The sequence below is a fragment of the Eumetopias jubatus genome, unplaced genomic scaffold (assembly GCF_037043125.1).
Source record: "Eumetopias jubatus isolate StellerSeaLion01/CBP00866 unplaced genomic scaffold, mEumJub1_p1.0 scaffold_15, whole genome shotgun sequence".
Taxonomy (NCBI): Eukaryota; Metazoa; Chordata; class Mammalia; order Carnivora; family Otariidae; genus Eumetopias; species Eumetopias jubatus.
The window spans coordinates 6237391-6372682 of NW_028274821.1; the positions used below are offsets into that span (position 1 = coordinate 6237391).

At 39.6% G+C, this 135292-nt stretch overlaps 3 protein-coding genes across 5 annotated transcripts in view; 2 read left to right on the forward strand and 1 right to left on the reverse strand.

Moving 5' to 3' along the window:
• Positions 1-20674: 20674 nt before the first annotated feature.
• On the reverse strand, positions 20675-41440 carry CD274 (CD274 molecule). 2 transcript variants are annotated; one of them, XM_028117331.2, is made up of 7 exons: positions 41351-41440; positions 35722-35787; positions 35065-35406; positions 28139-28429; positions 26134-26238; positions 24417-24476; positions 20675-23348 (listed from the first exon to the last, which is right to left on the reverse strand). In XM_028117331.2, the coding sequence occupies exons 2-7, from the start codon at positions 35771-35773 to the stop codon at positions 23326-23328; spliced, it is 873 nt and encodes a 290-aa protein (XP_027973132.1). In that variant the 5' UTR covers positions 35774-35787; positions 41351-41440; the 3' UTR covers positions 20675-23325. The 2 variants fall into 2 exon arrangements, with proteins under 2 accessions (XP_027973132.1, XP_027973133.1); XM_028117332.2 differs by lacking the exon at positions 41351-41440 and adding an exon at positions 40942-41086.
• A 14350-nt stretch (positions 41441-55790) lies between these two features.
• Positions 55791-117450, forward strand: PLGRKT (plasminogen receptor with a C-terminal lysine). 2 transcript variants are annotated; one of them, XM_028117400.2, is made up of 6 exons: positions 55791-56016; positions 57014-57137; positions 58908-58994; positions 112313-112443; positions 113220-113329; positions 117147-117450. In XM_028117400.2, the coding sequence occupies exons 3-6, from the start codon at positions 58914-58916 to the stop codon at positions 117266-117268; spliced, it is 444 nt and encodes a 147-aa protein (XP_027973201.1). In that variant the 5' UTR covers positions 55791-56016; positions 57014-57137; positions 58908-58913; the 3' UTR covers positions 117269-117450. The 2 variants fall into 2 exon arrangements, with proteins under 2 accessions (XP_027973201.1, XP_087875093.1); XM_088018967.1 differs by lacking the exons at positions 55791-56016; positions 57014-57137; positions 58908-58994 and adding an exon at positions 78035-78116.
• A 17437-nt stretch (positions 117451-134887) lies between these two features.
• LOC114219817 (prorelaxin-like) overlaps positions 134888-135292 on the forward strand; it is an 8447-nt gene continuing 8042 nt past the window's right edge. Inside the window, exon 1 of the mRNA XM_028117408.2 lies at positions 134888-135101. Within this exon, the coding sequence (XP_027973209.2) occupies positions 134888-135101 (214 nt within the window). The remainder of the gene's footprint in view (positions 135102-135292) is intronic.

The window sequence follows — 135292 nt, forward strand, 5'->3', positions numbered from 1 at the left end:
ATAGCTACTAGGTCCATATGTGGTATAGAGGGGACTCAGTCATTTTAAGTTGGGAGGTCCAAGAAGTCTTGTTTTACAAAAGAGGAGACTGAAGCCGACAGGAGTGAAGCGAACAGGTGGCGGCGGGGAGGCGGAAGAGCGTTCAGCACGACAGGGGGAGAGAGGACAGAGTCCTACGCCTCGCACTGCTCGCTCCTTCTCAGATCTCCGCGCCTTCTGCTCCTCACTGCAGATAGAGGGCAGGTGAACTGGGCACAGAACAGCACAGGGGTCATGATCAGAGACCTCTGTCCAACTCTGTTTCATCTTGTGCCAGCCGTGGGGGCTTGAACAAATGACTTTCTCTCTTGGTGCCTGTTTCATTATCTGTAAAATAGGGATAAACCTAAAATGTCGAATGTTATATAGATTAAATGGTTTGAGACATGGAGAGTGCTTAGAACAGGGCCTGTTAGCACACAGGAAGTGCTCAATAAATGTTATTTATTCTTATGCTATTACCTGATTGGCGTGGTCAACCCGAGATCATATTTGCAAAAATATGATTAAAACCTAGCTCATTTCCCCCTCAGAATTAAAATGTAGAAAGCTTTGTTTTTTAATTGCAAAATGACACATTGTATCATTATAAGATATACTTTAAATAAAAAAAGAGTAAAGATTACCCAAATACCTATACCTGATATAATTGCTAACATTTTGGTGAACATAATTTTCTATAGCTCTCTGGACAGGAATATAGGAATGTAATTTTAGTACATGTCATTATTTTAGGATGCTGTTCATTGAACTGCTTTTATCAAAGATAAAAGATATTGTGAGCATCTTTCCATGTCAGTGATTATAGATCCCATGATTTTTTGTAAAGACTGATGAGTATTTCATTGTATGGTACATCACTATTTAAGCCATCATTATTGATGGCCACTTAGGTTAATTCCAATATTGTTGATACTACAAAACAAAGGTGCCATAAATGACCCTACCCAGTGAGCTCTGGGCCCTTGTCTGATTATTTCCTTGGGAAAACTTGCTATAATGGGTGTCTGGATCAAAGGGTATATACCTGGAGACACATGTCCCACTAGAGTAACACATATTGTGGAAAAACAGACTGGCTAATCACCTGGCTTAATGGCACTTACGAAGCCACCAACTTGTGGTTTTTGCAGCAACTCGGGACCTAGGTGCGGGAGGGCAAGCAGGCCAGTGGTCAGTCTGCAGGAGGGCAAACATTTGGAGGCAGTCCCTTCCCACAAGTTTCAAACATGTTCCTATGCCAGCAGGTAATTTTTCAGACCTGAGAAAGAATTCAGTGGGAGAATTTACTGATCTTGTTGGGCCACCAGGGGTATGCAATTTCTCTGAATATCTGGCTTTTCCAGGAAATCAGATAGGGAAGTTCATTTGGTTGAAAATGTCACTTAACTTTTGAGGAACCTTCTGAGGGCATAATGTCCAAGGGTATTTTGCTCCAATCATGTTTGGGGAAGATTTTTCCTAGCCTCAAGCTTTCCTCATCACCTGGCCAATAAGCTCCAGCATTTTCCTTAGCAAATAAAGCTGAGATGTGCTGCAAGAAAAATGCGTGGTGGCATGAGACTCAGCACCTTCTACTGCCCCGAGAGTAATAAAAGATGAGTCGAGTGTGGAAAGGACATGGACACGGGCTGGACCACCTCTAGACTTGGCCAGTTCAGACTAGCTCTTCCTACAGGTGGAGGAAGGTGAAGAAACACCTGGCCCTTCACCCTACACCAGAGGCCAGCCACACATTTCACTCCAGCCTCCTTTCCTGACCACCTCGGATCCTGTTCTCGGGTAGGACGTTCCATCATACCAGCTTGGTGTAGGAGAGGCGTGATCAGGAGGAATGAATGGAACGAGCAGTCCATTCCTACTTGTAGTAATTCCTAGCTGGAGAGGAAAGCAGTAATATAGGCTAACATTCACAGAGGTCTAAATATTGCCAGGGCAGTTCCAAGTGCTTTATGTATATGAACCCAATTAACTCTCACAACAACCCTAGAAGGTAGGCACGCTCATTGGTCTCATTTTATAAATAGGGAAGCCGAGGCACTTAGAGGGTAGACCATTTGCTGGAGGTCATATATTGAGTAAATGGGAGAACTGAGTTTGAACTCCCGTAGTCTAGCTCCAAGTTCTCTTATTTACTATTGCTCCTCTTCACGTTTGTAATAATGGGCATCTATCTTCAACGAGACAGTCCCAAAATAATCAGAATATATATGTACACATATATATGAGGGATAACCTTAGAGAAGCCAATGGGAGTTCTTCAGCCTGTTAGTCAAAGTGAGATCTCTCTCTTTTTTTTAAGATTTTATTTATTTATTGGAGAGAGGGAAAGAGAGAGCGCGCGAAAGCATGAGCAAGGGGAGGGGCAGAGGCAGAGGGAGAAGCAGACTCCCTGCTGAGCAGGGAGCCCACCGTGGGGCTCAATCCCAAGACTCCGGGATCAGGACCTGAGCTGCAGACGTTTAACCGACTGAGCGACCCAGGTGTCCCAAAGTGAGACCTCTTAAGAGTATCAAACCTGACAAATGAAAGAGGATTGAATGGAGCCCCTCCTGGCCTGGGGTGATAGAGGAGAAGAACAACATCTTTAGGGGCAGAACAATGGGGATTCTAGTGGCCGGATCTGACAGTGACGTGCTTTGCATTAAAAGTAGGAGGTATGTGGGCATCTTTGCTTCTACTCTTTGTCAGCTCGAGTTCCTTTACTCTTCCCCTCCTGTTTCCTTGGTCGCTTCTTCATAGGCTGCAGCTACTTTATATCCAATAGACATATAGGCATTATTGATCTCTTTCCCATGCAAACACTCTGATATGTGTGTTTCCATGTCTATATACATCTATCTCTGTATATATGCATCCATATTTCATGCATACAAATATATATAACTACAAATTGTTAATTTTCTAAAAATGTTAGTAAGTAATCAAATTTAACAAACATTTTATTCCATATATGGTATGTCTAAGGTCATTAAATTATGACCTCACTGCTCAATAAAACAGGAAGATAGTTGAGTCAAATGAGGTATCCAAGGCTGTCAAAGGCCCAGCCAGAGGCCTGAGCTATGACATGATACTAAGAATGAAGAGACAGAGATTCTGGGGTAAGTGACCAAACAGAGTGGACAGAGTTAGCAAGCGTGTGTGGTGCATTGGCTGGGAAGGAAGGAAACTGGACTGGCTGGGAGGGCTGGCCTGAAAAGGGGGAGCAGTACATTTCCATTATGGATACAGCAGCCAAGATATTCGCTCCCTGTCCGTACCCCCACTGGGCAGTCAATGCCTCTTTTCTCCAGCAGATTTAAGGATAATCATGGAACTTCAGCTTGCCACAAGCTCACTTGCAAAAGACATTTGCTATGTCTTTTCAATAAATGTCCGTGTGCTCATGTGTGTATGACATTATTAATTTCCAGTAAGTTCTTGAAGTTCAAACCAGAGCACTCTCATAACCATCCTGATTTTGAGGAAGAAGTCTCCTGCCATACTTCCCTCTCTCCATGTTTACCCCTTGGTTCCACAATTGTAACTCCTCTCTTTGCAGGCACCAAACTGCAGGCTTCCCTGTCACAGAATTCCCCAGTATCTCTCTTTCATTTAATCTAGGAGAAATGTCAAAGAGAAACTCCTTTCTGATCTCCACGACCTACATTTACAAATTGTTCTTAGTAGCAGTTCGGGTTTTCTGGATCCACTTTCTCTAAAAGTTCCAGCTGTCTTCCCAACTTAATTATCTTATTTACCCAGAAACACCAAACCTCTTGAGAAACAATATTTATTCTTTCTAAGCAATATAATGAATCACCTTTGGAACAAAGAGGCATCTCTATCCTAGGATTCTAAGACTATATAAAATATCCAAAAAGGATTTAAGTGTCTCTAACATATAACACAAGAGCACAAGTGAAAAGTGAGCCAAGAAAGGGGAGGGAAATAAGAATAAAGCCAAACCATAGAGTCTCCTCTTCTCCCTGGGCACAAGCCAGAAATGCATGATCTCTGTCAGAATATGTGGGCTTGCTGTGGTTGAGCTACCATCTGCTTTTTTCCAGACTTACGACATCCATCGCCTGACTGTTCTCCCTGCTTCCATACCCCTTCAGTGCTTCTTCTACACTGCAGCAAAAGTGATCTCACAACACAAGCAGGATCATTTATCTCCTGAAAATCTTTGACAACCTCCCATTAAATTTAGAATGGAAACCAGATCCTTTACCATGCACTCAAAGTCCTGTATGGCTCGCATTTCAACGTCATGCCTTTCTCCCCACCTCACTTGCTACTCTCCTGTCTCTCTGGACTGCTTTCTATCCCCTGATCACGTCAAGCGCAGTCCCAGTTCGAAGCTTTTGTACAAATTGTACCTCCTGCTGGAAGCATACCAGCTTTGGTGCAGCACAGTTTAAATGTCACCTTCTCAGAGAAGTTCCTGCCCTACTCACTGTGTTCAAAATCAGTTCCTGACTCTTTAATTTTACCTTGGTCTCTTAGTTATTGGTGGTGTTGCACTTATGTGGTCATGTATTTGTTTATTATATATTTCCACCTCCAGACCCTCATCTAGAGTGAGTTCCTTGAGGTAGAACATGTCTGTTCTGTTCTCTCTTACATCTTCAGTAGCTAGCTCAAAGCTTGACATGTAGTAAATACTCAGTAAATATCCGTTGAGTGGAAAAATAAAATTGGCTCTAAGCTTTCCAAGCTAACACTGGATAGTTAAACAATAACATTTCCAAGGTTGGGTAGTAAAACAAAACAACTTCTCACTTGAGGAAACACAACTATTTTGGTACTGAAATCAAAGGGACGTTTTTCCTTGTATTCCTTAGAAAGCACACTGTGTAATGAAGTGAAGAACGTCCTCATCCATATTTTTAAGACTACACTCAATGACCAGTTTCAAAAAGTTGCTTTGTTAAAATACCGTCAATAGAGGCCAATGACATTATAGCTATTTAAATTCGACGCACTCTTCTGGCTGGGGCACCAATACCAATACGGTTTTGTCCAGGTGGTCACTGTAGCCAACACTGATAGCTCTCCCTCCAAGTTCATATACTGCTCTTTTTCCAGCTAGACTATCTGTCCCCGCCTCCCTTGCAACTGGGCTTGATCATGTGACAGAATTCTAACCAATGGAATGAGAGAGGAAATTATGTGCACTGGTTCCATACTTGGCTCATAAAAACCTTCCATCGAGCTCCTCTACACTTTTCTAGCCTCATAAGCTGTAAGGAGACCCCCCCCCCCCCGCAAGGTAACTTTGGAAACCACATACTGAATATAACAGAACCATTATCCATCTGAGTCCTTGAATGACCACACAGAGCAGACTGCCTACCTAGGTGGATACTGACTCTGTCCATTTGTTTTTAGAAATTTTACATACCTAGGGACAGAACGTATATATTCTTCCACCAACTCATATCAGTACTTACAATGTGCTTGAGGGTTGTTTTTTTTTTTTAACGTAATAACTCATGTAATTTTCCTAACAGCTCTCTTAAGTGAGATAGTATCACTGCCTCCATTATACACATGAAGAAACAAAGAAGTAACTCACCCAAGATCAAATAAATAGGAAGACCCAAAGCCAGAATTCAAGCCCAAACAGCCTAACTTTAGAGTCCCTGTTCTCAATCACTCTACTATCCTATTTTCTCTCTCTTTCTTTTCTTTTCTTTTTTCTTTCTTTCCTTTCCTTTCTTTCTGGAGTGAGGGAGAGAGAGGAGTAGGGGGAGGGGCAGAGGGAGAGAGAAAATCTCAAGCAGGCTCCATGCCCAGCGTGAAGCCTGACACAGGACTCAACCCTGAGGTCATGACCTGAGCCAAAATCAAGAGTCAGACACTTAACCAACTGAGCCACACAGGCACTCCATCCTATTTTCTAATAGAGTTTTATTACATTCTTCACTGATATAGGTACAAACTAACTAAATAAACAAGCCAAACTTTAGTCTTCTCTGACATGTTTGTGATTCCCATGACTATTGGAAATACTTTAGCCCTTGGCATGGATTATTGTGGGTCACTAAAGCAGTCTCTCAACCAGTGTTTGATACATGTAGGTCTAACAGTGTAATCCTGGGATTACATCCTTTTGTTTCTTCAGTTTTTTCCAGGGATATGGAGGCAGTGTACTCCTGGGATAAGATTGTATGAGTTGGTCGAGGGGGGCGGGGCGGGGGTGATGATGGAGTAGAAAAGCACCAGGAGTCTGTCTCACCACCTGGACAATAATTACATTGGAAGAATCTGTCTGATACAGCTATTTTGGAACTCTGGAGTCTATCTGAAGGCTTGCAACTTCCAGGGGAAGGCATGGTAAGTTGCAGTTAATTTTGATACATTTTAGCTCATAGCACAATAGCAGCTGCCCATCTCCCTCCCCGAGTCCTGTGGCAGGAAGCTAGCTATGTACACGCTCCTGGAGTAGCTCACACACAGCTTGTGGGAGCCAGCACAGGCAAAAAAGACCCTGTCCTCCCAATATTGAGGCTCTGTGCTCTGATCACTGATTGCTGCATCTGATCACAGGGGTGCAGACCAAGAGGCAGTAGCCACTGTTGTACCTCTCCTTGCTGCAACCCCCTCCACCTCCAGCTGAAGTGACTTCCAGGGGACTTAAAGGGTCAGCGCCCTTTTTCTTACCCCTCTCCCACATTTTTTCTCTTTTTTTCCCTCTGGGGAGCCAGACATTAAAGACAAGGACATTTATAACAAAGGCACATATGAAAAAAATGTAAAAGTGACTGTATATGGCCAGGGAAAGGAACAGGTTCAGGAAAGACCTGAAAAGACCTTAAGTTTACACCTTAGTATGATCCTTGGTAAGAGACAGCCTACAACAATAACAACAACAACAACAAAAAACAATAAACAAAAACCATAGCAAAATAGCAAACCCTGGGGAATGTGGAGAATCTGATTTCCAGTTACATTATTAGATTCAGATGTCTTGTTTTCTACAACAGTAACAAAAAATAAGGCATAGAAAGAAACGGGAAAGAATGGTGCAAAGGAAAAAATAAAAGGACAGAAACCATCCATGAAAAAGACCTGATGGCAGATGTACTAGACAAGGACTCTAAAACAACTCTTAAAGGTGCTCAAATAACCAAAGGATGATATGGAGGAAGTAAAAAAAATGATGTATGAACAAAATGGAAAGATTGTAAGAAGACAGAAAACCCAAGAAGAAACCAAAAAGAAATTCTGGAGCTGAAAAGTACAATACCCGAAATGAAAAATTCACAAGAGGGATTCAAAGGCAGATCTGAATGGACAGAAGAAAGAATCCATGAACTTGAAGATAAGACAATGAAAATAATCAAATCTGAGGAACAGAAAGAAAAGACACAGAAGAAAGGTAAACAGAGCCAAAGGGACGTGTGAGACACCAACAAATGAGCCAGCACCTGCATCATGTGAGTTCCAGAATGAGAAGAGACAGAGAAAGGGGCAGAGAATATTTGAAGCAATAATGGCTGAAAACTTACCAAATTTGATTAAAGACATGAATATAAATGTCGAAGAAGCTCAATGAACTTTAAGTTCTGAACTTCACTAAGACACATTATAATCAAACTTTTGAAAGACAAACAGAAACTTGAAAGCAACAAGAGAGAAGCAACTCGTCACATACAAGTGATCCTCAATAAAGTAATCAGCAGATTTCTCATCAGAAACTTTGGAGGCCAAAAGGCAGTGAGCTGATAGTTATTACCACTAGACTTGCTCTGCAAGAAATGCTCAAGGGAGTCCTGCAGGGTGAAATGAAACAACAATAGACAGTAACTCAAAGCCATATAAAGAAATAAAAATCCCAATAAAGATAAATGCACAGGCAATTATAAAAGCTAGTTTTATGGTAACAACATTTTGTAATTCCACTTTTTGTTTTCTAAATGATTTAAGAAATTAATGTGCTAAAAAGAATTATTACTTTATGTTATGTAAAAGGTGTAATTTTGTGATTTCAATAATCAAAATGGATAGGGAGAAAGCTGTAAAGAGTCAGAATTTTTGTATGTTATTGAAGTTAAGGTGGCATAAATCCAAATTAGAATGTTGTAACTTTAGAATGTTAAATGTAATCCCATGGTAATCACAAAGAAAATAGCTTTAGAATATACACCCCCCCAAAAAAAAAGTGAGAGAGAGAAAGAGATTAAACATCTCCCTACCAAAAAAAAAAAAAAAATCAACTAAACACGAAAGAAGACAGTAATGCAGTAAATGAGGGACAAGACAGCTATAAGGCATATAGGAAATAGAAACATAACAAAACTGAGTCCCATCTTTTCCATAATTACTTTAAATTTAAATGGATTAAACTCTCCAATCAAAAGACAAAGATCAACAGGATGGGTAAAAACACATGATCCAACTATATGCTGTCTATAAGACACTTTAGCTCCAAAGGTACAAATAGATGGAAAGTAAAAGTTTGGAAAATTTATTCCACACAAATAGTAACCCAAAGAGAGCAGGGATATCTATACTGATATCAGACAAAACTAACTTTAAAACCAAAAAGTTTATAAGAGACAAAGAAGGATATTATCTATTAATAAAAAATTTAATATAGCAAGAAGTAATTTACAAACCTAATTACAGACCATCAAAATATATGAAGCAACAACTGACAGAATTGAAGGGAGAAATTGTTCTATAATAATAGCTGGACACTTCAATATCCCAATCTCAACAATGGATAGAATAAACAAACAGAAGATAAGTAGGTAAAAGAGGATTTAGACAACATAACAAATCAACTAGATCTATCAGACATATACAGAACACTGTACCCCACAACAGCAGATTACACATTCTTCTCAAATGCACATGGGACATTTTCCAGGTTAAGTATATGATATGACAGGTATAATTGTATGATAAGTTGTCATACAAATTATCTTCTCTGACTACCATGGATGAAGTTATAAGAGAAATAAAACTGGAAAATTCACAAATTTCTAAAAACTAAACAACACCCTCTTAAACAACCGAAGGTTCAAAGAAGAAATCATAAGGAGAATTAGAAAATACTTAGGAAGAGATGAAACAAACAAACGACAACAAACCAAAATTTGTGAGTGCAGTGAGAACAGTCCTAAGGGGAAACTTATAGCTATAAACACATTAAAAAACCAGAAAGAGCTCCAATCAACGACCCAACTGTATATAACTTAAGGAACTAGAAAAAGAGGAGCAAATTAAACCCAAAGCTAGCAGAAGGAAGGAAATAATAAAGATTAGAGCAGAGATTAAAAAAAAAATAGAGAATACAATACCAGTAGAAAAAAAATAAATGAGGGGCACCTGGGTGGCTCAGTGGGTTAAGCGTCTGTCTTCGGCTCAGGTCATGGTCCCAGGGTCCTGGGATTGAGCCCTGCATCGGGGGGCTCTTCTGATTCAGAGCCCCGAAGCAGGGAGCCTGCTTCTCCCTCTCCCTCTACCTACTACTCCACCTTCTTGTGCTTTCTCTCTCTGTCAAATCAATAAACAAAAAATCTTAAGAAAAAAAATAAGTGAAACCAAAATTTGTTTCTTTGAAAGGATCAACAAAATTGACAAACCTCTAGGTAGATGAACTAAGAAAAAAAAAGAGAAGATTTGAATTACTAAAATCAGAACTCAGAGTGGAGACATTACTACTAATTCTACAGAAACAAAAGGGATTATAAAGGGGTACTGTGAACGACTGTATGCCAACAAGTTGGATAACATCCATGAAATGGATAAATTCCTAGAAACAAAACCTACCAAAACTAAACCATGAAAAGATAGAAAATCTGAATAGAACTATAACTAGTAAGGAGATTCAAACTGTAATCAAAAATCTCCCAACAGGGGCACCTGGATAGCTCAGGTGGTTAAGCGTCTGCCTTTGGCTCAGGTCATGATGCCGGGGTCCTGTGATTGAGTCCCGTGTCAGGCTCCCTGCTCAGTGGGGAGTCTGCTCTTCCCTCTCCTTCTGCCACACCTCTTGCTTGCTCACCCGTGCACACTCTCTCTCTCTCAAATAAATAACAAAATAAAATCTTAAAAAAAAAAAATCTCCCAACAAAGAAAAGTCCTGGACCTGATGGCTTCACTGGTGATTTCTCCTAAACATTTAAAATAAAACTAATACCAATCTTTCCCAGATACACAAATAGCCAATGAGCACATGAAAAAATGCTCAACATCACTAATCATAAGGGAAATGCAAATCAAAACCATAACAAGATACTACCTCACACCCTAGAATGGCTACTGCCAAAAAACCAGGAAAATAACGTGTTGGTGAGCATGTGTAGGAATTGAAACCCTTGCACATTGTTAGTGGGAATGTAAAATATATAGCCACTGTGGGAAAAAAATGTGGCAATTCCTCAAGAAATTAAAAATGGGACTACCATATGATCCAGCAATTCTACTTTTGAATATATATGCAGAAAATAATTGAAAACAGTGTCTCAGATATTTGTATATCCATGTTCATGACAGCATTATTAACAATAGCTAAAACTTGCAAGCAACCGTAGGTGCCAATGGACAGATAAGCAAAATACAATGTACGCATTGAATGTAATAGTATTCAACCTTAAAAAGAAAAGAGATTCTGCCATATGTTGCAACCTGGATGAACCTTAAAGACATTATGCTAAGTGAAATAAGCCAGTCACCAAAAGACAAATACCTTGTGATTCCATGTAAATGAAATATTTTAGAGTAATCAAAATCATAGATACAGAAAGTAGATTAGTGGTTGCCAGGGGCAAGGTGAGGTGGGGAATAGGGAGTTATTATTTCAGGAGTGTAAACTGTCAATTTTTAAGATGAAAAGAGCTCTATGGAGATGCTGGTGATGATTGCACAACATGAATATACCTGTACACTTAAAAATGGTTAAGATGGTAAATTTTATGTTCTGTATATTTTACCACAATTTTTTAAAAAAGCAATAGCATCAAGGAAAAAAAAAAAGGTTGCATGAGTTAGGGTGTGTATATGCCAGTGAGGGTAGAAGGAAGAGCTTGAGCTGATGACTTGCCCAGATATTATCTGCATGGTAGAGAAATAAACCCATTTATTTGTCTTAGTATACCAAATCCATGTACCACAGCTTGGAAAAGATTTGAAATACAACCCTACTGGATCTTTTGATCTTTAGATCAGTATCATGATCTAATTGAATTAATACATTTATAAAAAGTCTTGCTGCGAGAGTAAATTTGGATGATGTATCAGATAAGAAGCCCAGACCCTGCTAGATACCCTGTGTGTGCGGCACTGCCTCAAACCGAATCCTTCTCCTCTTTATGGCTCTGATGGGGTGTTGCTTATATCTGTTTAAGGCCCAGAGGAGTAAGGGGTTTCTTAAAAGGAAGATATTATCAAAGTGTGACCTGGGGGCTGAATCTGGTGTGCTCTTTGTTTTTGTAAGTAAAGTTTTATTAGAACACAGCCACATTCATTTGTTTACATATTATGTACGGCTGCTTTTGCACTAAAGTAAGCCGAGTTGAGTACTTGGCAACAGAGATCACTACTTGCAACAGAGATCGTGTGCCCCACAAAACCCAAAATATTTACTACTTGTCCCTTTACAGAAAATTTAAAAATGCCCACCCCTGTTATAAGGGAGTAGGAAGGATATAGGGTTAGGCTGGAGGCTCTTTATGGGGATCTTAAATGGGGAGGCCAAGGTGTTCAGACTTTATCCTTCACTCAGTGAGGAGCCACCAAAAGAGTACTAGGAAAAGTGCTAGGATGACAGAAATATCTTGAAGGAGAATTATAGTGGCTTTCTTCTAAATGTTGAGAAAATGGGGGCTAAAAACAAAAGACAGGGAGCATGATTAGGAGGAAGCTGCAGTTACTCAAACTGAAGTGGTTAGGGTCTGGAGCAGACACTGTTGGTTGTCTGCCATCGTTCAAACCCCCAACTTCCATGGTGGCAAGGCCCTGACTTTGCTAAGGTATCTATCCTCATGTAACCCAGAGAAAGATGATCTCATCCCTGATTCCTGGGTAAATGTTTGCCAACAATTGGTTTCGGGGTGGGCATGTGACCGGGGTGTGGAACTATGCCACAGCTAGTCTTGATATACGCTCGGGTATAGAGTCAACCACCCAGTAGAGTGGGGCCAAGAGAATTGCAGAGAACAGAGGCAGAGCCATTCTGTCTATTTCTTGTTATTTAAGATAATGATCTTCCTATTGCTTCAGCCAATATGAACATCCTGATGTAAAGGCCAAGAGAGTAGAGTAACAGTGAGTTCACAAAACAAGTAGTTGGAACAAGAGATCTGTGAAAGGGAATTAGATCAATACTGAAGCTCAGTTATGGGGAAAAGGGAGGAGTAAATGTGGTCCTGATATTTTAGTTCTGGTGACTGGGAATTTAAAATGTTTTAACAGAAATGGGGAAATGATGGGCATGGCTCGCTGTCTTTGTTTTAGTCATGTTATTGCCCCATGAGGCCAAATGACATCCCAACAGGGAATTTGCTTTGCATATTGCTACATGACTCTACTCCAAACATGAGTATATGAGATAAAGTTTATTTGATCCTACAATATTGTAGCTGTGAGCAAACACTCTATGAATGTAGTTATGTGCAATATTTATTTTTTATTATAGATGTTTAAGTTATATAGAAAGGATGTATCATTTTATAGTGATAGATTGGAATAAAATCACTTCCTTGTAGAATTCAAAAACCCATTTTTTTCAGGGTGAGAGAGCAAAATATTTTTCTAAAATTAGAGTGCATTGAATTTATAGTAGAAAAAAATTCATTTAAGTATACATAGATAAGTGTAACTTAATTTCCTTATTTTTTAAAAATATATTAAATCCTATATTTATCTGCTTTTAAAATAATGCACAAGGAAGAGAAGATACCCAATAAAAAAGTAAGTGGTGAGTATGCCTTTATGCTTATAAAGAGACAAACACATTCAGAGAGAAAGAGACAATAAAGATTTGGGGTGAAAGTGGGAAGGGAAAACAGTAGGAGAAAGAGACGCAGTGTCTTTTCATTACGTAAATTCACCCCCGGAAGGGAGCCTCGGAGCCTGCCCCCGCATGGCTCGGGCTGCAGATGAGAAGATGAGGAATCACCGCCCCGTGTTGTCCTAGTCCCAAGAGGCAAATTTCAAACTCATTAATACTGCTTTAACAAGGGCGCCTGGGTGGCTCAGATGGTTAAGCGTCTGCCTTCGGCTCAGGTCATGATCCCAGGGTCCTGGGATCGAGTCCCGCATCAGGTTCCCTGCTCCTTGGGAGCCTGCTTCTCCCTCTGCTTCTCTCTCTTTCTCTCTCCCTCTTTCTCTCCCTCTGTCTCTCATGAATAAATAAATAAAATATTAAAAAAAAAACTGTTTAAAAAAAATATGCTTTAACAAAATTTTCTAGACCAAAAAAACAAAAACAAAAACAAAAACAAAACAAACGAGTTGATTGACGTAACAGAAGAGTCCAGGAATAGATAAATACATACATACGTAGAGATACAGTCAACTGGTTTATGATAAAAAATGATACTACAATATAGTGAGGGAAATCTTTTCAATAACTGGTTTAGGGACAACTGATTATCCCTATGACTTTAAAAAAAAATGTACTTTGACCCCCTACCTCACATGGTAAGGAAACAAATTAATTCCAGAAGGACTGCAGATCTAAATGTGGAAAAATAAGTCAGTATTTTAGAAGAAAATATGGAAAGAGGTCTGCGTGACCTTGGAGCAAGCAAAGTTTGCTTAAATGGGACCCACAAAAAAATAAAGGGAAAAACTGGTAAATAGGACTATGTAAAATTAAGAGCTTTTTGTTCGTCAAAACGAGAAAACACAAACAACACACAGTGTGAGAATATATCTGGACTTATATGTAGAATCTGATAAGAATTCCTACAAATCAATGATGGACAACCTAATAAAAAGCGAACAAAACACTTAAAAAGACACTTCATGAGTTTATTGCCACATGGCTGATAAACATATGGAAAGGAGCGCAACTCCATTAGCCACCAGGACAATGTTAATTGAAACCATAATTTGATACGTCTACAGATCCACCAGAATGTGGAGCAACTGCAGTTCCCATACACTGATCTGGGAACGCAAATTGGTACATTTTCCAACATTTCCACACCATGCCCCAGAAATTCTCTTGTATGTATGTATATATGACTGATTCAGCAATGGAACTTAAGAAGTATGTACTGAACAGAAATAAGTTCAAGGATTCATCAAAGACATAGCCTAGAATATCTGTAGCAACACTAGTCAGATTAGCCCCCGTTGCCTGGAAAAACAAAAACATGCAAACAAACGTCAGACTGCTTCTGGAATTGTCCCACCCTGGTAGGTATCAGTATACTATGTTGCTCCAATAGTATTAAGCTTTGCAACCTCTTCATTAACATGACTCAATAAATTATTCAGGTGTAGCATAGTACAGAGTTCAAACGAGCATGGGCTCCAAAGCCAAAGTGTGTTTGAATCCTGCGGCCAGAGCTTACTAGACACAAGATTTTGGTCAAGTTATCTAAACTTTTTTCGTTCCTCCATTTCTTCAACCATCAAGAAGAGGTGATAACAGTACTTTCCCCATAGAGTTTTTTAGGAGGACTAATTGAATCAATACACACAAAGCATGGGGAATATTGCCCAAGATGCAGTAAATATTTTTAAAAATCTTAGTACTATTTATTAAATCTCTTTCATATGTCCTAGTGCCCTGATATGGCACTAGAACCGATGAAACCACAAAAATACCACCTTTGGGTTAGGATCAACGAGGCACCGCAATACATGAAATAACTCTGCAAAGCTTTGATAAAATATGACTTCATAGAGTATAAGGGTTGAGTTCAGGCTGCTTTAATTATTTTCTGGTGCTTCAGTGACTTTTCTGACACTGTTATTTGTATCTTTTGTTTTGTTTTGGGAGGAGGAAGAGCTATGCTCATAACTTAGGTTAGTATTTTCAGCCCTTGTGTTTTTAAGGACAGCGTGGGTCTTGGGGTCTTCTCTGCATTCTCCATAAAGTCTAGCAGATACAGTAGGCACTGAATGAATGTTCGTTGAAATAAAGAGGACAAGTTCTCACAGTATGCTCAGTTCTGTTTAGTGAGAAACCAACCACAGGGTCATTGTTTTGCTATATTTTGTTTTAAAATTGACTGAAGAATAGACAGAAATATTTGACTTGATGTGTAAAAAGAGGAATTGCTCTCCACTAGAGAACAGTCTGTTCTGAAATTACCGAGGTGTGAAGCATCTTTCTTTAAAAACAAATCAAAACACAGCTATCCCAATAAACATCTTCTAAATTGTCCCTAAATAAGTTACATTATCCTATGTAAATAATTTCTGTTTTATGGTGGCTCAGCATTTACTGACATGAGAAGCCCAGATGAATCAAAAAGGGATCAATGCTAAGCTGGTGCAACCCCTCTGGAAAACAGTATGGAGGTTCCTCAAACAGTTGAAATTAGAGCTACCATTCGATCCAGCAATTGCACTACTGGGTATTTACCACAAAGATACAAATGTAGGGACCCGAAGGGGTACGTGCACCCCAATGTTTATAGCAGCAATGTCCACAATAGCCAAACTGTGGAAAGAGCCAAGATGTCCATCGACAGATGAATGGATAAAGAAGAGGTGGTATATATACACAATGGAATATCATGCAGCCATCAAAAGGAATGAGATCTTGCCATTTGCAACGACATGGATGGAACTGGAGGGTGTTATGCTGAGTGAAATAAGTCAATCAGAGAAAGACATGTATCATATGACCTCACTGATATGAGGAATTCTTAATCTCAGGAACAAACTGAGGGTTGCTGGAGTGATCGGGGGTGGGAGGGATGGGGTGGCTGGGTGATGGACATTGGGGAAGATATGTGCTACGGTGAGCGCTGTGAATTGTGTAAGACTGTTGAATCACAGATCTCTACCTCTGAAACAAATCACGCAACATATGTTAAGAAAAAAGAAAAAGAAGAAGATAGCAGGAGAGGAAGAATGAAGGGGAGTAAGTCAGAGGGGGAGACGAACCAGGAGAGATGATGGACTCTGAAAAACAAACTGAGGTTTCTGGAGGGGAGGAGGGTCGGGGGATGGGTTAGCCTGGTGATGGGTATTGAGGAGGGCACGTTCTGCATGGAGCACTGGGTGTTATGAACAAACAATGAATCATGGAACAGTACACCAAAACAAATTATGTAATATATGGTGATTAACATAACAATAAAAAATTTAAAAAAGGGATCAATGCTAGAATTTTAAATGTGCAAATTGAAATTCTAGTTAATTTTAACATAATGAAAAATTCCAAAATTATTAAGATGACCAACTTAGACCTTCAACCCAACACAACTTTAATTCAGTTATTTTACTTTGTAGAAGGAAAAATTAAACATTTCAACTTTAAATTTCTTAATTAAAAAATAAAATTTTTAATAGTAAATACAAAATTAATCTTGATTTTTTTATTTTTAAAAGATTTTATTTATTTGAGAGAGAGCATGGGAGGAGGGGCAGAGGGAGAGGGAGAAGCAGACTCCCCGCCGAACAGGGAGCCCTAGGGGTTCAATCCCAGGACAGATGCTTAACCGACTGAGCCACCCAGGTGTCCTGGAAAATTAATTTCGTTTTAAAAAATGGTTTTAAAGTCATCCATAACAATACCAGTCTGGTTAGATTCACAGCTCTTGGACCTTAATTTAATAAAGCATTTCTTGGCATTGATACTATCAATACACAAACTGATTTCACCTTGCCTTCTACTAAGCACGTTAGAGATAAGAGTCTCATTTAGACCTCTCTCCATTTTACCCAAGGAAACAAGCTCACTGAAGTTAAACTACATACCCAAAGTCATAGAGTTAATAAGACTGGAACTTGGGTCTGACTCCAGGTCTCTAAAGCAACCTCTCACTCTTCCCAAATATGTGTACATTTCTCAGTACAGCTAGATTTTTTTTTTTTTTTTTTTTTTTTACCTTCCATAGTCACCCAGAATGAAGCAACTTTTAGAACAGTGGTGGGTACCAACAGGGTTTGTTGTTTTTATCCTTATTTTTCAGTTTTCTCCTGGATGCCTGAATCATTTTAATCCAGTTTTAAAGTCCCTGAGCCTCTTCAATGTCCTAGAAGGAGACCATTTTGTTTGATCTCATATATGTTAGCATTTGTAACTTATTCCAACCTTGCTAAGAGAACTGGTTGACAGATAGAGGCTACTGTCAGTCATTTGTTGTTGCTGACAGCAGTTTTTTTCATTATTCAGGCTTGACGTGGCTTTTTAACTCTCACAGCCAAAAAGTTCTTCTAATCAGTTTCACTTATGTAAATTTTGTTGTCTATTGAGTAACTTCTCCGTGATCTTGCCTTTTTTTTTCTTTTTTTTTCATTTTTCACAACTGCAGAGCGTTGAGGTGAAAACAGCTTTTGTGTCTTGTCAAAGACGGGCTGCTGATCTTCAGGCAGATAGCCAAAGCTTCCCATGGAGAAGCCAAGATGCTGAAAGGGGAAGCCTAAGTTTGGGGGATTTTGATAGTCACCAATAACCCCAAAAATGCTGGCCAAACTTCTACCTTGCAGTTATGCAAAAACTTCACTTGGGTTAAAACTCGTTCTCAGCCTGGATACATGTTAGGATCATTCTAGCAAGTTTCCCCAAGGTCCAAATGTTTTCATTATTTCATATCTACGGAAGCATATTTTGTATCTATGGCACCATAAACAAGAGTTGATTTGGTCTCTTCATTTTTTATAATAGTATCATTTATTATCATGTGAATCCAAATCCACAGTGCATAAATCAGAGTCTATAAATAAACTGATCACGCTTCCCCATAGTTAAGGCTATACTGGGAGTGAAACCAGTAAAAAATAGGGAAAAGGTAAATGAAAGAAAATAATTCAGTCCAGTTGAGTTCAAGTCCACATTAAAAATCCAGGGGTGGTTGAATTTAGTTGTTTAAACTCCCTCACCTCTGATGTTTATATTTGGTCTTATACATTAATGAGTTATCATTTCTTTACAAGTAGTTGACAGTTCCTGGAAGGCAAATAATTGTGCTCAGACTTTAAAAACTGTAATTTATTTGGAATAGGTAACATGTTCACAGGATTCAAAAGTCAAAAGGTCCTACCAATAAAAGTCTCCTACTAGGAACCCAATATGCCACTCCAAAAGCAACCAGTCTGAATAGCTTCTTGTGTGGGCACCTGGGTGGCTCAGTCAGTTAAGTGTCAGCCTTCGGCCCAGGTCATGATCTCAGGGTCCTGGGATTGAGTCCCACATTGAGCTCCCTGCTCAGTAGAGAGTCAGAGTCTGCTTCTCCCTCTGCCCCTCCCCACGGCTCATGCTCTCTCTCAAATAAATAAATAAAATCTCAAAAAAAACCCCATCTTCTTATGCATCCTTTCAGATATACATTTTTTGCATGTACAAGCAAATGTGTATCTACATTTTTTCCCTTTCAAGAATGCAAAATTTATATCTAGAAGGATATAATATACTATATACATATAAAATATACAAATTAAGTATACATTTTATACATACGAAGTACCTAGCGAGCGAAGTGTCCATAGTATAAACGTTGTATACATTATTAATATAATGTGCAAAGTGAACATACTGCACTCTCCTATACCTTCTTTTTTAACAATAAATGTATCTCAGAGACCTGTTTCATATCAGTACTGAAAGAAGTTCCTTATCTGTTTATGTAGCTGTCTAACATAGTATTCTCTTGTTTGGATTCTGCCGCCCCATTCATTTAACCAGTTCCCTATTGATGGACATTTGGGTTATTTCCAGTGTTTTGCTATTATAAACAAAGCTGCAATGAAAATCCTTACACATATGTCCTCTTTCACATGTGAGACTCTAACTGTAGGGTAAATTTCTGTAAGTGGAATTCCTGGATCATGTATAGTTTTGATAGATATCGTCAAATTATTCTTTTCAGAGGTTGCACCAATTTACATTTTCACTAAAATGTAAGGGATCACAGATTTTCTTCTATCATTACATTTACCCTGTAATAAATATAAATAAATGATTTTTTTTTAAGATTTTATTCATTTATTTGACAGAGAGAGACACAGCGAGAGAGGGAACACAAGCAGGGGGAGTGGGAGAGGGAGAAGCAGGCTCCCCGCTGAGCAGGGAGCCCGATGCGGGGCTCGCTCCCAGGACCCCGGGATCATGACCCGAGCCGAAGGCAGACGCTTAACAACTGAGCCACCCAGGCGCCCCAATAAATATGATTTCAAAAGCTGCTCTCCACATGCTATGGTCTCAGTGTTTGTGTCCCCCTGCCCCAAATTCACATCCTGAAATCCTAACCCCCAAAGATGATGGTATTAAGATGATAGGGCCTTTGGAAGGTTCTTATATTACGAGGGTGAAGCTCTCATGAATGGGATTCGTGTTCCTATGAAAGAGACCCCACAGAGATCCCTTGCCCTTTCGCCATGGGAGGGCACAGCTCGGAGGTGCCAGTTACAAACCAGGAGGAGGATCCTGACCGGAATACAACCATGGTGGCACCTTGATCTTGGACTTCCCAGTCCCCGGAAAGGTCAGAAATAAATTTGTTGTTTATAAGCCACCTGCTCTGTGGTAGTTTGTTATAGCAGCCTGCATGGACTAAAAACACACACCATCAGAGGTAGGTGTCCTCTCCATTCCCCCAGGTCCACGCTGAATCTGGCCTCATTGGCGAGTCTCCTAGCACCTGGGATTTCCTCCTTCCCCTACTTTATAACATTTGCTGTCCTCTCTTCTCACTGTCCTGAGACATTTTCCTTAAACTCTCATATTCCCTAGCACTTGAATTATTACTTAATTCTTCTTGAATATATGTAGCATGTCTTCAGTTAGGCAGTATCTTTTCTACAAAGATACTGATACTCTGTCTTTAAAAACATCTAGAATCCAACATATATTCTTAGGAAGAGTCATCATCACCTTTTGAGTGTCTGATTCAGAGACATGATCACAAGTCTCTTTAAAGTGAGCTTGATGACTCAGCAATTAAGAGTCCTACACTTCCTTGAATGGTAAATGTTGTCATGTTTGTCTTAAAACCACACGTCTTTTTATGGTCCCACCCGAGACCAGGCTTTAATGCTCTCCTTGACTTCATGCTAGACATCTTACTTCCTTTTCAGAATGTGAAGACTGGAATACGTCCAGCCTGATGGGCATCGGCTTGCACATCGACGCTTACCGACCCGAGAACAGTCCTCCCTGAGAGGAAAGCCCCTTTGTCGCCGCAGAGCTGTCTTGGGGACCACTCCTCTCTCACCCCCCTCCTTCAGGTCTCCAATTTGTACAACACAATTTTGACTCTTTTCTTGGTATTGTCTTAAAAGAAGCTACAGAGTAAGAGGGGAAGGAAAGTTTTCAATACATTCTTTTGGAAGAAAATACTTTTTTCGGTATTTTTCAACGCACAGAACTAAGAGTAAGTTGCATAAACAGCAACCATGAAGTAAAGAACTAGGAAGGTAGCTGCAGATATTCCCAGTAACTTTTTCCACTGGGACATTAAACTGGGTGTGGTTTTATAAAGCCTAGAAAACAAGACAGTGGACATGCTGGTGCGCCAAGGAACAAAATAAATAAGAATATTTTATTAAATTAATGCAGGTGTAAACAATGACAATTAAAATTAAAATGCAGAACAAAATATCCTCTCTGCATGTCCTTTAGAGTGAAACACAAGACAAGGAGATAAAGTGCCTTACAAATCCAACACCGCAAGAGGGCATTGACATTTAGGAATGGAGTGAATAGACTGTATTCCCGCTCAGCCACAATGCTCCTTATACGTCACACAAACAAGGGATGCCGTACAGACGAACGTGTGTGAAAAGACAACAGAAAGACTTCTGTTGGAGATTCTGTTTCTTCAGCCTTGACATGCGGCAAAACAAAGGTTTTCTTTGTCGATAATCCAGGTCAACGGCCAAGAGAGCAGGAATACGCTGGGAGGCATGGGAACCTCAAAGCCTTTGAAATGCAACACCTTAGATCTATGTAGTGATGAGAACTGGTCTGACTAAGGGGTTCAGGCACAGCTCACGGCCTTTTCTAGCAGAGGCGAGAGTCAAGGTACATTACTGGAATTTCCAAAAAAACAAAAACAAAAAACCCATCCCTGTCTTTTCGCAACTGCAATATCAAAGCCCAGTTCTTTTACTCAAGAGAAAACAGGTAGGAAAAAACACAAGTTCCAGACATGATTCTGTCATGCAGAATTAGTAATAAAGTCAGCCTTTAGGACTAGGCTGAGCCAGTGTACCCTGGAGAACCCAACGGTCTCACTTTGGGAAATGCAAAATAAACCAAATCCAAACTCAGTCATAGAGCAGTAAGTCAACAAATGCTCGTTGTCCAAGCATCGATGAAGTACATATTTAGCATGTACTAAGTCTTATAAAAGATACTAACAGGCTATGGAAATGCTGATCTAGAAATAAACAAGGCACAGTGCCTGGCCTCTGGCAACTTTACATTTGTTCCAATGGTCCGGTAAGAAATAATACATTAAATAAAAATAGCAAAGTGCACAGCAGGCGAATAGTGTATTACCACTTATGTGAATAAAAAATATACTTTATATATCTACATATATTCATAGACTATCTTCAGAAGACTACAAGAACAAAAGACAAGAGTGGCTGCTTCTGGGAAGGAAATCCGATGGCTAGGAGGATGGAATGGGGACTTTTTAATGTCTCCTCTTGGACCTTCTGAATTTTGAATCATGGAAAGCTTTGAATTCAAACTTTAGCAGCACTTAAATAAAAAAAGAGAGAACTGCTGAACAATACCAACACCATACACATAAGCATCAGATTGCATGGCAAAGGCAAATAAATCAGACACAAATATAATGATAGAAAAGGAACTCAAGAGTTATCTTCCACAATTTTTAAAAGATACTGACTTACCCTCATAAACTAAAATCACTTTGATTAAAATCTATTTTCACCTTCCAGGGAACACACTGCCGGGCTGTCCAGGGCATGCCCTCCCTTTGGCAGCCTTTCTAGACTCTCCTGTTCACGTCGTCATTCTCCTCCGACACCTTATGCTATGACACCGCACCGAACTGTAATAATGAATTTCCTTATCAATCTCCCCATGATACTATGAGCTCCTGGAAGAGAGGTTCTTTGTCTTGCTCAATCACTGCCTGGCACACTGACATGGGTGCTTCCTACATGTTTTCTGAATGAATTTCTTAAAGCAAAACACAGCTCTAGACTTTATTCTAAAAGGACTGCGGGTGACAGCTGTGGAAATCTGAGGTCTGCTACTTACTGACTCAGGCAAGTTGCTTTAGCTCTCTGCTCCCTCAGCTGTGAAATGGGTTTGAAAAGGGTGCTTACCACAACACAGCTACCCTAGGCATTAAATGAGATTCCGTGTGTAGGACACCCCATCGTTGTTGACACGGGTACTTAAAATGGAACAGATACTGCAGTAACATACCTTACCGTAGGGTCTGAGAGTAAGATTACTCAAGGCAGAGAGAGTACTGGTGGGTTAAACAAGGTAATATCCTATACAAACCCCGGGCCTGTTCTCTATGCTTCCTATGTCCTGGTGGCTGTGGAGGGTACCAAGGACCTTATAAGCACCTTATAAGTGCTACACATTTTATTGAACATGCACAATTCACTAAGCAGTAAGTTTAGCTTTGTGACAAAATTTTAACTTCCTCTACAATATATCTTCCAAAGAAATCATGCGCAACCACACTCACGTGACAAGACTCCAAAGACTCAAAATAAATAGAAATAACATACTTAAATACGGTTGCAACACTGGGACTCTCAGTCATACAGACGACAAACAGCGACGTTGAGTGAAGGCAAAGGGCACTTCTGCAGGAACTGACCATTACATCAGGGAATCTCAACTTGTTTTCCTAGGATGAGCGATGGACAGTTTGTGTGGGGGCTCATCTTTCAGAAGCAGCCCTCCTCTGTCCCGTAGGCGCCCATGGGTCTCCCAGTCATTCTGAAGTACCAAGGTCTCCTTGCAGGCTACCCGCTCTGCTCCTTCTTGCTTTGTTCTCCTCTTCTCTCCCAGCTTCCACTGCCGAGTGATTGGATCTGGTCAGTCCTACAGCATCTGCAGCTTGCCTGGCCCACTGCACTGCTCTGGTCATGTGTAGCTCTGCCAAACTCAGAGCACAGGCTGAGAATCCCTGCTTTAAGATCAGCAGTTTCAGTGCTGGTTTATGTCTCTTCAAATTGTATATCTGGAGAATGATAATGACAAACACAACTCATATTTGCTAGATGACAGAGTATATTTGCAATGAGAGAGACGCAGATTATATTTAGGTCAAATTATCTTTATGTAATAAAGTGTAACCAACCATCTGGTTTGCCCGGGTTTGTTCTGGTTTTAAAACCGAAAGTCCCATGTCCTGAAAAACCCCTTAATTATGGGCAAATCAAGAGAGATGGTTGGCCACCCTAGGATACTCCAAACAACATTCACTATTTAGTTTTATAAAACAGTTGAATGGAATTGACCACATAACGAAACCTGCCTGAGCTCATCCAAACTACTTAGATTACTTTAAATTAGGGCTTGTTGTGAAGTTTGGTTTCTAACTGCATTAAAAAGAATTAGAAATCTTAATATAACTTTCTTCTTAGTTCAGTCAGGTGGGTAAAGTCTTTCTCACCTCTTATAAAGGAACACATTTTTGGTGAAATGAATTTAAGTGGTAAGTTAAGAGTAAAGTTCTATAGTCAGGCTAGTGGGCTCCAAAGCCTGATTTCTCTCAGGTATGAGTCCTTGGGCAATTTGATATATATTTTCTTGACTCTCTGGTTTTTTCTACTGTAAGATGGGAAATATCCTAGTATTTATCTCTTTGATTTTGTTGGGGGGAGATTAAACGAGGCACTGCATATGAAGCAGTTAACATAGTGCCTGCTACTCAAGTTTTATCTCTCTCTCTCTCTCTCTCTCTCTCTCTATCTATCTACGTTACTCACCCACACGTCAACTTAGTCCCCTTTTGCAGGGAGCTGTTAGGATGCAGAGCTATAAATCTAGCAGAGAGAAGATGCTTCCTCCCCCATCCCCAAAGATGCTCACGACTCTACACTCCAGGGCCATCTCTAAATCTCCTTGGACTATGGGGAGAGTTCTTATATTAGAATTGTGAGGCAAAGAGGGGTCAGTAGCTCCAAGAGCCAGCATTCTTTCAAAGTGAGGAGAGATTATGGTTGATAGCTTTCTCCTTTTTATTACTTTAACTTTTTTTTCTTTTTAAAACTTTCAACTTCCTAACCCCTGCTAATATTCTTACCATTTTGTTTCTTTGAGATCCTATCTCGGATGCCACATTTTTCCACATCCATCATTTTCCCTTGAGAAAAAAAAAAGTCATTTTTATTCCCATGTAACACAACTCTACATCCCACGTAGTGACTCAAGTTTGAATTCCAAGTTCCTATGAAACATTTTTAATCCCCTAGGAAATCTGGTAGACTTCTGAATTTATTCCATGGGTTCCAACCCCTGAGGTCAATTCAACAATTTAGGGCATATGCTTTTGCTCCTAGATTTTATTTTTTATTTATTTTTTTTAGTAATCTCTACACCCAACGTAGGGCTCAAAGTCACGACCCCAAGATCAAGAGTCGCATGGTCTTCTGACTGAGCCAACCAGGTGCCCCACTCCTAGATTTTCTTTAGGAATATACACTTTTAATTCTCCATCCTTCCCTCAAAGATAGACCATACACTGAGGCACTTTATTATACATCCCTAATGATGACTAATTACTTTTCATAGGGAAATATTCAAAATGCAAGTTGGCAAGAGTTACTTCCTTGGACAAATCAACTCCATCTCAGGATCATCATTATCATTGGACCTTGAGCTTTGTATTCTGGCTAATTGTCTCAGTTCTGTTAAATACCTATTCTTTAGAAATAGCTGACCTCTACTCAATTACACCACTTTCCCAGATCCACCCATCCTTTTAAGGGGCTGTGGGGAATTTTTCAACCACCATTGGAATTCCCTTCCATCTTCCACTTCCCTATTTGACCTCAGATAACTCTACACACAGATCATCACTGGATCCCCTGCTATACTTCTCAAAGTACTGGGGGAAATGTCTACTTTGAATCATCTTAAAAGGGGAGGAAATTATTTGAATAGATGCATTTTCCTGTGCTTTAATTGTTCCCATGGGCAAATAGAGAAATAAACACATGGAAATTACTTTGAAAACTATATAGCACCCTCAGCCAGAAATCTTGTAAAATACTCTATGGTAAAACCATCACCGCTCTACAGAAAAAAACTATTTTTATTCCTTAGGGTGCCCAGAAACCAGCTCAATATAACAGTGCAACTAATGCAAGACTCAAATTCAACTGAAGCTGACAGGCATTTTCGCTTTTTGTCCCTTACTCTAAGTCTGTGGTTATTTGCATGATGGAAAGAAACTGTACGGAGCTTGGTCTTCTTCACCCTCTGTACATACCCATTCTCCCACCTCTCACCCCCCACACATGATCTTCACCCAGCAATCCTGCTGGGCTTTGCTGTCATTGCTATTGAATAGTGGAATGTCTTTGTGCCACCTTGCAAAGGCAAATCAGGTTTCCCTGCAGCTACGATCCAACTGTCACCCCCTTGGAAATGCTCCTACAAGTGTTCACTGCCACCTTCCAATATAAGCTATGCTGCGGGACAATGAAACGAACATGACTGGAGTAAGAGATGAGACACAGTTTCACATGGTAGCATAGCTGAAACCCACTTTGCATAATTGAAAGTTGGCCCTAGAAGAGAATGCTAATAGGAAGGCAGCATTTTATAAATCTGTGTTTCCTGATTGGGCCACCACTAGCATTCTGGGGAGGAGAGTTCCCTGTTACGTGGGACTGAGCCGCACATTACAGAAGGCTGAGCATCCCTGGCTCTGCCTGTAAGTGCTGCCGTGAGAACAGTAGCAGCCCCGTTACATTGCCCCATATGCCCAGTGGAGACCATTGCAATAAAGGAGATACCATTTCTCTTTAGACAGATGACTGCTAGGGTTACAGCAAGAAACACCAGGACAGCTCCCAGAACCACGAAGTGAGTCCTCTCATTTGGTGGAACTGGAAGGGGTTCTGAAAAACAAAAGAAAACAAAAAGAAACCAAAGATGAAATTTTGATGGGAAGGGGTCAAGAGAATAATCATCCTTGAAGTTGAATTTCGGTTAGCTTTGGGTTACAGTGAGTGGCTGGAATGGTGGGATGCTGGCAGGAAAACGGGAGCAGCCCAGAAAAGGGGAAGCAGCCCAGGCTTTGGACAGATGGGCTGGGGTTACATTCTGCTGCCACTCACTAGCTTTGAGATCTCAGGCAAATCCTTTCACCTGCTTACAAAATGGAAATGATAATAAATTTATTGGGAGGCCAGTATTTGTGAAGTGCTTATCACACACAGGTAGTTGCTGCTCAGTCCTAAAAGGGAGGCTCGGTGACCTCTCTTGCATTCTTTAATCTAGAAGCTAGCGGCCTGTTGTACGTGGTAAAGATGGGACAGGAAGGCCAACTGGTCCTGCCCAAGAGCTTCCACCTCCTAGTCCTAGTGTACGTGGCCATGATTCAGGGCCATCGCTTGCTATCTTTTCTTTCTCAGTTTGAACATCTCAGGACATCGAATCCTGGGTACTTCTTACCAATCTGTCTGTGGTTCCATGAAGGAAGAAAAGGGGTCCCCTGGCACACGATGCTCAGAGACTGCTAACTCCCTCCTCCCTCCATCGGTCACGATCCCTGACGACATCGTTCAAGCTTTAAAGCCACAACAGTGGTCAGCCTTCCTCTGGTAGCTTACAGTTTACAAAGCCTGTTTATATCTATTTTATTTCAATCTCAAAATAAGTTCAGTTTAGGCAGGCAAGATGTTAAAAAAAAATCCGAGGTGATAGATGAGGAAACAGACCCCAAGCAGTTAGGTGAATTACCCTAAGTCTTCCCACAGATAGGCTGTCATAAAGCAACTTTTAAATGGCAGGAACCCATGAATGCCGCCCTAGCTACCAAAGTGACTCATAACCCAGTAAGAGCATCTTTTTAAGTTTCTCGACTTTTTTTTTTTTTTTTTTTTTTACTCTTTTCATTCATGGGACCATCCTGTATTGCCTTTTCCTATTGGTTGACTTTTCCACCCAAGTTCTTAGTTGTTTTTTCTGAAGTAGCTGAAGCTATACTGGCAACATCTACTAGAAGAGGGGGCATTGAGAAGTGCCTCTCAGAACACCTCTGGGTTTATGTTAACATCATGCTCTCCTGCCTCACTTTCTCTAAAGGTCTCAGCCTCTCATCAGACTATGCAGCCCACCGTACCCACTCCTGTAGGGTAGTAAGAAAAAAAATAATTGAGTCTGTGCAGGCAAGAGCCTCAAATCATTTTCATATGCTGTAGCTCATTCGCCCCTATGGTAACCTTGCCCGATAGTTTATAACTGTTATAACTAGGGAAAGTGAAGCACACAGAAGTTGAGGAGCTTAGGCAGGGACCAAAACCTTATGTCTTACACACTAAGCAGATAGACCGCTTTGTGTTGAAATGTCATAGACTATCTTGGGGGTCGGGTGGACAGATGGGGTACGTTCCATTTGCTTGTTACCACAGAAACCCTGGAAAGAGAGGAGCAGCTCTGATGTGCTGGGATCTGGATTCCTGAAACACTGCCTGAGCTGAGTCTTCCTCAGACCATCTCCTACATGGGATGGGATTGCCTTATCTGTTTCTTATCTGTTTCCTGGAGAGTGTGAACAGTGTCTTACTCTTCTATGAGCCCCTGCTGCCTGGCACATAGGGCATACTCAATAAATATTTGCTGAATGTTTATTAAACAGCAATATGGACTTGGATGGAGAGGAAGAAGCATTTTGTATAGTGTTATACATGCATTCACTTATTCAATGAATGATGGATGCCTACAATGAACAGGCACCATGCTAGAGGCCATAGGACAGCAGTAGGCACATTTGAATAGAGACATTCAGAATATTACCTGGAATGACCAACTTAGCGGTATTGTTTCTGTTTCCCTCAGGACCTGATCTTCGAAAAGTGCAGTAGAAAATCTCGTAAGCTGTTGTGTTGACTCTGAGTGTGCTGGTCACATTGAAAAGCTTCTCCTCCCTGTTGGAATTAGTGATGGTGGTTTTGCCACTCAGTACTCGATGGTCACTGCTTGTCCAGATGACTTCAGCCTCAGGGTAACCCTCAGCCTGACACATTAGTTCGTGTTCAGAGGTGACAGGATCCACAGAAATTCTTTGGTTGATTTTGCGGTATGGGGCTAGGTCATGAGCAAAAAGAAGTCAGGGCTTTCACTTAGGACAAAACTAGATACGTGGCTTGGTGTTGTCTACCTTAGGAAAAGTATCAATTCAGGCGGGTTCTCAGAGAAATAAGCTTGATGTTCAGATGTCTCAGCAGTGAGGAACCCGTTAGCTCTGCTCCAACTCGCCCGTTCATAGTTGGGCTACGTTTGAGCTCAAAGGAACAACTACCTAAAATCATATTGCTATTTTTATTGGGCTCCAAGTAAATGCACAGATTAAAGAGAACTGTCATCTTTAAACCAATAGTCTTTCTATCCAAATATAAAATATGTCTGTCCATTTAATCAAGTCCTTGTATCTTTCTCATAATGCTTTATAGTTTTTGCATAGGGCCAACCCATTTCTTCTTAAATTTATTCCTGGATATTTTCTTTTTGTTGTTGTAATGCTGTCTTCGTAACATGAACCTCTCCAGCTGCCCAGCACGGTTTTCTTAGACTTTATTTAATAAACAGAAAATCTGATTTTCATGTGCCATTCACTTTTCCAACTGTGAGTCAATGATCAGAAATTAAGTATGAAAAGAATACGGTATCATTATAAAAACTGGTATGTGCTCCTGGATAACACTTTTTAAAGTTTGAATTTATTTTTTACTTCAAAATAGTTTTCGGGGTGCCTGGATGGCTCAGTTGGTTAAGCGACTGCCTTCGGCTCGGGTCATGATTCTGGAGTCCCGGGATCGAGTCCCACATCGGGCTCCCTGCTCAGCGGGGAGTCTGCTTCTCCCTCTGACCCTCCTCCCTCTCGTGCTCTCTATCTCTCATTCTCTCTCTCCCATATAAATAAAATCTTTTAAAAAAATTTTTAGATTTACAGAAAAATGGCAAAGATAGTCGAAAGTCCCCCCATACCTATCACCCAGTTCCCCCCTACTGTTAACATCTTATATTACCATGGTGCATTTGTCATAACTATGGAACCAATGTTAGCACATTACTATTAGCTAAACTTCACATTTCGTTCCATTTCACTTTTTTCCCTAATGTCCTTTTTCTATTCTAGGATCTCATCCAGAATACCACATTATGATACTTATTTTTTGAACTTTTTTATGCTGGCTATTTGAATAAGTCATTTAAATAATTATTATACTCAAAGAAAGTTCAAATTTTAGATCATCGATTAAAATTTAGCTCATTGGTTTGGGACCTTTTAGGATTAAGATACCACGTGTACTATTTTAGTAGATTATTTTAATGCATTTACATCCCTAAGATCTTTATTTATGTTTATTCATGACAAGCATGGTAACATGTCATTATTCTATTGGTATAATCTTTGTTTTACTCCTACTACTTTAGTGTAACCACCAGTGTTCCACCCAGAGCCTTGACTCTCCATTCCTTTACAAAAGGTTTAACAATGGCTTTGTGGTAAGATATATTCACAGAGATTTAATACAAAACACTAAGAATCAAACAAGTCTGAAATAACGATGTGAGTACTTGAGTCCTCAACCTTGTATGTGTTATATTTAAGAATCTTTTAAAAAAATAAATACACTGATTATACTTCCTGAAAGAGTATTACCGTAACAGTGTCTGGTTCACATAGCACAGAGCTTGATTTCTGGGCAATTTAGTTTTCAAGACTAAAATCACAGATAATGGTAAAGTATTAAAGGTAAAATGTTTGCTTTTTTACTCTTAAAATTTTTAACGGAATAATAAAGGGGAATGTTGCTTCATGCCTAAGCATGTGTATAAATGTGGTATACTTCTCAGGGCCCAATAAATGAGTGGAATAGTTCTACTCATTGATTAGATATCCACTATTCTAGTCTCTAAAGTAGGGCACATGTGTTGGGATACTGGAAGAAAATATTAGAACTTCCACTTATATATTTTTATCATAATAATTAAGAAATAATCTAAGCTTAATAAACTTTACGAATTGACAATGGGCCTCACTTTGTATGCCATATGAGGGTCTTAGGGGAAAAGGGAAATTTTATAACACCAAAGGAGAACAGTGACTCCTTTGGGCTTATTACAGATTTCCAGATTCTCTTATTTAATTTTAACTAGACTAACCTGCTTACAAAATGAACCACCAATTAAAAATTTTCCCACAACAAAACTGAGGATGGAATACTAACACTTCAAGCACAAACCACAAGGAAGTGGCAGGAGGGACAATTTTTTTACCACCACTTTATGAAGTTAAAACAATAAGTACCTAATTGGACCTGATAAGGTGTTGGTTTAAAAACCCTCAAGATTGTAGATAATGCTGCTATAGACACTGTGGTGCATGTAACCCTTTGACTCAGTATTTCTGTATCGTTTGGGTAAATGCCTAGTAGGGCAATTGCTGGATCACAGGGTAGTTCTATTTTAACTTTTTGCGCAACCTCCATACTGTTTTCCTACAATAGCCAAATTATGGAAATAGCCCATTTGTCCGTTGACTGATAAATGGATAAAGAAAATGTGGTATGTATGTGCATATAAACACACACACACACACACACACACACACACACACAGGAAATATTACTCAGTCATAAAAAAGAATGAAATCTTTTTTATTTGCAACAACATGGATGGAGCTAGAGAGTACAATACTAAGTGAAATAGTCAGAGAAAGACAAAAACCATATGATTTCACTCATATGTGGAATTTAAGAAACAAAACAAATAAGCATGGGGAAAAAAAGAGAGAGAGAGGTAAATGAAGCAACAGACTCTTCACTGTAGAGAACAAACTGATGGTTACCAGAAGGGAGGTGGGCGGGAGGATGGGCTGAAGAGGTGATGGGGAGTCAGAAAGGCACTTGTGAGGAGCACTGGCTGCTGTGTGAAGTGCTGAATCCCTATACTGTACACCTGAAACTAAAAACAAAAACCAAACCAAAAACTCAAGATTGTCAAGACCATCCACCTTTGTTAACAATGAATTTCACCTTGAAGTATTAGCTAATGATAGTGAATCATCATAATTAACAAGGCATTAAAATATGATTAAAGTTTTATTTCTACCTCTAAAAATTTCTATTTTATACATTTATAGAATGTACAATGCATTAGTTTGAACCATACGAAGTTAGTGATGTTCAACTTCTTTTACCTTTTAAAAATGTCAATTTCTTATGCTATATCCTTTACAGTAGCACAAGTATATCCCTTCTAACTACACACACACAAATACACACGTATTAGCTAACATGCTTTACTGATGGAGCAGGTTATCAAAAACATTTGCAGACTCCTGGTTTACTAGATATAGAGTACACATGTGCTAATCCAATGGTCACATCAAGACTAAGAAGAGCTCACTGTAGTTTTAAAGTCAATATCCAACTTCATACACACTCTGGAGGTATAAATCCTGGGAGTAAAACCTGGTTGTTACGGGCACAGACTTCAGAACTAGATTACCTGAGTTCAGAACCTGGCTTTACCACTTAATGGTTGAGTGAACTTGGGTAAATTACTTAATTTCTTTGGGCCTCAATTTAATCCTTCATAAAATGAGAATAACACCACACACATCATTGAATCTAAGATGCCATCTATTGAAAGACACACTTAGATACAGAGACAGTAAAATGTGAAAACATGCATCTTAGAGAAATGAAGCCCCTGCCCCATAGAGTCATTGAGGATTAAATGAGTTAGTATAGGCCAAATGCTTAGGACAGGGCCTGGCACATAATAGGTACTACGTAAGTGTTAATTACTACTATGATTGCTACTAGAGCTGCCCCTCCTCTTCTTACTACTACCACTTAAGTGTACTCATGTAATAGTCTTCAGAAAGTACTGGCAATTCCTCAGGAACAGACTTCAAAATAAGTTTTCACATATTCAAACCTGTTCATGTTTCAAAATTTTTACCCTATCCTATTTGAGGAACTATTTCATTCATTCATTCATTCATTCATTCATTCAACAAAAATTTTTGTGTGCTCTGTCAAACTCCTCCTGTATGCCAAGTCCTAGGGATAGAGCAGTGAATAAAACAGACCAAAATCTCTGCCTTTGTGGAGTGTATATTCAAGAAAGAGGAGAGCGATAATAAAACAGGTGCATTTATATGTGTTAGATGGGAATGAACAGGTTACATGATTCATTAGATGGGAAAGAATACTATAGAAAAAAATCTAGAGGCTGGCTGGTGAATCAGGGAGAGACGGTGTCAGTGGAGAATGATGGCAGTTAATCCTGGGTTCATATGAACAAATTAGCTTTATCAGGAGAGCTATGCAATACTTCGTTCTTTCAGTTGCCTAATCCCATTTAAAGTCTTTAAAGTATAAATGGGTATTTCATTTTCCTCACTATTAGGTTCGATGATTAAGGAAAAACAGCATTCTCAATTGGAAGTCAGATGCCTGAGAGTATGATATTTAAACTGATAAACACGAAAGGTGCAATAATACCCACAGTGATAATAATAATTGAGTTAATCCAAAACTAAACTCTGAACACATTTCAGTTTTGAAATGCTTCACCTATAAAATCCCATGGTTAGTAAACTCCCTGTGGGGAAGCTGTGCCACCACATGTTTGCCGTGATGGGAAGAGAAGTGTTACTGTGAAATCATTTGCATAGAGAGGTGACTCAGGAATTGTACTTCCTTGAGTGTGAAGCTCATGCAAGAGGACCATTTCCATTGGTGACACCGCCTCAACGCAAGCGAAGCTTGGTGGCTGGCTTGCTCTCAGTGTAGCTCAACTCAACACCCAAGACCACTGTGTGCAAATGACCACAAAACGGACTGGGACTAGGATGCCAATTTAGTAATTTATAATATAAAACGAAATGGTCAAAACAAATCAGATCCTCAAATCTGGCTGGTCATCTGCTTTGCTCTATCAGGAACCCCTTCTTGGAAAAACCTTCAGTGCCCAAATGTTTCCTACTGTGTTGAGCCACAACAAGGGACATCACAGATCCGCAGCGGACATTACAGAGCCCAGAGGACCTGAAGGAACACCATTCCTTGTTACAGGACAGCTGTCCTACCCTTCGCATACTCCCTGAGGGCTGATGAGAGACCCTCTCTTCTAGAAGCAGAAACTTACACTCTATACTTCCTTTCACCTGACTGCCAGGCTTACGTTCTTCCTCCCCAGCCCGGATCCAGCAATGCTGGTCACTCATGGGGCTAAGTGTTGATAATTTCTTTAAGGTCATGAAACACAGTCAGTGCCTGATATTTGCTGATGGCTGAAGAAAAGTTGAAAAATCCCAAATTGGGATCCCACCAGCTTGCTTTCATAAATATCACTGTTCTGGAGAAGTATACGGCAAAATATAATGGAAATTAAATCTACTTCCCAATACAAGTGACATCTTCTTGACCACAGTAGCATGAATTGATCCAGAATCAGAAACCCAGTAATGTGCCATTAAAATAGATGCATTTCTCCCAGTTGCTCTAAAATTTTGACTGAGTTTACAACGATCATTTATCCCTTTATGATAAATGTAAACTTCTTCTACCTGTAATATTGATCTTCAGATTGAAGGTAGTTAAGCCAGAATGGAAAGAACAAGGAGTGATGACTGGATTCTGATCACAAATTCAAAGGTCATCATGTAAACAAAAGAAGCAGGCAGATAATCCCAAAACTATGACTAGAGAGGGTAGATATCAGCTCAGTTTCAGACAATAATTTCAAAAGGCTATGGAAGGGAGGTCCAAGTGACCGGGTGTCATTGTGGAAAGAATGTGAGCAGAAGATCCCTTAGGGGGATTTCTGTTCTTCAGGAGTTTGGATTAGCTGCTCTTACTTGGGATCCTTTCATCTCTCAATTCTGTGAATCTTAACAGTGAAAGTAGAGGGGGTCAGCTAAGGTGTTTTCCTTTTCTTATCTAGTAGCAACACAAAACTTTGAACGCAGGTGACCTGATGACATATTTGTGGGTCAGTACCTGGGAATTTGATACTCACAGTTCCTCTACAACTCCAAGATGACAGCGGTGTAGATTCTCAAGATGAATATATGCCCAGTGAGCATAGCTTATACTGTCTCTAAAGAACAGTTTCCTTTATGTTTGATACTATTTTTTGCCTTTATAGATTGACTTCAAGCCTTTTTGAATGTGAACCTCACAGTGGGGTTTGTTTTTACTCTATTAATTTGGATTTGACATAGAGAGGTATAAAAGAAGAAAAATGATGGCAGGCTTAATACAATTTTTTAAAAATTATAGTTGAATGAAAAAATTCCTGGAGGGACACACAAACAGTGGCTACTAACTTGACATGCCATGGAAGGCGGCAGTGAAGGGGGAAGGACACTTTTGTAATTCATGTTATTCCCTTCCATACTGTCTGAATGATTTGCAAGTACATGTATCACTTTCATTAGAATAAAAAAGTAAAGACTAAGAATTTATTTTTAGCAGAACCGAACATACTGTGGAATATGGTCCTACCATGTCTGGCTCTGGATCTCCAGGGACTGCCAAAGAGGAAGTGTTTGAGAAATGCTCATTGGAGGGGTGTATGAATGAATGAATGTGCAGATTGCCACTGTGGAGAGCAAGGTGGACTTCCAAGAAGGAAAAGTGCTCAGCACTGGGTTATGGTTTTCATAAAGACTGGGCCTCTTCCCCTGTATGTATTCTTACCATGAACTTTCAAAGTAATCCGCTTGTAGTCAGCACCGCCATAGCCGATCAAGCAGCAGTAAACCCCAGCATCCTGCAACTTCACGTCTGTGATCTGAAGCGCAGCCTTCCCCAAGAAGAGCTGGTCCTTCAGCAGCTGGGCCCTCTGGCTGTAGCTGCTGTGCTGAACTTGCAGGTCTTCCTTCCCGTTCACAAACTGAATGATTTTCTTATCCTCCATTTCCCAGTAAACAATTAGTGCAAGCAGGTTTAACTGTTTTTCTATCGGGAATTTGCACTCCATGGTCACATTGCCGCCGTACTCCACCACATACAGGTCCTTGGAAACTGTGATCATAAATGCTGAAGAGAAAGACGACCAATTTTCAGAAGATGGGAAACTCCTCAAAAAATTTACAGATAGTTTCAGTAATTATCCCTGGGAAATGGATAACAGGTAATGGACAAGTAGATAATGGGTTAATTTTCTTTCTTTTAAGTTTAACCATATTCCCTATATCTTCGTCCAATGAAATGGGTTTATGAGATACAGAAGGAAAAACAGAATATTTTCTCTACAAAAAAACTTACATCCATCTTAAGTAATTATTGTAGTTTTTAACTTAGAGTTAAAATATTTTAAAATATAGAACCTAAGGAAAGGACCTGGTATCTTACCTTTCAGCAAATGGCAGTAGGCCATGAATGCAAAGAGGCTAAATATCTTCATCTTTCTCGAGTGACCTAATTATGGAAAATGCAAAAAGAAAAATGCTTTATTCAATAATTGAACATCCAGACATTATGGGTCTTGGCAGTTCTAAATGAAATAGTCTTCTGATAACCAGAAAAATGACTGATTGGTTAGTGTGGAAATGCAGCATGGAATTTAGAAGTTTAATACCTTTACTTATAACCCACAGTCCTATAAAGCCAAGCGGAAAAAAGTTACTATGATGAGAATCTTTAAATGTAATTACAAGGCCTGAAAAAAAACTTATAATGAACCCTCGAAAGAGGCCAAGAAGAAAATATCGCACTAAAATCCTCTCAACTATTTCATGTTTTTTCTGCAGTGGAGCATATCTAGAAATCCAAACCTGCACTGTGCAAAATTTCAAAGCAAGGACAACCTGACTTCATATCTCCCACCTCTTAATGCTTTTTATTCCACCCTTGCCTCTGAATATTTTCATCCTATCCTTAACTACTCAAGCCTCCCGTACCACCATCCCAGCTATGCCCCTTTTCCCGCAGGTGCCATCCTTCAGAAATCTACTCTTCTGTCCTTGGCTTATTCCAAGTTATAAATCCTATTCTCTCAATAAACTGATTCCACTAGCAGCAGGAGTGAGAAGGAGAAACAGTTTAATTTGACCAATTCAGACTAAGGTGTGAATGACTTACAGCCACTCTTTTAGGGGTATCTGCCTAGATTCTATTCTTCATTTTGTCATTCTGCTTGAAATTCTACCAATTCTTTAATTCAGCAAACATTGATTGAGCACCTCTTCTGTCCCAGGCACTGTTTTAGGTACTAGGAATACAGCAGTGAACAAGAAAGAAAAATCACTCTCATTTTGGACCTTATATTCAAGCAGGGGAATAAATAAAGATTTATACTGCATTTCAGCAAATTTGTTTATTTTCTTTTTTTTTAAATTTTATTATGTTATGTTAATCACCATACATTACATCATTAGTTTTTGATGTAGTTTTCCATGATTCATTGTTTGCGTATAACACCCAGTGCTCCATGCTATACGTGCCCTCTTTAATACCCATCACCAAGCTAACCCACCGCCCCCACTCCCCCGAGAACCCTCAGTTTGTTTCTTTATTAACACATTTCCCTCTTGTGTTATACATATATTTACACACTTTGAGAAGTCCGTTTTCCCTCTTAAGGTCTCTTTGACCTCTTGTATACATATATAGAAACTCATCAATGATCTATTAATCTATGCTACACATATATAAGATGGAAGATTTATGCTCCTAATATATAAAGAGCTCCTACAAAATCAGTAAGAAAACCACACACAACCCAACAGAAAATTGAGCAAAAGGTTCTAGCATACAGTTCAGAGAATAAGAAATACAAACAACATCTACACATCAGAAAGGATGCTCAATCTCAATTTTTTAAAAAGTATAAGTTTAAAACATTAGGTACTATTTTTCACTTATTAGCTTACCAAAATTATAAAGATTCCTAGTGTTTGTAAAGATATGAACAACTGGGTTTTCTCACTGGGGGGTAGGTAGGAATGGTAGGAATGTGAAGTTATATAACCTTTTTTGGAAGGCAATTTGACAATCTCCACTAAATTTTTAAATGTATTTGATATATGAGCTTTCACTTCCCCTCCTAGAAATGTATCCTACAAAAACAAAAACATATATATAAACAATACATGTGAAGTGATGACATTGATAATTCTAGCCACAAACTGGGAATATTCCAGATAGCCTAACTAGTTAAATAAATGTTGTTATAGTCCTACAATGTAATACCACTAAGGACAGAATTGTATTGATTTTGCAAAGATGTAGAAAGTGAGTTGCAGAGCTGTACATGTAGAAACCTACTTTAGTTTAAAAACAAAGGAAGAAAAATCTGTGTGTTTAGACATAGGAAATGTCCAGAAAAATCCATACCAATATGCTCATAGTGATTATCTCTAGGAGTGAAATCAGAGGGATGATAAGCAGGTTTTCACTTTTTTATAATTTTTTAAAGATTTATTTATTTATGAGAGAGAGAGCAGGGAGAGAGGCAGAGGGAGATGGAAAGAGAGAATCCCAAGCAGCCTCCATGCTGAGCGAGGAGCCCCAAAAGAAGCTCGATCCCACGACCCTGAGATCATGACCTGAGCCTAAACCAAGAGTCTGATGCTAAACTGACAGAGCCACCCAGATGCCCCATTTTTTAAATAATTTTTAAAAGGAAGAAAGGATGGGAGGAAAAAAAAAAGGGAGAGGAGATTGTTAATGATTTCTTTGTTGCTTTTCTGAGTCCACATTTTCAAATAGATACATTTTCCTCTTAGTAGAAAAAAATAAAAAAACAAATTTAGTGAACCATTTCACCTTGCTAAGCTGCAGAACGTTTGGGAGACAGAGTGGTAGAATGGAAAGAACCCTAGAAACTCACACATCAGAGTTGAGGTAGAATGATATTTGTTTATTTTTATGTTTTTCTTCATTATTTAAGTAATAGAAACACAATATAGAAAATGAGAAAAGAAGGGGAAAAATCACCCACTATTCCATTACTTTAACCCAGGAAGTATTTGCTAATGCCTAGAAATAGTTTTGGTTCTCAAAATGCAGTGGGGTGGGAGCGAGGATTTCTACTTTCTAGTGGGTAAAGGTCATGTTGCTGCTAACCATCCTACAATGTGTAGGACAGCCACCACAGCAGAGATTTGTCTAGGCCTAGGTGTCAACAGTGCCAAGGCTGAGAAAACTTGTAACCACTGTGAGCATTCCAGTATACATTTTTCTTCGTCTTTCCCCCTGTGAATCTTTGTAAAAACAATTATAACCTTATCATACATTTCACACTCATCTTTTCATTGACTGTTACAATGTTTTCCATTTTACTGAATGATATTCCTAAGTATTTTAGTGTTCCCATAATGTTTAGTTCCCCTATTGTTAGGTTTAAGATTGTTTCCAGTTTTAAAAATATCATACATATTTGTGTATTCAGCAAATATTCGGTAAGTGCCTACTGTGTGCCAGGCTGCAGGCCAGGCCCTAAGGACAGATTTCCGCAAGTGGAATTGTTGATCAAGGAGAAAGAACATCTTCCTGGTTCCTGATACATGTGGATAATTGGTACCAGTTACATTGTATCTTTACTGGGTATGGTTTTAAAAATATTTTTTCTAATTTGATTATTGAAAAGTTATAATTTGAATTTTTCATGGGTTTGTTAGTTATTTTGGTTCTTTTGTGAATTATTTCATCATTTTTTGGCATGTTTATCTTATTAGTTTCTTATCAATCTGTATGAACCCTTCATGTTCATGTATACATATATGGGTAAAAATAAAAAACCATAAAGTAAAATAAGTCATCATTCTCTTGTTAGTGTTAGGTGCATAATTCCTATTTCTCTCCTTTCTCTCTATTCTCACACAGGCCCGTGAGAACATGAAGACTGTTGAAAATGAGGATGCAGAAGCTATCTCCCTGACCTTTCCTTGGGCAAAAGTTGCTTACACAACAATTACAAAATACTGTAATATAATAAACAGAAATATATTTATTGCTCAAAAGAAAACGTAAGATACCCCTTAAGATACCCAAGCAAAGAACTGCTGAATAAAACAAAGAGAAATAAAATCCATTCATAGGTTAAAAGCAGTTTTGCCAATGTTTACAGCATTTGGTTAAAAATTTAGGGGTAATAAAGTTTACTGGAAGCTGATGGGTTAGACCTGGTATTTACCTAATTCCTCATGCTACCACCTTTTCCCAAGGTTTCCTTCCCTTGGAGTACAGCTGTCATTAGTGTGGGGACAAAAAGAAGAGAGACTATGTGAATAACGGTGGTCTTTGATCCCTAAACCCCACATCAGGGCAGTTGGTCTAAGAGAACACTGACATCTTCAAGTCAGAAACTATATAATGGTATACCTGGATTCCCAGACAAGAGCATTCAAAGAGCAGGGAAACGTGAACTAGGGAAGAAATGATGGTTCATTCAGGATGGAGAAGCAGGTTTGTCCCTGGGGAACTCATTATAACACTATGCAACTGGTAGTACTTCTCTATCTCCCAAGGGTAGCAAGCGTAGGAGGTAAAGACAGCAAAAGAATTCAAGCTTCCTTTCTCAAAAGTAGGAACAAGGAGTGTCTTGATAGCTGTTGGTTTAGGGTCTCCTTTGACTTTTATTTGACATATATAAACTATAATTTGATTAAAAAAAATTCCTAGAGTTCAACAATGTATCTCCAAGATGAAAACCCACCCCATTAATAGATCAAGAGAGTTGATCTATTAAACCCAACTAGAACCTGTGCCAAACTCCTTCCCCTCCTCAGTCACCCTGAGACATTCTTACATGTTTCCCAGGTGGCTTCAAATCCCTGCACTATCTCAGTGGCTTCTTTTAAGACTACACTCTAACTACTTTCCTGTAACCTCTGCCTACTCTATTCCACTGAAAAAGGCTGATTTTTTTTTTTCTTTAGACTATCATAGTTCTTAAAAACTGCTGGCAACTGCCAATGTAAACTGGCTTTTTCTTGAAGGTGATTTCCAATTTGCACCAAAAGGCCTTTTAAAATATTCCCTCTTTGCCTAAGTAGTTAAACTTAAAAGAGTTTATCTGAAGGAAATAATCAGTAATGTCCCAGAGATTTACAAGCAATGATGTTCACTAAATGGCTAAGACACTTAACCACTGTAAATAATCTTTATGTCCAGCATGGGGTATTAATTTTGTACCATGGAATGCAGCCATTAAAAAAAATATACACCACATTTTAGAAGACTATTTAATCCATAGAGGGGCGCCTGGGTGGCTCAGTTGGTTGGTTAAGCGTCTGCCTTCGGCTCAGGTCATGATCTCAGGGTCCTGGGATGGAGTCCCACATCGGACTCTCTGCTCAGTGGAGAGTCTGCTTCTCCCTCTCCCTCTCCCTCTTCCTCTGTGCTTTCCCCCTCTCTCTCAAATAAATAAAATCTTAAAAAAACAAAATAATCCATAGAAAAACCACACAAGGTATTTTTTTAGGTGCAAACAAAGTGAAACAGTGATACTTGAAACGCTACCTGTATTATAAGAAAAAGACCATGGTCTTTCTCCATCAGGACTCCTGTAGGTCCCCAGAGGGATAAAGCAAAAAGAGCTAGGGTTGGGGTGTCCTGGCTCTTACTTACAGGAGGGAGCCTTAGGAGACGCCGCAGGCGTGATGATTTACTCAGCGTACTGCTAGAGAGCAGCTAAGGGTGAACTAGGACCCGGGCGCTCGACCTCCAGCCTAGGAATTCCCTCTAGACCCAGCTGCATACCTCAGGACCACCTTCATGAACGTGCAGAAACACATACTTACAAAACTGATATTAAGCAAAACCGAATCCCCCCCGCCCCCCAAGAAAGGTCAAACGTCTCAGCTGTTCCTATTATAGCCTACACGGGTACCGGCTCTACTGCCGCGTGAAACCACCGCGCTTTCCCTGGCCCTTCTCTTCTCTCCATCCCAAAGAAAAGGTCTTCTGAGACCAGCTGCTTTTTAAAGTGCCACCCAAGGTGGCCACAGGCACCTCTCGAGGGAAGGACGCTCCCTACCTGCTGGCGGGGGGACTGGCGGCGGGCGCGGAGGCTCGGCACGCTGTGCGCAGGCTGCCAGGGCAGCGGCCCGGGGACACTCTAAGGAGCCGGCGGCGGGAGGGGCCGACGTCCCCGCCCACTGCCCGCTCCGCCCGGGTCAGCCCCGCAGCGGGGTTTAGTTACTTCCCTCCTCGCTGCCCTTGGAAGAAAAATTCAGGAAACCGAAAGTGAAACTCACCATTCCGGTTTCTTGTAAATCAACTTTTAAAAAGAAAAGCTTCAAGGATTAAAGGAAACACCATCCTCTATTTTAAAAATTTATTTATTTACTTGACAGAGAGAAAGAGAGCACAAGTAGGCAGAGTGGCAGGCAGAGGGAGAGGGAGAAGCAGAGTCCCCGCTGAGCAGGGAGCCCTACCTGGAGCTTGATCCCAGGACCCTGAGATCATGACCTGAGCAGAAGGCAGACACTTAACTGACTGAGCCACACAGGTACCCCAACATCTCATATTTTTTAAAAACAAAGGTTTAAAACAAACCAACTTCAGACGTGTACAGTTAATTACCGTAAGGATTTCAGACAGTTTTATCTTCAGGATCCAGACACCTTAAATTCTGCCATCAGGTGCCCCCCTCTGATAAAAACCTTTTTACAAGATGAGGGAACATCTTGACATAACTTGATATAATTCTACAATATATACAAAATATGATGACAGCTCCACGTGGCTTTGGTTTTTATTCTAGAAAGTAGGTGTGTCTATAATAAGAAATATATTTTTAATAAGTGGATTTTGAGGACTTCCTCAAAGTTCCTCGACATAATGAAACTTCAACTGTTTGTCATCAAAAGAACTTCCTATCACCAGTTACACCTTTTCAGAATGCTCTGGAACCCTGCTATCTTGCCGTCTTTGGGATCCAGATTAGGTTAGCACATTCCAGGTGACGATTAAGAAAACCCTTCCAGTGATAACTCCAGATCAATGGATGACCCAGCCAGAAACCATGAGTCACACAGAAGGTGATGGCATAATTTACTTAAGCATTCCCCACTGTTGGACTTCTAGGTGCTTCCCTCTCTTTCTCCTTCCTTCTTCTCTTTCTCCTCCTCCTCTCTCTAATTTTAAATTGATAAACTGAAGTCTTCATTGTTTGACTTTCCTGCTTATTCATTTCAGCTGCAATTCAAACTACGGCGTGACGCAAATGAATATTGAGATGTCCATTGGCTTGGTTATGGCATTTGCTTCCCAAGTAAGAATTTTCACATTCTCAGACTATCACATATTTTTTTTTTACTTGTAAAAATACTGAGGATGATACTGCCTTAAAAATCTGGTAGCGACTATGAAATTCTCTTAAGCCTCAATAAAGTTGAAATAGACTTGGATTCAGCTGAGATGCTCCCTCTTTCAAATCTCTCTCTCTTTTAAGATTTTATTTATTTGAGAGAGAGGGAGAGAGCATGAGCCAGGGGAGAGGCAGAGGGAGAGGGAGCCTGCTGTGTGGGGCTTGATCCAGGACCCCTGGGATCATGATCTGAGCCAAAGGCAGATGCTTAACTGACTGAGCCACCCAGGCACCCCTCAAATCTCTTTTTAAGGCCACATAGTGGAATACAACAGTGTTATCCCAACTTTAGCCCCTCTGGTATTTTCTATTTAATCTTTCATTTTTCTAAAAATGATAGTTAAGACCGAGGACATTGATTTCATGACCTACAAGTGTGGTCATGACAATCAAGTCAGAAAAAACTGACTCTAGAGCCACCTGCCACTGACTAGCTGAGTTATCCTGAGCAACCAATTTACTGAGTAGTAGCCAGGACTAAGTAATATCTTCTTAGATGGCCTCTATGATCTATGAAAAACTTTTAAAACTAAACATTTTTAGTTTTAGTTTTTTGTTTAGGTGTTTAGTTTTTTGTTTGTTTCATCAAAGCAATGTCCGGGGTCTACATAATGATCAACAGAGAAGGCAGAGAGTGAATAGAATTTGCCTTTCTTTGAAGTTGATGATGGTAATGGAAAGTATTTACTCAGCTTGCTGCTTTACATATTTGATTTGTATATTAGTAATCTGATGATTGCTGATTTTGTTCATCCTACCCACCTGTTTGCACCCTTCAGCCATTCATTTTTCCCATACAGTTTATCTTCTTTTTTTAAAAAAGATTTTATTTATTTATTTGACAGAGAGAGCAAGAGAGCACAGCAGAGGGAGCAGTAGAAGGAGAGGGAGAAGCAGGCTCCCCACTGAGCAGGTAGGGAGCCTGATGAGGGGCTGGATCCCAAGACCCTGGGATCATGACCTGAGCCGAAGGCAAACGATTAACCATCTGAGCCACCCAGGAGCCCCAGTTTATCAAGCTTCTTAATGAAGTTTTTGATATCCCCTGGAGATAGAAAAACGGGACATGTTTAGAAAAAAAGAGATTTTACCACTTCAAAAAAAATATGAAAATCTGTATGTAACTACAATGAAATTAAAATTAAAAACCTTAAAAAAATACGAAAATCAAAACAATCCTGATTTTGCGATTTGGGCAAAGTAGATGGAGAAGTGCTAAGATAGGAGAGGACCAGTGAGAAGCCAGAGGTAGAGAATGTGATGCCCAGATCATCTTCACCATTGCTAATTCCTATTCATGCCCCTCTTACTCTGTTCATTTTTAGAGGAAAAAACTCATCAGTGCTGATGTGCTGTTTCTCAGACATGCTGTTTCCGAGGTTCACTTGAATCATGGTTGACTTGGGGTAGGTGTTTAAATACAGAATTCAGGTTTCTGCCACAGACCTGTTGAATCCAGTTCTCTGGGGGCTGGTCCTGGGAGTCTACATTTCAACACCATCCCTGGGTGGCTCATGTGCACACTAAAGCTTTAAAAACTGATGGCATGATCTTTAAGGAAAAATTGAGCAAGGGTTCTTTGCAAGTGTAGTCATAACTCCCCTTCCTGTATCTAATTTTGTTCATTGGTATCAATACCACTCTTCACTCTACCTCTGCTTATCCCACTTCCACTTTTGCCCCCTAAAATAAGAGAGATGATCTTTGTTTTTCCTGATCTTAAAAGGAGGATAGATTCCAGCTTCTTACAACTGGGCTTGAAATGCTGTTAGTTATTTCCTGGCGAAGGAGCAATTTCCAGTTAACTTTCCTGATCATCAAAAACAGGGTAAAATGAAGATGCTTTAAAAATATCAACAACATGCTTTGTTTGCACTGAATGTTTAAAAATGCATTCTATTTCTATATACAAAGACAATATCCACATTTGTCTCCACATTCTGTCTTTGATTGTGCAGGATTGTAAACCACTGCCCTATTTTATGCCCATTTCTCTCTCTGTGTCCCCATCCACCAGCTCTGGCCCTCTGTTGGTTCCACCTTCGCCTCTATTCACAATCTGTAGATTTGTGCCAAACAGATTTCATGGAGAACACTTTGCCCTGGTTATACAACTGTTTAAAATATAGGAGTAATTTACATGCATGGATGGCCAGACAGCGGCAGCTGTCTTCACCCAATGCCCACGCTCAGCGGCTTCTCTCACTTGCACTGTATTTGTCTCCTTCCTTCCTGTCCTGAGCTCTGGCGAAGAACTGGCTAAGTGAAGAGCTCCAGCCTTCAAAGGGCAGCTCCCACACTGTGGGCACTTTAAAGCACAGATGAGACCTCCAACAATGTCCCCTGTCCTCAGGAATTCATAAACCCAGACATAAATAATTGTGACTTGAAAAAAAATGCTGTGGAGCTTTGGGACCCTATGGTAAATAATTTAATTCTAAGGAATCTCAATAAATGAACTGAAGGCCACTGAAAATAAAGTTTATAATTGAGAGATACCCTTTTAGAGGATACTAGGAAATATTTTATTGACTTACTATCCTAGAACTAAATAACCTAAGCAAATGTTGTACAAATGAAAGAGCCCTCTTCGAGTCATTTCACTTGATTTAAGGACATGATTTAGTTCAAATGTCTCTTGTGGAATTGCCTCCGGAAGTATTATTTTATATTCACACTTAGATTTAAACTGAGAACAATGAGTCTTAAATGTCTAAAAGTCTCTGAAGCTCTTCCTTTGAAGGAATAACTGATTTCTGTTTTCTGGTCTAAGTGGTGATTCAAAGACCAAGTTATTTAAAGGTTACTAGTCATGTCCAAATCACTGGATTGAGAATCTACTTAACCTGCCACTCATGATTGAAGACTCATCATAAAAGAATGAGAAGTACTTTTGCTTTCCTCACCTTTTACTGAAAGGACATTTAGGCCTTTCTGTTTCAAGACAGGGTCAGGAAGATGAGCAGTTTCACCAAAACCCAGCGAGGGTTGGCTTAGGTTTGGTTTGGAAAAGGTAGTCCTAGTTTTGCTTCCGGTGTAGAAGCGTTGGTATCTGTCACCCTGTATTTCACAGACCCTCATTGGATTGATTTTGGTAAAGGGGATAATTAATGCTTGCTGTAACCACCAACCATTTAACCCAGTTAGCTCATCATTTTTCATGGGTTTATGGAGGGCCAAGGGGAAGATGGGGAGTTGGCATGGGGAAGAATAAATTCTAACATTGAGATGCTTCTTCCCAGGTTTACTTAGAAGAAATCAATGGGACTATACCAGGCCAAGTGGTGCAGCACTTGCCAGGGTTTCTTGCCTTAGGAGGAGAAGAAAAAGAATTAAGACTGAGGTCTGGGTATGGTTTTTTGCTGTCCTTGGCTAGCACAAACGTATGTTGTACCCTTCTTGTGAAGAGCTGAAAAGGAAAGGGAATAGATACTCAAGTGGGTCATTTTACTCATCAGAGTTCAGAGACTGTTCTCAGTTTTTTAAAAAAGCATTCATGCTGAATTTCTCAGGGGTGTAGAAGGCTGAGAGTCGCAGGTGGAGAACAGGGTCATGTGAGCTGCATGAAAAGGAAGTTAACAGGGCTGTAGTCTAATGGTATGAAGACCTCATAGTTGAGAAGGAGGAGAAATATAAATAGCTATTGTAGTGGAAAAAATTGGGTACGAGAGAAATATCTAGAGAAGATTTTGGAGTCTGTTAAATATGCTGTGCAGAGCATTTGCAGGGACTCCTTAAGAAAGCTTAGGTATTATTTTTCAATATTTCAGCTATCAGTTTATGTTTCCTTAGAAAGCTATTACATGCTTGGACTGAACCATGTGAAGCCTCAGCTTTATTCACATTGCACTCTGAAATATAACTGCCCCCCCGACTCAAAAAAGCTTCCCTTGACTTTGCTGCCCCCTTAAATTACTGTCATCTCTGATTACTCCATTTCAGGGGCAAACCTCAGCAAACTATATCATCACTTTCTTCAACTGTCAAATTAACAAAACAAAATGCAATAATTATAGTAAAGATTAATAGAGTAGTAGTAAAACGTATAGCATTTTTTACATGTTGGACACTGCCTTGGTAATTGACATATGTTAGCACATTTAAGTGTTATCCTGTGAGGAGGTACTATTATTGCCCCTATTTTAGAGATGTGGATACTGAGGCATAATGCTTAAGTAACTTGTTTAAGCTTTCAGTTAGAAGGTGGCACAGCCAAGATTCAAACCCAGGCCCTCTGGCTCCAGGGTCTATGCTCTTAACTACTATACAAGTGTGCAGTGAGATTAGTATCCTTATTCACTGCTGTTGGCACTGTGTATTTGTTCAACCTCAAAAAGTGAAACATAGAGTCACCATATGACCCAGTAATTCCACTCCTACGTTTATACCCAAGAACTGAACACATATGTACAAAAACATACACATGATGTTCATAGCAGCATTACTCATAATAACAAGTGGAAATAATATAAATGTCCATCAATTTTGAGTGGATAAACAAAAAGTGGTTTTTATTTTTTATTTGTATTTTTAACCATACATTTGAACATTATTCAGCCATAGAAAGGAATGAAGTACTGATATATGCCACAACTTGGATGAACCCTGAAAACCTTATGCTATGTGGAATAAGCCAGACACAAAAAACCAACATATTGTATGACTCCATTTACATGAAATCTAGAATAGGCAAATCTGTTGAGAAAGAAAGCAGATTAGGGGTTGCCAGGGGCTGGGGGAACTGGGAGAATGTACAAAGCTCACTGATGTTCTGCTGGTTCAAATTGTGCCCAAGCTCCAAGCACACTCCATGATTGAAGGGTTAGGTTAAAATTTAGACTGTGTTCCCAGCAGCATGGGGAATAATTCCAGAATAGCTTAATACTGAAGAGCTTCTAGCCTCAGCCCACACTGCCCAACTACTTGCCCTCCTTTACAGACTGAGGTTCCTGGCTAAACCTAGTTCCCAGATTAATGAAGAAATTCACACTCCTTGTGAAATCGTCTCTGTTAAAAGGAAATACTACTATGCATATTTTGAATTTTCAAAAATTTCGTTTTTGATATTCAAGGAAATACTGAATAACTTTACTGTCCTGGGGGAGATGGATTGATTTTAGATCACTACATCAATTCTCTCTAACATATTTATACTACTTAACCCAATATTTAAAATCAACATATTAAAAAGTTATATATATGAAATTGGTCATCACAGTGTTATTGATAATAGCAAAAAAAAAATCCAACAATGAAAACTGTATACATACTTGCAGAAAAATCATACACCTTTTAAAAATGGACATATGAATGCTATGTAACATGAAAAATCATTATGCTATAATGCAAAATGATTAAAAGCACCTATTTATGTGTGTAAAAACATACACACATACATTCACAAATTCATACAGTTAGAAATAATGCACATACCCCTTAAAATGATATGTCATTTGATACTGAAATAATTTCTTTTAATCCTCTTACCCCACATTCTGTTAAGTATGTTCAAAATCTATACCTAGATTTCTCTCAATTCCCAAGGTATATATTCTCATGGTCACTTTTTTCACTTATATTTTAAAATTGTGAATGATATCATACATACAAGAATATAATGTAAGTATATAGTTTAAATGGTCAGTGCTGAGAGCATCAGGGCAAGCCTAGGAGGTTGGTTTGGTGTTTGCTCACAGGCTCAGCCTGGGGGTGATTAGACACCTTCTCCACTGATGTGGTGGTCAGCCAGGGCGAAGGGCAGGGATGGACCTTCCTCAAAGCTAGAACCTGCTGAAGTACATGCTTTTCTCCCAAGTCATTTAGTAGCAAAGAACAGAGTACCAACAGTTTCTCAAGTATTTTCTCCATGAGGCTAGCTAGGAGAGAGGCTTGACATACTCAAGATGGAAACTGCTGGTGAGAGAGAGAAGAAATAGGTATTTCTCAGAGCAGCAAGAGAGAAAGATGGCTTTGTCCAAAAACAAAATTAGTAACTCTGATCAAATCTGCTCTTTTTCATTTCCTGCCTTAACCTTTTTGGCACTTAAGAGAGGAGACTGAGGCTCCAAAAGATTAAATAAACTTTGTCTGTGTATAGGGGTTCCAGGGTGCAAAGTCAGTTACGCGTATGACTCTTGGTTTTGGCTCAGGTTGTGATCTCAGGGTCCTGAGATGGAGCCCCTGGTCAGGCTCTGTGCTCAGTGTAGAGTCTGCTTAAGACTCTCTTCCCCTCAATAGTTCATTTTTGCCTTTGTTTCCTTTGCCTTTGGCGATGTCTCTAGGAAGAAGTTCCTGCGGCTGAGCTCACAGAGGTTGCTGCCTGTGTTCTCCTCAAGGATTTTGATGGATTCCTGTCTCACATTTAGGGCTTTCATCCATTTTGAGTCTATTTTGGTGTATGGTATAAGGAAATGGTCCAGATTCATTCTTCTCCATGTGACTGTCCAATTTTCCCAACACCATTTGCTGAAGAGACTTTTTTTTTTCATTGGATATTCTTTCCTGCTTTGTCGAAGATTAGTTGACCATAGAGTTGGGGGTCCATTTCTGGGCTCTCTATTCTGTTCCATTGATCTATGTGTCTGTTTTTGTGCCAGTACCATACTGTTTTGATGATCACAGCTTTGTAATAGAGCTTGAAGTCCGGAGTTATGATGCCACCAGCTTTGGTTTTCTTTTTCAACATTCCTTTGGCTATTCGGGGTCTTTTCTGGTTCCATACAAATTTTAGGATTATTTGTTCCAGCTCTGAGAAAAAAGCAGATGGTATTTTGATAGGGATTGCACTGGATGTGTAGATTGATTGCTCTAGGTAGCATAGACATATTAACAATATTTGCTCCTCCAATCCATGAGCCTGGAACATTTTCCATTTCTTTGTGTCTTCCTCAATTTCTTTCATGAGTATTCTATAGTTTTCTGAGTACAGATCCTTTGCTGCTTTGGTTAGATTTATTCCTAGGTATGTTTTGGTCTTGGATGCAATTATAAGTGGGATCGACTCCTTAATTTCTCTTTCTTCTGTCTTGTTGTTGGTGTATAGAAATGCCACTGATTTCTGTGCATTGATTTTATATCCTGCCATTTTACTGAATTCCTCTATGAGTTCTAGCAGTTTTGGGGTGGTCTTTTGGGTTTTCCACATAAAGTATCATATCATCTGCAAAGAGTGAGAGTTTGACTTCTTCTTTGCCGATTTGGATGCCTTTTATTTCTTTTTGTTGTCTGATTGCTGTGGCTTGGACTTCTAGTACTATGTTGAATAGCAGTGGTGAGAGTGGACATCCCTGCCGCATTCCTGACTTAGGGGGAAAGCTCTCAGTTTTTCCCCATTGAGAATGATATTCGCTGTGGGTTTTTCATAGATGGCTTTCATGATATTGAGGTATGTACCCTCTATCCCTATACTGTAAAGAGTCTAATCAAGAAAGAATGCTGTACTTTGTCAAATGGTTTTTCTGCATCTATTGAAAGGATCATAAGGTTCTTGTCCTTTCCTTTATTAATGTATTGTATCACATTAATTGATTTGCAGATGTTGAATCAACCTTGCAGCCCAAGAATAAATCCCACTTGGTCGTGGTCAATAATCCTTTTAATGTACTGTTGGATCCTCTTGGCTAGTATTTTGGTGATAATTTTTTACATCCATGTTCATCAGGGATATTGGTCTGTAATTCTCCGTTTTGGTGGGGTCTTTGTCTGGTTTTGGGATCAAGGTAATGCTGGCCTCATAAAAAGAGTTTGGAAGTTTTCCTTCCATTTCTATTTTTTGGAACAGTTTCAGAAGAATAGGTATTAATTCTTCTTTAAATGTTTGGTAGAATTCCCCTGGGAAGCCATCTGGCCCTGGGCTCTTGTTTGTTGGGAGATTTTTGATGACTGCTTCAATTTCCTTAGTGGTTATGGGTCTGTTCAGGTTTTCTATTTCTTCCTGGTTCAGTTTTAGTAGTTTATACATCTCTAGGAATGCATCCATTACTTCCAGATTGTCTAATTTGTTGGCATATAGTTGCTCACAATAGTTCTTGTAATTGTTTGTATTTCTTCAGTGTTGGTTGTGATCTCTCCTCTGTCATTCATGATTTTATTTATTTGGGTCCTTTCTCTTTTCTTTTGGATAAGTCTGGCCAGGGGTTTATCAATCTTATTAATTCTTTCAAAGAACCAGCTCCCAGTTTCATTGATCTGTTCTACTGTTCTTTTGGTTTCTATTTCATTGATTTCTGCTCTGATCTTTATTATTTCTCTTCCCCTGCTGGGTTTAGGCTTTATTTGCTGTTCTTTCTCCAGCTCCTTTAGGTGTACGGTTAGGTTGTGTATTTGAGACCTTTCTTGCTTCTTGAGAAAGTACTGCTATATACATCAAGATAAAAAGCTTTTGCACAGCAAAGGAAACAGTCCACAAAACCAAAAGACAACCAACAGAATGGGAGAAGATATTTGCAAATGACATATCAGATAAAGGGCTAGTATCTAAAATCTATAAAGAACTTCTTAAACTCAACACCCAAAGAACAAATAATCCAATCAAGAAATGGGCAGAAGACATGAACAGACATTTCTCCAGAGAAGACAACCAAATGGCCAACAGACACATGAAAAAGTGCTCGGCATCAGGGAAATCCAAATCAAAACCTCAATGAGATAGCACCTCACACCAGCGAGAATGGCTAAAATTAACAAGTCAGGAAACAACAGATGTTGGCGGGGATGTGGAGAAAGGGGAACCCTCCTACACTGTTGGTGGGAATGCAAGCTGGGGCAACCACTCTGGAAAACAGTATGGAGGTTCCTCAAAAAGTTGAAAATAGAGCTACCCTATGATCCAGCAATTGCACTACTGGGTATTTACCCCAAAGATAGAAATGTAGGGATCCGAAGGGGCACATGCACCCAATGTTTATAGCAGCAATGTCCACAATAGCCAAACTGTGGAAAGAGCCCAGATGTTCATCAACAGATGAATGAATAAAGAAGATGTGATATATATATACACACATACATACATATATTGATATATATAGGTATATATATACACACACAATGGAATCTTACACAGCCATCAAAAATGAAATTTTGCCACTTGCAATAACATGGATGGAACTAGAGGGTATTATGCTAAGTGAAATAAGTCAATCAGGGAAAGACAATTGTCATATCATCTCACTCATATGTGGAATTTAAGAAACGAAACAGAGGATCATAGGGGAAGAGAAGAAAAAAATGAAACAAGACGAAACTAGAGAGGGAGACAAACCATAAGAGACTCTTAATCTCAGGAAACAAACTGAGGGTTGCTGGAGTGGAGGGGGGTGGGGAGATGGGGTGGCTGGGTGATGGACACTGGGGAGGGTATGTGTTGTGGTGAGCACTGTGTGCTGTGTAAGACAGATGAATCACAGACTTGTACCCCTGAAACAACAAATAATATACAATATGTTAATAATAAAAAATAAAAAGAATCAATAATGGACAGTAAATTAGTGGGTTAAAGTATAAGAAAGAGGAAATTGCATTTTTTTAGTATTTTCCATAAGAATTTTATTAATTCCAAAGAGAAAAATAGTAACTTTACACTGGAAAAGCAGAGAAGACACTGTCTTAATCAAGTCATTAATGTTAACATCACCTGTAATAAGACATATCTTCATTGGGTACCTCCTGATATGAAGCATTGAGAAGGGCATCGATTACTTTTAGGGTAGTTTAGTAAAAAAATACATAACTTTAATCATGAAGAAATAACAGACTAACCAAAACCAAGGGACATTCCACAAAATAACTGGCTAATACTCAACAGTGTCAAGGTAATGGAAAACAAAGAACGACTGAGGAACCGTTACAAATTGGAAAAGACTAAGAAAACATGACAAATAAATGAAATCTGGGATCCCAGATTGAAACCCGGAACCAGGAAAAGAATGCTAGTGGGTAATTCCAATAGATTAGTTGATTGTATTGAGTCAGTGTTGATTCAATTGTTTCAATAATTTTTTTTGACATATTTTTTTTTGACAAAAAAAACATATTTTACTATGTAAAATATTTTCTGTAAGTCTAAAATTATTTCAAAATGAAAGTTAATAAAAGATAATCATAAAAAAGGACCCTCTTTCCCTCTCCCTCTGCCCCTGCCCATCCACGTGTTCTCTCTCTCTCTCTCCCAAATAAATAAATCTTTAAACTGTGTTTAGATTCAACCAGAAAAAAAAAGTCCACCTTCAACATTAAACCTATTTTGCAAATAGAAAAGCCATTAAAATGTTTATAACTCTGAAAACTCAACAAAGTGGGTTTAAAGGGAACATACTTTACCTTAACATAATAAAGGCCATATATTAAAAACCCACAGCTAACATTATACTCAGTAGTGAAAAACTGAGAACTTTTCCTCTAAGATCAGGAATAAGACTAGGATGCACACTCTTGCCACTTTTATTCACACAATACTGGAAGTCCTAGCCACAACAATCAGACAAGAAAAAGATATAAAAAGCTTCCAAATTCACGGAAGAAGATAAACTGTCACTATTTGCAGATGACACGATACCATACACAGAAAACCCTAAAGACTCCACAAAAAACTATTAGAACTAATAGATTCAGTAAAGTTGCAGGATACAAAGTTAACATACAGAAATCAGTTGCATTTTTATACATTAAGAAGTAGCAAAAAGAGAAATTAAGGAAACAATTCCATTTATAATTGGACCAAAAAGAATAAAACAGCGAGTAATAAACTTAACCAAGGAGGTGAAAGACCTGCACCCTGAAAACTATAAATCACTGATGAAAGAAACTACAGACAACACAAACAAATGGAAATATATTCCATGCTCATGGATTAGAAGAATTAATATTGTTAAAATGTCCATATTACCCAAAGCATTCTACAAATTTAATATAATCCCTATCAAAATACCCACAGTGTTTTATACAGAATTAGAACAAATTAATACTAAGATTTATATGGAACCACAAAAGAAAAGAACTTGAAAAGCCAAAGCAATCTTGAGAAAGAAGAACAAAGCTGGAGGTATTACAATCCCAGTTTTCAAGATATACTTCAAAACTGTAGTATGAGTAGTAACAGAATGGAACTGCATAAGAATAGATGCACAGATGAGTGGCACAGGATAGAGAGCCCAGAAATAAACCCACATTTGTAAGGGCAATTAATCTACAACAAAGGAGGCAAGAATATACAATGGGGAAATGAAAGTCTCTTCAATAAGTGGTGCTGGGAAACTGGATAGCAACATGCAGAAGAATGAAACTGAGCCACTTTCTTACACCACACACAAAAATAAACTCAAAATGGATTATCGACCTAAATGTGACGTGAAACAATAAAACTCCTAGAACAAAACATAGGCAGTGATTTCTTTGACAGCCTTAACGCAACATTTTCCTACATATGTCTCCTCAGGCAAGGGAAACAAAAGCAAACATAAACTATTGGGACTACACCAAAATTAAAAGCTTTTGCACAGCAAAGGAAACCATCAACAAAATAAAAGGGCAGCCTACAAAATGGGAGAAGATATTTGCAAATGATATATTTAATAAGGGCTTAATATCCAAAATATATAAAGAACTTATAAAACTTAACTCCAAAAAAAATAAACAATCCAATTAAAAAATGGGCAGATGACCTGAATAGACATTTTTCCAAAGCAGACATACAGATGGCCAGACACGTGAAAAGACACTCAACTTCACTAATCATCAAGGGAATGCAAATCAAAACCACAATGAGATATCACCTTACGCCTGTAAGAATGGTTAGAATCAGAAAGACAAGAAATAACAAGTATTTGCAAGACTGTGGAGAAAAAGGAACTCTTGTGCACTGTTGGTGGGAATGCAAATTGGTACAGCCACTGTGTGAAACAGTATGAAGTTTCCTCAAAAAGTTAAAATTAGAATTACTGGGTATTTACCCAAAGAAAATGAAAACACTAATTCAAAAAGACATATGTATCCCTATGTTTATTGCAGCATTTAAAAAAAGACCCTGCAGCATTTACACTACAACATAAGAAGTTCATCAATAGATGAATGGATAAAGAGGTGATATATATGTATGTGTGTATACACACACACACACACACACACACACACACACACTCACACACGGAACATTACTCATCCATAAAAAAGAATGAAATCTTGCCATTAGTTTTTTTTAAGATTTTTTTTTTTTATGTATTCATTTGACAGAGATACAGAGAGAGAGATTGCATGAGCTGGGGAGAGGGGGAAAGGCCGAGGGGGAAGCAGGCTCCCCACTGCGCCAGGAGCCCGATGCGGGGCTCGACCCCAGGACCCCGGGATCATGACCTGAGCCGGAGGCAGACGCTGAACCATCTGAGCCACCCAGGCGCCCCGAAATCTTGCCACTTGTAACCATGGGTGGACACAGAGGGCATTATGCTAAGGGAAGTAAGTCAGACAGAGAAAGACAAATATACGATTTCACTTACATGTGGAATCCAAAAAACAAAACGAACGAATAAACAAACGCAAGCAAAAACCGACCCATGAATACAGAGAAGAACCCGACGGCTGCGGGACGCGAAGGGGCTAAGGAGACGGGCAAGATGGGCGAGGGGGCTGGGAGGTCCAGGCGCCCAGGGACGCAGTGAGCGAGTGAGTCCCGGGACATGGCACTCGTACCGCCGTCAGGGTGCGGTGACGGCGGCGGCCACACGTGGGTGGGCACAGCGGGGCGCGGAGGCTTGTCCAATCACCGTGGTACCCGTGACACTAATGTGACGTGTGTCAACTATACTTCAATTTTTAAAAAATGTTTGCAACGGTGGGTTATATGTTTAAGTGACAGCCTCCCGGGAGACACACTCTCTTCTGGAAAACAGATCCAACCGTGGCGGCGGACACCATTTCTGGAGCGGAACGGTGATTTGGCTCGTTAAACTCCGTAGAGGCTCGGCCCGGTGTGGGAGCACGGACTTCCCCACCTACGTGGGTGACTCAGGGACCTCACTGAGGGCCTTACGTGAGATTTTCATTCTGCTTCCTGCTCGGCCCCTCAAAATCTGACAGCCCGGCGGCCGTTGCTTTGAATTCGCCTCTGCAGTGCCGGCGCCTGGCGGGAAAGCACACCCCAGGCCTCGGTCAGGCGAGCGGCCCCTTTAAGGAAGCCAGCGCCGCGCTGATTGGCCGAGCTTCGGCGTCGTTGTCAAGGCCGTCCAATCCCGAGGCTCTGCAGGGCGAGTCCCGGTCCAGTCGCGGTCCAGGGGACCCCCGGGGCCTGCAGGCCTTTGCAGCGAGGACGGTCCCTCCACACCCTCGCCGCCCCCTGCCCGGTGAGTGGGCGCCGGCCGGACGGCCCGCGGGCCGAAAGCTGGAGGGGCGGGGGGCGCGGGCCGCGCTGCCCACGAGGGCTCCAAGGCCCCGCGCTTGCCGGGCCGCGCTGCGCCCGCTCCCCGGGAGCACCCCCAGTTGGCTCCCCTCCGGTCCCCAGTGCTGACCAGCATCTCTAACCTCGCTTCGGAAGAGCCCCTTCTCCTCGCAAGGACTCCTGGCCCCTCCCGCATCGACGTAACGGAGTTGGGGAAAGTAGGCAGGGCATTATTAACGGAAATAAGCTCAGGACTGCAGAAAATACCCGAGTTGCAACAGTTGGGTCTACACTAGGGAAAACCTCCCGTAAGCCATGGGTTGGTTCTGGGCTGAAATACGCAGGGGAAGTGACCCAGTTTGAATGGAACATAAAAAAGACCAGAAACCGATTGTAATTATCCCACCAGTCATAAATGTAGGTAATGTGTCATTTGATCAGGAAATGAATCAGCACCGACATTTGGATGACAAGAGGTTATGAATCATGAACTTACCTCCCACGCTCCTTTTTTCAATAAGTAAAATCAAATCCCAGTTCTCTGGGGTGACTGGAGGAAGGCTGCCTCAGCTGCACTCCCAGAAATACCCCTTCCCATTGAAAACTACAGCACAGCTGAAAGGGGCTGGAGCATCAAAGAGCCCTTTCTAAGGTCTCAGGAGTAATCAAAGGAAAAATGAAGGCAGAAGGGACCAAATCAGCATTCTCAGTAGGGAGACATGTGTCACCAGTGATAAAATGTTGGAATTTTTGAAAGACTTACTTATTCGAGTAAATTCAAAATTATCCCTATTGCAAGATCATTCTTGCTTGCTTTCGGAGAGAGAAAGCAGAGTATTCTGGGCATCTTAAGGAACCTCCTAGACTTTGGAAAACGGCTTTGTTAGGGTGGGGAAGGAGAGGGAAGTTGACAGTACTGAACTCCAAGGCATAGTTCACAAGGTGTTGTACACTCATTTCAGGTGTGGTTTCCGCTGAACACGGGGAAGTTCTTCATCCTGCTTGGATTCTACCTTTAGCCCTTGGGAGCATTCTCTAACACATCCAAACTACCATCCAGACTCAAGAAACCGAGGTCCAAAACAGGTAAGCCTACACCCTAACCTTACAAATATTCTCTTTCTTAGATGGCCGACATGAGGACTCTCTCTTCACTTCAGGAGAGGTCCCACCCCCTTATAAACAGGGGCACTGTACGAGACACAATTCTGTGATATATGGTGTGTGTGTCTGTGTGTATAGGAATGGGATTCGAAGAGTTTTCTTTATAAATGTTTGCAGCATATGGAAAAATTCAGTCATCTACTCCTATGTACAGAAAAAAAATAAGGAATGGCAAGTGACCTGAGCTAGGTTTCTCTTGTACCAGTCATGCAAACATTTATGGGCAAAAGACATTAGGGGAATACCAAGATGGAAAACATATTGCTCCTTCCTTCAAGCAAGTTCTGGTCTGCTGTTGGGAGACAGCTGACTTGGGGGTGTCAAAGTCTCCAGAAAGGAGAGAATTTCTGTAGGTCTCCATATCCTCACGGGGTGGCCTCTAACTCTCTGGACAGAGGATAGAGTGGGGCAGTGGCGGAGAGGGAGGGAAACCTCATGACCTGCCTCTTCTCTACAGTTCATCTTCCTGTGTCCAGCATTGAGGCTGACTCTGGCTCAGAGGTCCCTATAATTCAAGGATCCATCTTTGGCCAGAATATAGGGAAGCCACTAAAGGCTGGCTTGCAGTTCCCACTCGCCTGGAGCCAAATTAGCAAGGATAACCCATTCTACCTGCCTGGCATGGAATGCCCTCCCTCCCCCTGCATCTTCTCCCCAGTTAGTCAGAACTTACTCCTTCCTGATAAGGATATGGAAAATAGTAGCTCTGCTGGGTTTCTCACAGAAGAGTGTGAATCTGGGTAGAAAGCATTGAGACTGACCACTCTGACCCAAGGTTCACAACCCTTCTCAGTAGCCTACCAAAGAGAATCATCAATATTATTGAAAATAGAGCAGTTGTAACTTACCTGAGGCTTGCAGTTTCTGAAAGTAAAATTAATAACTAACTGAAGGCCTTCTGTATCTACCCAATTGGATTAAGAACAGAAAATTGAAATTTGGGCCCCCTAGAAGTGATGGCCCACTTAAGAACTTCTTCAGTAAGATAACTAAGATAGGCAATGCCATGTGTTCACTTAAAAACTGCTCTTCCCAGGACATTTAAGTATTATTTTGTTCTTCCCCTCTTGAGAACTTGAGTAGTAGCCTGAAGAGAACAAAGGTGAAGCCAGAAAAGGATGCCCAAGGGATATCAGCAGTGGGTGACAGAATAAGTGGTACTGTAGGAGAGAGGCAGGGATTACAGGAAGAGTATTGACAGAGTGACCTTGAGACACCGAAAACTTCCTAAAACACAATGCAAGGAGCAGAGAGAAATCTGTCCTCAAGGTGTACAATGCATCTTCTGAATCACCCCTTCTCAGAAGCAAAGTTTCTGTCATCCAACTATACAGGAGGTAAGAGGATGGATGGTACCTACCCCGTCCCTCACAGAAAAGAGAGTGGTCTGTTTGTTTGTAAGCATTCAGTTCTTCAAGATTTACAGTGGGAAGAAAAATCAGGCAACAGGGAGAGCGGGAGAAGATTTTGGAAGTCATCTAAGTCCCTGGTCTCAGGTGAGTAAATGTTGGGCAGGCTGGTTAAGTTTGCCCAAGATCAGAGAGCTAGTTAGAAGTAAGGACTATAATCTACACCGTGTTCCCAGGAAATCTGTCTTTTTTTTTTTTTTAACACATTGTTATAAGCCTATGGTAGCCAAAGCAGATATGTAGAATACATTGTTTTAAGCCTCTTTGCTTTTTCACATTTTAGGTCAAGATGGGGTTTATATTCTCAAAATCTATGAGTGAAAACATGAAAAACCAACAGGAGTTTATGCTTATGAATGCTCGACTCCAGGTACATTTTCAAATAATTAAGCTTTATGTTGTTAGAGTGGTTAAAGTTTCTACAACATGTACTCCAGCAGTACTGTTCTCTTTGACCCCAAAAGGTAAAATGTTCTTGGGGCTCCATCCTCAGAGTCAAGATGAAATGCATTATTAATTATCAGGTGAATGGGTGTGTTTAGATCTCCAATCCAGATACTTGTGTAAAAATTTCCATGCTGAAGTAAGACATAACTGCTTAGAGAGTAGGGTAGGTAGAATGATGCCCCCCCCCCACCGAGTATCTGCATCTTAATCCCCTGTGAATATGCTGCCTTACATAGCAAAAGGGACCTTGCACTGTGATTAAGTTAAGAAGGAGTTTGTGATAGGGAAGGTCCTGGGTCATCCTGGATTACCTGTATGGGCTCAATGAAATCACAAAGGTCTCCTTATAAGGGATAGAGGGAGGCAAGAGGGTCAAAGTCAGAGCTAAAAGAGAGACTTGAAGATGCTACACTGCTGGTTTGAAGACAGAATGATGGGCAAAGGAAATCAGGTAGCCTCTCGAAGCTGGAAAAGGAAAGGATATGGATTCTCTCCTAGAGCTCAGAGGGAACACAGTCCACCAGCCCACTTTGGATTTCTGACTCCAGAAATAGAAGATAATAAATTTATGTTGTTTTAAGCTACTAAAGTTGATAATTTGTTATAGCAACAATAGGAAATTAATATACAGTGTGAAAACTTGACACTAGATTTATACATAGGCTGGATAGAAAAGATCAAAGCAAAGTAGAACACTGTCTGATTGCCTAAGATAGGTTGTCAAAAAGGATTTTAAATTGTTGGATGTCGTAATCAAGTGTTAAAAGTTTGACAAATTATTTTCCTAAGATTTCAAACGAAGATCTCTTGGCCTTTGGGGTTCATTGTGGCCCTGGGCGTTGAAGTTCCTACTGTGAGGCAATATGGTGAGCGGTTAAAAGCAAGGACTAAAGCCAGACCAACTAGGTTTGAATCCCATCTCTACCCCTGACTAACAGTATGATGTGTGCCTGTCTCCTAGTCTGTCAACTGGAGTGACAGTATCCCCTTCAGACGGTGGTTTTGAGGAGTAATAATGGTAGTATATAGAGAGTACACAGAACAATGCCTCAAGTCTTTTAGAACAGTGTCTTTCACTTTGAAAGTATTAGTTGTTGCTACTGTTGTTACTGCTATTGAGAGTGTCTTGTGCAGGCTAACAATTTCTTTTAGGAGAATGGAACAATTTAAAGAATGGAAACTGAACTGTTGTAACAGAGTAGAGTGACCTAGGGTAGACCAAACATTAGGCATAGGGTTTATGGCACATTTGAGGAACACTGGGCTTGGGGAATCTACTGCTTTTATAGTGATCAGCGAGCCAGAAGAGTTGGGGGAGGACTTGACCTTATTCCTCAAGGTCGTTCGCTGTAAACACATCCCAGAGAAATGGCCTGAATACAGGGCAGTCTGGGCCTTGTACTCGTGGCCTACTCAGCAAGCATGTGTGGGGACATTCAGGGCCCATGGACAGTTACCCCTCCCAACAACCTGCCCCTCAGCCCCGCTGACCAGAGCTTTGAGAACAGCCTTGACTTCTGCCCACTGATCCCAGTGATCACCACAGCTAGTGCTGAGGTCAAACCAGCAGGACCACTATCAGCACCATCCGTTTTCAGCTTAGCTGAACCAGAGGTAAACCAGGCCCATGCATTTAGGAAAATCTCTGTGACTCCAAGGGCCCTCTTAAACCAGTAGCTCTACTTCATGTGGCAGAGTAGAAGATGGAAGATTGTCCCAAAGGGGTAGCTACTACTTCTTTATGCAAAACTGAGATGACAGTAGGGCCGGGCCAGTCATAGCCTCAAATACATTTTTATTTAACCAGCAAATAGGCCCTTTCCTTGTTAAGTGTCATGTCCTAGTTGACCCTCCCCAAAATGGGGAGGAAGCTTGAGAGTCACAAGCCTCCATGGGTCAGATACTCATTTTTATCAAGAGCTTAGTAGTAATCAACAGCTGCCTCCCCTTTTTGAAAGGAGTATTTTATGGGTTGAACTGTGTGTCCTCCCCACAATTCATATGTTAAAGTTCTAACCCCTACTATCTCAGAATGTGATGTATTTGGAGAAAAAGTCTTTACAGACTCAATCGAGTTAAAAGGAAGTCATGGGCCCTAATCCAATATATAACTGCTGTCCTCATAAAATGGGGCAATTTGGACACAGAGGCATGTCTACAGAGAGAATGCCATGTTACTATGAGGTCAGCTATTTATGAGCCAAGGAGAGAGATGTGGAACAGATCCTAACACATAGCCCTGGAAAGGAACCAACCCTACTGACACCTTAATTTTGGTCTTCCAGCCTCTGGAACGGAGACAATAAATTTCTGTTGTTAAACCACCTAATTTGTGGTATACTTTGTTATAGTGGTCCCAGGAAACTAATACAGGAGGTATCTGGTGCCTGTGTTTGCAGGTGGTGATGCTGTATAGGCAATGGCCTCTCTGGAGATTGGCTGTGATTCTCTCTTTTTCTCCTTGGAATTCTATATTGTTTTTAATAGATCACCTGGAAGGGGTCAGGGAATCCCTGAATGAAAGAGTGTCTCCTTATCACTATGAATATTTACAAAATAAGCAACACATTAAATTTCATTATACATTTATACGCAGGGGACATAACTGCAGTATCCTGAGTCAGCTCAAGGATCACTTTCATTTCCCTTCCTTACTGCAAATGTTGCTCAAACTCTTGTCAGCTGAATTCCAGTGCTTTTTTTTCCCTCTATGGGAACACAGACCAAAGAATTTAACACAGGGGTTAAACTGTTGTCATAGCAAGGGTTACCTTCATAGTTAAAGAGACTATACTGTCTCATAGCTGGGGGACACTGGGGAGTGACAAGGACAGCTTTTTGCCCTTTGGCTCCTCATTCTGAATTGGTGCTGCTTCCTCTCCTGCACGCCCCTGGCTTCTGGAAGGCACTGGTGTTTAGGGGCATCATTCTTTTAGCCTCTACGGGTGTCACTGCTCTGTCCTGCACCCTCAGCTCTTTGGGCCATCCTGGTGCCGAGTTCACCCTCCCCACATGGGACCAAGTGTACTTGGGCACCTGTATCCAACAGAGCCCTAAACAGTGGAGTTCCTCCTCACTCCTCTCTGAAGTTCCTCAGCACACCCAACCTTCCTCTCTAAAGCAGCTGAATTTAAAGGGAGAGGGAGAGGGAGAGAGTAGCTGAGTGCCAGTAAGCAAGGCTTTGCAGTTACTCCCCATTTCAAGGGGCCTTCCTTCAGCCACGGCCACGTCGCCTGCCTTCTGGCTAGGCTTTAGGACTTGCCGCGGCCTCTTCTCAATAACGCCCTTTCCCTCTCCCACTCCATAGGACGACACGCCATAATCACAGCACTCCCTGGGCAGCTTATTTGGATTCTACCTTTTGTTGTTCAGCCCATTTAACACACTGGACAGTGAGAGACCTTGCCCTACATTCCCACTCTTACCACCACCTGGGTTAGACTATTTTCTACCAGATCTCAGAGAGTCTTTTCATATCCGATAACCCAACCAATGAGGGCCCATGTCCTTTCTCTTTCAGAACGCCATGTCTCTATCAGTATCTCTTCCTTGTCACTCAAGCTGACAGGCTCTGTGAAGGGTCTGGGATTTTACCCAACTCACAAGTCAACAATTTAGTCTGCCGCTGCTTCACAGATACTGGCAGAAGACTTGTTACAATGCAGCAAGCAGCATGAGTATGTTTATTATAAGCATGAGATGCTTTATATGTATCCCACGTCTCATGGAGGGCATGGAGGTAGACTTAATTGGATGCTGAGGTGGATACAGTGGGTTTGTTAACTGAGAAACAGAAAACTGTAGAATCTACTACTTTTACCATGAGTGGTCAGCAAGGCTGCTCTCAGGTAAGACATGTTACTTCATCTCTCAGATTCCTTACTGCAAACACAACCCGGAGAAATGGCCCATGTAAACAGCGGTCAGAGCCTGTATCCTTGGCCTACCCAGTAAAAAGTACAGGAATGCTCATGGCCCATGCAGATTGATTCTCCTAACATGTGTTTGCTTAAGAAGGTTAGTTTTTCCTTGTTGATCAGGATATACTTTATTATTTATCTTCTACTTTTAAGGAAAGATGACAAAGAGAATATATAGATCAACATGGCTGAAGCAGCTTTCCAACCCTAAAGCTACTTAAGTTCTGATACTAACTAGGACAGCCTAGAGAGAAACATAATCTGTCGAAATTTTGGAAGATCAGGTGGATCCTCAAATGTTCCCCACTTAAAAGAATTAAACTTCTAACATCATTCCTAGGGTTTAGAGCTATTCTTTTCTTGAAAAAAAAGTATCACAAAACATTTGATATATACTAGAGAATATATTTATAATATAAGTTATGAGGTATAATAAAATGAGCACCAATGATCACAATACCCCTGAAGCTACCCATCGGTAGGTTCCATCCTACATGTTGAATGAACCCAAACGGCTAAAGCTGGCCTGGAATTGACCTCATAATCCCAGAGCCGCTGGGACTGAGAAGGACTCAGCAAATGTAAGGAATGAGCCACTGGAGTAGATTACATGTCTTTGCAAGTTCTTTAAAAGATTGTTTTTAAATCCCAGTTGAAACACCATATGTACTAATGCCTTTAGCTCGTGATAGTATGTCTTTTGGCTCTTTTCCTATTTAAGGGCATCTCAGTAACAAGGGTAAATAGAAGAAATAAAGCCAAACTTTTATTAAAGAAAAGCCTAATGACCAGAATCCTTTTCCTGGTGGCTTTTTCTTAGTTCTACTCTCTCTCTCTCTCTCTCTCTCTCTTTTTTTTGGTAAAAAAAGATAAATCATAACTCAATAATCCCATATTGTTGGGGGTTTTTTCCCCTTCAGGGAAAAGGACCAGAGTTAGAGATTCAGCTACATCTCATACCAGTGTCCAGGTTCCTAACTGGCTGTACATTCTGTTCACCTGGGGACCTTGGGATGTTTTGTCCCATTCAGACCAGTTAGACATCTTCATGGCCAGACACGTTATTATTGCTCTAAGCTCTCCAGGGGACTGTAATGCCCAGCCTAGCTGGAGACCTCTGCCTTCTCTTTTCCTATGATGCTACATAATTATAATTAATGATTGGCAGGAATTCATATTGAAGATGGAACCGAGTAAGTTTTCAGTTTAAGTAAGTTAATAATGAAATTAAACCAGTCACTGGAGTCTGATTAATAAAGGTTTATAAAAGGCTTCAAATCAGAAAGTTTTCTTTATGAACAACTTCGGTTCAAGTTGGGCTGGAGGGGATTTTACACTACTAGTTATCATGAAGTTCCAGATCATCAGCAAACTTCAGTTTCCCACTGCTTTGTTTAGCCTCGGTTACTGAGGATGGTAGATGGACGGCTGTGCTCAGTAAGCTAAGTATCACGCAGATAAAAATGAGTACTTCCTTAAAGTGCCATTAGATGGCGTACCTAAACTAACTGTATATCACCTGAATGGCCAGTAAAGCATTTTGATGGTAAACAACAGGATGGAAACTGGAAATGGAAAGCAGAAAGAATGAAGGAAGATTCCTCAGGTCCATGCTGTGCTCTAGTTCTATGGAGGCAAAGCAGATATGGTCCATGTAAAGATGAGTCAGGTAGCTTATTTACTGTTCGCTGTGTATAGGCAACAACTAAAGATTTAAAAAATACATGAAAGCCATCCTTTGACCTGTACGTCTATTGTTAGAGTTTAGTGTTAAGGAAGTGAGGTATAGTTATAAACCAAAAACATATAGTTATTTAATATATACAAAATAACGTGCTATGTGCTAAGCAGGACTCAGAAATGTGTAAGGTACAGGCTGTATTCAAGGAACTTCTCATTTAGTTTGGTGGGAAGACGATGAGTTATGCTGCAATGACCAGGTGTTTGTGTGCATGTGTGTGGTAGGCAGAGCACCGGCCCCCGAAGACGTCCGCACCCGAATCCCTGGAACTTGTGAATGTGTAACCTAATGTGGCAAAATGGACCTTGCAGATGTGATTAAGGGAGCAGACCTTGAGATGGGAAAATTATCCTTGATTATCCATGTGGACCCAATCTAAACACAGAAATTCTTAAAAGTGTAAAGGTAAAGACAAAAAAGAGAGATATAAATACCATATAATTTCACTCATATGTGTAATTTAAGAAACAAAACAAATGAGCAAAGAAAAAAAAAGAGAAACAACAACAACAACAACAACAAAGGCTCTTAACCATAGAGAACAAACTGAGTGTTACCAGAGGGCAAGTGATGGGGATGGGTGAATTAGGTGAAAGGGATTAAGATACACTTATAAGTTATTTGCTGTTTTAATGTATAGAATTGTATAGAATGAGCACCGAGTGATGTATAGAATGAGCACCGAGTAATGTATAGAATAATGAGCACCGAGTAATGTATAGAATAATGAGCACCGAGTAATGTATAGAATAATGAGCACCGAGTAATGTATAGAATTGCTGAATCACTATATTGTACACCTGAAACTAATATGACACTGTATGTTAAGTATACTAGAGTTAAAGAAAAAAATTTTTTAAGTAGGCTGCATGCCCAGTGTGGGGCCCAACGCAGGGCTTGAACTCACAACCCTGAGATGGAGACCTGAGCTGAGATCAAGAGTTGACCACTTGACTGAGCCACCCAGGTGCCCCTGGAGTTAAATTTTTTCTTTTCCAAGAGAGAGGGGCACCTGGGTGGCTCAGTTGGTTAAGGGGCTGACTCTTGGTTTCTACTCAGGGCATGATCTCAGGGTCCTGGGATCAAGCCCTGTGTCAGGCTCCATGCTCAGTGGGGACTCTGCTTGGGCATTTTCTCTTTGTTCTCTCTCTCCCTCTGCCCCTCCCCCCACTTGCACCTCTCTCTAAAAAATAAACAAATCTTTTAAAAAGAGAAAGATGTGATATTGCTGGGTTTTAAGATGGAGGGAGAGAACCCCCAGCCAAAGAATGCAGGTGACCCCTAAAAGCTGGAAAATCCTAGGAAACATTCTCCCCTAGACTCTCAGAAAGGAATGCAGCCTTGCAAGACACCTTGACTTCAGACCTGTGTCAGACTTCTGATGTCCAGAAGTAGAAGATAGTAATTTGTGTTGTTTTAAGCCACTAAGTTTGTAGTAATTTGTCTATACAGCAGCATGGGCTGTAATAGGCTTATTTCTACAACATAAAATAGAGTGTGTACTCAATACATGCTTTTTCAAATATACAAAAATTAAAACAGCAAATAACTATTATGAGAACTTTTTGAAATTGCTTAAATCTCTATAACTCCCAACAATCTGTCATTCTTATGCCCTCTCATCTGTTTTTTTGAGGTGAAAGCTGTACCAACATCTCGAAATAAGAAGGGCTTAATTAAGTTGGAGTGCCTGGGTGGCTCAGTTGTTAAGCGTCTGCTTTCGGCTCAGGTCATGATCCCAGGGTCCTGGGATCGAGCCCCACGTGGGGTTCCCTGCTCAGCAGGGAGTTTCCTTCTCCCTCTCCCACTCCCCCTGCTTGTGTTCCCTCTCGCTGTGTCTCTCTGTCAAATAAATAAAATCTTAAAAAAAAAAAGAAGAGCTTAATGTTCTGAGGCAAGCAAGAGAGAGTACAGTGTCTGCTTTGTAGAGTCTTGCCGCAACAAAATGTAAAGCAGGTAGTGAAGAGAGGAGGGAAGCAGCCAACTCTCTCTGTACGTAGGAGGATGAGCAAGTGTGAGTTGGCTCCAGAACAAGAAGTGACCAGGAAGTGCCTTGAATAAAAGAGGCAGCATGTCAACGCAAGCTCACCAACAGCAGGGGATCTTGGATTTACAACAGTCTTCAACTTAACCCTCTGAAACTCACTTCTGTCCAGTCCCTACTCCTGCTACCTGCTCTTAGCCTCCCTGGGTCCCTCATTCATAATCATTCTTCTGCGGTTTATTTTTCTTGTGGTAAAACACACATAACATAAAACTCATCATCTTAAAGTATATAATTCAGTGACAGTTACAATGTTGTGCAACCATCAATGCTATTTAGTTCCATAACATTGTCATCAAAAGGACACCCCATGCCCGTTAAGCAGTCACTCCCCATCACCCCCAATCCCTGGAAATCATTAATCTGCTGTCTGTATGGATTTGCCTGTTCTGGACATTTAATATAAATGGAATCATACAATATATTTTTGTGTCTGGCATGAATCAGTATTCATTCCAACTAAATAACATTCCATTGTATAGATATACCACATTTTGTTTGTCCATTCATCAGTTTATGAACATTAAGAGTTCCACTTTTTGGCTATTGTGAATAGTGCTGCTATGATGATTCTTATAAGGTTTTGTTTGAACACTTGATTTTCAGTTAAGTATATACCTAGGAGTGGAATTAGCTAGATCATTTAATTTTATGTTTAACTTATTGAGGAACCACACAAATGTCTCCCATCAAGGCTGTACCATTTTACGTTCTTACCACAATGTATGGGGGTTACTATTTTTCCACATCTTTGCCAGTACATGTTATCTTCCTTTTTAAAAAAATTCTACCCATTCTAGTGGGTTTGAAGTTGTTTCTCATTGTCGTTTTTTATTTTTTAAGATTTTATTTATTTGTCAGAGAGAGAGAGCGAGAGAGCACACAAGAAGGGGGAGCAGCAGGCAGAGGGAGAAGCAGACTCCCTGCTGAGTAAGGAGCCTGACGCAGGACTCAATCCCAGGACTCAGGGATCCTGACCTGAGCCAAATGCAGACATTTAACTGACTGAGCCACCCAGGTATCCCTCATTGTAATTTTGACCTGAATTTCCCTAATAATTAATATTTTCATGTATTTGTTGGCTATTTGTGTATCTTCTTTGGAGAAATGTCTATTCTAGTCCTTAGCTCATTTTTAAATTGGGTTGTTTTTATTTTTGTTTTTGAGTTGCAGGAGTTGCTTAGATACGAGAGACACTAGATCCTTATCAAACATAAGATTTGCCAATATTTTCTCCCATTCTGTGGGTTGTCTTCTTACACTCTCCCAGTGCTCTTTCACACATACAAGTTTTTAATATTTATGAAGTCCAATTCATTTTTTATTTTGTTGCTTGTACTTTGGTGTCATATTTGAGAAACCACTGCTAAATCCAAGATCATGAAGATTTGCCCCTATGTTTTCTTCTAAGAGTTTTATAGTTTTAGCCTTTATATTTAGGTATTTGATCCATTTTGAGTTAATTTTTATATATGGTGTGAAGTAAAGGTTCAACTTTACTCTTTTGCATGTGGATATCCAGTTATCTCAGCACAAGTTCATTCTTTATGAACATAAGGAAGTTTGACACTGCACAGTAAAGATTAGGGGTCACATACTAAATCTGTAACTGACTCAGATGGAGAGTCTGTTCATCAGGATTCAGGCCCTCTGAAAAGAGCATCTTGACCTTTTAGTGGTCCTCAAGTACCTGAAGTTGAAGATGGTGGCAACCTGTTGGTGTCTTTTTCTACTAAAGTTGAAATGGATAGAAATAATTTAACAACATTATGAAGGACTGGGTAAATACAAAGAATACAATGTTAATTGACTTTTAGAGAGGCTAAAAATGTCCAGCAAATCTCTTTAAATGTGGGGCAAAAAATATGTCTGGAATCATTTAGAGGAGTTAATGAAAATACTTAGGATTTCCTACATACTGTCCATATTTAGGAATGGTAGGAATGGTAGGAAATGGAAGTGAAATAATAAGGTCATCGGTCCCATAAGCCCTTACTTCTACAAAGGTAAACAAATAACAAAGAAAGGTCAAGCCACCAAATTGATATTTTCCTGCCTAGTCCTTCCAGGACCCTTCCTACAATCAATACTCTAAAGGGGACACATTGGTTTTAGGTTTGTTCACAAACTTCAATGAGACCAATGAATGCCATTATAGACCATCAGAAAGCTTTTCTTTTTCTTTTCCTCCCTCAACAAGACAGGGATGTTCATTTTATTTAACATAGTACTGGAAATCATAGCCATAGCAGATAGACAACATAAAGAAATAAAAGGCATCCAAATCTGCAGTGAAGAAGTAACATTTTCACTATTTGCAGATGACATGATACTCTACATAGAAAACCCAAAAGACTCCACCAAAACTGGTAGAACTGATGAACAAATTCAGTAAAGTCGCAGGATACAAAATCAACATAGAGAAATCTGTTGCATTTCTACACACCAATAATGAAGCAGCAGAAAGAGAAATCAAGGAATCGATCCCATTTACCACTGCACCAAAAACAATAAGATACCTAGGAATAAACCTAACCAAAGAAAGACCTGTACTCTGAAAACTATAAAACACTGATGAAAGAAATTAAAGATGACACAAAGAAATGGAAAAACATTTCATGCTCATGGATTGGAAGAACAAATATTGTTTAAAATGTCTGTACTCCCCAAAGCAATTCACACATTTAATGCAATCCCTATCAAAATACCAAAAGCATTTTTCACAGAGCTAGAATATGCCATCCTAAAATTTGAAAGAAAAAAAAAAGTCCATCTTTACCCGCCCCTCCCAGTGATTTGAGATTTCACCTTCACTAAGCTTCTGTATGTACTCAACGCTGTTTCTGGACATGCTATTCCAGTGGCCAATTTGTCTATTCATGTACCAGTACCTCACTATTGTAATTTTAGATGCTTTATAGTATGTTTTAATGCCTGCTTAAGCTAATATATCTTTGTGGTTTATTTTTTCAATGTTTATTACATATTTGCATTTTCATAAAAACTTTAGTATCAACTTGTCCCACTCTATAAAATAGTTTGTTGATTTTTTAAAATTAGGACTGCATGCATTTATAAATTTACTTAGGAAGAACTGTTGAGTCATTCTACCCAAGAACAGAGTATGTTTTCCCCTCTTATTAGAGTCTGTTTTTATGTCTTCCAGGAGTTTACAAATGAATTACAGTCTAAACCAAAATGGGTTTTTTGTTAAGGAAAAAAAAAGACATTTAAGTTAAATTTCAAAATTTCCTGTAAATGATTATAAAAATAATCTTTCAGTTGAGTTCCTTGCCTGTTTGGCAAGGGACTATGTTAGCAGTCCCTTGCTAATGATGGCAGGACATTCTTAATCTGGAATGTGCAAGATTGAAGAGTAGAAAGACAGAGAATGGCAGAACTTCCGGTGGCACAATTGGAAATCTAGAAAGGAAAACTGAACCCAGACTGCTGCCCACTGGATTTAAGGCCAGGATATGGCTGCTACGGACGGTGGATTTACTCTCCTTGTATGCCCTGGGAAAATCACAGGTACTAGGGGCAGACACATGTAGGGCCAACCTTGGCTCCATCACTTGGATAAAAGATGTAGGTTCTCTGGACCTCAGCTTCATCACTCCTATGGGGAGAATGATACCCAACTACTACCCTGTATGGTAGAGGAGATGCTCAAAAATGTTCCCTTCTTTCTCATTTATCTACTTTCCTCTCTCTTATGTGCTCACAGTCATTACTTCATTCTTTATTCCGTCTCTAATTTCACTCTCCATTTTTCATTCTTCATCATTTTTTATCTTCCCCTTCTCTATAACTTCAATTCTGCTGTCAGGCATATGCTTTTCTAGTTCCCTTTCCCCTCTGCCTTGTCAAGTGTTTAGCACTTTAAGCGATCAATCCTGATAATAGGGCTAGGGGACCATTTAGCCTGGTCATCCCCACAGCCTCTCAAGGCACTCCTGATCCCCCTGAGCATGCTCAGCCATAAGACACTGAGGTGTTTACAGTGTCCCTTCTAGAGCCATGGCAGAACCTAAGTCATTCCTGAAAGTTCTGCAGCCTGATCCAGAGAACATCAAATGTATTTCTGTGCCCACCTTAGTACAAAAAGGAATGGCTTCTTGTTCATTCCTTTTGCTCATACGATATTTTAGGTTTCTTATGCTTTTTCCCCCCAGGAAATTTCTGAATAAAGAAATCCCAGTTTAAAATTAGTTCATTAAATTCTAACTTACTTGTGATTTATGTGGAACACATACAAAGGAATCGGCATAAATTTAGGAAGGTAATGGGTAAGCATTGTCCTGAAGAAATAGTAATTGGGAGGAAAATAGTTCCTCTTTTTTTTTCTATTTAAATTCAATTAATTAACATGTAATGCATTATTGGTTTCAGAGGTAGAGGTGAGTGATTCATCAGTCTTATATAACACCCAGGGCTCATTCCATCACGTGCCCTCCTTAATGTCCATCCCCCAGTGACCCCATCTCCCACCCCCCCCTCCAGCAACCCTCCGTTTGTTTCCTATGATTAAGAGTCTCTTATGGTTTGTCCCCCTCTCTGATTTCTTCTTGTTTTATTTTTTCCTCTCTTCCCCTATGATCCTCTGTTTTGTTTCTTAAATTCCACATATGAGTGAGATCATATGATAATTGTCTTTCTCTGACTTATTTCACTTAGCATAATATCCTCTAGTTCCAACCACGTCGTTGCAAATGGCAAGATCTCATTTTTTTTGATGGCTGAGTAGTACAGATGAATGGATAAAGAAGATGTAGTATAGATACACAATGGAATCCTACTCGGCCAACAATAGTTCCTCTCTTAACTGACATGTATTTAAATCTGATTGAATTAAGAGCAATTTAAAGTATGCTTTTATTATAGAATTGTTGAATCACTATATTGTACACTTGAAACTAAAATAACACTATATGTTAACTAAACTGTAATTAAAATTAAAAACATAATAAAATAAAAATAAAGTATGCTTTTATTATAATCATTGAATAAAAATATTTCCTGTTTCCAATTTTTCTTGTCAAGAGATTTGGACATCTATTCCAATACTTAGCATTTACTTTACAACTAATATTGATTTGTACATAACCATAATTTCTTACTAAAACTTTTTTAAAAAGCAACTTAAAATTTGTTGCCCATCTTTAATATTTGCTAAGACTTTGGATCTGATCTAAACCAGAACTCTGAAAACATTCTCTCCTGCACAATCAAATCATTATTTCATATAAATCAGGTCACCGCTTTGTTATTCTCTGTTTGTCCCCCTCTTCCTGCCCCTACCTAGATCCATTCTCTGCCTTTCCCTGCCCCGTGTCCTGGGGGTCTGAACCTCAGCCCTGCCTCTTCCACGCTCCTGTGCCCTCTGGCTTCAGGTTGGGCTCAGCCAGTGGGAGGCAACAGCAGGAGCCTGAAGGGTGGGAATACAGTGAATTTAGGTATATGGTCACAGCTCATTTCAATCCTTGTCTCTTTCATAGCTTCAGCCCTCACTGGGCTCTGTCTGGTTAACACTGCGTCCTTCCTTTTCCCCTTCCAGCCTCAGTGTTAGCTTCCTGCTGTTTATCGCCCTTGGGTACCTCATTGTCCCTTGTGGTTACCTTAAACCCTGCCAGAAGTCAGTGCAGTCCCTTCATTTACATTCTTTTCACTTAAACTCATTTGAAGGAGTGCACTCTCTACCACTTGTCGATACCACACAAACTAATGGGGATGTTTATGTTTTCCTATGAAAAACTAACATTTAAAAGATACCTGCATTTATTATGAACACTAAAAATCTACACTTTTTTTATTTTTATTTTTTTTAAGATCTTATTTATTTGACAGAGATCACAAGTAGGCAGACAGGCAGTCAGGCAGGCAGAGGGAGAGAGAGAAGCAGGCTCCCCCGGAGCACAGAGCCTAATGCAGGGCTCAATTCCAGGACGCTGGGATTATGACCTGAGCCGAAGGCAGATGCGCAACCGACTGAACCACCCAGGTGCCCCTAAAAATGTACATTTTTAAATTAATATGCATTAAACTCTAACAATGCTTCTGACAATTGTAGACTGAGTACAGTGCCCCCCCAAACTATCCGAGATACAAGTTAAAATTAGAAATTGAAAACTTGGATCAGACTTTGCTCTAAATCTGTACTCATTTGAGCTCTCTGACTAGTTGGTAATTTTTTTTTTTCAATTCCCACCTTGGGTGTGTACATCAAATGAAATGAGGAGTGTCTCTGCTGACCAAAAAGACAAGACCTAGAACTCAAACATATTACTTGTATTTTGATAAAACTGATGTCCCCTTTCAGATGTAGAATTTGGAACTACAGAGAAGTTACAAAGTTAAAACTTATGTATGTATGTAGAGCAAAGTTAAGCTAAATACTGGCTTCCAAGTACCTAGTTTCTTTAGCCATGTGACAACAAGGTGCTATCAAGCTGAAGTAAACAGTGCTGATTTATTTCATCCATGAGGGGAACATATTGGTCCTAAGGTAAAAAGCTCTGAAAAAAAATTGAAGATAAAATTTTCTTGTTCATTTGTGAAGTTTATTTAGTATACTGGAGCCATTTCTAATCTTTCTCTAAAAAGCACAGGCCACAGAACTGTACTAGATGTGAATCATCTTACTTTTCTACTGTGAATCTTCTGTATTCCAAATGCCATGTGATGGACAATCAATCATGTTAGACAAAGTTTTAGTGTGAACAAATTAATGTAGTGTTAGAAGCATAATCAAAAACATAATTTTTTCAGCCCTTCCTACATTTAAACTTCTTCTTGCTTAAATTATATATATATTTTAAGATTTTATTTATTTGATAGAGAGAGAGTTGGGGGAGAGCACAAGCAGGGAGTAGCTGCAGAGGGAGAGCGAGGGGGAGAAGCAGGCTCCCCACTGAGCAGGGAGCCCGATACAGGACTTGATCCTAGGACCCTGGGATCATGACCTGAGCTGAAGGCAGACGCTTAAAGACTGAGCCACCCAGGCACCCCGTTATTGCTTAAATTATTATTATTTTAGGATTTTGCTGAGCTCCTGTTTATTTCCATTTTTGAGCTTATAGTGATGTCTATTGCACAGGCTGGATAACAGAACACTAAATTTTTGTATTTGAAAATGATAGATACTCATATCAATCACAAACACACACAAAAAAGAGGTATAATCAAAGCCAGCAATAGCAAATTTTCTCTCCTTCCAAAAATAAAGTTTCAAAGTCAAAGCATTATTTTAAAAATTCTAATCCTATTATTTTATGATCTACATAACTTGATTTCTAGAGTTTTTGAGGGTGAAAACTCCCAGTACCCCATTTCTCCTACACTTGTCCTCTTAAACTTAGGTATAAATTTGCAAAGCAATGCCTCAAAATGTTTTTGGAAAAATATGTTATAATTATACTGCTGTGTAGCACTGTAATCAACATGTTGGCATTTCTACTTCTTATTAATGTTTATGTAAAGTATAGAACCCCAAAGAGAATATTCTGATACTCATTCATTTTTTTAGGGCTTATTGAGCACTGACAGATGCCAGGCACTGTGTTGGTCAATAAAGACATAAAGATGAAGAGACAAAATTGAGTAATTTTATAATATTTATATGTTCTGAAATGGTTCATTATTTCACATAGTGCTTTTCCTGGAAAAAGAGTTGGTTGGGTCATTTTCAGTAAAGAAAAATTTTGTGTTCTCTTTGAATCTATTTGACAAATTAATGATGTTAGTTTTTGGTTTATGGTTAGGTTCAATTCAAGTATTTACCGATGATAAATTAGACATATGTGGGCCATTAAATTTTGGACTTATTACATGAATAGTATTATAAAATTTAGGATTTGATTTTTTAAAAGATTTTATTTATCTATTTGAGAGAGAGAGAGCACGAGCGGAGGGAGAGGCAGAGGCAGGGGAGAAGCAGACTCCCCACTGAGCAGGGAGCCAACGCGCAACTCAATCCCAGGACCCCAGAATCATGACCTGAGCCAAAGGCAGTTGATCAACTGACTGAGCCACCCAAGCACCCAGGATTTGAATTTTTGTTGTGTATGGACATTTTCACCTGATTTTTAAATCACTATACATGGTTTGGGTGACAAATTATATAGTATAAAATACTTATTTTCAGTTGTGCATCAAAAAAGAAAAATATTAATTTGAAGCCATACTTATTTTAAAGCAAATTTGAACATGAAGACTTCAAAGCTTAAATTATACTGGAGCAGGTGATTATAGGTGGTTTTCCTCTTTTGACAAATCTTTCTGCAATTATATATATCTCTATAATATATACAGACAAACAAATAAAAAGCACACTGACAGCCATCGTCATAGGTCTTACCATTAGCAACTGCTGATCTACTCACAGGCTTTGTAAGGGTTTTTTTTAGACACATATTATAATAAAAAATCAACTCCACTGTTAAGAGCTGATTGGGAATATATATTTTAATTAAATATTTTCTTTATATTTTCAGCATTTAAATATTTGCATGTTTAAAGGCTTTATGAACTTGAAGGCAAAGGAAATTCTATTAAGTTAGATATTTTTTAAAAAACTGTTCATTTCTAAGTATACATATACATGTATATGGGAGTGCATTTAGATATATATTTAAACACATATATGTTTAAATACACATATATATTTAAATATGACATAATTTTGCCTAAAATTTATAATGTAAATGAAGGCATTTCAGATGTGGACCTCTCCAGTAAGAAGATCCCAAAGGCCCATCGATTTGCTTTTTATGACCCTCACATTCTACCATAGGGTGGGGTGCAATGGAAAAGAATGCTAGCATGTTCATAGCTTTATCAAGCTGAAAAGTTAGAGCATCTAAGTAGTAATCACTTCAAAATGAAACTTCACCAAAGGGAAGTTCACCAAAGGGACTTCACCAAAGAGAATCAAACCATGTTGCTATAAAGAGGGAAGATCATTACTCACTTCTTTCAGTTTTCCTTCCTTTAGTGGAAGCCTTGTGCCACTTTCCTTTGACTTAGCAGAATTAGCTTTTCCCACTGGATCACTTGATGTGGTCCTTATCAAGAGTTCAGTGTCTACATCACTTTTATGATTAAGAGCCTCTAACTTCCAGTGGTGGGGGGCTGGGAGGAGGGGTATCCCTGGCAAGCTAAAGTTCCATGACTAGGCCATAGGTTTCTCACTCTTCCTAAACTGGAGCAGCAAATCACTTCTGGAGGATGAGCCTTCCCCTGATGCTCCTCCTTTGGGGGAGGGAATGCAAATGCAACTAGTGCCCTAGCAGCTCACACAGTCAGAAAGAGGACCTCACACTTGGATGGGACCTTATTCTTGTCTGCTCCCAGTTTGCCATGCATCCACTAGATATTCTTATCCTCCTTGCTGCATGCCTTCAGAAGATGTGCTCCAGGCTCAGCTTTAACCTATCTGCTCAAATTTTGGCACCTCTGCTACAAAGTTCTTATTTGCGTATATGTCAACTAGGCCACCTTTCAAATTCTATGTTCACAGTCCTACCCTTTAAATACAAGGAAATCAAATGGAGAAAAAAAAGTAACCGAGGCTCCCTAGCACTGCTTCAGAGTTAAGGATAGAAGTTCACAAACCTGAGGGGGTGTGCTGAGTACAAGTGACATGGATGCCAGCCAAAACTCCCTCTTTTCACCCCGTTCATTGAGTAAACCTCAGGGCAGCACCTTGGACAACAGTCTGCAGCGACTCCACTTCCTCCTGCCCCAGCCACAGGCAAATGCCTGAAAGCCTACACTGCTGGCCATTACTTCATGCTTTCCTTTGTTTATTCATTTATGCCTTAGTCATTCAACAAATATTTATTGAACACCCATGTCAGATGATGGGGATATGAAACTGAGCCAAATTACTGCTTATATAAAGTCTACATTTTAATGGAAATGACAAACAACACACAAGGAAATATAAGTTAGGCTGAGATATGCAGTATGATGAACACTAAGGCTGGATGTGGGGTCAGGGAAGAGCGGTCTCTGAAGAAGACATTTTAGGCAGAGACCTGAGTGAAGTGAGGAAAAAACCATGAACAAGATGGAAGAAATGGCAAGAGTGGTCACTTCATTCATCTTTCCTGGAAGTATATGAACTCATTTCCTGATAGGTTGGTTCCTCTGTCACCACTAATAGGAAGCCCACAATTTCATTTTGTGAAATGAAAGCCTTCATTTGGCACTAAAATATTTGCTTCCAGGGTAGAAATTTTACTTAGCAGAGAAAACAAGAATGGAATTAAGTTTTAAACTTTTGGTTAAAACTATGCTTTTTAAAATTCTGCTTTAATAGAAAAATATTCTTATTTTTGCCTTTATTCTTACTATGAAGTGTGAATTACTTCAAAATTTCACACATTAAGAATAAGAATCATTCTGTGATCCCTCAACTTGTTGTAAAACAGAGTGCCTAATTTTGGTGAAATAAATTGTTTCAATATTTGTTGTAGCTTTAAATTTATCTAAACTGGCTTCTGTTGTTTAAGACCAATAATGGTATAAATGCAACAAAATAATACTTATTTCTACAGAGCCTTCCAGCACGGATTACCCAGTCCACAAAGGCATTTTTCTGCTAGGTTTCTGTCCTTCCTAAAAAGTTCTTCATTTATTTTTAAATGCTCTCTAAAGAGTTTTTAAGTATAAAAATAAAAATAGCCTTTCCTATGTGAAAATGCTTTATTTAAATATGTTTTTTTTTAGTCTTCCTGTTAGTATCCACAAACCACCAGATAGATTCACTTAGAATCATAAAGTATGATTTGAGGTGTTATGTTAAAGAACACAGCCTTAATGAATTTCTTAGTAGTATCTGACCAAGTAAAAAATCCACTTTTGGGAGGGGTCAATGTGTGCATGAGGATTTTTGGGGAAAATGAGAACCATGCAAATTAGGAATAAGAACCCACATCTCCATTTGGTTCTTACTGCCTATTCCAAGAGACAGGCTTCCAAATTATAATGCTATCACACAGAAGGACAAAGGAAAATACAGTGTGAGTAGTGAATAGAGATTATTACACAAAGAAATGTGCACTGTTGTAAAGACATTCTTAAATGTAATGTTTTCTTCTTCCTCCTACATTATTTTCTGCTCCCTGAGTCCATACTTTCTTACTCCCTAATAATTGCTGCTCTTATTTTCTGATGGAATTGCTCCATGTGTCTGTGGAGTTACTTACAGACAGATGGTCAGAACTGCTGACCAAGCTCTCAATGTCTTCTGGATTAAGGGACTGACTGCGGAGCTCTCATGCCAATTACTGTCAACAAACTAATATCATGCCTCAGAGTAATGATCAACACAGTCAGGTGAGATTCATTTTTCACTTACATGGTTTTGTAGCTTACATAAGTAATTTAGCCCAGACCTTAATCCAAGTCTGTCCTCTGGCCCTGATCTCTGAACCACCGGCACCTTCACCCACAGTGTACCTGCTGCAGCCAGCGGCACCTCCAACTGCTGTTTGCAAACAGTTCGGCCCTAGCCTCTGTCTCAGGCACAAACAGAACTGATCAAGAACAGACATGTTAAGTCAATGCTAGAGGGAACCGAGGGTGAATTTTGTCTGCAGCATCCAATATGTGGTTCTTTTTTTTAAATGAAAAGTTACCTTAAAAAACTTCTCATGAAAGAGTCCTCATGTTGGGAAGTTTCGTTCAATTCTATCACTTCCAGTTATTTCTACTTCTTTCTTCATTTCCTTACATCTAAATCATTCATTTTGGGTTCTTTCCTCAGTGACTATGTTGAAAAACTGATAAATGTATTTTGCCTCCTCTACTTTCTTGCTCTGCACCCTCCCCCCCAAATTGATCAGCAAGTAATGTGGGCTGCATATTCTCATTTCTCAGAAGTTTAAAAAACCTCGGTCACTGCATCAAAAAGTCTAGATCATTAGGCCTTTGAAACATTTTGAAAAATTCACTTAACAAAGATAAATTATAATTAATGTTCACAGTTCTTAGGAAAGGGATATATATATATATGAAAGCTGGTGTTAATAATAAAAACAGCAACACTAGATAGAGTGCTAGGCTAGGAAGATGATCATTTCTATAGATTTACCAACTGAAGGATAATGCATCTCAATAAATATAAGATTCTTTCCTTCCCCAATCACCAGATGTCTAAATACATCTGATAATTGTGTTATCACAATTCAGTTTTTCATGTTCATTTCCATGAAGGCACAGGCTTGTACTTGATTAGGCTTTTTGTTATTGCTGATCGTAGAAATCTTTAAAATAGAAATATATTCTTTTTGGAACCTGCTCAGTAAGAACTGGTTTTTACTTTAAATCAACAAGTGGTTAAATAGAATTAGAAGGAAATTACTTGATTCCTTGAGTTTGCTGGTCCTTATTATCAGCTTGTTAAAGCAATAAAAAAAAAAAAAAACCTGAGTATAAACTACAAAATAGTAACAGAATATATGGAAACAAAAGAGAAAAACAGATAAAAAGTGAACATTGTTGGTTCTGTTAACCTACAGTTCCCTTTGAGAAAGCATGTATCATCTGTTGCTAAGTAAAAAGTCAGGTTGAGGTTGAAAGACCATATTAAATTATAGAAGAAACTGCTTTGAGGGGCACAGCTATGAAAAAGTAGTTAGAATTATTTACACTTGCCTTGTTGAGATTTTACAGCAACATTATTTCACTGCTAGAGCTACTTTTTTTTTTTTTTAACCCACACCTTTCACAGTAACCATAGTAAAAATCAACAGGAGGTATAAGAAATACGCAGAATCTGAGGCGCCTGGCTGGCTCAGTCTTTTAAGCATCTGCCTTCGGCTCAGGTTATGATCCCAGGGTCCTGGGATCAAGCCCCACGTTGGGCTTTTTGCTCAGTGGGGAGCCTGCTTCTCCCCTGCCCGCTGCTCCCCCTGCTTGTGCTCTCCCTCTAAATAAATAAAATCTTTAAAAAAAATACCCAGAAGCCTTTTTTATTTATTTCATATTATTATGAGATAGTCCTTGTTTAAACCATCTATTTCTTGTAACTGGGCAGATGATGGGAGAAAGAGAAAGGATATTTCTCCCCTGAGCATCACCAAAAGGGAAAATGAAAATGGGGGAACTCTCTTTAGTATAATGTTGCAAATAGTTTTTTTTAAATCCATCAGTTATTTAAACAAAGAATCATATCACTAATACTAATAATAATAGCTAATTTTTACTGAGTGCTTATTAAATGCCAGCCACTATTCTGAACATTTTACATATTTTAAGATTTTACTTATTTATTTGAGAGAGAGGGAGAGCGAGCACCAGTGGGGGTAGAGGGAGAAGCAGACTCCCCACTGAGCAGAGAGGCTGATAGGGGGCTCGATCCAAGGACCCTGAGATCATGACCTGAGCCGAAGGCAGACACTTAACTGACTGAGCCACCCAGGCATCCCTCTCTTATTTTATTTCATAATAACCTAGTAAAGAGATCCTAGTATTATTCTCATTTTGTAGATGAGGAAACTGAAGCCCAGAGAGGTTAAGTAGCTTGTCTAAAGTCACACAGCTAATATGTAGTAGAGCCAAGATTCAAACCAGGGAGTCTGACTACAAAATTTGCATTTGCACATAAGAGTATTTGTCTGTTTCTGCTTTAAATATTCATTCATAAAACATATACAAAGGGCAGGACATTAACTAACGAAAATGTGAGTTAACCTTAAACAATCTGGCTTATGAATATCTATGTAATAATTACACAGTAGTGATAGTAAATGGGAAGTATGACTAGCAGTTTTTTTAATTTATTTTTTATTTTTTAATAATTTTTTATTGTTATGTTAATCACCATACATTACATCATTAGTTTTTGATGTAGTGTTCCATGATTCATTGTTTGTGCATAACACCCAGTGCTCCACGCAGAACATGCCCTCTTTAATACCCATCACCAGGCTAACCCATACCTCCACCCCCTCCCCTCTAGAACCCTCAGTTTGTTTTTCAGAGTCCATCATCTTTCATGGTTCGTCTCCCCCTCCGACTTACTCCTCTTCATTCTTGCCCTCCTGCTATCTTCTTCTTCATTTTTTTTCTTAACGTATATTGCATTATTTGTTTCAGAAGTACAGATCCGTGATTCATCAGTCTTGTACAATTCACAGTGCTCACCATAGCACATACCCTCCCCAATGTCTATCACCCAGCCACCCCATCCCTCCCACCCCCCACCACTCCAGCAACCCTCAGTTTGTTTCCTGAGATTAAGAATTCCTCATATCAGTGAGGTCATAGCATCCATGTCTTTCTCTGACTGACTCATTTCACTCAGCATAACACCCTCCAGTTCCATCCACGTCATTGCAAATGGCAAGATCTCATTCCTTTTGGTGGCTGCATAATATTCCATTGTGTATATATACCACCTCTTCTTTATCCATTCATCTGTCGATGGACATCTTGGCTCTTTCCACAGTTTGGCTATTGTGGACATTGCTGCTATAAACATCGGGGTGCACGTACCCCTTCGGATCCCTACATTTGTATCTTTGGGGTAAATACCCAGTAGTGCAATTGCTGGATCGTATGGTAGCTCTATTTTCAACTTTTTGAGGAACCTCCATACTGTTTTCCAGAGGGGTTGCACCAGCTTGCATTCCCACCAACAGTGTAGGAGGGTTCCCCTTTCTCCACATCCCCGCCAACATCTGTCGTTCCCTGACTTGTTAATTTTAGCCATTCTGACGGGTGTGAGGTGGTATCTCATGGAGGTTTTGATTTGGATTTCCCTGATGCTGAGCGATGTTGAGCACTTTTTCATGTGTCTGTTGGCCATTTGGATGTCTTCTTCGGAAAAATGTCTGTTCATGTCTTCTGCCCATTTCTTGATTGGATTCTTTGTTCTTTGGGTGTTGAGTTTGATAAGTTCTTTATAGATTTTGGATACTAGCCCTTTATCTGATAGGTCATTTGCAAGTATTTTCTCCGATTCTGTCGGTTGTCTTTTGGTTTTGTGGACTGTTTCTTTTGCTGTGCAAAAGCTTTTTATCTTGATGAAATCCCAATAGTTCATTTTTGCCCTGGCTTCCCTTGCCTTTGGCGATGTTTCTAGGAAGAAGTTGCTGCGGCTGAGGTCGAAGAGGTTGCTGCCTGTGTTCTCCTTTAGGATTTTGATGGACTCCTGTCTCACGTTTAGGTCTTTCAACCATTTGGAGTCTATTTTTGTGTGTGGTGTAAGGAAATGGTCCAGTTTCATTCTTCTGCATGTGGCTGTCCAATTTTCCCAACACCATTTGTTGAAGAGACTGTCTTTTTTCCATTGGACATTCTTTCCTGCTTTGTCAAAGATGAGTTGACCATAGAGTTGAGGGTCCATTTCTGGGCTCTCGATTCTGTTCCATTGATCTATGTGTCTGTTTTTGTACCATACTGTCTTGATGATGACAGCTTTGTAATAGAGCTGGAAGTCCGGAATTGTGATGCCGCCAGCTTTGCTTTTCTTTTTCAACATTCCTCTGGCTATTCGGGGTCTCTTCTGGTTCCATACAAATTTTAGGATTATTTGTTCCATTTCTTTGAAAAAGGTGGATGGTATTTTGATGGGGATTGCATTGAAATGTGTAGATTGCTCTAGGTACCACTGACATCTTCACAATGATTGTCCTTCCAATCCATGAGCATGGAACGCTTTTTCCATTTCTATGTGTCTTCTTCAATTTCTTTCATGAGTATTTTATAGTTTTCTGAGTACAGATCCTTTGCCTCTTTGGTTAAATTTATTCCTAGGTATCTTATGGTTTTGGGTGCAATTGTAAATGGGATCAACTCCTTGATTTGTCTCTCTTCTGTCTTGTTGTTGGTGTATAGGAATGCCACTGATTTCTGTGCATTGATTTTATATCCTGCTACTTTACTGAATTCCTGTATGAGTTCTAGCAGTTTTGGGGTGGAGTCTTTTGGGTTTTCCACATACAGTATCATATCATCTGCAAAGAGTGAGAGTTTGACTTCCTCTTTGCCGATTTGGATGCCTTTGATTTCTTTTTGTTGTCTGACTGCTGCGGCTAGGACTTCTAATACTATGTTGAATAGCAGTGGTGAGAGTGGACATCCCTGCCACGTTCCTGACCTTAGGGGAAAAGCTCTGAGCTTTTCACCATTGAGAATGATATTCGCTGTAGGTTTTTCATAGATGGCTTTTATGATATTGAGGTATGTGCCCTCTATCCCTATACTCTGAAGAGTTTTGATCAAGAAAGAATGCTGTACTTTGTCAAATGCTTTTTCTGCATCTATTGAGAGGATCATGTGATTCTTGTTCTTTCTTTTGTTAATGTGTTGTATCACGTTGATTGATTTACGGATGTTGAACCATCCTTGCAGCCCAGGGATAAATCCCACTTGGTCGTGGTGAATAATCCTTTTAATGTACTGTTGGATCCTATTGGCTAGTATTTTGGTGAGAATTTTTGCATCCATGTTCATCAAGGATATTGGTCTGTAATTCTACTTTTTGATGGGGTCTTTGTCTGGTTTGGGGATCAAGGTAATGGTGGCCTCATAAAATGAGTTTGGAAGTTTTCCTTCCATTTCTATTTTTTGGAACAGTTTCAGGAGAATAGGTATTAATTCTTCTTTAAATGTCTGATAGAATTCCCTTGGGAAGCCATCTGGCCCTGGGCTTTTGTTTGTTGGGAGATTTTTGATGACTGCTTCAATTTCCTTAGTGGTTATAAGTCTGTTCAGGTTTTCTATTTCTTCCGTTCAATTTTGGTAGTTGATACATCTCTAGGAATGCACCCATTTCTTCCAGGTTATCTAATTTGCTGGCATAGAGTTGCTCATAATATGTTCTTATAATTGTTTGTATTTCTTTGGTGTTGGTTGTGATCTCTCCTCTTTCATTCATGATTTTGTTGATTTGGGTCATTTCTCTTTTCTTTTGGATAAGTCTGGCCAGGGTTTTATCAATCTTGTTAATTCTTTCAAAGAACCAGCTCCTAGTTTCATTGATCTGTTCTACTGTTCTTTTGGTTTCTAGTCCATTGATTTCTGCTCTGATCTTGATTATTTCTCTTCTCCTGCTGGGTTTAGGCTTTATTTGTTGCTCTTTCTCTAGCTCCTTTAGGTGTAGAGTTAGGTTGTGTATTTGAGACCTTTCTTGTTTCTTGAGAAAGGCTTGTATTGCTCTATACTTTCCTCTCAGGACTGCCTTTGCTGTATCCCAAAGATTTTGAACGGTTGTGTTTTCATTTTCATTGGTGTCCACGAATTTTTTTAATTCTTCTTTAATTTCCTGGTTGACCCATTCATTCTTTAGTAGGATGCTCTTTAGCCTCCATGTATTTGAGTTCTCTCCGACTTTCCTCTTGTGACTGCGTTCTAGTTTCAAAGCATTGTGGTCTGAAAATATGCAGGGAATGATCCCAATCTTTTGGTACCGGTTGAGACCTGATTTGTGACCTAGGATGTGATCAATTCTGGAGAATGTTCCATGGGCACTAGAGAAGGAGGTGTATTCCGTTGCTTTGGGATGGAATGTTCTGAATATGTCTGTGAAGTCCATTTGGTCCAGTGTGTCATTTAAAGTCTATTTCCTTGTTGATCTTTTGCTTAGATGATCTGTCCATTTCACTCAGGGTGGTGTTAAAGTCCCCCACTATTATTGTATTGTTGTCAATGTGTTTCTTTGCTTTTGTTATTAATTGCCTTATATAATTGGCTGCTCCCACATTAGGGGCATAGATATTTACAATTGTTAGATCTTCTTGTTGGATAGACCCTTTAAGTAGGATATAGTGTCCTTCTTCATCTCTTATTACAGTCTTTGTTTTAAAATCTAATTTGTCTGATATAAGGATTGCCACCCCAGCTTTCCTTTGGTGTCCATTAGCATGGTAAATAGTTTTCCACCCCCTCACTTTCAATGTGGGTGTGTCTTTGGGTCTAAAATGAGTCTCTTGCAGACAGCATATTGATGGGTCTTGTTTTTTAATCCAATCTGATAGCCTGTGTCTTTTGATTGGGGCATTTAGCGCATTTACATTCAGGGTAACTATTGAAAGGTATGAATTTAGTGCCACTGTATTGCCTGTAAGGTGACTGTTACTGTATATTGTCTCTGTTCCTTTCTGATCTATGCTGCTTTTAGGCTCTCTCTTTGCTTAGAGGACCTCTTTCAATATTTCTTGTAGGGCTGGTTTTGTGTTTGCAAATTCCTTTAGTTTTTGTTTGTCCTGGAAGCTTTTTATCTCTCTTTCTATTTTCAATGATAGCCTAGCTGGATATAGTATTCTTGGCTGCATATTTTTCTCGTTTAGTGCTCTGAAGATATCATGCCAGTCCTTTGTGGCCTGCCAGGTCTCTGTGGATAGGTCTGTTGCCAATCTAATGTTTCTGCCATTGTAGGTTACATATCTCTTCTCCCAAGCTGCCTTCAGGATTTTCTCTTTGTCTCTGAGACTCGGAAGTTTTACTATTAGATGTTGGGGTGTTGACCTGTTTTTATTGATTTTGAGAGGCGTTCTCTGTGCCTCCTGGATTTTGATGCCTGTTTCCTTCCCCACATTAGGGAAGTTCTCTGCTATTATTTGCTCCAATATACCTTCTGCCCCTCTTTCTCTTTTTTCTTCTTCTGGGATCCCAATTATTCTAATGTTGTTTCGTCTTATCCTATCGCTTATCTCTCGAATTCTGCCCTTGTGATCCTATAGTTGTTTCTCTCTTTTTCTCAGCCTCTTTATTTTCCATCATTTGGTCTTCTATATCGCTGATTCTCCCTTCTGCCTCATTTATCCTAGCAGTTAGTGCCCCCATTTTTGATTGCATCTCATTAATAGCCTTTTTGATTTTGACTTGGTTAGATTTTAGTTCTTTTATTTCTCCAGAAAGGGTTTCTCTAATAACTTCCACACTTTTTTCAAGCCCAGCTAGTATCTTTAAAGTCATGATTCTGAACTCTAGGTCCGACATCATACTAATGTCCTTATTGAGTAGGTCCTGGCAGAGGGTACTATCTCTTGTTCTTTTTGCTGAGGTGATTTTTTTCATCTTGTCATTTTGTCCAGAGGAGAACAGATGAATGAGACAACAGAATGCTAACAGGTTAACAATGTCTCCAGCTTATATACCCTATACAAATCAGAAAAGACCTAAAACCAGGGGACAAGAAAGGGAAAGAAAGAAGAGAGAAAAAAAAAGGAAAAAGAAAAAGATAAAAACAAACAAAAACAAAACAAAACAAAACAAAACAGAATATGATCAAATATGATCAGGCTAGTGCATAGATCAGTGCCACACACTAGCTTTTGGGCATATTTTGGTGTGTTAGAAGAAAGTGCCTGCTAAAATTTTAAAGGAAGAAAGACTTATATATGTACAAAGTAAGGGTTGATACAATGAAGGGATGGCAGATGACTGTAAAGATGAAAATTATAAAAGATTTTATAAAAGGAATTGATAAGATAAGAAGTTGTTTTTTAAAAAGAAAGAAGATTTAAAAAGAAAAAGAGAAAAGAAAAAAAAAAGGGAGAGAATGTGATCAGGCAGGAGAATAGAACAAAGCCATACACTAGTGATTTAGGGTATATTTTGATCTGTTAGAAGAAATTGTATCTCAAAATTTTAAAGAGAGAACAACTTACATATATATGCCAAAAATAAAGGTAACTACTATGAAGGCCTAAAAATATGACTCTAAAAATGAAAAATAAAAAATGTTTTTTTTTAAAAAGGGATTGATAAGATGTTGTTTGAAAAAGGGAAAAAGAAAAATTAAAAAAAAAAACAGTTAAAAAATTAACTTTGAAAAACTAATGAATCATGGTAAAAAAGCCGTGAATTCTATGTGCCGTATTCCCCTAGCGCTGGAGTTCTCCTATTCTCCTTGATCGGTAAACTTGGTCTTGGCTCGCTGGCTGTTCGTGCTGATCTTCTGGGGGAGGGGCCTGTTGCCGTGGTTTCCAAATGTCTTTGCCGGAGGCGGAATTGCCCCGCCCTTGTCAGTCCGGGCTAAGGAAGCTGCTCCGGTTTGCTCTCGGGAGCTTTTGTTCCCTGCAAGCTCTCAGTACAGCTTCGGAGGACCAGGGTGAAAATGGTGGCCTCCCAATCTCCGCCTGGAGGAGCTGAGAACTCGGGGCCCCGCTCCTCAGTGCGCCCCCAGAGAAAAGCAGTCCCTCCCATGTCCCCGGTCTCCGGCCGCACTCCGTGCTCACCCGGCCTGTGACCCAGCATTTCTATCTCTGGCCCCCGACCCCGTGTGGAGTCTCCAAACCCAGCAGATCCCTGCGGTGCGCTCCCGTGCCGCTCCTCCCGGGGGAGGAAGGGGAGTCTCCCCGGCTCTGCCGCCTGTTGGGTCCCTGCTGGAGGAGCAGTGGCCCGACTGGGCCGCGGATCACAGTTTATGGCCACCCCGAGCTGAGAGCCCGCGCCTCGGCTCCGTCTCCGCAGCCGGCTTCCCCGCTCCGATCCCTGGGAGCTCTGCCGCACTCAGGCTCCCCCGGTCTTTCTGTGACCCCGAGGGTCCTGAGACCACACTGTCCCGCGAGGGTTCCACCCCCCGCTTAGCCACTGCAGCGACGTCCCTCCGCGGAGCCGACTTCTAAAAGTTCCGATTTTGTGCTCCGCGGCTCTAGCACTTGCCAGAAGCAGCCGACGGAGGCCCCCACCCCCGCCGTCTATCCTCCCGAATATCGCCTCGGATTCACTTCTCTGCATATCCTACCTTCCAGAAAGTGGTCGCTTTTCTGTTCAGAGAGTTGTTACTATTCTTATCTTCGATGTCTTGTTGAGTTCGTAGGTGTTCAGAATGGTTTGATCCCTATTCAGCTGACTTCCTGAGACCAGATGAAATCCAGGTCTCCTACTCCTCCGCCATCTTGCTCCGCCCATGACTAGTAGTTTTAAGATGAAATTTAGGATAGGCTGTGGAAATAAGAAATACACCTTTCTGGGACTTACTGTCAATGACAAGTTATATGAGTATATCAACCCTAAGCAATTAATCAGAATTATGATAGCACCTTTATTGTAAGCATAACAACTTCCCAAGTATCACTTAATTTATCCCAAGGATAAATTAATAAATCCCTGGAGCAGTCCTGAGGACAGCAGATTATATAACTGTTATCATGATGTCTGAAATATAAATGGGAGAGGGGGAGGCAGAGAAAAATCAAGAGATTTGTTCCAAACGCTCAGACTGCTTAAGTCTCATTTGGATTAAACCCTAGCTCCCCAGCATTGTTGTCCTAAAAGATTTGCTACCTTTCCCTCTCTGGATCTCACAGTGCAAATGTCAGAGCCCTAAGAGGTGAGTTCAGTGCTGCCCAGGCCAGGCCAACTTCTCACCTCCGTGCGTCTTTGCAGCAAAGGAGATTGGTGGAAGATTGCCCAATTGAGGAGAACATGTCCCCACCCCCTTCAACTTGGTAGCAGTGGGAAAGGGGATGGTGCATCCAAATTACCTGTGAGGGTTTTCCAACCAAACCTCCCTCCCACAAATTCTACACTGAACCTACCTAATAAATCACCAGCTTTGGGGTATTTTGGCTTGCTAAAAGGTCAAGGACGGCCAAGCTGGATGGAACATGAAAACAAACGAACATACCAGGTTACCTGTGGGGCTGCCTGCTTTGTTCCATGGTTCAACACAGTTAAGGGCCAACCTTACCTTTGCTTCAAGGCCACTTTGATTCTGGAGGATGATCTCAGAAATGTGTGCCACTGATCACAGGGTGATGAAGAGAAGGTAGCCCTGAATCAACACCATGTTTATCACTGCTTCTGACCAAAGACTCTAAGGAAAGCCAGTGTGGCATCATCTCTGTACCCAACAGCACAGCTCATTACATGTGACATACTACTTTTGTGGAATTTTCTGACATGAACCCAAAGTGTGCCACCCTCATGAAAAATACTGTAGTATTTTTCTATATATATTTTTCTATAATAATCTAGATAAAATTAGTACTGTAGTTGGTTATGACTTCCTTCTGTTATCTTAACCTTTTCCACCAGGCAATGTTTTTGGACATCTTGGCTATTTTCTGTTTCACTCTGAACAACCAAATGTCATAAACTGCAATTGCTTCAAGAATAAGTAATCTTATTTTGATTTTGTACAAATCAAAACCATATTGTATCACATAAAGTTGCCTTCAATCAATGACTGTAGATAAACTGAATGATGCTTTAAGCACACACAAACATTTAATCATTGGAGCCAAATCTCAAGGTCTTTTGGTGGCAACATAAATTCAGCAAAATATTTTTCTGGCTATTGGTATGTGTTGTATATATGTCAACTGTTGTTCTTAGAAAATTCTGCTACTTTGATGCTTAGGATGGGGAGACCTAATAGGCAAAAGAACAAATATCTCCTTTGTAACAATCTGCTGACAGCTAAGCATTATGTTAGTCAATACAACTTTTTTTTTTTTAAGATTTAGCCTTTTTTTTTTAATTTCAAAGACATTTAAAAAGTCCTCCCCTGGAATGTTCCCACTTGACATGATATATGGAAGGCAGCATAGATGTAGGTTTGACCGGCCATCACTCTCCTTTGCTTCCAACACCTGGGCTTACCTTTTTACAAATATTATCCCACAAGAACCTTGCAAGGTAGGTAGAATGGTTGCATTTTTTATGGGTTGGGGAAACTGCAGTGTAGGGTCCCATGTCTAAGATCAGAGAGCTAATACCCAAAGGAGCCTGAGTTCAAAGTCTGGATCTCCCTGGATCCAAACTCACAGACCCCAACTTTATTAGGTGAATTATGGAATGCCACCGAGAATATATACTGTAGAAGAAAGGTGAGGATGGTGTGCCAGTATTCACATTCTGCCCCTGGACCCTGTGGGAGAGAGCCCAGGTAGGAAGGGTCTCCAGGCCTCACAGCCTGCCTCTTTTAGTCTCTGTCTGAGGCCACTCTGTTTGGTCTCTCCAGATTCTGAACCTGGTCCAGCATCAGGCTGCCTTGATCAATTCTGTCAACATGTCCAGATCTTCCCTTAGCTCCCTTAGCAGTCCCATGGTTTTACAGATTAATTTTATATGGAGAAAGGCAAAAAAATATAAACAAGGCCCTAACTAGGTAAAGAGTAGGCAGTTGCTGAGATTCTAAATCAAAAACCTCCTAGCATGAGGCAGATGAGGCCTACCACCAGGGTTTCAGAACCTTCTAGACAGCCTGTACTGGTTTCTTCTGTTCTACTAGATTTCTCCAATGAATATCTGATTCAAAAGATACCTTCCTAGGGCTTCTGGAGACACTCCACCAACCCTCCTGAGTATTTACACTTTGGGCCCCTGGAAACCTCACCCTTGCTCCTCACTCCTCCTCGATAGTTCTCTTTGACAGTTCCATTTTTCTGATGTGCATTCTGGCTGGGAGTTCCCAGGGTCCTGTCCTTCAGAGAAGGTCAGTTTCACCTACTGTGAAGCTAATTCCTCCACTTCATGTTTGAAATGGCCTTAGGTCACCAAGGAGAATGCCATCTTATCCTGGAGAGCATGCCAGACTCTCTTCCCTCCATGCGCTAGAAGCAAACTCCTGTTACTTCCTATTTTCTCTCTGGTATCACTTTGGGTGACCCCCTAAATTTCTCTCCCTTCCTGAGAGCTTCCAGAGAGTGGGCCATCTGCAAAGCAGAGATGATGAGTACACCTAGATCTAAATATTCAGAATTTACCCCTCTTGCCACCTCCCCAGGTTCTCTTTGATGACTCATTACTCAGATGTTGTCAGAGGAAACTTCAAAAATCTTCCCAGAGTCTTTTAATCCCCCCTTAAAGCACATGTCAGTTTGTACAGACTGAGAAAGCAAAATGGTACCCCTGGCAGCTAGGACCTGGCACTATCAGGCCATGGTGTGCTCCTATGGAACATAAACAATTTTGCAGATCACCACCATCAGACAAGACCACTCTATAATCATGTCAGAACCCAAAGATGTGAACATTGTCCAAACTACAGAAATGACTAAGCACCCCCCCCATGCTGACTAATAAGAATGCTGCTGCTTCTTTACTCTTTACCCCTTGCACTTGCTTAGTTCCTCCCGTGCTCTAGATAAGACTCAAAATATCCCAGGCGTGCTCATAACTGAGAGGTGGTATGGGCAGGACCTGATCAGCAGTTTCTTCTCACATGATGGATGATACAGATATAAACACAGAGACAGAGATGATGCAGATATCCCCATGCATCTATATATGTGTGATAGGCTGAGGGAAGTATTTCATATCTATTTACATGACATATGATATATACATCGCAGACGCATATATAACTCTACTTGTGGTTATTGAGCACTTGAAATATGACCAGTGCATCTGAGAAACTGAATTTTTAATTTTATTTAATTTCAAGTTAAATATGAACATATTGTTAGTTGTTACCATAATATATAGCACACCTCTATAGTAACTCTGGATGTCTGGCAGGTAAGACAATTTTCAAAACTGACTTTTCTGGTATATTTTCCCTCTAAGTAAATTTTACAACAAGTGAAGTTCACTTATCCCTGGGTATTATATAGTATTTGTAATATTATGAATAGTTTTTTTAATGGTCTCTGGCATATAGAAATTTTTTAATTTTTATATGTTGACTTTATATGATCCTATATTCAGCCAACCTGCTTAAATTATCTTGTTCATTTTAGTTTTTCTTTTTTTTAATTTGAGACATTTTTCAATTTATTTTCTTAAATTCTTACAGATACACAATCATTACCCATTTGTTTTAGCTCCTTTTACTGCACTATGATTAAAAAAATGGTCTATGAGATTTTTACCTTGGGAATTTATTGAGATATTTTATTGTGGTAAACACAATGTTCCCTGAATATTTACAAAGAATGTTTTTCTATGTTTATTGGGTTATACACATACATGTACAATTAATTTGTTAATTTAACGGCTCAAATCCTCAATATTTCTACATTTATCTATCAGAGCTATCAATTTCTGAAAGAGTTGCTTAAATCCTACCATTATTATTTATAATTTGTAAAATTTTCTTTGTTTTCCCCAATAGGTTTGCTTTATATATTCTAATGCTATATTGTCTAATGCATAAAAGCTTCTGAACTGTTACAGTTTCTTGATTAGTTTTACATAGCTTTCATCACAAAGTGTACAGCTCAGTCAATTTTCACATACCTCTTAAGCCTTACAACCCCTTGCAGTCATTCCCCACCCCCTTTAAGGATAGTCATGTTCCTGACTTCCAACAGCACAAATTAGTTTTGTATCTGATTTTGATCTTTATATCACTGGAATCCTATAGTTTGTACTGTTGTGTGTCTGGCTCCTTTTGTTCAACATTATAATTGTAGGACTGACTGATATCAAGTGCAATGCCCTCACCCTCTCTGTGGTCTACCCCAGTGGGACCTAAAAGCCAGCTAGAGAAACCACGCAGGCAATTTCCCTCATAGACACATCCAGGAACAGAGAAAGAAGTTTCTAATAACACAGACTACAGTTTTCTTGTGTTTCATATTATCTCTATTTCAGATTCCAGGTTTTCTCTTTATGTACCTTGGTCTTTCTCTGTTATGTTCTTGATTGCCCTCACCTATCTGGTAGCCCTTAGTTGCTTGTTCATATATATGATGAAGTAAGTTGATTAATGTAAGTAGCTGGCATGTCCTCTGAAGTCTGTGGGCTTTGTACAATGACACGTGCCAACACAAGAGCTGCTCTTTAGGGTGGTTGAGCAAGGAGCAGGCTGAAGAACCCCATAACTGTCAAACAAAGATTTGCTTTGGGAATGGAGCATGGTGTCATACTCAAGACTAAATGAACCTACTTTTTAAAAAATGTCCTCCTTGTCTGTCTGTTACTGAAGTCCAGAATTGCCTCAATAATACTTCTTCTACCTCTGATCCCATCCGCAAGAAAAGGAGCTTCCTCCAAGAAATTTTCCACTTCGGAGAAAATTTGACTAGGGGCAAACACTGCCACTTTTCTCTCTGTGTTAGAGGGCAGGGATAACCTTTATAGTTACATTTATAGGTAGTTATTTAATTCCCCAAGCTTGAAGCTTCTCCAGCATTCTTATAGGTAGAAGTGTCCTCCCCTGAGTCTGTTTTAGGTTTTAGTTTCTTCTACTCTGATTTTACCATCATTCTGATCCCATCTGCTCTCTTCTCTTTCAGAAATTCCTCAAAATTCCTTGCTTGTTGATGGCACCCTTCCTTGTTTTCCAGACATCATTATGGATGTATTCTTTTTAAAAAATATTACTAGTTTATTTTTATATAGATAATCATAAAAAAATAGTCCATAATCTCACTACCCAGGAATCCCTACTTATATTTTTCCATTTTAACATAATTCTTTCATTATAAAATAACCAAAATTAATCAATACATAAAATTCAACATCCATTTATGATAAAAACTCTCGAGAAAATGGGTATAGATGAAATTTACTTCAACATAATAAAGGCCATATATGACCAACCCACAGCTAATATCATACTCAACAGTGAAAAGCCACGACCTTTTCCTTTAAGATGCGGAAGAAGACAAGGATGAGCACTCTTGCCACTTTTATTCTACATAGTATTGGAAGTCCTAGCCACAACAATTAGGCAAGAAAAAAACAATAAAACACATCCAAATTGGAAAGGAAGAAGTAAAACTGTCACTATTTGCAGATGACATGATACTATATATTAAAAAAAAAAAACTAAAAAAAATACCCCTAAGACTCCACCCTAAAACTATTAGAACCAATAAATTCAGTAAAGTGTAGGATACAAAATTAATATACAGAATTTGCTGCATTACTATACACTAATAATGACTATCAAAGGTATTAAGAAAATAATCCCATTTATAAGTACATAAAAAAGAATAAAATACCTAGGAATAAATTTAACAAAGAAGGTAAGACCTATATGCTGAAGACATTGATGAAAGAAATTGAAGATAACAGAAAATAAATGGAAAGATATACTATGCTAATGGATTGGAAGAATTAATATTGTTAAAAATGTCCAAATTACCCAAAGCCGTCTACAGATTCAATGCAATCCCTATCAAAATACCAATGGCACTTTTCACAGAACCAGAAAACATAATAAAATTCGTACGGAGCCACATAAGACCCCTCATAGCCAAAATAATCTTGAGAGGAGAACAAAGCTGGAGGTACCAAGTTCCCTGATTTCGAATTATACTACAAAGTTATAGTAATCAAAACAGTACGATACTGGCACAAAAATCAATGGAACAGAATAGAGAGTCCAGAAATAAATCCATACTTATATGGTCAATTAATCTACAACAAAAGAGGCAAGAACATACAAGGAAAAAAACAATCTCTTTGATGAATGGTAGTGGGAAAACTGGACAGACACATGCAAAAGAATGAATCTGGACCACTTTTTTACATCATACACAAAAATACAACTTAAAATGGATTAAAGACTTAAATGTAAAACCTGAAACCTACAAGAAAACATAGTAAGCTCTATAACATCAGTAGTCACAATATTTTTCTGGGTATGTCTCCTCAGGCAAGGGCAACAATAGCAAAACTAAACAAATGGGACTACATCAAACCAAAAAAGCTTTTGCACAGTGAAGGAAACTATCAACTAAATGAAAAGGAAACCTACGGAATGGGAGAAGATATTAGCAAATGATATATCCAAAGAAGGGTTGATATCAAAAATATATAAAGAATATATACAACTCAATAACAAAAGAACAACCAACTCAATTGAAAATGGGTGGAAGACCTAATAGACATTTTTCCAAAGAAGACATACAGATGGCAAATGGGCACATGAAAAGATGTTCAACATCACTCATCATCAGGGAAATGCATATCAAAACCACAATGAGGTATCACCTCACACCTGTTAGAATGGCTAGTATCAAAAAGACAAGAAATAGTAAGTGTTGGTGAGGATGTGGAGAAAAAAGAGCCCTTGTACACTGTTGGTGGGAATGTAAATTGGTAAGCCACTATGGAAAACAGTATGGAGGTGCCTCAAAAAATTAAAAATAGAAATACCATATGATTCAACAATTTTACTTCTGGGTATTTATCCAAAGAAAATGAAAACTGTAATTCAAAAAGATATATGCATCCCTATGTTCACTGTGGCATTACTTAGAACAGCTAATATATGAAAGCAACTTAAGTGTCCACTGATAGACGAATGGATAAAGAAGAGGTGGTGTATATATATATATATATATATATAATGCTATATATAATATAATATATAATGCTATATTATATATATAATATATAGGATAGTGTATATATATATGTGTGTGTGTATATATATATATACGTGTGTGTGTATATATATATATACGTGTGTGTGTGTATATATATATATATATATATATATGATGGAATATTACTCAGCCATAAAAAGGAATGAGATCTTGCCATTTGCAACAATATAGATGGACCTAGAGAGTATTAGGCTAAGTGAAATAAGTCAGAGAAAGACAAATATCATGATTTCACTTATATGTGTAATCTAAAAAAATCAAACAAAACAAGGTAGAAACAGACTCATAGATACAGAGAACAAACTGATGATTGCTGAAGGGGAAAGGGGTGTTGGCATGAGTGAAAAAGGTAAAGGGGATTAAGAGATACAAACTTCAGTTATTAAATAAGAAGTCATATGGATGTAATGTACAGCATAGGATATCTAGTCAATAAAACTGTAACAACTTTGTGTAGTGAAAGATGGTAACTAGAGCTATTGAGGTGATCATTTTGTAATGTATAAGAGCATGGAATCACTATATATTGCATACCTGAAATAATATAATATTATATGTCAATTATAAATAAACAACAAAAATGATGAAAGAGCTCATAAACAAAAAATTGTAAGATATATGTAGAAGGAAGAAAATATTACCATAGTGCTATGGCTCTGACATAATCATGCTTAACATTTTCCCCAGTCATTTTTTTTGTGCTACATTTTAAGTTTATCTAACTGCTATCATACTCTATATAAAATTCTATATCTTCTTTTTAAATTTGACACAGTGTCTATGCATTTTCCAGTGTCGTGGATAGCCTTCACAATGTGGACAGTCATTGTTAAGGCTGCAGAATATTTCGTTATATGAATATTCCATTACCCACTTATCCACTGCCCTCTTGTTGGGTATGAAAACAAATATTTAGCTTCCCAGATAGCTCAAGTGCAGGTTCAGTCTGAAATGGGGCTTGGGGGCTTTGTTTTCTTTCTTTATAAAAATTATGTTTGAATAGTTAACATGTGCATATGATACACAATTCTGAAAGAACAAGAGAATATATAGTGAAAACTTCCTTCCACCCCTGTCCCCAGCCATCTAGTTTCCCTCCTCAGATGCAATCACTGTTACTAGTTTCTCAAAAAGTTTTCACAGACAGTCCATACAGAGGCAGGTGTATATGAATATGAACACGTGTGTGTGTGCATGTGCGTGCACACGTGCGTGCATGTGTGCACACAGTGGTAGCATATTATATATTCTTCTACACCTTCCTTTTTAAAGCTGAATAATATTCCAGTGTGTGTTTGTGTGTGTGTGTGTGTGTGTGTGTGTGTGTGTGTGTGTGTGTATGCCACATTTTTTTATTCATTCAATTGTCAATGGACATTTGAGTTGCTCCCACCTTTTGGCTACTGTAAATAATGCTGCTGTGAATAGGGGTGTACAAATATTTATCCTAGTCCCTGCTTTCATTGCTTTTGGGAATATAACCAGAAGTGGAATTGCTGGATCATATGGTAATTTTATGTTTAAATTTTTTTTGAGACATCTTCATACCATTTTCCATAGCAGCTGCACCATTTTATATTCCCAACAGCAATTCCAGTTTCTTCACATCTTTGCCTCTTGCCAACACTTGTTATTTTCTGTATGTTTTTTTAAATGATAGCCATCCTATCCTAATGGGTATGAAGTAGTGACTTTCATTTTTAATGTATAAAATCTGTTCATCTCTTCCTTCGTGTTTCCTCCTTTCCTTGTAAAGGTCTTTGCTTCTCTAAGGTTATACAAGCAATCTCCAAACTTTACTTATGATATAGTTATCATTTCATTTGGTACATTTAAAGCTTTGATTCACCTGGAATTCATTTTCTATTTGATCTGACACAGGGAGTGCTATCTTCTTCCAAACTGAGAATTAACGATGCCAGTATCTTTCATGAAAGCTCACGCCTTTCCCTTTCCAACACACTGTCTTTTCTGTGGCCTTTTTTCCCCCCGCCCACTGTGAGCTGATACTAAGCCAGTACTGTTTTAATACTTCCCATCTTAGCTTATCAGTACTATCAAATTAGGCTTTAGTCTTCAAAAAAAGAAGTCAGTGTGAATAAACAGCCAAAACAAAAAATGTACCTCTTCCTCATTAAGCAAAAACATTCAGGAGGATTATAGAAGAAAATTTTATGGCATAAAACTCTACATTTATGCTTATGTTTCCCAATTTGACCTCTCCTTATCTGTGGCTATTCAGTTTGGGTTTTTATTTAGCATTATATTGCAGGAGGAATGAGTGTCACTGCAGGGATTAAGCAGCAGCAAATCTAAGATTTATTGGTTATGACTGGGTCAGGCTCACCTTTCTATAGAACTCTTAGACCCACACACATCAGAAAAGGACAGATGTAAAAATAACAATTTTTCCCTTTCAGGAATTAATGGTTATTTTCTTTTTTCTTTAAATTTTATTTTATTATGTTAATCACCATTCATTACATCATTAGTTTTTGATGTAGTGTTCCATGATTCATTTTTTGCATATAACACCCAGTGCTCCATGCAATACGTGCCCTCCTTAATACCCATCTTTCTTATAATAATGAGATGGTATTTTATTTTTAAAATCACATATGAACATGAGTATTGGTATTATTATTTCCCAGAAATGAATAACCAGGTAATGAATTCTTTCCACAACCTACTTTTGTCTTTATGTTGAAATCAGGTTTAAATAAGAAACTTCTAATTTAAAGGTTTGCCTAAAATTCATTAGACTTGGAGATGACCTGCCCCATGAATTCTTCCTATTAGTAATCATTATATCACTAGATTAGCTTTCTGATATTAATTGGATTCTGATTTTAGCCTCTGTACAAATACATTTTCTTCTAAATAAAAGAATCTCCAGATGTAACAACCATACAAGCTGAGCTCCCCAATTCGTTGCAAAAACAGTGACAGGCTGATAGTTCAGCAATGTTTTAAAGGAAGGCAAATCACTTCAACTCACCCTCTTGACCAAAAATTTGCTGTGGTGTAGATTGCACCTCTTTAGGGTAAGTAAGCATCTCATACCCAGGGAGGGTGATATTAGTATTAGTAATAAGAAAACTTGGAGAGAATAAAGAACCATTAAGAAAGAAAAAAAACAATATTCTCCCCACCTCTTGCAACTGCAAGGAAAATTTGGTATGTTTTAGTATGAGAATAGAAAATGTATGGAATATGAAGCTTAAAAGTAATGATTTATAAAGAGGAACATATACAGTGCTAAACAGTCTTTCCTCCCCTCTTTAATAAATGTAAAGATGAAATGTTTTATTATAAAATTATAAAGTCTTTGCATCTGAATAGAATTATTCCTTACCAAGTAGTTCAGATGTTTTTTAACAATTACTGAGAGTGGAACACAAAAGACCTTTTTATTTTATTTTATTTTATTATTATGCTCAATTAGCCAACATAGAGTACATCATTAGTTTTTGATGTAGTGTTCAGTGATTCATTAGTTGCGTATAACATCCAGTTCTCATCGCCATATGTGCCCTCCTTAATACCCATCACCTGGTTACCCCATTCCCCCACCCCTCTCCCTTCTGTAACCCTCAGTTTGTTTCCCAGAATCCAGAGTCTCTCACGGTTTGTCTCCCTCTCTGATTTCCTCCCATTCAGTTTTCCCTCCCTTCCCCTGTGGTCCTCTGCACTGTTCCTATGTTCCACATATGAGTGAAACCATATGATACTTGTCTTTCTCTGCTTGACTTATTTCACTTAGCATAATCCCCTTCAGTTCCATCCATGTCGATGCAAATGGGGGGTATTCATCCTTTCTGATGGCTGAGTAACAGTCCATTGTATATATGAACCACATCTTCTTTATCCATTCATCTGCTGAAGGGCATCTTGGCTCCTTCCACAGTTTTGCTATTGTGGACATTGCCACTATGAACACTGGGGTGCATGTGGCCCTTTTCACTACATCTGTATCTTTGGGGTAAATACCTAGTAGTGCAATACCTGGGTCATAGGGTAGCTCTATTTTTAACATCTTGAGGAACTTGCATACTGTTTTCCAGAGTGGCTGTACCAGCTTGCGTTCCCACCAACAGTTTAAGAGGGTTCCCCTTTCTCCATATCCTCGCCAACATTTGTCGTTTCCTGTCTTGTTAATTTTTGCCATTCTAACTGGCATAAGGCGATATCTCATTGTGGTTTTAATTTGTATTTCCCTGATGGCTAGTGATGTGAACATTTTTTTCATGTGTCTGTTAGCCATCACAAAAGACCTTTTTAAAGATGCAGGAATAATTACATAGTCAGGCAACTATATCACCACACATCTTCCTTGTTTTTAATGATGATTAAAAATAAACACATGCTGTTACTTACCTATCATGACTGATGGTGAAAGGGTACCATGTCCCATTTCTGTTTTTTCAAACACCTTTGTTGAGGTGTGACATATATAGTATAAAATCCACCCATTGTAAGGATGCAGTTCAATGATTTTTAGTACATTTTATAGTGTTATACAACCATCACCATAATCCAGTTTGAGAACATTTCCATCATCTCCAAAAATTCCCTTGTGCTCATATAGTAAGTCTTTGATCCCAATACCAGACCCAGAAAATCACTAATCTACTTTCTGTCTCTCTACAGATTTGCTTTTTCTGGACCTTTCACATAAATGGAATTATACAATACATGGTCTTTTGTGTCCAGCCTCTTTCAGTAAGCATAATATTCTTGAGGTTCATCCATTTTGCTGTATATTTCCTCCTCCAAGGAAATTTCAGAATCAGCTTGTCAAAAAAAAAATGTTTTAAAAATTTCTGCCAACCAGGTGGGAAGGCCTTTGCTCAACATAGCTTTTAATCACCCTTATTTGTTTCTTGCTCTGGATTCCTCCATCTTCTGAAGCATTTTGGAAGACTTATTTTAGATTTAGAACATTTCTGAATGTAATAAAACCATATGAAAGTACAAAAGTACTTTTTATTGGATAAAAACCCTCAGTTTTAGGATTTCCCCTAAGTTATCAAAATATAGGATTAGAAGCACAACTCATTGAGAAGATAGAAGGGAAACTAATTGTATTTGGTGGGGGGTTAGTTTTGTCTTTTTGTTTTATTTTGTTTTACTTCTCTTTTGCTTTGGCTCAATTCCTGAAAATAAGTACTTCACAAATTTTCTGGCTATTATTATAAGAGGTGTAAACAATATTACTCCCCTTTTTATTTTGACTATAATGGCATCTGATTAGACCAAAGTCATCTATTTGACAACCTCTTATCTGGAACATGATGAAGAAGCAAGAAGAAATACTAGATGGGACTCCAGCCCTCTCTTCCCAGCCCTGTGACCACAGAAGTCAGAACATATCTAGGCTTCAGTTTTCTCATCTGTAAAATGGGCACAGTAACAGTACAAAGACAAAAGAAGCAAATAATTATAACAAGGCCATGTTCTAAAATGCATGCAACACACCCACAGGAAACCCCTGACTTTCAGGTCTTCATTAGGATGTATTAGGAATGTATGTATTTTTATTTTATACACAGTTCTAACAAGCTTTGCTCCCTTACTGTCCCTAAGACAATTAAAGGCAACAGATCATTGAGGCAGAACGAAAGGAAGACACAGAGTAGAGAGGGAATCCAGGAGAGACTGGTGCTTAGAAGAGGATTTGCTACTAAGAATGAGAAGTAACTACTTGATATAGGAGGAGACAGAAGGTAGACACAGAGGCCCAGGGCTACTCAGCGGACTCTGGCAGCACTCCTGCATTACAGCACAGGAGAACTAATGATGACTCTGTGTCTTTACAAAAGGAAGTCTCCTAATGTTCAAACCACCTCCAAACCTTCCTGGAAAAGGATATATAACCACTAACTGACTAAATTTATATATAAATAAGCCATCAAACAACTTTGGTTTGCTATATTCTATTATGAAGGCAACAGCAATATTACACTGTAGACCAGAGTAAAAGCAGTATATAGCTTTTAGACAAACATCTATTAAAATGGTTAGAAATGTTTTGCAAATTTTCTTGCTTAAAGGAGTGTATTTTAGTCCTCTGGATAATGCTTTTAAATATGAACAGCTGATTCCCTGATATTGCTCGAAATGTAGCATTTCTGTATTTCTTTTTGTTTTTATTTTTTGGCCTTTTTTTTTTTTTTAGTTTACTAATTATATTTTTGTCATACACTGGCAACCTCTTTAACATCTAGAAAGACTAGATGTTGAAAATTAGGACTCATTTGTCCAGTATATACACTATATACATACACAGCTAAGTAAAACCAAATGCAGGAACATAAAGGACAATGGTTTATCTTCCCTCACTATAAACACACTGGCAGAGCTCTCTGCACTTCCTTCTCCTCCCTCCTCCTTTGAACCAGTGCACAAACACAATGTGTACTATTCAAAGAGGTGGTTTGGCCATTCCCCCCAAATTAAACAGCATTTCATATTAATGTTAAAAGGATATTTACAAGAATGTCTTTTTACTATCTCTATTTTTAACATGTAGCAGGCACTTCAGAACATCTAGAAAGACTAGATATTTCAAAAAAGTTCTTAGCATTGTCAACTATATATACAGTAGTTGAGGAATAAAACGCACACACAAAACAATGGTTATAATATGAAAATGTCTTCTAAATATGACCAGTCTGGCACAGAACCTTCTTTTCTTCCTCCTCAAGGTCGTCTCCTTCCTCTTACCCACTGAACAAACGTGGACGTGTGTCGCTCCTGATGTCGCTTCTAGAAGTGGTCTAACAATTCGATTTCCAAAGTCATTTCCAAAAGACATTACTTTTCTATGATTTTTTAAAAAAACAAATAGGCATTTACAAGACGTGTGATTTTTCTAACTCTACTTTATCATATGTCGGCAACCTCTTTACATCTAGAAGGCCTAGATGTGGCAAAAGTTTTCTTTTAAAAGGTTGGGGGGAAAGTTGAGAGCAGCTTTTTCATATTATATACACAGGCCTTCTAAAAACGGCCAGTAAATCTTCCCAAAGGGTGGTCTTCCTATTGGCCAAATGCGGTACGTAATTCTCCCATTTCCATCCTCCAACGTCAACGCCTGGTAGAACGAAGACCAACCGCCTACGGCCCGTTAACCGCTCCACCCGTCGTCGACAGGGGCTTCGCTCACTTTCCGGGCCCGTTTGGGCCTCTGTCCACTGTTCTCCGTAGAAGGTGAGGTTTCGTCTAATGGGGACGGACAGGTCATCCCAGAGCCCAGATCTGTGGGGCTCCAAGGCCCAAGGGTGGTCGAGCTTGCGTCCACGCAGATCCGCCTTCTCAGGCCCTCGGAGGCCCCAACGGCCGTCCGCGGCATTCGAGTGGCCGCCGTTCTTCTTGCCCCGCCACACCCGACGTCCAAAGGTGCCGCGTGCCCGCTGGCTGAGCGGGGGCTGCGCGCAGGGCCCGCAGAGTTGGGGCAGGGGAGTGGGCAGCCGGCGAGGTCTGGGCTCCGAGAGGCCGCCGCCATCGGCGCCATGGTGGGGGTGGGAGTGGGGGTGGGGAGAGCTCGCGCCTGCTTCATAGTCCGCGCCTGGCCGGTGGACGGCTGCGGCGAGGGCGCTGGGTCTCTGCGGGTCAGAGCCCGTGACCTGTCCCCGGGCCCCGCAGTGCACCCGCCGGCCTGAGGCCGGGGGGCCTGCAGGGCCCCGAGACAGACGGCCGCGCTGCGCTTCTCACCTCGCTCTCTGCCGGAACTCTTTTTGGCCTGTTCTTATCAACTGACAAAAATTAAGATGCTAGGCTAATCTTTGGAAGATTGCAACTCCATTTGTAACCAGCTATTACAACATTTAACGTTCATTCTATAAAGAAGTTATTGATTATTATTGGGTAAGTTACATGTGCAATAAAGTAAACATCTTATGAATTAAATAGGTTATGTAAAACATTTTTCGATTCCTAAATGAATAGCATGACCTATTATCTGAAAATAAATATTAGGGAAGATGGGTTTTATTGAGAACATTGGATTAACAGTCCAGAGAAGGAGCTCTAGCCTTGCCAAGCACTCATTCTACAAATTTGCATGTGACTTCTAAACTTTTGGAGCAACAGTGTCTTTATATAAGAGGGAAAAGAAAACCCAGTACATACAGAACTACACGTACTGGCGAGTTACCTCATCATTCTTACCATCAGTTTCTTCTTCTGGAAAAACGGGGATGTTAGTAACATCTGCCAAACAGACTGTTATAGGAAGTGAATGACTCAACAGCCATTAGCTTTTAGGAATAATATGTTCATTTCTGTGGAGATTTTATCTTTTCCCCCTGAAACACATTTTTACTTCCCTAGGCTTCAAGAGTTACAGAAATGCATTTCTGATTGATACCATGTAAAGCTGCTTCTGCTCTTCCCATACAAACATGCTTTCTTCCAACCACCCCAAGCATGTTAAAAAAATAAATAAAAGAAAGAAAGAAAAGATTCTCAGTATACATAATTTCTTTTTAGTCTCCTAAGAAAATAAACCCATGAGGTAGGTACTGTTACTGTGCCCATTTTACAGATGAGAAAACTGAAGCCTAGATATGTTCTGACTTCTGTGGTCACAGGGCTGGGAAGAGAGGGCTGGAGTCCCATCTAGAAAACTGCAGGAGGGCAGGCCGAGCAGAGCTGGGAAGGGTTGCGGCGGAAAATAAGGTTGTCTGAGGGCACAGACCTGGTCTGTGCAAAAAGAGAAGCATTAGAAGTTTTGAGCAGGGCAGCAACAGGAGCAGAATTGATATTTTTAAAAAAATCAATCTTAAAATTTTATATCTATTTTCTAGGCAAATAATAGCAACTAATTTTTATTGAACCCTTATTAAAGCTCTGCTCTGGACCTCTGCAAGTATTTGCTCATTTAATCCTTACAACAACTCTTTAAAAGTTAGGCACTGTCATTTGTTCCATTTTACAGATGAGAAAACTGAGGCACAGAAAGATGCAAGAACTCACCAAAATCCAGACAGCTTGCAAGTGATGGAACTAGGCTTCACATGCAGGCAGTCTGCCCCAGAGTGTGCAGCAGTAACCTCTGGACCACAGTGCTTTTGTTAATAAGACTTATACCACAGGCTAGACATATAAGGCTAGCATGGCCAAGGTCTGAGGTGATAAGGACTTGGATTCCAGGGGAGGTGACAAGAATGGAGAAAAGGGGAGATTTCAAAAGAAAAGTTGTAATTTCTGAATTAGATACCTGGGATTAAGAAGAGGGGTAAGCTGAAAATGAAGCCAAAGTTTTCATTCCCCTGGGAGGAATACAAGGAGCTGGCAGAGGAGCTGGTCAGGAGGAAACAATGACTGGAGTGTAGGGAGTGGTGAATTCAGGACAGTGCCAGGAAAGCTAGGTAGATGGCTGCAGCCGGCAGCACTGCTCAGTGAGTAGACGGGGCTCCAGAAAGAGATGTGGGGGCCTTTAGCAAAGAGGATTTTAAAGTCAGGAAAACAGGTAAACTCTCCAAGAAAGAGAGAGTGAAGAAAGTGAAAGAATAAGGCTCTAAGTCTAAGTATCCACCAGGGACAGGAGATAAGAGGGAAAAGCAAGACAAAGGGGCTAACACACACCAATAGCTGTGGTGCACCAGTCCCTTGCAATATGCCACATTATTTATAAAAACACCCTGTAAGATAGCTACGTTGCTCCTAAAGATAGAGAAATTGGAGTCAAGACATTTAGGGGTCTTATCCACAATCACATAGCAAGTAAGTGACATAACTAGAATTTGAACCTAGTCCATGCAACCGCAAAGTCTGTCTCCTTCCATAAGCAAAAATGTGTTGGAAAGGTGAACATGGTTGGGACAGGGGAGGGCTGGTGGCTGGAGTCAAGGAGAAGACTGCCAGGACATGAAGCCCAAAAGGTAAACCAGAATAGAATTTTTAAAGGCCAAGTCATGTCTAGGAATTAAAGAACCAGTGAAAGTTTTTCAGCAGGAAAGTAATATAAGAATCCTTTTTAAGACAGGAATATAAGTATAAATAAAGATAAAGAGAGAAGTATTAAAAAATAGATGGGATGGGGAAGAAACTAGGAACAGAGAACACTGTTGGCGGTAATACTGTGCTTTTGTTGGTGGACAATGATGGTCTGGGCTGGAGCTAGACCAAAGACAGCCGAGAAGAAAGAGACTGGATTCAAGAGATACGCAGAGACATTTTGGTTAAGACCGGCCTATCAGTGTCCCAGGGGAGGTGCCCAGAAGGCAGCTGGAAATAGTATCTACCACTAAAAAGAGTTCTAGAGAGATTTAGAATTCAGAAGTCATCTGCAAGCGGTGATAGTCGGAAACTACAAGGTGATGATATCACGAGGAGCTGGAAGACCAAGAGGAGATGGCTAAGCAGGAAATTCTGGGGGAATGTAAACAGAGGATCTGAAGGCCTTTTCTTGAAAAGGCTCCAGCGCCCATCTGTTTTTAGGAGTCACCCTTTTCCTTTGTATCCCTTTGTATCCCTTTGTATCCCTTTGTATCCCTTTCTGTAAGAAGGGGAGCAGGTCTGGACCTTTCAGAACTTCCATTCTGCCCTCTTCCTGAGCACAGACACTATTTTCCTTATAAAGCCATTGGCTGGGGGGCGGCTCCTGGGTGGCTCAGCCCGGTAAGCATCTGCCTTCCGCTCAGGTCATGGTCTCGGGTCCTGGGATGGAGCCCTGTGTTGTCTTGTCCGGTCCCTGCTCAGCGGGGAATCTGCTTCTCCCTCTCTTTCTGCCCCTCCCCACTGCTCGTGCTCGAGTGCATGCACGTGTCCTCTCTTTCTCAAATAAAATTAAAAAAAAAAAAAAAAAGCCATGGGCTGGCCTTGTTCTCTCTCAGGGCTCTTGGCCTGGAGCCCCAAACCCATGCCTGTGCCACAGGATATGGGAGGCCACATCTCTCAAGAAATGTTTAGACAGTCAAGTCTGCAGACCATGGTCATTATTTGGAAGTGGTGGTGCCTCCCAGTTCTCTGACGAATTAGATATAGCATTGAGAAGGAGGTCTTCTAAGGACCTTGGGAGGCTCACATTCAGAGAGTGGTGAACACTGAAATCACTAAGGGAAGGGAGGCATGAAATGCTGGTGAGAAATTGGAGGCAGTGGGTTGTTGAGGTTTTTTTCAAAGAGATTTAAGCAGAATAATTTCGGTGAGTCTGCACCCCAGGTCAATTTAGAGCTCTTTATTCAGTCTTTCTAAAATTCTGTCATTAATTAATATGGAACGCTAATGGCTTTTCAGATGGTAATCACATACCTTGTCCATTCACCTCGATTTTCTACACTGACTTGATTATTCCAAGTATACTTACAATAGACTGCAAATTTGGACTTTGGGACAGGCAGGTCTGGGTAAGAATCCCAGGTCTGCTATTCAGTAAGCAAAGCCACAGGGAAAATCACTCAAACTTAATAATCAGTTTCCTTAACTGTAAACTGAGATAATACCTTCTGTGGCAGTTAATGCTGGTTGGATCGTTTAACTTCTGTTCCATTCCAACTCCCTTATAGAGTGCCTACCAATACAACAGAGGCTGGAAAGCCAAAGGCAAATTTCTCAGACTTCCATGCAGCTGGGCTTCACATCTGACCAGAGTCAATACATTTTGGAATCCACAGCTTAACATAAAGGGTTTTTGCCAAACTGGCATTTGTATTTTTTACTTAGGGTGACCTTACTATTTACAAACATCTGGGAGTAAAAATGGATTTAATTGTGTTAAATCTTTATAGGAAGATGTGTAACAAGATGCTGTACAAGCAAACCTTTTAAGCTTCTAAATACTACTATAACTTTGTTTATGTTCAATTATTTTCATAAGTCATTCATAAAAAAATAGTGCCCTTTTTTAAAGTTCAAACTTATTACTCATTTCCCCTTCTGGATTAAATGTTGAGCATTTAAAATATCTGTAGAGCAATTTAAGGACAAATCTACTTGTCAGAGCTTTCATTACAGTTGCTTTATTTTAACAATCTTAGTTTGTTTTCTGTTCATCTGAAATTCTGATTTTGCTTTTAGTTTAGAGGGTATCAATAATGTTTCTGTTAATTTAACAAACGCAAAGACAAATACAAAATATTTTCATTTCTGGTAAAAATAAACCTCTTTTGTGGCAGCACACATAGAATACTTTTTGGCATTGCCCAATTAAGCAAATAAAAATAGAACTTTTCTGTTACTTGGGAATACATTATGCATAAGTTAAGAGACCACTGGAAACTAAAAACACAGAAATAATTGAATTTTTTTGAGAATGGCCTAATTATTTCTCAAAATAGAAAAGGCTTCAATATAAAAAAATGCAATGAAGATAATTTATAGGACACTGTCATTGCCTTCTCTGTGCTCTGAAAATGTTTTATGTGTCCAAGTAAAATTTAATCATTGTATTATTAATATAAAATGCAAGGAAAACTTGCATTAAGTGGTCTGTGGACCTTTATGTAACTGTCCCTTCTGAAACTCAAGAGATCGACAAATTACTGAGATCAGTAATTCTGTGGCTGTTCTTAATATTTTTTAAACAAAAAAACTGAAGAATTAAAATAAGAAAGAGCAAAGTTTTTTTTTAAGATTTTATTTATTTATTTATTTGAGAGAGAGAGAATGAGAGATAGAGAGCACGAGAGGGAAGAGGGTCAGAGGGAGAAGCAGACTCCCCGCCGAGCAGGGAGCCAGATGCGGGACTCGACCCTGGGACTCCAGGATCATGACCTGAGCTGAAGGCAGTCGCTTAACCAACTGAGCCACCCAGGCGCCCGCAGATATAACAGTTTTATGCAGATGGTCAGAATGTGGTTTCTCCTACTATATACAATTATTTCTAATAAGCTAGCTCCCTTTTATTATGTTCTATTTAAAATTAACTATGGTTCTATAATTGTTAAAGTAGTATCAGATAGACCTGTAAGGTCACTAGTCTGAAGTCAGAATCTGAAACATTCTAATTTCAAATTGTTCTGTAAAGCAAAACCAAAAAATAACAGAGACAAAAAAATTAGTATTATGAAAAGATCTAAAATTCTTTTAAAATAGAAATGGGCAGAAGACATGAACAGACATTTTTCCAAAGAAGACATACAAATGGCCAACAGACACATGAAAAAATGCTCAACATCACACCACATCATGGAAATAAAAATCAAAACCACAATGAGATACCACCTCACACCAGTCAGAATGGCTAAAATTAACAAGTCAGGAAATGACAGATGTTGGCGGGGATGCGGAGAAAGGGGAACCCTCCAACATTGTTGGTGGGAATGCAAGCTGGTGCAGCCACTCTGGAAAACAGTATGGAGGCTCCTCAAAAAGCTGAAAATAGAGCTACCCTAAAACTCAGCAATTGCACTACTGGGTATTTATCCAAAGGATACAAACATAGTGATTCAAAGGGGCACATGCACCCCAATGTTTATAGCAGCAATGTCCACAATAGCCCAAATACGGAAAGAGCCCAAATGTCCGTCGACGAATGGATAAAGAAGATGTGGTATATACATATAATGGAATATTACTCAGCCATCAAAAAGAATGAAATCTTGCATTTGCAACCTCATGGATAGAACTAAAGGGTGTTATGCTAAGTGAAGTAAATCAATCAGAAAAAGACAATTATCATATGATCTCACTCGTATGTGGAATTTGAAAAACAAAACAGATGAACATAGGGAAAAGGAAGGAAAAATAAAACAAGATGAATCAGAGAAGGAGGCAAACCATAAGAGACTCTTAATTCAGAAACAAACTGAGGGTTGCTGGAGGGGAGGTGGGGTGGGGAGATGGGGTCACTGGGTGATGGGCATTAAGGAGGGCACTTAATGTCATGAGCACTGGGTGTTGTATGCAACTGATGAATCACTAAATTCTACCCCTGAAACTAATAATACACTATATTTTAATTGGTTTTCTAATAAATAAATAAATACATAAACAAGGAGGAAAATAAATTGACATAGATTTAGTTATTATTCCTTGGCATATGACCACAGAGTTATAATTAAACATTCTTGTAAACAAGTCTTTTAAAATTACTTTAAAAATAATTAAAATAAAATAAAATAAAGAATTTTACATTTATGATTTGGGTTAAAGACTGCTAAGGAAACTTACTGTACATGTTCTCTTTTGCTCTTATTTCTCATTAGTGTCAATATTGGGGGAAGAATGGTGAAAATGAATGTACACTTAGTTACATGATGCCTATTATTGATAAATTAACAACTGCATCAACATAATTATCCCTCTATGGCTACTGAAGAAGTTTGGTAATAAATTATTAACTAATTTGGTTCTTTTAAGATTTTATTTATTTATTTGAGATTGATAGAGAGAGAGCACGAGCAGGAGGACAGGCAGAGGGAGAGGGGAAAGCAGACTCCCTGCTAAGCAGGGAGCAGGATGCAACTTGGGGCTGCATTACAGAACCCTGGGATCATAACCTGAGCTGAAGGCAGACACTTAATCAACTGAGCCACCCAGGTGCCCCTTATTAATTTGAATTTTTAAATGTATTTACATCTAGACCTATGATTTTAAGCATAATTTTATGAAGTACAGGTTAAAAAAGCTTGAACTGATAATTAAAATTATAGCTCAATGACATCTTTCATCAGGAAATGTTTGCCCATGGAAAAGGTATGCATATTTTTTTTGTTTTTTTTAATCTAGGCTCAGAGTTTGTTGCAGATACACAATCCTGCTGATTTTCACAATTTATCTATGATATATGGAGATATGTGCCTCTGTTCTTCTCAGAAGAGACCCAGAATATAAGATTTGTTCATAACCATTTTTAAAAATAAATTTTAGAACACTTTTAGATTTACAGAAAATGAGGACAGAGTTCTTGAATACCCTACCCTTTGTATACTCTACAGTTAATAGCTTACATTACTATGGCACAGTTGTCACAACTAAGAAATTAACATTGGTATTTCACTTTTAAATAAATTCCATATTCAAATTTCACTAGTTTTTCCTTGATGTCCTTTTTCTGTGCCAGAATCCCATCTTGGATGCCCCATTACTGTAGACAATGAGGTTCACTGTGTGCTGTGAAGTTTAAAGGGCTTTGACAAATGCAGGTATCACGTATCCACCATGACAGTACCATACAGATGAGTTCCACCACCTTAAAAAGCACTCTTGTCCCCAATCTTTTGGGAGTTCCAAGAGGATCAGTTTTCAGACTGATATTTCAGCTTGATCTTTGGTGGGAAAAACCTAGGCTATGAGTTTTTTCAGGCAGTGGTTCTCAATCCTAGCTGTACACTGGAATTACGTGGCAACCTTTAAAAAATACTAATGACTGGTCCTAACTCCAGATCCTGGTTTCATTGGTCCCTCCTGATTTTATTGGTCTGACATGTGGGCCGGGACATTGAGATTTTGAAAAGCTCCCTAGATGCTCACAATGTGCAGTTAAGATTCAGAACCGCTGATCTTGCATTCATCTGTGTCATGACTGGATTCAGCTGCCTTTTGATAACAACACAAATGATTAATTCATGCATTCTACACCACTTCGGAGGGATACTATGAACTATCATGTAAGTTTTTTAAATAAGTAATATAGCAAGGATGAATTTCACATGCTAAATAATCATGTATGCAAAAACACTATTTACTCTCTAACTGAACCCAAAATGAACTTCAATTTCTACTGCTGAGGGCAAATTTAATTTTGACAAGTCAAAGGGACTCAGTTACTTCACCTTAAAACTTACTTCACCTTAAAACTCACTTCTTAAAATTCAGCTTGGCCCTCTCCCCTTCTCTGTCCATTTTTTTCCCTGCCCCATCTCGGTTTGAGTCCAAGTGAGCTTGAGTGGCATGGTCACGGGGAAGGCACATCTGGTTGGAGGAGGCTTCTGTAGTTATTTTCTGTTTGATCAACCTGGGCAGTGCTGGGTGATCTGTTCTGGGTGTTCCACCATGTTTCAGGTTGGTTTGGCCATCACCTCTGCACTCTAGGGTACTGCTAATCCTCTGACATCCAGCCACTTTCCCTGCCCAGCACTTGTTTTATGGCCTCTACCTAAGTGTCTATTAAAGGGTCCCCAGTCTCTAGATTTTGGTGACTACCTGGTAAGCCACCTGCTTTCAGTTCTCAGCTACCAACTGTGCCCCTCTTCAGGTTGATAATGCAAACCTTGCAAACATTCTCCATACCCCTTGGCAGCTGAGGGAGATTAGGTGGCCTCTTTCAGGTCTGCTCTAAGCTTAGATCTGCCCTGAAACCATTTCTGCTCTACTTTAGTTGCCCCTTCCCAGAATTCTTGACAGAATATAGGTCTACAAGTGCTCTCTGTCCAGGGATCCCCAAATCCCAAATCCATCACAACTCTCCAGAGTTTCAACCCTTAAGAGAGGCCAAGGAACCAAGCCCCATCTTTATATCTTAAGTCTCCTTTTTCCTCTTCCAGTTTCTTCTCACAGTATAAAGAAGGCAAGAAGAGAAAACTGAGACACATTATTACTTATTCCTCCCCACCCTATGGTCTACATCATGAATTTGATGCTTGCTCTCCTCTAGGTTCTGCTAATGATACACAGTGCCAAGATTTTAGAATTTAAAAAACGTTTCTCTCTCAAGAATCTTTCTCAAAATAATGGGTTTCTACACTGTTGCTTCTCTTGTGTGTTTTCTAAAAATCCATCCAGAAATCCAGTCTCCTTCTGTGTTCTGGGCTATACCTGCTTTCTGCTCCACTGCAGTGAAAGACACTGACTAAAGTGACAAAGCACTTGAGGCATCAAGAGAATAGTGGCAAAGAAAAATCTCCATTGATGTCTCAGAATAATACCTTCTACCATTATATCATAATATGATATGGACCTGCTACTCCACACGAATGTCAATTTGCAGTTGGATAAATTTGGAAGGCAAAACAATTTCAGTGCAAGTTGTAATAAAGGTCAGTAAGACGTACCTGCATTTAAAGGCACATAGATCTTTCCTCACATGTGACAGAATATGCTGAACATGTATTTTAGGATTGAATAAAAGCCCCAGACCACATGCATTTGAGACCTCAGGACACAGAAGAAGAATATCCCATCTATTCTGTACATATTCCAGGAAGATTTCACTGCCAAGGTGACAGGTGGGGATAGCAATCCAGAAGCACTTTAGTCGAAGTCTACTGAGATTTAAAAAAAAAAAAAAAAGACAAATCAAAGCAACTGAAGAATGAAAATCCCCTGGAAAAGCAGATTATTAACTCTGTGCTCAGAATCAAAAGATGAATAACCAGACTTTGTCATTTGTTTCATCCTCAGCTGGAAAGGCAGCTAATGATGCAGAATGAAATGAGAGAAAGACAAATGGCCTTGCAGATTGCTTGGTCTCGGGAATTCCTCAAATATTTTGGAACCTTTTTTGGCATTGCAGCCATCTCTTTAACAGCTGGGTATGTTTGCTATTTACTTTAAATTTTTCGTAAATAATTTGCTTCTTTTTGTTTTTGACATTATCATATTACTATCAAGTTGGCCAAGATAGGACTTTGGTCCAAATACTGTATATATAACCCCTTATAGCTTAGTACTTGGAAGTAACTGTAGAACCAGGGTAGAAATAGTTAATTCTACCTTTAGTTTCTCAGATTTCTTCCATCCTTGTCTCCATTATGTAAGTTAGAGAGAGGACTGACTTGACACCAAGATAGAAGAAGGCCTCTGCAAATTTATCTCCATAATCCCTAAGGGGTAGATATCAATACTTAATCTTTTTTAAATGAGTAATCTGAGCCTCAACATCAAACAAAGATGGGCAAATCACAGATTCTGCCCTTGAGAATTGCAGAATCTGGTGAGGCGTTGTGGGTAAGAAAATCCTATTTCCATAGGAGACTCAAATGAACTAAGTAACTTCTAAAATGGAGAACATTCTTCCAAAAAGCAGGTAATTTTTTTTCATTGAGTATAGAGATACGTATTTACAGGTCATTCTTTTTTTTTTTTTTAAAGGTTTTATTTATTTGACAGAGAGAGACACAGCGAGAGAGGGAACACAAGTAGAGGGAGTGGGAGAGGGAGAAGCAAAGCAGGGAGCCCGATGCGGGACTCGATCCCAGGACCCTGAGATCATGACCTGAGCCGAAGGCAGACGCTTAACGACCGAGCTACCCAGGTGCCCCTTTACAGGTCATTCTTAATATTTTTTTTCTTTTTTTTCTTGAACCAGAGCAATAAGAAGGAAGAAGCCAGCCTTCCTCTTCCCTATTATTCCATTAAGCTTCATCTTCACATACCAGTATGACTTAGGATATGGAACCCTTCTACAAAGAATGAAAGGTCAGTCTTTGATAAACTAGAATGTATTCCTGATTCATTTTCTGATTCAAGGATCCTCTTCTTACAACCCTTGATTTATGAACATTCTGACAAGACGCCTCTCCCTGAGCTTCCAATGACCAACATTTCTGCTCCCTCTCACAGCAGTATGCTGGAGTCAGCTCATACCAGCTCACAAGAACTGACTATCAAATTTTCAGGAATTTGTAAGCTGTTTATTAAATACAGTCATTATTAAACATTAAATTAGATAAACTTACAATTAAATAAATTACAAAAAATAATATTAATATTAAATTATATTAAAAACAATGGCAATAAATACTCAGAACTTATCAGTTTTTCATTATTTTACTATTATCTGTACTCTGAAGTTATGTTTATCTATTGTATCTGGGTGATAGAATGCAGATACAATATACACACACAATAAATAACAGATACAACTCCAACTTCAGTGGCATGAAGTTGGTCATGGTGGGAATAGTTATACCATGGAATCTGCACATACCACAAAAAGGCTTGAATTATTATTTTGTTGACTGTCTAAGCCAGGGTTTGGCAAATTATGGCCTGCAGGGTGGCCACATGTTTTTGAAAGTAAAGTTTTATTAAAACAGAGACATGCCCATTCATTTCTGAATTGTCTATGGATGTGTTCCCGTTACCATGACAGAGCTGAGTTACTGGAACAGAGACGTAAGGCCCCACAAACCTAAACTATTTACTGTCTGGCCCTTTTAAGAAAACCTGCCAACCCATAATCTAGATTTAAGGAAGTGATAAAGCAAATGTTAATACTGCGGATTATGCTTAAATGTTTGTTGTGTCAGTAGCCATTACATTGTGAATAGCACAAACAATTGAGGAAATATTCTCCTAACATTTAAAAACTGTTATCAGATTCAGCCAAGTTGTTTACATCATTCCCAAACAAAAAAAGTTCCAACATATGTCATTGTTTCCACTTTTGTCCTGTTTGTTAGGGTAAATGAAAATACCAACCATCATTCATGTTGGAATTATATTCCCTCATCAATTGCAACTATAGCTCAGCTATGAATATGAGAGTTCAACAAAAGTCAGGCAAAACATTCCGTGAGAATCCATTTGCTATGTGAAATTTATAATAAAGTATATTGAACATTTCATTATTTTTTATAAATTATGTGCTACATCTATTTTATATAAGTAAAATTAATAATGAACTTATGTTCATAAGTTTATAACTCATGTACATTTGTTTTTCTGGAGAGCTGGTTGTTAAATAGTCACCTCACCGTGCTGCTCTCATGAACTCTGGCTTTGAGTGCCCTAGAAAATAGCACCGCTGCCACGGAAGCCATTCCTGTACCAGGAAGACTCTCTCATGGGGCCCGTGTCCCTTCTTCTCGAGCCTTCAACCCAAAGCATATTGGAAACTGTGCTTTCCCAAGCCTTCATTTTTGCCATCCTTTCCTCTCCTGGGCTATCTGTGGGCACATCACTATCGCTAAAGCTCTGTGGGGACTGATTTGGTACAGGAAAGGAGGAAGTGCTGACTCCTCTGCAGGTATTGGGACTAGGGAGTAGAACATCTCTTTCCCAGGCCTAGGGAGATACAAGGATTATATGTTCTTAAAAATTCCCATTGAAGATGGGAATTTTCCACACAGAAACTCTGCTAAAAGGTCCCTTGGGGTCAAGCACTATCGGTATCATAGTTCAGCTATATTGTGGACTAAACAGTTTTTTGTTGGTGGTCTAGCAAGTGATTTATTGCATTATCACTATGGGAAAATGTATTTTGAGTTCTAAAACACTGATATACAAACTAAATTTTGGAGTACAATCCCATTTTAAGCTGGAAACTAACTACACAACTGATTTGCCAATGTTAAAGCCCATATCAATAACATGTTCAGTTTCATGTTACTCATCTGCTTAAGAATTCATTAGTCTGAGTTCAACTCTGTTTCATTGTTTATATGGACATTAGAATTCTCAGTGCCTCATAAAAATTAAAATTAATATGCATTCACTTGAACATATTACTAATAGAGAACAAGTTTATTTTCTAGGAACATCATGATTGTATATTTGGGAAGTAATTTTATTACAGGTCCATCAGAGTCCACAGAACATACAATTTTAGACTTTCAAGACAGGTGGGAATTTTCTGTTTAAAAAAAAATACAACTTTACAGTCTACCAGGAAACTTGCGGTATTTGAAAGTTTAGGTTATAACATTTAGCCATGTTAACTAGTGATAAACCCAAGATATACCCAATCCTTGTTTGACAGACTTTATCATTAGCCTTTCTGCAAACACATGAGAATTTGCCATACGTGAGGCACTATCACATGGAAACATTTAGTCTGTCATTAGAGGTCTGTATAATTCCATATATTTTTTAGAAGATTTTATTTATTTGAGAGAGTGAGCAAGAGAGAGCATGAGCAGGCAGAGGGAGAAGGAGAAACAGGCTCCCCACTGAGCAGGGAGCCCAACGCAGGGTTCAACCCCAGGACCCTGGGATCATGACCTGAGCCAAAGGCAGACGCTTAACCAACTGAGCCACCCAGGTGCCCCATGTCTAATTACATATAATTTATAATGATTTTTACTTACTATTTAAGACTGAGGCAAAAAAAATATGATTGCAGATGGTTGAAATGTTATAATTTGAAAATTGTAGCCTGCCCTATTCTGTCTAGAATATAAATTAATTGTGTGCTAAAAGAGAAGTACTTAAAAAGAAACATTTGCTTTCATTCCCAAGGAAAGTTTATAGAATGTCAACAGTGTATATTATAATTTTTTTAATTTTGCTAATTAGTCTTCAACTGGGCCTAAGAAATTATTAGCTGTTACTTCAAAGAGGAATTGTTTATAAAAATGCTTATACTTGGGGCGCCTGGGTGGCTGAGTCGTTAAGCGTCTGCCTTCGGCTCAGGTCATGATTCCAGGGTCCTGGGATCGAGCCCCGCATCAGGCTCCCTGCTTGGCAGGAAGCCTGCTTCTCCCTCTCCCACTCCCCCTGCTTGTGTTCCCTCTCTCGCTGTCTCTCTGTCAAATGAATAAATAAAATCTTAAAAAAAAATGCTTATACTTGTGTGTATGTATATATACAGACTAAAGAACATTTAATATTATTTTGGGTATTTACAAGTGGTTTTGGGTAAAAGATTAGCTTTCCTGAAAAAGCAGAAATTTATTAAGCTTTATTTTCTCTCATGTCACATATTAAGGGGCAATACAGCAAAGACTATATTTTGGTTTCTCCATCCCAAAACCGTCCAAACACAACTAATGCTTACCATCCAAGGAAAAAATATTACTTGGTATTCTTTCTCTTCTGCATCTTAAAATGCTGTCTTCTGTCAAGTAAAACCTATGGCATCTGATTGATCTTTCAAAGATTTATTTATATATTTACTTATTTAAGATAGGTAGAGAGAGAGAGAGAGAGAACAGAAGCAGGGAAGAGGGGCAGAGCGAGAGGGAGAAGCAGACCTGCTGAGCAGGGAGCCCGATGTGGGGCTTGATCCCAGGATGACCTGAACCAAAAGCAGAGGCTTAACCAACTAAGCCAACCAGGTGCTCCTGACTGATCTCTCTGTCTTCAGAATTCCTTTTTCCTCCCAAAGGAAAGAATGGCCTTCCTTTGGGAGATGGCTTCTCCTGAGGACAACAGGTAAAATATTTAAGTGTGAGATTTAGAGGCATGCCTCCACATAGTGTTACAGCTTGTCACTGGAATATAGTAATTTGGCCTTTTCACAAAACACTAATGACCTTTTTGTCACCTTGCATATTTCTGTACTTTATTTAAGGTGAAGCTGAGAACATACTGGAAACAGAAAAGAGTAAGTTGCAGCTGCCAAGAGGCGTGATCACTTTTGAAAACCTTGAAAAAGCCAGAAGGGAACAGAGTAAATTCTTCATAGACAAATGAAATCATGTTTACCCACCAAATCTCAAAACACATAATTACTGACTTGAATCATGGCTTTTACAAATTTTTAGATGATTGAGATTTTGATATAATGGATTTTATTTTACAATATTAAAATGCAAGATGAGTTTTGTTAAACTATTTTAAAATAAAATTTATAACATCAACACAAAATCATGGAGGTATGCTAAATAACTTTCATATTTCCTATAAATGTGTGTATTACAAATATCTAAATGTATAATTAATAAATTATATTGTTTTGAATTCCTGGAAGCAAATGTCCTACTGCTCTCATTTCTCTGTCACACACACTTTCCCCATCACATTTATCTCCCACAGATACTTCTTTTATTTGGATTTGTCAATTGTGTCCTGTCTCCACATGACAGAAAACAACTAATATTCATGACTAACATTTATATTGTACTTACTATGGCTACTGTTTGAGTGTCTTGCATATATTATTGTAATCATCCCAACAGTCCCTTGAGGCAGGCATCATTTTACGGATGTGTAAACTAAGGCACAGAGAGCTTAGATTACCTGCCCAAGATCATACATGGGCAGAACTGAGACTTGAATCTAAATGGTTTGGTTCCAGTGAATATGCTCTAAAAGGCTTTGAAAAGCTTAGGTCTTTAACACATTCTGGACATGCAAATACAGCTTTGAAAGACAAAAGGTAGAAACATTCAAACGATGACTCAGGACAGAGTTGCTGAAGAGATGAGAATGGGGGACGTTGATTAGGATGCCTACCTTTTTATCTTCTCTCCCCAGGAAACCTACACTTGTAACTGTGTTTATCCCCCTTCCCGCAGTTGTAACCCCTACATATGACACAATAATTCCAAAGACATTTCCTGATACCCACTCTGTACCAAGCACTATTGTAGACACTAGGGCTACATGAGTGAATGAGAAGACAAGGTTATTGCATCCTAGGCAGTGGAATACGTTCTAGTCAGGGGTGGGAGAACTAAGGAAAGGAACAAATAAACATGGAGATAAAGAAGACCATTTCTGACGGTCATGAATGCTTCAGTAGAAATGAAACAGGATGCTAAAAGAATGATTGGGAGGATGTGGGGGGGGACTATAAATCTGGGACAGTAGGGACTGCCTCTCTGAAGAGTAACATTTGAGCTGAGAGCTGAATGATGAATTAGCCAGTCCTGTGAAGAGCAGGAATGGGGACAGGGAAGGGATCTCTCCACAAAGGGAAGAGCCAGAGACTCAGAGACTTGGCCTGGCGAAAGAATAGAAAGGCCAAGCGGAGTAACAGGAGATGAAACCTGAAGGGAGAAAACAAGCATGAAGAGCCGTTACCCTCAAGCAGCTGACCACATGTCAGCATATGAGTTTGATACAATCATAGTTGGAGAGAACTTTGGTTGAGGTCTTGAAGGATGCATTGAAGTACTCCATGGAGATAAGGAGGCAGGCTGGGCAGAAGAAGCTTGATTAAAGTGATTAAAGGCAAGACAGGCTATAAATCCAAGGATTTGCTGCTGATTCCATTTGCCTGGGACAAAGGTTTCGTCTGGTAAGGGGGTTAAGAAATGAGCCTGGAGGCACAGCTTATCTCCTGACTAGCTCTGGGCTTAAGGAATTTGCACTCTATCCTGAGGATAACCAGGTGTGTGTGTGTGTGTGTGTGTGTGTGTGTGTGTGTGTGTGTGTGTGTGTGTGTGTGTGTGTAAGAATCTGCATTGGGGTTTTACTGGAATTAGTCTATTACAGGAGGAAGATCCCAGAACCTGCAAGAACAGCAAAACTGGGAAAGTCATTTGAGGTTGTGGAAGAAGGTAATTTCACTTCATTGAGTCATTAGCATGGATTTTTCTGGAAGATATAGGAAAGAAGTGATTGGGAAGCACACCGGTGGTCTAAGGGATGCTTAAGATCCAGCACTGGTTTATGGACCATGCCAGAAGCTGGAATTGTATTTCTTTCCCCTTAAATTTAGTCATGCTGTCCAAACATCCCTAACTTGGTCCAGCCAGAGATCACCAAGAATGGGTTTGAGTGCCCTGCAAGGGTTGACTGGCTAAAGACCTTACACAGGATTTGTGTTGGTATGCAACATAGCAGGCTCTGAGCAACCTCTGGACCACCAGGCCATTCATTTGCATTTGCTTCTCACCCTGGCATTGACCCTGAGCCCATTAATAATTGTTATTCAATAGAGCCTCTGCTAAATACACACATTCACATTTTTGTTTGCTCCCAATTGTGAGGCAAAAGTCAAAGCAAAGCTATTAAATAATGGCTTTGCAATTCAACTATATTAAAATATATCCCAACTGTCTTTGGTATTTACTGATTATCATCCAAAACTTTTCCCCTTATTTATTATTAAATATAACAATACTATTATTATTATATTATTGAATATAATACTTATAATTGAATGGACAAATATTTTTGCTCTGACATTGTTGAGCCCTTCTTAGCCATTATGTTAGTATTTGCATTAATTACTATTATTACTATTAGTAAGTTCTGATTACCAACCAGGCATCTGATATTTCTAAATACTGAACATGACGTGGTCTTTGTTCGGCTAGCTTATAATCACAGATTTTTGTGATATTACAAGAAGAATGAGGAAATTATTGTAAGAAAGTAAATTAGGAGAAAAGAAACGAAGGTCTGATTATAAGCAAGGATTTAGAGATTAGAATAATGGTAACCTCACCCAATGTCTTTTCAGTGATTAGGAACAAAGTTGAAGTGGGGGATCTCATCTCTATTCCATGTGACTGTCCATCTTCCCCCAAGACACTGCTGACCCAACCAAAACAATGAAGGGACTCCCTCTGCTTCATGTGGAGGTTAAGTCGTGGTGTAAAGGAAATAAATATGGGCCCAGAAGTTCTCTGCAGCAGAATGACCCTTCTTGGAAATCACTTTATAGTAATAAAATAAAATGGTAAAAATATAGTTTCTAAGAGCGTAGTACTTAACCATTTTGAATGTTTTAAAATCATATTTAAATGAGAGAACTGGGGACTAAAATTACAGGCACTAAAATTACAAATAAAGTTTATACGGTGTTCTACCCAACTCAGTTTGTGTTTGGGGTAACACTGAAGGGTCCTTTATGGTCTAGCTACACTTTGTAAAGATTATAGAAGTGCCCCAAATCTACTCAAAACAGTTTTAATGACAAATACTAGAATTATTGTCAAGATGTTAAAAAGAGAAGACCCTTAAAATGGTCTGGTATAAGCCCCCATTTTCTTAAGAAAATGGAGGCCTTTAGCGATTTACCTAAAATTCCACATCTGGTAATGGGTAGTTTGTACTAAAATGTTGGTTTTTTGAATCTCTGCCAGGACTCTTTCCAATGCAACATGCTGCGTGACTCTGAAAGGACAGTAACAATGAAAGTCAAAATCAAAAATGTGTGTTTCAATTATCATATATCCTCAGCCTCAGAATCCTAGAAGAGGGGATGACAAGGGCAGGGGTTAGCAGAGGATGAGGAGGGAGTGGACTCAAATTCCACAAAATACCTACAACCAATGTGATCTGAATGTGAGCAATCTGAAGTTCATAATATATTTTATAGACTTCGACAATATTAACACATGCAGGTTCAAATGCAATTTTCTAGAGACACTAGCCAGAACCTAGATAGTTTTTCTGCTCAACTATTCTGAGAAAGGAACAAACTCTTGCTAGGAAAATATTACTAAATAAAGCCTGTTACTCAGGGGTTACACTGTCTCTTGGTCTTGGAGTGTGTCTGTTCTGCTAGAGAGTTGGAAACGCTCCTTAGGTTTGGCCTTGTGGATGCCTACAGAAGATTTCAGGAATACCCTGCATCCTACCAACTGTCCAGTTTGCAGAAAGTAGTTTCTAGTACTCAGGGATGACTACTTAGCATCTCTGCTGATTTTTCTACTGGTAACTTTGGGTCACTCTTGGAGTTTATGAAGACTGGAGAAATGTTTGGGCTGCAGGTGTACCAGGAAGCCCAGACTGGCTAGGGGCAGTGGAGGGGGAGTGAGAAAGGCCTAAAAAATAAGGAAAATAAGAAAAGGGCCAAAGAAGAGTAGTCTTCATGAATGGATGGAACTGACGCAAATGCCCCTTATAGTCAATAGCCCAAACATGGTTGCCAAGGGGGCCACTGGTTGGGGGAGCTGAGCCCCCAGGGACCAAAGTCACCTGTGGGATTCTCTTGCAGGCCAGTTTATTTTGCTGTGCTCATTTATTCCTTTGGCAACCTGGATGACAGTAAGAAGTGTGTCTGGGTAAAACAAATTCATCATGACCAACAATAAAAGCAACTGGAAACCTATATCCCAGTGATAAAGACTCAATGATATTGCTAAGTGTCAGGTTTAGATGACCATCCTGGGTCACAGTTTCTCAGTCCACAAGTGTCATGGGGTCGAATGATGGATTGCTAACCTCAGTTTATTTATTTTTTCTTGGAGGACTTCATCCTTGGCCAGCAGCACTCTGTGGATGTTTTCTGCTCTGCCTGGACATACAGGATAGGCAGACAATGACCCTGAGTTGGTTTTGGCATTTCATTTTGGTGTTAGAGGAAAAAAGTTCAGGATGTGTCCACATGAAAAGTCATGTCCTACGGAGGACTGGCAATCTGTGATTCTGGCTTGTGAAGGCTTAAAAAAACTATAAGGAAACAGCTGTTGAATATATGTGAAAGTCAATGGATCAGAGATACTAGTTGACTTTGAAATATGATGAAGTCTGTGAAAAGCTGTCAGGATGTCAGGATAATATGACTGGGCTCTGCAGAGCAGGCGACTGTTTTTCCTTCTCTTCCTACCACCCTCTTACCATCAATTTACTGCTGACCAGGATCTGACCTGAGTAGAAGGTAGCTCCCTTTCTACCCACCAAGGGGATTTGAGAAAAAGAGAGAGAGAGAGAGAGAGAATGCTAGGAACCCAAGATGGACTGAAATACTTGACCATTTCACATCATCTTAAATTACTCCAGAGAAAAGTTGCCCTCAGGAATGCTTTCTTTTCATCCTCAAGGAATTAAACATTTTGAAAGGATTCCAACTAATGCTCTTTCAAGAACTAGAAACAATAAAAAGACACCTGGGGTTTGAATACAGTTTGTGGCAAGGATGGCTACTTCTCTGAATTCAATAACCATGGACTGGACAGAGTACTGGACTGACCTTCCAGACAATTTCCTTGTCTGAGCTGGAAGCTTAGGACAAGCCTGACGTCTCTGAAACTGCCTGAAAGTCTAAGTGGGCAGGCAAAGGGAGTTCTGTTCAACTTTAATAAAGTCCTCTTCAGCAATTCAAGCAGAGACATCAATTTCCTACCAGGGGTGTTTTAGGAAATGAAAAAATTCAAATAGGTTCAGGGGTCATGGCTAAAAACAGTCCATCTTCCCTCCCATTTCCTTTTCCTCAGAGATATTCACTTTTATCTTTTTTAGCTGTCTCAGTGTAAGATCTCCCTGAAGCAAATTTTGCAATAGTGACTTGAGCAAGTCATTTACGTGACAGGTAATCCCAGAAGCGCTGGTGGGGAATTGGTGAAGTGAGATAGGACAGAGAAGAAAGCTAGTAAATGAAATCTTACCCAGGAAGTTACCTCTGTGAGCAAATTAATCCTGCTGGCAAACTCTGAGAAATGGTTTAGAATCCCCCTTGCCCCAGAGTTATCCAACCCAACGAACGAAAGAGCTGGGGTATTTATAACCTACTCTGGAGTTCACTGGTGGAGGGCTGTTCCTGGACCGTTATTTCTCCAGCACTTAGGGTGTTTAGGCAAAGTGGGCTCTGGAGACCAGAGAAAACCTGCCGGCAAGAGACGCAGGTGCTACACGTAGGAAGTCAGATCAGCTCAAACTGAAATGGGGAGGGCCAAGGGGAAGTAGCTGAAAGCAACTCATATTTTAGTACCAAAGTGTTACTTTGTTTAACTTTACATCTCTAAGTAACATTCCAGTGTAGCCAATTCTGAATGTTTCCGATTTTTTAAAATACTATTTCTTGATGTAAGATAGAAATCATGAGGAATTTGCTTTCAACTCTCCCACCCCACCATCTCCACCACAACTACACACACTTGCATCTTTCCCATTGCCCCATCCTTCCAATATTGTTATGTGATCATTTTGGTTAGATCAATATTCAATGTTTGCATTATAATGATGATGAACACTTTTCACAACCATGCCAATTACTTTCCCTCTCTTGCTTGGCTTCCTGCTTTTCTGGAATTAGTAAATTTTGTTGTTTCATGTCCTTAATGTTCTATATATTTATCACTTCTTTGACCATGAACACTTTGTCAGTTTCTAAATCTCCTCCCAAGACATCTATTCACATCATTTAGTCTATCAGTATCTCCTTCATGAATAAATTTGGAGACTTCTGACCTGTTCCCACCTAGGCTGCTTTCCCTCTACATCCAGAACTCAGCTCTCATCCTGAGTTCTCTTCATGTATGGTGGAGGTTCCCTTGTCCCTATTCCAGTGTTGGGTCTTTAGTTTCCTAGTCCTTATGCTGTGCTACCACATTTGCTGGAACTCATCCTCTTATAGCTTTCTAAGAAAGAGTAAATGGAGGAAACCTGTTGACACCTTACCTATCTAAAAATAACTTAATTCTCTTCTGATGTTTGATTGATAGATTGGTTCGGTACAGATTTCCTAGCTATTAATAACTTTTCATCAGGATTTCTAAGGCATTATCTCATTTTCTTTTTGCATTTCTCAGTCTATTTGAGTATCAATACTCTGTGCTGGGAAGCCCTCCTACACAGGTTCCCCTCTTTACCCTGCTTGAGCTCCGACTACACATGCTGGGCCACCCATCACATCTTTTCCTCAGCCCACTCAGCCCACTAGCCTGCCCCACTGTGCAGAAGCCAACCTTAACCAGTTAGGCCCACACACCTGTCACTAGGCCACCTTCCCTTCCTTGCCATCCCCAGTGTGGATGCCCTACTTACTTTTCCTAGCTTTCAACATATCCCTCCGAGCCATCACTGGACACCTCCTTTGTTCTGCCCTTCCTAATGGCTTTAGCATGGGATTATTCAAAGAGAGGAGGGAAGAAGAATGAAAGGAAGAACTGAATTTTAACATTTGTCATCTAATGTATATATTCAGAATTTTTTAAACAAAATTACTTTTAGATTTTATGTTAATGGTGTAGATTTTATAGGCCAGATTCTTTTATTTAGAATTTGGATATAGAAAGTTTTCACTAAAGAGTATTCATGTTGTTGGGAGAAAAGTATCCCAGTGAGCTGTTCACTGGGATTTCACTGCAATGCCAGTGAGCAGAGATCAGGGTTTTAAGGCCAAAGCAATCAAGGAACAAAACCCCTAGTAACCAAGGAACCCCCTCCTCAACAGAATAGGACTGAGTCCTGAGCCATCAACCAGTTTGTTTTCTTTTTCTTTTAAGATTTATTTATTTATTTGAGAGAGAGAGCATGGGGGAGGGGAAGAGGGAGCGGGAAAGAAGCAGACTCCCCACTGAGCGCAGAGCCTGATGCGGGGCTCAATCCCATAACCCTGAGATCATGACCTGACTGGAATCCAAGAGCCAGAAGCTCAACTGACTGACCTACCCATGCATCCCTATCAACCAGTTTCTATATGGAATGCAGACACTCTCAAAAAATATGTTGACTCCTGAAATATTTAAATATCTAGTACTCTGCCAATTAATCAAGAACTTGAGTCTAAACACCAGCATAAAAGCAATATATTCTAAAACACACCAAAATATACTATTAGACTCAATATGCCAGACCATTAGCCTCATAAATTTATTAAATGCATCACATTTCAGCATTTGTAATTACCTGGATAATTCTAATAGTGTTTAATAGTATATAATTTTAATAGTGTAAATGAAACTATTCTGTTGCCTTAATCCAGGGTTTCTTAACCTCAGCACACTTGGGGCCAGATAATTCTTTGTGGTAGGGGGCTGTTTCATGCATTGTCATTGCAGGATGTTTACCAGCATTCCTGGGCTCTACCCACTAGATGCCAATAGCAACTCCCCCCATCTTGGTTGGACAATCAAAAATGTCTCCGAATCATCCCTAGTTGAGAACCACGGCTTTGAATTTACAGTCCAATCATTTCGACTCTCTTCTACCTTTGTTCAGAATGTATACTTTTTTCCTCAAGAGTGATGAATAACCACTACTTTTTAGCTTTCCAGGTATACAAAATTAACAGATGACTTTTGAAAGATTGCTAGTGATGCTAGCAGCATAAAATGCCAATTTAAAAGGTACTTAGATTTTATTATATTTTCACTATTACGTGTAACATGATTGTTGGGTGGGAAAAATAAAATCATGTTTACAAAATTTCTCAGGAAACTCTGTCAGTATCCAAGGGTTTTAAGAGCCCCAGCTCTGCAGACAGAGTCTCAGTATGAACCTTCATTCCAACTGCTCACCAGACCTGAGCATGTGACTGAATCTCTGTTCCTCTATCACCTCTCTGGTAGTTCGGTAGTACTAACATTAGCCAGCTCAGAGGGCTGCTTAGGGGGATAAAATGAGATAATGCAGACAAAGTATTTGGCAGATAACAAGCACTCAGTATTTCCCAATATTATTGTTCAGTGTTTACTGACATTCTCCCAAGTATATCCCATGTCTATTGCTATTTTCACTCTACTAAAAAATTGATGAGTTCTATTTTACAAAGAGAAACAGTTGACTGCAAACTCTTCTCTGTTTATCAGTTGATTGTATACCCTATTTGTCAGAAAATGACTATTCATTTTCTATGGACACAATGAACATATTTGAGAAATAAAACTGGGGAAAGTGATGGGATCGGGGACCATTTTGCTTAGTGCATTTAGATGATACTTCAGGAAAAAAGGTATAAAAATTCAAATAACACTTAGTGATGCTTTAAACAATTGATATTTACTAAAAAGAATAAAACTAAAATCAGGGCTGTTCTGGAAAATCCAGAATTACCTGAGTTACCTGGACCTGTGGACAAGAAAACCTGAAAGTAGGAAAATAGGGTTTTCAAAGAAAATTGTGCCTTTTAGGGAAGTGGTCCCAGGCATTCAAAACAGCTGGTTATTGGGTTCGATATAATCACTCTGGAGGCAAGTAAGAAAAAGGTCTCTTCATCCATTATAATGAAATGAGCAGATATTCTACACACACCTAACAGCAGGAAAAGCACCCTCATCAAAAATCAGTAAGTCACTTGTTAGAAACCACTGAATCATAGATGAAGAGAGTTCATAATCCTATAGAGGCATACAACTTGCCCTAGATTTTTATTTTTTTTATTTTTTTAAGGATTTTATTTATTTGAGAGAAAGAATGAGAGAGAGAGAGCGCACATGAGAGAGGGGAGGGTCAGAGGGAGAAGCCGACTCCCTGCCGAGCAGGGACCCCGATGCGGGACTCGATCCCGGGACTCCAGGATCATGACCTGAGCCGAAGGCAGTCGCTTAACCAACTGAACCACCCAGGCGCCCTTGCCCTAGATTTTTAATCAATTTTCTTCTCCACTGCAGTCAGCTTAGTTCAGGATGATTTCTTTCCTCAAATGCTTTTGGGTATCACCCTTACTTTTCAAAAAAAAAAAAAGAATATAGCCACTCACATCTATCAGTCAATGCTAACCAAAAAGTAGAATTAAACAATCATCACTTTATGAGAAAGGCAATTTACAATTCTGTTCAAATTTTGGCGCCTGGGTGGCTCAGTCGGTTAAGCGTCTGCCTTCAGTTCAGGTCATGATCCCAGGGCCCTGGGGTCGAGTCCTGCACTGGACTCCCTGCTCCGCGGGGAGTTGGTTTGGGATTCTCTCATTCCCTCTCCCTCTCCCCCCACTCTCTCTCACTCTCTCTCTCAAATAAATAAAATTTAAAAAAAAAGAATAAAAATTCTGTTCAAAGTTGCTTCTCAGAAAACAATATTTCTTAAATACCAACAGAATTAATATGTCCTCTCTGGCATGCTAATACATGCTTGAGAATTTTTTGAGAAAAGTTAGTAAGGATTATTCTGAGCTGTTTCAAGTTTGGTTTATTGAGCCAGATACAAGTAAATATAAAATATAACTGGTTAATCTCTTCAAATACATGCAAATTTTAAGTGACATTTGATGTCCTTGCAAAATAAAAGGTTAATGTTGAAAATCAAGTAGGAAGGAATAAAGTATGATTATTTGGGTTCAAAAGTCATGACTGAACATCTTTGTATTAATTTTTCACAAGTGTTCCATGGATATAATATTGAAGTAATTAATATGTTTCTTTAAAACATTGGCTAGAACCTTAGACAAGTTCCAAAATACATTCCCCTTTCCATATATACACATCTGTTTTCCACCATATTAGCATATCCTTATAATACTGACATTAGCTCTTTACAACACATTTAAAGTACTGCGTAACCCATTTATGCTAAAGACTGGTATATTTAGGAATTCTAACCTTACAATTTCTTCAGGGTTGCATAAGTAACAAATTAAATGGCATTATTCCTAAAATCTTTCACCAGAGTCTTTGGGCAGTGGCTATATGGTAGTTTGTCAACTCTTTGACACACTATAGGCAACTAGAGATCTTCAAAAATACTGATGCCTGGTTCCCACACCAGGATACACTGATTTAATTGTTTTGGCATGCAACATAACATTGGGATTTCTTAAAGCTCCCTGGGTGATTCTAATGTGCTGCAATGTTGGGGAAACTTTGGGCTGGAGTAAAGGCCCAGGTTGGGAGTGGGAGCCATGGGCCATGGGCTAATCCAAAGGATCAGTCATCTTAATGAAGAAAACATTCTAGATTATGGTTAATGGAGATAAGGAGTACCCTGGGACAAGTCTTACACAATAGCCCAAGAGTTTGTAAAAATGTGCAGATAGGTTAATGGGGTCCCATTTTCTCAAGCCAATTGGTAAGTACCAAAGACTTTATTTTCTTTAATTTATCATTCATTGGGTCAGAGCATCTGTGCTCACGAAAATCTATTTTAGAGCAACGGGTGCAATGGGTAATTTAGGCAAAACAACAGTCCTAGTGGTTAAGGTGAGACATACCTATTTGTTCTCTAATTTCATATGTAGTAACCTCTGAGGATTATAGCAGGTACCATGTTAATATGTGAGATCCCCAGGTGTACCTATAATTTGAGTCTAGTAAGTCCAATTGGTAGCAATTGGTACATTTCAGCAGATGTTAAAATTAATTCAGAATCTGTGCTATAGAGGTTCAAGAGCCAATATAAAGGTCTTTATCTCTTTGCCATTTACATTATTTTAGTAAGTTTTGGACTTCCAATTGGGTCTAACTGTGGGTCTTTGTTTCAGGACTTTTTTTTCTTTTTTTTTCCCCCCTTCCCCTATAGCCAGGTTTGTTTGATCGTTCGTTCCTTCCTTCCTTCTCTTTCTCTCTCTCCCTTTTTTGGTTGGCCACTAAATATAATTTGAGGGCAGGGGGTGTCCTCTCTACCCTATGCTTATTTATAAATTTCTTCCTCCAGAGTTTCAAAACAGTATCATCAGGCTTAGGGGCCACCCCCATGGCAATGGTTGCTTTACAGGGTTTAAAGAAGTTTTAATTAATTCCTTGCTGTGCCACCGGGATGCCACAGGTGTTTTCCTATAACTCTGAGGATCAGGATCTTTGTTGTGAAAGAAGCATAGGCAGCAGCAGCAGGAGAGGTACGTAAGCGTCCTGCTGTGCTGTCCAGGGTTAGGTGTATGAATCACAGCATCCCACCTATTGGCTTTCTTTTCTGCATCTCTCTTGCTCTCTGTATATAATTTGTCTCAAAATATTTCATATTTCTAACTGCAAAAAGCCATGGATTTTAGTTTCTGTCTTGATCCAATTACCCATAGTGTGGGTGGTTATGGGAAAAGTTCGGAAGCCTAGCAGCCAGCCTTGTAGGCAACCACCTTTTCCTCCAGGGAATGCTAGTCAATCTCCCTAGGATCCGGGTCCACATACAATACGGTCATTTTGTCTACGGCCTATGTGCGAGTCATCAAGCTCCATGATTGCCAGATTAGCCCTTTAGTATGCTGGTAATCAGCAACACTAAGCAAAACCCAGGTACATTGGCTAGGGATTTTGTACTAGGAGAACAGTGGAATTAGTTACTCTTATGCTGTTTTCACAGGAACTTGTACCAAATGCTCCTTCCCCTTTTCTTTTCTCATTAGCACCTGGCCATAGGCCTGCAACTGGGGTGCTATGCTTAATTCTCCTCAGGATAGTGGTCTCCTTCCTTTCCACAAAACTCACAGAGGGCCAAATCTGAGCCTATCTCATGGGTGCACAATCACACACAATATCCACATGGCTGCCCCCAAGCTTCCAGTGATGGTCACCAGGCTAGAGGCAGTGACCACATTGTTCTAGTTGGACCTTTGGTAAGTGGGACTCAAGAGCCAAACAGTTAAAGTTAGTTGCATCTGCCTTTACAGGTAGGAGACTCAGAGACCACCTGCCAAACACAGGCCAAACCCAACAACATGTCAAGCTGTAGTGTAGTCAATTAACAACAATTCTTGTCTTGGGGATGAGAGCATTTTAGGGTGTCCCACCCTAAAATTGGCAAATTTTGGCAAAAAGATGGCAATATTGACAGAGACAAAAAGTGTACCCAAAGCACAAGCCTGCAGCAGTTGGTAGCGCTGTCTCGGGGGGTCTTTGCCATATCATGGAACCAGTTAGTTAGCCAAGAGGAGTTAGTTAAAGCTGACTAAAGGTGTCCTTGGTCATGAATGGGCCACCTTGTTCACAATCCAAATGTTTTAATTGCCTCCTATTCACCCCATTGGTGAGGGAGGAAATTCTGCCCCAAGGTTATGGGGATGGCCACATAAACATTTGACCCCCAACACTGGACATATGAGACTGGCAGCAGTTTATTAGTCACATACACTCAGAGCTCAGGGTAGGACACTGCATGCCACAGAAGGCTAAATGGGAGCTGCCCTCAGAAGAGAGCAAACAACCAGGGGCTATATGAGGAAGGCCTTGTAGTAGCAAGAGGGGAGGTAACCCCTGGTTACTGTGAAAGAATGTGATTGGCAGGAAAATGAAACCCACTACTGAGGGATGAGCAAGAGCTGTGCCTGGTCCTCATGAGTAGAGTTGTTTGGCTAGCAGAGCTGGACTCCACTGTGGGAGCAAGTAGGGTGGGGGACTTGGGGTTAGGCCATTTAAGTCTCCCCCTGTTTCACCAGATATCAATGCAGCATATAATGTTGGGCCTTAATTTTTGACCCAATATATCAACATTTACGGTGAGCAACAGCATACTTGGGGACTTCTTATTCAGAGCCTACTACACGACAAACTTGCATCATCAGTGAACAAAAACTAAGATCCCTGTTCACAAGTATCCATCCAGTGGCATAATTCTTTCTGAACATTCCCTTAGCACATCTATTGTTATTTGAGGAGAAATAAGAAAATATTGAAGTATACAAAGGTTGCTGATAAGAGAACTTTCTGAAGATCCTAATTTCCCTTCCTTTTTTGTTTCAAACTTCTTGATAAAACAACATGATAACCTGAAGTGAAAGCACAAACATCCAGAGTGGTCCCAAGGATGTCGATGAGATATACAGTCAGCACTGATTTCTGATCACTATGCTTAAAAAAAAAAAAGGGTTTACCTCTTCTCCTTCTCCAGATCCCAATGAAATGACAGAAGAAATATACAAACAAAAACAGAACTGAAGCAGCGCTGATTATCATGAGAACTGAGTGGGACTGTTTGCTATTGACACATCAGAGAAAACAGTGAGAATCTGCTACAAGACGTAAAGCTACTAGAAAGAGATTAGTGGTGAAATATAAAAGAGCAGCGTCTCATATCTCTAAAAAAGTGAGTTTCTCTTAGAACCACAGGCTGACCCCACTGGATGGAGTGGAGGCTGGAAGGTGGTGCAGGTAGGAGACCATGAGCAAGGGAATTCAGTAAGGAGCTACAGAACCTCAGTGGTTATCTGCCACTTGGGACAAATTTCTATGAAATGGAGATCCAACCCAGAAGAACAAGGGCAGTTCCCAGGAAATTTACAGCCTATCGACGAGTTTGTAGCACTAGACACACAAAGCAATTCCATAGATCTTGCCCTGGCCCAAGTCCCTCACCACGTCTTCCACAAAATCCCTGGAGGTAGGTCTCCTGATCCCAGAACGTACATTCACTGCTTCCTACATAACTGGTTTTTAAGAGGTACAAAGATAATCTGTGGTAAACCATCTTGTAAAAAGCATTCAAATGATGACCTCAATCTTTAAAACATCTAACTCAAGTGCTACCGATTAAGCTTGTTTCTCATATAAAAAACGACTCCATATATTTATCAATTAGCATTCTCTGTAAAAAACAACAACAAAAACCTTGTAACGGGCTTTAAACAAGCCTAGGGAGTAAGCCATCAACACTGTTTAGCATCTGAATGACACCAGCAGGCTGCTCTTACCTCTCCAGTCAGCTCTGCTGAGTTTACAGGTCTTCCTCCTTATGCTGCTCACCTCATGGTCCCAAGACGGCTGCTGCACCTCTGGATCTCAGTGTGTACTTTAGGCAGGAAAAGAAAGGATCAGAAGAAGGTTTAGTGTCTGGATCGAAAAAACAGAGGCTTTGCCAGAAACTTCCACATGTGTGCTTATGTTATACTGGCCATAACTGTAATACATGGACCCTGCTACCAGCAACAGACTTGGGAAATCATTTCTACAATGTACAGCCTAGAGAATCAATCTATAGTTTCACTTTTCCCTTTGTACCTAAAACGACTGTTTCAAAGGCATTAATGTTTATCTATTAACCTTCACCATGCAGATTAATTCCAACTGGGGCTGGATATAGTAGAACCAGAGAAAGGGGGCTTTGGAATCCAGTAAACATGGGTAGGAATCATGGCTCCAGCATTTAACAGACGTGTGTATGGCATACAATTGGTTTTTCTGTTAAAAGGTTTCTTTGGGTTTTGTTGTTGTTGTTGTTTGTTTTAACAACATGAAATGTCTTTTAGTTGTGCCTACAAAACCTGTGAACCCTGCATCTGTCTGTTACTCTTAACGGTAGGGTAAGCCCACATCTGGCACATGTGCTAGACAACTGAACAAGTTACTTGAGTACTCTCAACTTGCTTCTTCTCTCTATAAAATGGGAAAATGGCCATTTCACTGGACAGCAACAAGGACTCTATAACACTACATAGGTAAAATAAAAATCCCCCTGTCGACTGAAAGGAAACCAACCTCAAAGTAGGCTAGTAAAGGCTATTGTCTGTTGTTTTACTGAGGACGATAGCCAAGGATAGTCTTTCCAATTGTTCTGCAGAATTGCCCCGAAGCTTATTAGATACAGAGGATTATGTATGCAAAAGAAAGGGGTATGCATGCTTGGAAGCAGTTCTCCAAGTCACAAGCACAAAGACAAGTCACAAGGTATAATTTGCTATGGTTTTAACAATTAAGGTTTTCTGATTTCCACACAGACATGTGAAAGACTCTTAGGTCATCTTAATACATGTTTCTATCATATCTGATTGTTTAAAAATTTTGCTTGCATGCCCCCGCTTAACTGGTTTTCTGGTTCTTCCTGTATTTGATTTCTCCTTGAGGTCATCTGAGATGGTCACGGGAGGCTGATTACCAGTCTCCTACTGTAGGTTTAGTGCACACCACCTACTGCTCCCCAGAAACTTAATTTTACACAAGCAATTACTTTGGAGAGCAGCCTTGCAAATGAATTATTTTTTGCAATGACTGTGAACCTCTCAAACCTCGGTTTTGAGAAGCCTCTCCCAAACTGCTTATCTTAGCAAAAACCCGTGAAAAGCACTACCTCTGACCCTCTCATATAGCTTTGGTCAATGTTGGTTTTTTGGGGTTTTTTTCTTGTTATTGTTGTTTTAATTACGCAATGCTTAGCATTTGACCAATGCCAACTGGATCCTGTTGAAATTAGCAGCAATTAGAAATTACAATTATTCTATCCCATAGTTGTATTTGTGATTGTTGAGTTATTACTTTAATCAAAAGTACCCTAACTTCCTCCAAATCTCTGATTTACCTGGTAGAACTGAGGTAATCTGTGTACGTTATGAACACAAGCAAATAAATTATCGAAAAAAATGGACCTATTTTTACTTAAAAGTTCATATCCATCTAGAAAGATTGTTTAATGAGCATATTATTTCAAACCGTTAAATTAGGAGCTGTTAAAAATTACCTCACTAGCGCGCCTGGGTGGCTCAGCAGTTGGGCATCTGCCTTCAGCCTCAGGTCATGATCTCAGGGTCCTGTGATCGAGTCCTGCATCGGGCTCCCTGCTCCACGGGAAGCCTGCTTCTCCCTCTCCCACTCCCCCTGCTTGTGTTCCCTCTATTGCTGTGTCTCTATCTGTCAAATAAATAAATAAATAATCTTAAAAAAAATTACCTCACTAAATACAGTAAACAAGAATACAGTAGAAAAAAACCAAACAAACAAACATGATGTCTGTGCTGTAGCCTGTATTACCAAAACATTCTTTCTAGAATTGCAGGATCTTTTTTGGCGGTGGGGGGCGGGGTGTTGTTTCTGTGTGTGTGTGTGTATGCATGTGTCTGTGTGTGTTCTCTCCAGTCTCTAGGAATATAGAAACAATACAACCTAAAATTAAGATACTCAAGTAACTGGTTACAATCAAACTATCTCCCAAAAGAGTCAAAGGAAAGTCAGTAGAGAAAGTGCACTGTAACTTAAGGTATTATACAAGCTTAAAGTTATTATGCACTGAGAATTTTAATATTTTTACCAGGATTTAGATAAAAGTCATCAGTTCTTGGACTCTGAGAAACAAACTGAGGGTTCTAGAGGGAAGGGGGGTGAGGGGATGGGTTAGCCTGGTGATGGGTGTTAAAGAGGGCACGTTCTGCGTGGAGCACTGGGTGTTATGCACAAACAATGAATCATGGAACACTACATCAAAAACTAATGATGTAATGTATGGTGATTAACATAACAATAAAAAATTTAAAGTAAAAAAAAGTCATCAGTTCTCTCTGTTAATTTATCCATTCATTCATTATATCTTTATGGATTGATATACCAGACACTATACTAATTAACTTATTTAGATTAGGTTATGCAACAAATGTTCATGATGGAAAAATGAACTGTGAGATAATATGGGTGATTTCAATTTTATTTTTCTTGATATAATTTAGTGTAAGGGCCATGCCTAACTTTATAATAAAGGAAAACTTCAAATATTGACTAACTTTATCTAAGTATACAAAATAGTTTAAGGGTAAGAAAAGAAAAAAAATATACAACTGTAAAGGGTCCAAGAACAGAAAGGTGGGCAAACGGAGGAAAGTTGTTAAGGGTGAAAGGTGGAGGGGGGGCAGGAGTGGGGGGGGGGAATTCCAAAGAGGTGGGTGGAGAAACGGGTGGAGCTTGGACAATTGACTCAGGTCTAAGTGGTCGCCCAAGGGCTATAAAAGCTTGGTGAAATCTGGCCAGGACAGCAGCCTGAAGTCCACGATTGGAACACAGGCAGAGACCGGTAGGCGACAGCGGCTGCAGTCCTAGAGGAAAAACACCCGGAGCAGAAGGGATGTGGTCCAAGATGCAACTCCTGTACTTGTCCCACCTGCTAAGGTTATGGCTGCTACTGAGCCAACTTCCCAGAGAGATACCCGCTCAGAATGACAACGACATAATTAAGGCATGCAGACGCGAGTTAGTCCGCCTACGTATCCGGATCTGCGGCTCGGTCTCCTGGGGAGGAAAGGCTCTCCAGAAAGGTCGGGAACCTCGGCAGGCACCTGAACCACTTGCAGGTGAGCGCCCCGCCCCTCACCGCTCTGTACTTCCTATTATTGGCTGTTGGCAGGCCACTGACCACTTAGAATGGCACCTGCACTCCCTGGCTCCAGACTGCTCGGGCTTCCCGCGCTTAGCCCTGACTCTTGAGGCTGCTGATGCCTAAAAGTTTGGAGTTTTCCCTTGTAATTTGCTTTTCTAGTACAGT

Bases quoted from the DNA above. Each gene is read 5' to 3' on its own strand.
- CD274 (XM_028117331.2), bottom strand. From the start codon at position 35,773: ATGAAGATATTTAGCCTCTTTGCATTCATGGCCTACTGCCATTTGCTG. The intron at 26,239-28,138 runs GTAATATTCTGA...TTTGTTTTTCAG, and splicing joins CGCTAAGTTGGTCATTCCAG to AACCCCTTCCAGTTCCACCA. The intron at 23,349-24,416 runs GTAAGAATATTA...ATCATTCTCCAG, and splicing joins GATCTCAAAGAAACAAAATG to ATATACAATTTGAAGAGACA.
- PLGRKT (XM_028117400.2), top strand. From the start codon at position 58,914: ATGGGGTTTATATTCTCAAAATCTATGAGTGAAAACATGAAAAACCAA. The intron at 58,995-112,312 runs GTACATTTTCAA...TTTCATCCTCAG, and splicing joins TTATGAATGCTCGACTCCAG to CTGGAAAGGCAGCTAATGAT. The intron at 113,330-117,146 runs GTCAGTCTTTGA...ACTTTATTTAAG, and splicing joins CCTTCTACAAAGAATGAAAG to GTGAAGCTGAGAACATACTG.